General features: G+C 39.9%; 4 protein-coding genes across 9 annotated transcripts in view; 3 read left to right on the top strand and 1 right to left on the bottom strand.

Annotated features, from left to right (window-relative positions):
* The window catches only part of LOC110399621 (shugoshin 1-like), a 9,688-nt gene extending 7,912 nt beyond the window's left edge, over positions 1-1,776 (bottom strand). Inside the window, exons 1-3 of the mRNA XM_021398631.1 lie at positions 1,541-1,776; positions 1,150-1,290; positions 47-222 (exon numbers count right to left, since the gene is read on the bottom strand). Coding sequence (XP_021254306.1) covers positions 47-222; positions 1,150-1,288 — 315 coding nt within the window. The 5' untranslated portion in view covers positions 1,289-1,290; positions 1,541-1,776. The remainder of the gene's footprint in view (positions 1-46; positions 223-1,149; positions 1,291-1,540) is intronic.
* Positions 4,209-10,982, top strand: C5H2orf80 (chromosome 5 C2orf80 homolog). Its single transcript, XM_021399934.1, has 4 exons — positions 4,209-4,241; positions 5,340-5,537; positions 9,259-9,337; positions 10,194-10,982. Exons 1-4 carry the CDS (start codon positions 4,209-4,211, stop codon positions 10,319-10,321), a joined length of 438 nt encoding a protein of 145 aa, XP_021255609.1. The 3' UTR covers positions 10,322-10,982.
* Positions 25,137-111,964, top strand: NBEAL1 (neurobeachin like 1). 6 transcript variants are annotated; one of them, XR_002438963.1, is made up of 58 exons: positions 25,780-25,901; positions 26,327-26,655; positions 42,770-42,861; positions 48,964-49,125; positions 50,436-50,517; positions 50,705-50,832; positions 52,725-52,807; positions 54,612-54,697; positions 55,896-56,202; positions 57,188-57,294; positions 60,621-60,707; positions 62,137-62,220; positions 63,700-63,798; positions 63,900-64,480; positions 65,901-66,033; positions 66,623-66,742; positions 67,909-68,212; positions 69,102-69,187; positions 69,563-69,652; positions 71,398-71,566; positions 72,586-72,719; positions 73,132-73,291; positions 73,389-73,491; positions 74,488-74,644; positions 75,232-75,390; positions 75,759-75,918; positions 76,182-76,270; positions 77,208-77,792; positions 78,252-78,427; positions 78,799-78,952; positions 80,491-80,619; positions 81,262-81,567; positions 81,666-81,815; positions 82,442-82,599; positions 83,324-83,448; positions 84,467-84,593; positions 85,737-85,885; positions 86,748-86,881; positions 87,722-87,823; positions 89,076-89,171; positions 89,273-89,397; positions 90,569-90,709; positions 90,803-90,933; positions 92,170-92,279; positions 92,737-92,854; positions 93,450-93,547; positions 93,808-93,924; positions 94,457-94,546; positions 95,683-95,792; positions 96,391-96,563; positions 97,012-97,106; positions 99,740-99,856; positions 100,525-100,686; positions 101,651-101,799; positions 102,430-102,565; positions 105,070-105,856; positions 111,081-111,194; positions 111,874-111,964. XR_002438963.1 is itself a non-coding variant. In XM_021397483.1 (56 exons), exons 2-56 carry the CDS (start codon positions 26,605-26,607, stop codon positions 105,169-105,171), a joined length of 8,178 nt encoding a protein of 2,725 aa, XP_021253158.1. In that variant the 5' UTR covers positions 25,137-25,337; positions 26,327-26,604; the 3' UTR covers positions 105,172-111,001. The 6 variants fall into 6 exon arrangements, 5 of the variants coding, with proteins under 5 accessions (XP_021253158.1, XP_021253156.1, XP_021253159.1 ...); XM_021397483.1 differs by lacking the exons at positions 25,780-25,901; positions 111,081-111,194; positions 111,874-111,964 and adding an exon at positions 25,137-25,337 and having other exon boundaries at positions 105,070-111,001; XM_021397481.1 differs by lacking the exons at positions 111,081-111,194; positions 111,874-111,964 and having other exon boundaries at positions 105,070-111,001.
* LOC110399207 (cytochrome P450 20A1) lies at positions 116,674-137,580 on the top strand. Its single transcript, XM_021397508.1, has 13 exons — positions 116,674-116,955; positions 117,570-117,619; positions 117,706-117,872; positions 120,639-120,784; positions 121,451-121,618; positions 122,320-122,398; positions 123,477-123,592; positions 123,998-124,052; positions 125,414-125,534; positions 127,049-127,160; positions 127,815-127,879; positions 129,777-129,866; positions 130,017-137,580. The coding sequence occupies exons 1-13, from the start codon at positions 116,779-116,781 to the stop codon at positions 130,165-130,167; spliced, it is 1,497 nt and encodes a 498-aa protein (XP_021253183.1). The 5' UTR covers positions 116,674-116,778; the 3' UTR covers positions 130,168-137,580.

Raw genomic sequence — 143,602 nt, 5'->3', positions numbered from 1 at the left:
AAGGCAGAGGTGCTAGCGCTGCCCACCAACCCCGTTAGTGCCATACCAGGAAGCACAGCTTGTTTCGCAGCAAAGCATTCTGGAAGTGGCACTGTTCCAACTCCATCTGCAAGATGACCTTCTCCTTGGCATGCCGCTGTGCATTAGCTTTCTCCGCATTGAGGGCCAGCGCCAGTGCTTTATTGTTGTGCTTCAGGGAAACTTTAATAATGGAGGAGTTGTCTGTAAGCAAGAGAAGCACCATGGTGAATCAGCATTCAAGGTTTCATCCATACCTTTCTCCTCTCTTGTCATACTTCCTTCTCTTCCCAGATTAACCTTCCCTCAGGCTTAGATCTCTACAACTCAACAGTCCTCTACACAAAGTCAGCAATACAATTTATTCCCATATGGTGGTAGGTATGGAATTCTCCAGAAAGCAGCAAGGAAGACTTTCTATAATAACCTGAAACACTTTAGTTCCTGACGTCTTCTCCATTTTCAGAGGATCATGCTCAGTCAGTAACCTATCTTTCAAATCTTAATGAATGATAGTATGGCTTGGGAGCTGAGTACAGACAGGCATGCTTCTGATTGAAAAAGCCGGCTACAGCTCTTGGTCTTTATCTCCATCCAAAAAGGAGACACCTACTTTCCTCCATAGCATGCCTTGAGCAGATTTCAAACCACTTTTCCCAACTTTATGATGAATAAATGGGAGTAACAGTAATATTTAATTTTATACACTATTTCTCCAATATTTCCCCTATAAATCCAATTGGACTAGCTTCTGCAATGGCACATAAACATTAAAACTCCTCCTCCGTTTACTTCTGTTGCTTGGATGCTAATACAGACCCTGAGGATTCAGCTGCCCAGAGAGAGTTGTCCAATGCCACTGGAGATGCTCTCCAGCAGCCTGCAACTGCCCCAGCCGCTGCTTTGAAGGTGCCAGCTGCTCCTCCATGGGTTCTGTTTTACTCGCCAGTCACATATCCCTCAGACACCTTTGAACACCTCAGGGGGCACTTGACATTCATTTGCAGGGGTACCGAGTTCTCTGGAAGCCCGAAGGCTGGTGAGGTGTTGTTAACTATAAGCTTTGGCTAAGAGACTGCCCCCAAACCCCTAGGCCCAAGCTACAAACACTCTGTGAAACAAAACACTCACTGATGATTTTCGTTTTGATTTTTGACGCAATTGAGGCGTTCAACTTGGCGGCCCTGAGGACACCGTTTTTCTTCTCCCGCATCCGCTCTCTTACATCGCTCAGGCCGAAGGACGCTTCGGAGGCCTTCTGGTATGCCATCGCTGGAAGGGGGGACACCAGGTAGGGTTAGCGCGGCGCGCTCCCCTGCACTGAGTAGCACTCCCCGCCGAAGACTTACTTCCCCCGAGACGAGCTGCCGCCTCACCCCGCCCCGCACCCCGCCGGCAGGGCGAGGCCGCGGCACACCGCGCTGCACTTCCGTAGGCCGTTACAGCCCCCTAAGCCCTCCGCCGACTCCCCCAGGCCAGCGGCCCCCGGCGAAGCCCCCTCCCTTCCCTTCCCTTCCCTCACCTCGCCTCCCGGCGGGACGGCAGCCCCTCGCCACACGCGAGGAAGGAAGAGGGGAGGAACGGCAACCGTACCCGCCGCAGACGTTTGAATTCAAACAGGGCGGCAGACGGCCCGCCTCTCGCCTCACCCCGCCCCGGCGGCGGGCAGGGCGGGCGCATGACAGGCGCTGCTCCGCAGAGGAAAGGCAGGAGCTCCTTGCGGGTGGCCCGCTACCCTCCTTCCCACTCAACTGTTCCAAAAGGTATTTTTTTTCCCCCCAGTAATTTACATTTTAGTCCAAATTAATGCATTCCTATCCAAACACCTTTGAGTTTATCTTCAAGAAGCTGCCTTTGCATATGCAGATATCCAGACCGAACAATCCCAGCTTCCTCAGCTGCTCCTCATAAGGCCTGTGCTCCAGACCCCTCACCAGCTTCGTCGCCCTCCTCTGAACACGCTCCAGGGCCTCAATGTCTTTCTTGCAGTGAGGGGCCCAAAACTGGACACAGTACTCAAGGTGCAGCCTCACCAGGGCTGAGTACAGAGGGACAATGACTTCCCTACTCCTACTGGCAACACTATTTCTGATACAAGCCAGGATGCTATTGGCCTTCTTGGCCACCTGGGCACACTGCTGGCTCATGCTCAGCCGAGCATCGACCAATACCCCCAGGTCTGTTTCCTCCACACAACCATCCAGCCACTCTGCCCCAAGCCTGTAGCGTTGCCTGGGGTTGTTGTGGCCCAAGTGCAGGACCCGGCACTTGGTCTTGTTGAACCTCATCCCATTGGCTTCAGTCCAGAGATCCAGCCTGTCCAGATCTCTCTGCAGGGCCTCTCTACCCCCAGGCAGATCAACACTTCCTGCCAGCTTGGTGTTGTCTGCAAACTTACTGAGGGTGCTCTCAGTGCCCTCATCCAGGTCATCAATAAAGATACTGATGAAGACAGGCCCCAGCACCGACCCCTGGGGAACACCACTCGTCCGGTCGCTAGCTGGATTTAACTCCATTCACCACCACTCTCTGGGCCCAGCCCTCCAGCCAGCTCCTTACCCAGCAAAGAGTGTACCTGTCCAAGCCACGGGCTGCCAGTTTCTCCAGGAGAATACTGTGGGAGACAGTTTCAAAGGCTTTGCTGAAGTCTAGGTAGACCACATCAACAGCCTTTCCCTCATCCACCAGATGAGTCACTTGATCATAGAAGGAGATCAGGTTGGTCAAGCAGGACCTGCCCTTCACAAACTCATGCTGGCTGGGCCTGATCTCCCCGTTGTCCTGCAAACGCCGCGTCATCTCCCTCAGGACAATCTGCTCCATAACCTTCCCTGGCACCGAGGTCAGGCTAACAGGCCTGTAGTTCCCCGGATCCTCCTTACAGCCCTCCTTGTAGATGGGAGTCACACTGGCAAGTCTCCAGTCTTTTGGGACCTCTCCAGTTGACCAGGAACACCGATAGATGATGGAAAGCAGCTTGGCTATCTCCTCCGCCAGCTCCCTCAGTACTCTCGGGTGGATCTCATCTGGCCCCATGGACTTGTGGCAGTCCAGGTGGAGTAGTAGGTCTCTGACCGTTTCCTCCTGAATCATGGGGGGTTTGTTTCGCTCCCCATCCAAGACTTCCAGGTCAGAGAGTAGAGTGCTCTGAGGACAATGGCTCCAATGGGTTTTTTGTTTGTTTTCCTGTAAGAACACAAGCACAGTTGCGTTACCCTCCCTGTCCTGCAATGATACAAAGGCATTTCTTGCTTCTGGGGAAACACTAGAGGTCAGCTCACCCCAGGGCTAGGGACTAGTCTCTTTTCAGGATTGTTATTTTTTTCCATTGCTTTTACCCTTGCCCCATAATAGGAAAGGAGTTTGGCTAGCAGGACCCAGGGTCAGTCCTGGCATGGATATGTTCACTTCGTAAAGGTCATTTTGCACACTAGCTTGGGCATACCAGCAGATAAGCCTTGGATAGGTGTAATGGAAGGAAAGGCAGGTAGTAGGATTGCATTTTTCAAAGAAGAGCAAATAGCAGCAGCTCTGCTGGGAACAGGATTAACCACAATACGTGCTCAACAGTATGCCCTGAGAAACCAAATCTAACTAGATTATCAGCCCCACAGCTGGACTGAAAGATGGAGAAGCATTAAGCTTAGTGCCCCTTTTGACAAAGAGGGAGATAGAAATTATGAAAATGGCCAGGAACATCTAATGCTACTTAGAGAGTCCATATTTCAACCTCCAGCCATCCTTCAGTGGCTGCCTGCCTGGCTTTCCACAGCTATGACAAAGATACAGTAGGTATAAGAACTATGTCCACCACCTCTTGCAGCTGCCTAGGCACATGCCTAAAGCTTAGGCTTTCAAAAGAGAGCAATACATTGAAAGGAGGATGAGAAAGTACAGCACAAGTTCTGTAAATGGCAAGTAGACTTTTTCCTGGAAGACATCAATGTCTCCTGGTGATGCCTGTGCTTTTATAACTGCATTTTTCCTAGGCCATCACAAAGTGAGACAGCAGTATGGTCATATCTCATAAACCCAATGCTATTGTTTAATAGGTAAGCAGCTAATGACATGAGAAATACATTCCCAAGAAGGGGGATTGCTCATTCCGTTCATACATTCAGAACTGCAGCCTGCAAACCTTTCTAATCTACAAAATCCAGAAGGCTCTCACTGCCTTGTTAATCGTGGTGATGCACTGGCTACTGTCATTCATCCTCTGCAAGGTATGCGCTGCATCTATTGGAAGGACAATAGTGAAATTCAGTAGGTTGTGTTGGGATTTCCTGGTTTGCTTGCTGACAAAGATACTTGGCAGGATGCAATTTTTCTCTCCTAGATCTCACTGAGACACTTACATTACAGTGATAGCCAGAGTATCTCCAGCCATGGAAAGAAACCACCTAAAGAAAGAGACTGAAAAACTCTTGTAAGTTGTTACTACCCACTACTTCACTCACTGCATTTGAGTTAGACTTATTTTCATTGTAATGAATTGTAGTACCTAACTCAAAAACAGCTGTAAATCCTTCCTCCTCTTTTGTTGAAAAGCACAGACTTCCTTCAAGATGCATTTCATTTTCTTGTATAGCTTATGCGCGCAGTCTGCAGTGTGAGATGTCCTGAATGCATATGTGACAGAGATGTTCCAGCCTAGAACGTGCTCTGCATCCGTGAAAGTGAGCAGGGAGTTGCAGAGCTCCTCCCCTGTTTTGCACAATACAGTCAGTGCAGCTTCTGTCTGTAAGGGTCTCCTAGTTCATACAGCTAGGTCTCACACTCTTTGATTAAGGGGTGTCCAGCAGATAACTCCTAGGGGATCTAAGCAGCATCCCCTCTATTTCATAGAAGTACCATACCCATCTTTCCTAGGACTCCCTGCATGGATAGCAGCACTCAGTCTGAATTTAGGTTGCTGAATTATGTCCTGTGTAAGTGAGAAAACAGCCACACTTTGTTGTGGCTAAGTGACTTGGATGCTCAGACTCTGCTGACAAGAGAGATAACATGAGTCTTGCAAAGCTAAGATTCTGGTGTTGCAGTAGCTTACACCAATGTGAAAATGGAGTGCAAGCAGCAGTGAAGCATCTCTTTAATGTTTTGTCTGAACAGTGAACTCCATTTGAGAGTCTCCCGACTTTTAATACTTGATTCACATTTATATTTCTTCCTATATTTTAGGGCCTTTTGTTAAGACAGCATTGTGGTTAGAAAGAAGCTAAGATTAGAAGCAGAGGTGCATAAAATTAACAGCTTTCCAAATTAGGAAGGGTCTGGAAGAAAATCTCCAGCAGATTCCCAGCCTTGAGTCACAGCACATTTAGCCCTGGCCTTGCTCTAGCTTTGGTGTTGCTTACATTGCTCAGGCACTGGACTGCTTAGAACCAGCTGTAACTCAAAGCTGTTTTCGTGCTTTAAGGGGAGATCACGTTGGTATCAGAGTACAAGAAAATGAATTTGATCCAAAAGGACAAAGGCAGCCCACCTTTCTAAATGGCATGGTAATGACCAGACTTCCTACTTCCTATCCTCTTTAATTGCAGAGCTACTGAGGACTCTGATGGATGTCAGTTTAGTACAGCTAAATAACCTTTTCCTACAGCGATCACTAAAAAAAAAAAAAAAAACAGAGATAAGCATCTAAAGAGATTGGCTGTGAACAGCATCCAACTGTAATGTATCTCAGATAATTCAGTTTTTACTTATTTTTCAGCAAGACAAAGCTCATCCACAAGGGACATTTGAAAAAGTTGAGGTCAATTACCCAAAGGGAATTTTGCACAAACTAATATGCGTGTGCATAACATTTTCCAGATCAGCCACAAAAGTCTTCCTGATGATGTTTTTATTTTCCTGTGGAAGTCTTTCTCTCAGCTAAACATAGCACAAAGCACATGAAGTACTTCTGTCTTTCCAGATCCACTACAACTTAGCCTTCAGCACTGCATTGCTGTCACTAAGTGACTTGGATGCTCAGACTGTGCTGACAAGAGAGGTAATCTAAGTCTGGCAAAGCTAAGATCCTGGTGTTGCAGTGGCTTACACCAGTGTGAAAATAGAATACAAGCAGCAGTAAATCAGGCCCAGATATTATCTTCATATACTGGAATGCTAATGGTAAGAAAACAAGGAAGATAAAAGATTTTGCTAAGCATGGTACTTGTATAGAAACAGTTTCTGTACCCCAAATGTCTTTGTTCATAGACAGCACAGTACACAGGCAGCAAAGATGCTACAAATCTAACTTATTTTTACTAGGTAGCCATTTAGTCTCACCTAGAAAGCTAAACAGGCAATTTTAGTAGGTGGACCTATGCATTTATATAGGTTATGTGTCCTGTTTCACTCAAATGCAAAACGGTGAGCAAATTGTAGGACCAGATCTCAATAGATTTGCATTAGCAAAACGAAACAGCACTAGAGTTCAGATGAAAGTTGTTTTAGAAATCAAAGGAAGGGGATATTAAATGGAATTCATGCATTCACTTCAAAGTCTGCTGCTGAGAGCTAAACGCCTCTCTTTACATGCCTTCACAGAACAGATTCCTACTGAAGAGATCTTTAAGATTTACCACATAGGGCCTTCAGCAGCACACCAGCAGAGCTCTGCAGATGTGAGTGATTTGCTGCTTTTTTCAGCATCTCTTGTAGGGCTCTGAGTGAAAACTTCTCACCATTAGTGTGGGACTACTGGCTTCTTTAGGACAGAAGCACAGAGGACCAGCTGAGAAGTCAGAAGTAGTAAATGCAAATCATTCACACACAAACTCAATCTCCTGCACCACTCATTACTTCACAGAAGGAACTGTAACAGAAAATGTAATTGTGAAAAAAACAAGGGAAGTTGAACTAGGAAGAGGAAGAAATACGTCTACTATACTTAGACCTCTAGAATTTGATCACTTGATGCTTTCCTCATTACGTTACCACTGGCATCAGAAACCTCTAGCATACTTCTAGAATCCATGCACTCTTATTTTAATGAGTCACCTGTTGCATGTTAGAACATTTAAATAACGTGCTTCTGGGCTTAGAGGCTTATGAAAGCTTTTTACTGGCATGCCTCTTTCTATCTTAAATGCCCAGCTGACCACAAACTTCATGGTTCCTTTCTAGCCTGCACAGTAGTGTGGGACTTAGCCAACATAGGTGAACAAAGTGCCAATGTATGGCATGCACAGACACATAAGAGCTCTTTGTCTTCAGTAGCTGGCCTTCAGAGAGATGGTTTTGTTCTTAAAATGGCAGAAGTAGCTTGTTTGGCTCTGCTGTCCTGTTCCTCTGTTGAACCCCTGCTGAAAATTATCCCAAGCCTACCAGAAAAAGAAGCTGTATTTGGTGCATGCAAAAACCAGATACAGCAAACAAATGTAACTGAGCAATCAGATGGATACCATAAAAAAAGTATTCAGTGAACCCACACGGTTCCAAGAAGACATAGCCAGCTTCACAAGGGCCTTGCCTGTGCTCAGAGGAAGCCTCTCTAACTACAAATCTTTAGTCATATGTATTTGCCACATAAAAATATATTGTAGGTATTATAATCTTTAATCCATGACTCAAGTCACAAAACATTCTGCATGGCCCTGTTATTTAAGAAAAGAGCATTTCTGCTGCAATACATAAGTTCCATCTTTAGTGACAGAGTTCATTAATGTTTTGCAATAAACATTTAAAAATTGCTGTGGAATTATTATCAGACTACAATATATGACCCACGTGGAATTCACAGCATTTCTGGTACTTAAAATACTTGACATGCTTGGCATTAATGTTAATGATGGACTGCTACCTGACATCCAGAAAGGATTCCAACTCACAATTACATGCATCAAAACAGCCTTGGCCATAACCTTTCTTTGTTTAATTTTCTCACAGCAAGAACTAGAAGCGCCACTAGATGCCACTCAGGGACATTTTACCAGCCTTCCTTCCCCTCACCTCCTGGCATAAGCAGGTGAATCAGCTTTCCATCCTTTTTGTGTGCATATTTTTGCTGTCTTACCAAGGGCAGGGATCTTTTTCTCTAGGAATTTCCAGTCCAGGGTACTTTGAGAAGACACCCTTCTGAGTGCACACTAAATACTGCAGAGGATGTTTTCTTGCATGTTCTCCAGCTACTTACACTGTTTCCCCTTTGGAGTTCCCTTGTCCTCCCCTCTCCCAATCCATTTATGTTCTGCTGTTATACAGAGACAAAGAACAGAAACAGAACAGAAACTTCTGTTTATCTCATGATGCTGTGGACTTGCCCAAATCCTGTCTCTAGTGGACTCAGGGATACTTCCTTAAGGGTCGGGAGGTATCAAAGTTACAAAGTTTCCTGAAGGTGAAAATAAGCCATGGTTACTGGGATCTCTAGATCTGTTCATAGTTCAGCTAAAAATACTGCTTAATTTCAAGCATGGGCTTAAGCTCATTTCCCATCTGTGAAAGGAACCAAAATGCTTTGCTGAATTTGGAGACTAAGGGTAGATCCTCTCCCAGAGCCCTAATCAGTTTAAATTACTAAATCTGTTTTCATAAGCAGTAATTATTGGAAGACAACTCATACATCTTTGAGTCCAAGAGTCAAAGAATTGGAATCCAGCCAGTCTCAAAATTCCACTCCTCAGCATCTCAGATTATCTCCTCCCCACACACCCCACCTTTCCCATCAAAACAAAGTAATGGGGGCTCCTATTACTCCTCATCATTTCTAAAGCCTTGATTTAGACCTCCTTGAAGATAAGCATCAGCTTTACTAAGATAAATAGATACTTTGGGAGCTTAGGTCATGTCCTAGTGGGATTTAGGATCCAGAAGACTTCTGATTCATGAGCATGGACATCCTAGCCTGAAGAAGATGTAATAATAGCTCTAACAACTGCCTGACACTTCTTGGAGTTTCTTATCCCACTGTCCAGACATTTCAGCGGCTGCCATGTGAATAGCTGAGCAGCTGCATGCTGCCTGCCAGGATGATATGCTAGACCATGACCTCCATGCTCTCATAGCACATAAAGGGCTATAAACTGCATCAGTTTGGCTACTGCTTGTGCAAGCAAGCTGTCTGTGCAAGAAGCTGGGTATGCCAATCAGTCAGAGCAGAAACTACCAGGAAAACAGTCCTTGTTTGTCTATGAGGTCTCTGAAGCCGTTACTTTTTCAGCTGACCACACAAAATAGTACACCTATTTGGCTTGGCACAGAGTTTCTGTAGACATACTAATCTATGAATTGTTGTCCTTCCAGGACCACTAGATTCAGCCTTTCAAGCTCTCCCTGCATCCATTTGCCATGCTGACTGCCCCCAAAGCTGCAGAGTACACCCGGAAGCTGAGTGAGCATATTTCACCCTGACTCCCCCAGGGACAGGCAGGGGGGGCATGGGGCAGCAGTGCCACCAAGTTATAGCCTGCTGAGCTCCCACACCTGCACACAGAAAGGGAAGAGTAAACCTCAGTCTATGCCTATTATTTTGGGAGTGGAGGAGGATACAGGTATTTTCCCATTGCATCCTAGAAATAGTATCTAGCTCAGGCTCCCAAAGTCCATGACAATTGCAAGAGAAGTACTTCCTTTATGTCAAGATAAACAGTAAGATTGTAGGACAAGCCTTCATGTCTGACAAACACTTGTTTGTTCTTAAGCTTGGACTAATACTAGTACTTTTGTAAAGGTCAGTTATGCTACTGGCCAGTGAAAGAGCCATCCCCTCTCCTTACTGCTTCTTCTGATACAACAGAAGTGGGAGAAACTCGAGGAGCATTAAGGAATTTGAAGGGGAACCCCTCATCTCCAACCATGTATCACAACTGATTGCATAGAATAGGTCTGTAAACCACCCTGTAAGACCAAGATGAAGGAAGTCTCTTTTTCCCAGGGCATCAAGTACTAAAGAAGAGCAGCAAATCAAAGAATCAACGCTTTATGTTTCTATTAGTAAATCATTTACCAAAGCATATTGTTTGTTCCAAACCCACTGAGCAAGAGAGCTGAGAAAACATTTGTTCTAGCAAACAGTAGGGCTGGATTTAACAGAGTAGAATATGGCGGCTCCCCCACAGCCCTAAGTTCAGTGTGCGCTACACATCACACTGCATGAGGGAAGTTGATCTGCCATGCAGTCCTCATTTCTCATAATGGATTCAGCCCTGCATGCTGTGGTTTCACTTATTACCATTCATATCCTACAGGAAGCTACAGAAGCAAAACAAGGAGTCCCCCCAGCGAAGCCTGGACCATATTTGAAAGCAAAGAATGCAAAGGAAGCAAATACTTAACAAAGACCCATGCTTCATGTACCTCACTTAGTTGTATGTGAACTAGCTCGTGTCTTCTAGCTTGGCTTTGGTAACACATTTGTGACTTGAGGAGGGTGTTGCTTTTTTTTTTTTTTTTTTTAAATCTTGGTAGTCATTCCTGCCATCCCACACCTCATATCTTGAACCCAACACTTTAAATCCCTTCTCTTCCCTTTGCTTCCACTCTTCTGCTTCTCTGATAATGTTTTGGGAGCTTACATTTTCTCAGCGTATCCCTACTGCTTCTCAATCCACCACGCTATTTTTACAGAGACAGAAAGAGCATGCAGCACTCCAGAGGCAGGTATTACACATTTTCCCTTGCCTTCAGTGCTGTGCAGCTCCTACCCATGATCCAGAGTTGGACAGGAATGAACATCCCTGCATGTGACATGCCTGTTAGGATAACTACTTTCTTCAGCTGTTCCATTTAACCATCCTGCTTTCTTATTTTCCTTAAAGAATTCAGCAGTAAAAAAAAACCCACAAAGACAGAAACATAACTGTCCTGTATTCTCCATTTGTAGGTCTGTAGTGGTTTGGCTTAGCTGCATCCGTGCTATACAAACCAAGAAACAAATACCTTCCCCTGATAGACTGTCACAACCTTCACCCTTGCATGAAATTCTCCTTGGAATATAAGTTGGGTCACATCATTCATCTTTACATCCCTTTCTTCGTTTGGCTGGAAGTCTGAGAACACAGATTTCAGGGCTCCATGAAGCAGTAGAAGCATTCACTGCTGAGAGTTGCATTTAATACTCACCACAGGGTAGAGAGACTCTGTAAGAACTTTTACACACAAAAATGACAGAATTAAAGATTCTCAGCTGCTTCTAGCCAGGAGACAGCCATCCATCCAAAGAAAGGTCGCATAATGTATAGCTGCACTAACCTAGGGCTTGGAGATGGTCCTGTACCCTAATGCAGAAATCACCATCATAGAATGGCTTGGGTTGGAAGAGAATGCCAAAGGAAAAAAAAAGGGAAACTTGTAAATCAAATTTTTTTGTTCTTATGCCTGCTGATCCTCAGGCATTCAGTTTATGGAGATGCCAGAAGACAGTACCGCACAAGAAAACCTAGCAGTTGTTTAGCTTAATCAAAGATCAGAAGGGTCTTTTCAGAGTTCTCAGACTTGAAGCTTGCTTTCAACTCAGATGCACAGTTTTTCCTTTAAAAGACAATCAAAAAACAGCATATCACAAATTTTCTTCTAAGATCAGTCCAAAGTAAAAAGCAGTTGCTGTACACACCATTCCTCTCTATTTTGAACTGTTTATAGATAAAGACCTAAACATAGCTTGGTACATGCAGAAGTTACAAGCTAACTGAGAGTCTTTGTGCTGACGTTGATGGGGCTTCTTAACCGTACCACACCTCTCTTCAGTTCCTCTTCAAACCATGTGAGCAAAAATTCAAGGCCTGAGAGATTTGGATGAGAGGGCTAGAAGGGACTTCAGATCATCAGCAATACAATCTTCCCCAACACAAGAAGCCAGCAAGTCTTTAGCCATGAATTTCTGCACCATCAGCTGTTTTGACTGGTTAGTTCATCCTGCAGGAAGTGGGATTGCTGGAACACACTGTCAAACCCCATTTAATAGCTCATATCTCTCCACAGCCTACATTCACTGCTGGGACAGGCCTGCCCTGTTAGACTCAGCACAAGCTCATCCCTGGTGCTCAAGGCATCCATCAATCTCTGAAGAAAGACTTCTCTTCTCCTTGCAAACAAGTTCAAGTAGAGCAATAGGCAGCAACTAGTGCCAGGACTTGTGCAAAATTCATCCCAACTCCAACAGCATTAGTCTGATCCCATGAAAGCCAAACCAGAGAGAAACTGCTTTGAAATGAGGTCATTACAAGAGGGAAGGGGGGCACTGCTGGGGTGATAATGCTACTGAGCATGTGAATAGTAGAATAAAGGCAGGGGAGCGGTTAAGATTAAACAGCTAGAAAGAGATAAATATCTCATGACTGATTTCTGTTCACTGACCTGTAATAAAATAAACAGTAAGATTTTCACAAATAGGTCATTAGCTGTGTTATTGTAGTGCTGTACTATTGGAGTACTGACATGGTCTCCAGTTTCCATTGGCTAACATTTCCTGCTCAGTGTGGATTAGGCAGTTGGAGTTAACAGGAGTGAGCAACAGATTATAACATTAAATAACATAAGACTGCACACCTTAAAGAGACAGCTAGTAATAAGAGCAAATACTGGAATCAAAGCAATGAGAAATTCAGTTATAGTCAACACATTTACAACAACATTGCGGCAAAGAATGCTGGCTCTACAGGAGATGTTACAGATGGAAGATTCAGGATCTCTGCTGCATTTTCCAAAGCTAAGAATGACTAGAGGGGTTCAAAACCTGGACTTCAGTAAAGCCTTTGACACTGTTCCCCACAACATCCTCATGGAGAAGCTGGATGCCCATGGTTTGGATAGGCATACACTCTGCTGGGTGAAACACTGGCTGGATGGCCAGGCCCAAAGAGTTGTGGTCAATGGAGTTAAACTCAGTTGGCAGCCAGTCACGAGCAGTGTCCCCCAGGGCTCGGTACTGGCGCCTCTCCTATTCAACATTTTTATCAATGATCTTGATGAAGGGATTGAGTGCACCCTCAGTAAGTCTGCAGACAACACCAAGTTGGGAGGGCGTGTTGATCTGCTAGAAGGTAGGAAGGCTTTGAAAGACCTGGATAGACTGGAACGATGGGCCAAGGTAAACTGTATGAGTTTCAATAGGGCCAAGTGTCGCGTCCTGCATTTTGGTCACAACGACCCCAGGCAACCCTACAGGCTTGGGAAGGAGTGTCTGGAAAGCTGCCTGACAGAAAGGGACCTTGGTGTGCTGATGGACAGTTGGCTGAATATGAGCCAGCAGTGTGCCCAGGTGGCCAAGAAGGCCAATAGCATCCTGGTTTGTATCAGGAATGGTGTGGTGAGCAGGACTAGGGAAGTCATCCTGCCCCTGGACTCGGCATCGGTGAGGCCCCACCTCGAGTACTGCATTCAGTTTTGGGTACCTCAGTACAGAAAGGACACTGAGATGCTGGAGCAGGTCCAAAGAAGGGCAACAAGGCTGGTGAAGGGCTTGGAGAATATGCCCTATGAGAAGCAACTAAAGGAACTGGGGCTGTTTAGTCTGGGGAAGAAGAGGCTGAGGGGAGACTTTATTGCTCTCTTCAAATACCTGAAAGGTGACTGCAGTGAGAGCGGGGTTGGTCTCTTCTCACTGGTGACAGGACAATGGGAAATGGCCTCAAGTTGCACCAGGGGAGGTTTAGGTTGGATATCAGGAAAAACTTCTTTGCAGAAAGGGTTGTCAAGCACTGGAACAGGCTCCCCAGGGAGGTGGTTGAGTCACCATCCCTGAATGTGTTTAAAAACCATTTGGATGTGGTGCTCAGGGACATGATTTAGCAGTGGGTTGTTAGAGTTAGGGTAGTATGGTTAGATTGTGGTTAGACTTGATGATCTTGGAGGTCTTTTCCAACGTGAGCAATTCTGTGATTCTAAAACAAGAATTAGTGCACACCAGCTCCAAGCAATTTGTTTACAACAAAGTCAAGTCAGAGGACATAAACTGCTGATTTTCACAGAGACCATCACCAGATCAGGTGCTGCCATGGAAGTAATCTGCAAGCTACTCACACTGCCAGCACTAAACATACTGTCAGTTTATGTGAAACAAATACACTGTGTGGCTGCCAAAGTCAGCTGTGGCCAGACTTCATGGAGACTTGCATTAACATCCATTGTTCAAAGATCTCTACTGTGCAATCTGTGCAATAATAAAGAAGATGAATGATGTAAGGGTACAGTTATGATCTACCCACTAGTTTGCTGTACACAAGGGATTACGCTTTGAAATAATCAGGTGCAACTGAACCCATGCCAACTTTGCATGGAATTTCTATATTGAGTACTTCTTCACATGTTCACACTGCCAGTTCAGCAGAGTCCAAGTAGCGATCCACTCAGACAAAGAAAAGTTAAAATAACTTAAAGACCTCAGTGCATTTACAATAATAGTAACTGTCTATCAGTATCACTGCAGTCAAGCAAACATCATCATAAAGCTGTGAGCAAAGGAAATCCAACAAGATGAAGGAGGAATGTCTGAGGCAACTCAGAAAGCTCAAAAGAATAGGGCTGAATATACTGCAGAAGCCAGAAAACTATCTAGCCTGTTTGAAAGTGGTGAGTACACATTAGCCTGTCATTTAATAAGGATACAGTTAAAAACAACAGCAGTTAAGTAGTTTGTAATGGAAGGATATGAGGTTTTACTCAGAGCTGATCAGATGCTCAGACTCCCACACCTTGTGTCATTGGTGAACTCCAGAATTCAGGTCCAAACTCTGGTATTCCAGCATTCAAAAGTGGATCCTTAACAAGAAGGGAGAGGAGAAGATCAGAGTATGAGACTATACAAACAATGTGAGCACTCCTCCAACTCCTGTCCCCAAAAGACATTTGTCTTTTTGCAACAGCACTGAAAGCCCTTCTTTGGCCTGAAACCTTGTAAACAGAGCTCCCAAACCTTCCACTGTTCTGTCCCTGCATCCACAAATGTTAATTTGTTTCACTGGAGGTGAAGAGTACGCATGTAGTTGCAAACAGAGCGCTTTAAAATAAATTAGATTTGCAAAGGTGCACGCCACGTTAACTGATGAGTCAAGTTGACAAAGGTCCCTTCATGCTTGAATGTGTTTCACCAAACAGGGAAGATAATAGCTCATTTTTTTGGAGTGCAGTATTTTCATCTGAAGTCTCACCTACTGGTACTATAAAACATGTGTATGACCAGCTTTGCACCTTCTATGATGTAGCCTGTTTTTTAGAGTCTAAGGTGATAATCAGAATAAAACAAATCAAAGTTTGATCTAGCCCTGTATCAAAAAAGAAAAAAAGAGGAAAAGTTCTAAAATGAAGGAATAAAGGTTTCCATAACATACTAGCTATGCTTCAGTGTTTAACAACATTAACAGCTTCCCAGTTCCAGAGAACAACACAAGTTCAACACAACTTGCTTCTCTTGAATTTTTAAAGCTAACTTTCACAGGGAAAAAATGATGATTCAACTGACCCAAGCTGATATACAGTATCAGCAAATAATTCAGATAGACTGACAAATACCTACTGGAACCATTTGAATTGCTCCTATATTTAATGTAGCAATCTTTTTAGTCTTCAGGGATGCAGCAGTTAACCACACAGCAGGAAGAGACAAACATTTTTCATCATTATTTCCTCCTAACATACGGCAGTGTTAAAATCTGTACACAATAAAAGAGATTAGAAGGCAAACGCTAACACCATCACATGAGATGAAGGGAGGTGATAACATACTGAAACAGAGGCAAAGTTCATCTCCTGCTCTCACAAAAGAAATAGGATTGAACCATCATCATGGAACAAAGTTAAGCAGGATGTAATCACAGAGTAGGGAAAGAGGAACAACAGACCAATACCAGAAACTGTTCAGGTCCTCTTAGTTTGACAGCTTTTAGGAAAAGGAGGTACCATAAAGGAGAACAAATGCAAAAACAAACAGTCTGCTGTGCTACCATCAGTACAGTGATGCTTACCACTCCAATCCCAGCTATACTCAGATTCCTCTAGGAGCTGTTTTTCCAGCTCCTCAAATCATACCATCTTTATACAGCATCTTCCAGTGAACCTGACTTCAGGAACCATGCAGATGTTTAGCCGTCATCAATCACCCTTCCTCTACCAACTTCCGAGCTGCACTAATCTGCTCCAGCAGGAGATTCAGCCAAACCCACCAGGCTATTCATCATGCAGAAGGAATTAAATAAGCATACCAAAGTGGATTAGAAACAGGACAACATCCTGTTGTGCTGGGAAAAGTTTATTACATTATGAATGATAATTAATTACATTACATAATTATGTGTACACCTACTAATAATCAATGAATTCTATGCCAGCAGGTGCTCTGTGAAATGAGTGAGAACCATAATAAAACAAAACACAGTTAGAGGATCTCACATCTTAATAACATACCAGCTCACATTTTGGTAGCGGGGCCTAAATATTTTTTCCCCTAGTGACTTCCAGGAGTAGTTACAAAAATGCTCTTTATCAGAATGCTGGACGCTTGGAAAGAGAAGTGGTATGGAGAGCACTGAACTACTAGAGCACTCTACAACTTCATCTGCCACACCTTCAATTTTAAATCATTTAATATGGGCTTTAAATGGGAGGCTTTTGTTTTGCCTAAACATTCAGTTAATGGAGTCTTTGAAAAAAGTCAAGCAACTCCAAGAGCAGTGAGATAGACTGCTTATAATTCACGTTTCGACTTGCTGTGTTAGAGACCCCACTTACCCATTTTTTTATGCTCACATACAACCTACTAGTAACCGCCTGCTAGTGAGCCTTACCAATCTTTCCCAGGCATCACTAAGAAAGAAAATACCTTCCTTTTGTACACAGGACTCTCTCTGTCCTCCTGCCTGTCCTTCTTTACTGTGCAAAGCAGGTGATCAGCTGCTGCAATTATCTGGTGTGCAGAACACTATCCTTCAGACAGAAATGGAGCATGAACAATTCAATTCTCAAGGCAGAGATGCAAAAAAGCACATTTCCCCTTGTTCACAAATGCTCAACACTGTGCATTTATGGGAATCACAAATGTAAGTAATCAGGCAGTTCAAGCACAGTATCCACTTGACTGCTTAGAACAGAGAAACAAAGTATTTTCTTTGTTTTCACCAGGACTAAAATAAAAAACAGACTGGCTCCCCAAATGGCAATTAACGCATGACTATGGACTCTAACAAAGTATCTAGTTCCATAAGTGCAACCCAGAGATACGGCTAAGCAGTGGTGTGTAGGTTATGCACTGGCATTTCTTTTGGCAAAGACAGGAATTAACAGAGCTGCATTATTCAGTGATCACTGGCATAGCTAGTGTATCTGGATTCTTGACTGCTCTGTCCGAACGCTTATGGGTGAGTAAAACTCAGAATTCTCCACCTGTTACAGAACAGGTAGCAATCCCTAGTTTTCAAGAAGCAGTAAGAGATCTTACTTGCTTTTCTTTGCAAGTGCTCAGAGAATCTCAAAGCATACATTAACTAAAGAAAAAGGGTGCTAGAGAGGAGCACAGGGGATTCACAGAGACTACCGAAGTTTTTGCTACCAAGTCTTCCAGGTTCATGTAAGCTTATTTTACAGTTGGTAGAAGGCACTACAGTTGCTGGACTTGAGGGTGTTTTCTCTACATGAAGACTCACTGCTCTGCCAACCATTTCTACGTGAGTTTTTCTGTGCTACAAAAGCAATCAATCTCAAAAAAACAGCTGTTATAACATACTAGATGTGGTTACTCATGTCTTCCAGCTACCACACTCCTCAGTTCATGGACACTGTTCAACTAACAAGACATTTTGACTCCAGAGTTTGAGATGAACCCAAAGCACCCTCTTAGAGCGTACAGATCTTCCGCAGCACGGGCTACAGGGAACAAATTGGATAAACACTCAGAAGAGCACACAGTACTATGTACAAATTAAACTACATACAGTGTACAAGTTGTTGGAGAATCTCACTGCTCCAATCAAACTAGGCCCAGAAGGAACATAATTCTGAGCATTTAGGGGATCAATCAGATCAGACTGAAAACACAATGTTTGTCCTAAACTTTTCCTCTTTTTCAGTTCAACTGCAACTAAAGTTTCTTCAAGTGAAGGGATCGTTGCATTTTGCCTCAATAATTTTTAGTTGAGCTCCAGAAGTCTATATGCTTCCCAAGTGAAATGCATATTTCTATGCAGATTGTAAAAGGCTCACCTCTGCCATAACCAAAGGATATCCATCCTTGAACTTCTAGGCTTTTTGGTCTATGAATTCTTAATTCCTTTTGATACAGAACCTCAGCAGTGAAACCTGGATGGAGGTAAGCATCCATTACCACACATTTTTTATTACATCATTTTCCATCTCATACAAACACTCATGTTATTAAAGGAAACTGACAGCAACACTTGGTCTGAAGGCTGTTGAAAACCAGGGCAGTTTATTTGCATACTGTGAAAACTCTTTTACAGTATTAGCACTGGGAATCCATATGCATATAATCAGGGAACAGGAAGATGTTTATATAAAGTGACATGAAGCAACTTGCCAAAGCAGTTCCAGCATTTTCTTTTGCACATATTACCATTATTAAAATGGAAATATTGCTTGACCTATTCTTCAATTTGACCCTCTGCTTACTGAAAGTAACAAGTTTAAGTTTCTCTAACTCAGTTTTACTGTTGCTAAAATACATTAGCCCATTAGGACCTAGAATGCTCAATGATTAACTTGGTTTGGTTACAGTGGTCTTGTTTTGTTCCTGTATCATTAAAAAAGGTGACAGCTTCAGAACAGTTCAGACGTAGAACTGATCCTCCCTTCTCTCTCTGTATTCTACATTGCAGAAGATTTATAGGATTCCAGAATTTGCAGTTGGACTTGATGATCTTTAAGGTCTTTTCCAACCCGCGCAATTCTATGATACTACTATTCTATGATTGAGTGCAGGAGACAGGCACAGAGTTCTATGATCATGTGATGCACAGAAGTTATCCACAGAGCTCTGGGCCAGCCAGACCTGCGTGCCCACCTCAGCTGCAGCAACTCAGTCAAGGCGAAAAGTGGCTGCTGGCTTATCTATGAATGTCTCGATTACATTGACCATCACTGCTTCCAGAGGAAGGGAAATCATTCTGACTCCAGCACTGGATAGCAGTTCTCCTGTGAACAGTGGCAAATTCATAGCTACAGTTTGATCATGGAGGTACTGCAAACCAACCTCACAGCTGTAACATTAGGAGATGACTTAAGACAGAGTGAAGCATTTACAGTACTTGCCACATGTACTAATCAGTTATTTCTGCCAATGACTGTTTGGAACTCTACCAATATCAGAATAAATCTTTCAGATGCTTAATTACTTCTCCTTGATTAAAAAAAAAAACAGTCCCAGCACCCAACAGTTCCTGTTGCCACTTGGCATCATGTCAGGCTGTTCTGCACAGGACTGCATAGCTCCTGTTTCCACAATCAGAGCTTACACTGTGCTCTTGTTTAGCCACGACCTCACACTGTTTCTAGACATGAACTCATGCTGACCTTCCATAGCAGGGGGAAGTAACAGCTTTCCCTAGGGTCTCAGGTCAGAAACTAGAAGAGAGACTCATTATGCTACCCAGTCTACAACCCATTCAGTGTGCAAGTTGGCCCCCACAAATTTCACACATGCTTTAACAGCACACTGTTTACACAACACTGTAGGATCTTATAAAACTCTGCTTTCAGGTTTTACTATACCATTCTGGTCTCTATGCCCCTTCTGTTTCTGAAGTCTGGCTAGGCAAATCCTTGGAGGATTCGTGAAGGCCCAGAGCAGGGGACAGCCTTGGTTTCACACCCCACCCAGAAGGAGGCCCTGTGCTGCAGACAACATCCCTGCTTCTAGGAGGCTATAGCACTAACATTTTGCAAGAATCCCACCTCTAGCAGCAATTGGAGCTTTCCTGAGCCCATTTACCTTTAGTTGCTTGCCTTCATTTAGGTTCTTCCCAAAACCAAGATGAGTTAAACTGTGAGATCTGACAGAGTATCCACAGGCCATAACTTCCTATAGCTGATGTTCTGTGAACAAACTTAACCTGTCAGCTGAGAGGGAACAGAGCTCAGAGACCTCGACAGATTGTACATACCTACACACTCTTAAACAGTGACTTTTTTCCTGACACTTAACGTTTTCAGAAGTTATGCTGAAGATCGAGACCTACTACGCTCTGCAACGTAATCATAGAATTAGCTAGGCTGGAAAAGACCTACAAGATCATCCAGTCCAACCATCCACCTACCACCAATAACCCCAATAAACCATGTCTCTCAACACAACATCTAAATGTTTCTTGAACACCTCCAGGGACGGTGACTCAACCACCTCCCTGGGCAGCCCATTCCAGCGCCTGACCACTCTTTCAGAAAAGTAGTATTTCCTAATGTCCAGCCTAAATCTCCCCTGGCGCAACTTGAGGCCATTCCCCCTTGTCCTGTCACTGGTTACAAGAGAGGAGAGGCTGACCCCCAGCTCACTACAACCTCCCTTCAGGTAATTATGGAGAGTGATAAGGTCTCCCCTGAGCCTCCTCTTCTCCAGACTGAACAACCCCAGCTCCCTCAGCCGCTCCTCATAAGGCCTGTGCTCCAGACCCCTCACCAGCTTCGTCGCCCTCCTCTGAACACGCTCCAGGGCCTCAATGTCTTTCTTGCAGTGAGGGGCCCAAAACTGGACACAGTACTCAAGGTGCAGCCTCACCAGGGCTGAGTACAGAGGGACAATGACTTCCCTGCTCCTGCTCACCATGCCATTCCTGATACAAGCCAGGATGCTATTGGCCTTCTTGGCCACCTGGGCACACTGCTGGCTCATGCTCAGCCGAGCATCGACCAATACCCCCAGGTCTGTTTCCTCCACACAACCATCCAGCCACTCTGCCCCAAGCCTGTAGCGTTGCCTGGGGTTGTTGTGGCCCAAGTGCAGGACCCGGCACTTGGTCTTGTTGAACCTCATCCCATTGGCTTCAGTCCAGAGATCCAGCCTGTCCAGATCTCTCTGCAGGGCCTCTCTACCCCCAGGCAGATCAACACTTCCTGCCAGCTTGGTGTTGTCTGCAAACTTACNACTCTGCCCCAAGCCTGTAGCGTTGCCTGGGGTTGTTGTGGCCAAAGTGCAGGACCTGGCACTTGGTCTTGTTGAACCTCATCCCATTGGCTTCAGCCCAGAGATCCAGCCTGTCCAGATCTCTCTGCAGGGCCTCTCTACCCCCAGGCAGATCAACACTTCCTGCCAGCTTGGTGTTGTCTGCAAACTTACTCTGAGGGTGCTCTCAATGCCCTCATCCAGGTCAAAAATGAAATCATTTGTTAAATAACATCTTAACTAAAGCAGAATGATTTGAGTTGAAAGCATAGTAGCTTTACTGAGCACTGGCAATAATATAATAGACACTAAGAGATGGTTTACTTCAAGTAAGAAGTCAATTTTGGTGGAAGATAAGCCCCTATAATCACATACTAAATATTTAGCCTTAAGGAGCCTTTAAGGTATGCCTGACATAAGACAACTCCCAGTCCAGCTTCAAACTTAAGGCCTATGGTAAAGGAGCTAATGCCACAGAAAAAGAGCAGAAAAGATCAAGCTACTGCCCAGGCCTTTTACAGCAGGGGATTCATTATATTGCAGTTCCCCTGTGGAAATGAGATCAAAGTACAGAGCACAAAAACACTCGCCGCAGTCCCAGGCTACCCTGGGGTTAATTCCTTCCTGAATTTAAGTCTGATGAATGTTTTAACCCTCAATACGTGAAAGCAGAGCAGCCAGGGGCTAGAGGGACTTAATGCTATTAGCCAGATCATCACTTGCCAGGTTTGGCTGTGGTCAGTCTCCAACACTTCAACAACTAAAAACCTTAAATACCAGCTTATTTGTCAAGGGACAGACAAATTCCTTCCCATTTCCCAATCTTGCAAGCAATGAACAAGCCCTGACCTACCTGGGTTATAACATGAATATGGTGACAGAAGGAAGATTAAACACTCATTAAGTTTGCCAGCTTATCCAATACAACAACTTCACTCAGTTTGCATAAGCTTAGGCAGAAGAACTCAGACAAAGCCAGTAATGCACTGCCCTTTGCAAAGCACCATCTCAGAGGCCTTACTGTCTTGCTAGGGCCAGTTTGCTCCTGCTTAATAGCCACCCAAAACACAATCTCAGGCTAATTGGGCCTCAGTACCTAGGAACCAGCATCCATAAGCCTTACTTCTTTACAGTATTTTGGTAGTAGATTTCACCAAGCTTCCGAAGAGTAAAGATTACTCTTTGCTTCTATTGCTTGGTGTTGGTAAAGGACAATGGAAAAGCTGAGAGGTCCATTTCTAAGCATATTTCATATATTCATTGTTATAATTTCATTAGTAAACAAAACATCAGCCTTAAGACATTAAGCTAGAACTCAGATAAAAGCTCTGCTAAAGATCTCAGCACATTTGCTGGCCTGTGTCACAACCTTAACAGAAGACTTAAAATCACACAACAGGTTTCAGACCACCTGGTAGTCAGTACACACTACTCCATTTGCTTGTAGAGAAAAAAAGTATAGCTAAAAGTAACATTACTATAAGATGCGTGTTCTCTTTTGGTTTGTTTCTTCTACTTCAGAAATTATTAGGTTCAAAGCTGCAGTCAGATGTAGACAGGTCAACTACTGAGCCTTTTCTTGTTCTCAGATTGCCTTCTCCCTACCCACTCTTATCTAACTTGCTGACTAACAAGTTCAGTGCACAGTAATACACTAGCATACAGCAACTGAAGAGATACAAGGTGCAAAAGAGATACAAGTGATGAGCAAAGTATGGGAAAAACCATTGTTGTAAACAGATTTACCACAAAACAGCTGCTAAAGGACAATGAAAATCAAATAACACCGCCTACCTGACTATTTAATGCCCATGAAGGAACTGGTACATAATTACAAAAAAGAAAGCAATAGAAAGTCAAGTAATACATTAGTAATTACATTTCACGAATAGACTAATCTACAAATACTCACACTTTAAAGCACACATATAGATGATAACTCTTGTTCTAAATCTTTCTCTATTCTTCAGCTTCCATATCCCTAGACAGGTCTCCATGAAGTAAAGTATGCTGAAGTCACCAGGAATTATACTGGACCTGCAGTGATGAAACTGTAGCCCACCTTTTTCCACTTCTTCTTGTATTTGTACCATGATAAAGAACTCATTATGAAGTTAGTGAATACTGAATGCCTGCCAGCTGTCTATACCAACAGGAGAGGCTGAACTTGACACAAATCCGAAGATACAGACTTCCAGAAAACCACAGTAATGGCTTTACAATATGCTACTTAGCTGTAAGAGAGCCTCTGGAAATCAGACCAGGAAACTGCTCACTATGCCACAGGAACAGACCAACCTGCTATAAAACACTAATGCTTTACTTTCCCTTCAGAGCACCCACGTAACACAAGAACTACCTATGCAATGAACTGTAACTACCTAGATTCCCCCTCCCCCCCACCCCCCCAAGATAAACTATACTGCTGTAAATCTAGCAGAGGAGAAAACGTCTATTTTGTAGTCCATGAGTATCCCAGTTAAGTGGGCAACAGTTAAGTGCACAAGGCAGGAGCGTTCCATTTTCATCAGGGTGAGTTTGTTGTTTCACTAAGGTCTGCTGCAACTTCTATCCTGGATGTGGGAGCAGTTGCTATTGCTCACAAACATCAATAATTTAAAAATGGAGAAATATCTCAGAGAAAGTTAGGGCTTGTATTTGGCTTTGCTTGTGTGTGAATTCCTCAAAGTGAAGAAGTTTTAAATAAATTTATTCTGCAAAAAGACTCTAAAAGGATGAGAAGTTTTCAATGCCAAAACACACCACAAAGAGCTATCTTTTCCCCTCATTACTCAGGAAGGCACAAATGAGAACACCTTTATTTGCTCCAGAGGCAATGTAAGTTGGCTGTCAGAGAGGAACTGCCAGTAGGGACACCCAAAGAGGAACTAGGATGTCCTCTGGGAGGGATCTAGGGGGTTATGCACAGCAGATCCTGCCCTGGGGGCAGTGCTGGACTCTAAACTCTTGTTGTTTTTTGATGGAATGAGGTACATAACAACCTCAAGGCATTGTGGCTAGTAGCAAGTACCCAAATACACGTATCACACCACTAAAAATAATTTTACAGGGTTTTTTTTTTTTTTTTTTTTCTGTCAGTGTCCTTCCACTCATGCTAGTAACTATGTTTAGGTATTACAGGAAAAGATGCTTCCTCCCATTCTTCCTCTACTGATTGACATGACATAACACCAAACACAGATAAATCCTCAAATTTTATTATTATTATTTTACAGGTAAAGTTCATTGACCTTCTAAAAGCAAGAAAAAAACACAGATATAAGTGCAGGGACTGATCTCAGGCTGTGCTCTTGGTGACGCATCCAATTCCAGCAGTTTTTCATACAGCAGATAATACCATGATATTACACAGTCAATTCCTTTGCAGTGGGCTTCCATAGAATCATTAAGGTTGTGAAAGACCACTAAGATCACAATCTAGTGCTTGATCTAGTGGTTAGCAACCCTACCCACAGTAGATGGTTTAGAATCAAATGATCCTTGAGTCTCTCCCAATCCAAGTCATTCTATGATACTATGTAGCGTAACCACAACCCACCCCACCATGCCATGCCCACTAACCACCTCTCTCGGTGTCATATCTACACGTTTCTTGAACACCTCCAGGAATGCTGACTCCACCATCTCCCTGAGCAGTCTGTTCAGATGTGCAACCACTCTTTCTAGGAAGAAACTTTCAAGTATCACCTAAAACATTGCAGAAATGCCCCATACAGGAATACCCTATACAGTGAACAGCAAGTCACATTTCAAGGGAAGCTGTGTGGGATTTACTTGGGTGAGGAGGGGTACCAGTAATCAAAGACACAGAGATACAGCTAGGGATTCAGGGCCAACTGCATGGCAAAGGAAGGCAATGACAGTATCTTCAAAAAAGGATACAGGCACTACAGAACAATAACAAGTAATAACAAAAAAAATTAGCTCACCCCTTCCAACAATAGCTCAAGAAAAGTGTAATCTCTATCCTAAAAGAGGCTGCCTCCTCAGCTGCTAATCCTTAAATGAGGATGAGGAGGGATGGATCCAGGCTCCACCTCTTCAGGTCACTCAAGAACACTGCTTGCACCTGAGCTCCCTAGGTTAGCCACACCTTTGTACCTAGTGCTCAACCATTAGCTCAGGCTATGACCCAACACTGCACTAAGGTTCTCCCTGCGGACCAGGGGCTCTACTTATGAAGAAGCAAAATCACTTCTGACAAGTTCTCAGAAATACCAGACCAAGTATTCACACGTAGGCTTGTGAAAAGCCACATCAGTAAACTGAGGTAAGCCTTTTCTCATTCTCTTTTAGAAATCTAACAAATTTCAGGAGTATTTCTTTGGTGCTACGTGAGCTCCGTGTACGAAACATAGGCTGCTTTACAACCGCAGTAGGTTTTATGTTCATTTACATGCGGCCTTCAGGCTGCCTGGGCCTCTCTCAAGCGTGTGAAATGCTAAGATCCTGGGGCACACCAATCCCAATTTCAAGGGCAAAAACGCTTCCCGCGCAGCCTGAGAGGGCCTCTCCTCAGGTGAGGATCGGGCGCGCAACCTGTGCCACTCTGCCTCCCAGGCTCCCGGCCCACTCGGTGACCGCTGCTCCACGGCCGCAGGGCCTCCGAGGGTGCCCAGCCAGTTACTCCGCCCGCGGCTCTGCCCGCAGCCAAGATGGCGCCCGCAGCTTCCCCACCCCCCCCGGCGTCGGCTCGGGGCGTGTGCCGGAATGCGGGCGGGGCGGGCGATGTGGCGAGGCCCTGCCCACTCAGTCGCCCGGCGCTGCCCGGCCGCCTCCCGCCGTGGCACGGGTGGGCTGTGAAGAGAGGCCGCGGAGGCACGCGGGGAGCTGGGTGAGGCCGGGGGCGCGGTAGGTGGCGGCTCGGGGCAGCAGTGCTCTCTTGGGAGGCAGTAACGGAGTGGGCGGCACGGGGCTTCTCCGGGGAACGGGAAAGGCCGCAGCCAGCGTCTCCGCCTGGGCAGCCGCCGCCTCGGCTTGCCGCGCTCTGGGGCGGCTGTGGAGCCCGGGGTGGGGGCACCAGGGCGGCGGCTGTCACTGCCCGCCCGGGCCTCTCGACGGGGTGAGCCCTCAGGGTTCGGCGTCCCCCGACAGCCGCTCGCTCCTTCCGAAACCGAGGAGGCGGCGCGGGGGCCGGCAGCCAGGCTTCTCCGTGCAGCGGTAAAGCCGGGGGCCGAAGCGGTACCACCGGTCTCGAGTAATTCCCGACGCTGGCTGTGGGCTTTATGTCCGGGTTTGTGTTCTGCTCTCCTCCCCCAGAGGCCTGAAGGGGTGTGTTTTCATTTTCGGAGATTAAACCCGGAGTGCCACTGGCGAGGAACGGACATGCTCGGCTGCTGCTTTCAGTCTCTGGTGCCGTGCTATGTTTACCCAAAAAGGAGAGGCTGAGACCCTGTTATTTTAATCTTTGACTTCTTATTGGGTTATAATATAAGTGTCACAATAAGCTAAAAGCTGTGGGAAGAGTACTGGGGGACTGAGCATGGTTGGATCCTGAACGGAAGGAGCTGGCGTCGCGGAAAGGAGGAAGGGGAGGAATGGCATCCCGGGAGAGGCTGTACGAGCTTTGGATGCTTTACTGCAGCAAGGTGAGTGAGTGTCTGGGGGGTGTCGGTGTGTCTTTCCTCTTTTATTTGTAAGTCAGATATTTAAGGTAGTTCGGTAATATGTTTTAATGCTTCATTTTGCTTAGACTTGCATGACTTCTCGAAGTATGACTGAACTTTGACTATTTACAAGCCCACCTCTTGATTTACTCTTTAGATTGGGCTTGGTTTTTTGTGAGTTAAGCATGAACTGCACAGGGTTATGGCACTTATTTAGCTACATCTTTTGATTATGTGAATGGATGCATCTGCACTTCAAGTATGTTTTGTTACATAGGGCTGTGGTGTTAGGATGGATTGCATTCGTTTAACTCACTGCTGCCTAGTATTTAGTTTTAACTTTATTATTTTCTGTGCAGTTTCTGTTTTATTTAATCTATATTAGCCAAAGCCTTCCCAAAGGGCAGACTTATTAAATTACTCTTGAACCTTCTTTTGCTGGTTATCACCACAACTCTGTTAATGGTAATGAACTTCCTTTCCCCTGACAGAAACACTATTACAACTCTGTTGTTTCTCCATTTGTATTTCACGGTGTAAAGCAATTAATATGTTTAAAGCAGAGATGCTAACTGCTGCCAGAGTGCTGAGTATGTATGCAGAATGGATTCCAGCTTATCTAAATAGGTACTCGTAAAATGAGGAGAGTGTTAAAAAACAAAACAAACCAACTGTAAAGGCTGAGGTAGGAGCCAGCCTGCTGTCATATAGGAGCTCTGTGGTAGTGGCAAGGATTGCTTTTGGTGGCCCTATTCCCTAATTTTCTTTTGCTTTTTTTTTATTTGCAATCTCACCCTTTGTATGTATCACAGTTTCTTTTAACTTTTTGAACTAGTCAGGTAGTAAGGGTAAACGTTCTCTTGTTCTTCCGGATTCATTTCTGCAGAAGGTCTGCTTCAAGGCCATATTGTGAGATCTTAAATACAAACTGCCTTAATAATGCTAGTGCACAAGCAGTGGGTGAGGGTTGCACAAGGCAGCCTGAGTTGTGGCTTTTCTTAATTTTTGTGTGTGTTAGCAATCCTAATGCTCAATTATGTAGTTAAAAATAAAACTGTTGCAAGCATCACAGCATGTTATGACTTCTTACTGATACCCACGTGGGTTATCTGTTGGATTGAAGTGTATTTGCATAGGCCTTTGCCATTTAAACTTAAGTAGGAATGCCAATAGCAGTGGGAAATAGACTAGCACTGGAGGAGATGGATGTTTTTCCAGTGAGTTCATCGATGTGAGAAGAACAAAGACACTTGGAACAGACTCCAAGAATCCAGGCTTTCCTCAGCTTTAGGAGATGCAGGGCTGGGGAGATGAGCCAAACTCCTTTTTTTCCTAAGCCAATCCTTTTCTTTTTCCTCTCTAGAACTTTACAAAATTCTTTTCTCTTGCACCTTTTCCTCCTTTACTTCCTCCTTGACTCCTTTACTTTGAACCTTTTATTCTGGTTGTGTGCGTTTCATCTCCATATTGTCTGCATGCTAGCAGGTGTAAATAAAACAGTGCTAGTTACAGTGTGTGCTTCAGAGGGTGCTCAGTTTCTTTATGTGAATGATGCAAGTGCCGTATGGACAGCTCTTGTGTTGGGAATGAAGGGACTATTTAGACTCATTAAAATATGTGTATATTTTGATGTACTCAACCTCCATGAGCTCTCAGTGACTTGATTTTTGGTTTTTCTTTAGTATGTATTCTTTTCTTCCAGAACTGTATATTATGGACAGGTTAGATGTATTCACAGACTGATAAGGAATTTTTTCTTATATAGAAATGTTTGTTTTAGTAAAATAGCTTGTATCTGAAATTCGGGGACAACTACAGTGAGTCCAAAAAAACCTCATGTTTTCCACAAGCACTGGCACAAAGCTTTTTTTTCTTTTTTCATCTCTAACTGATTTAGTTTAAAATCCTTTCTGCTTAAGAAAGGCATCTGGAATGCAGTATTCTCTCTTGCATTAAGTTTGAAGGAGTTGAGAGCAACTGAAGAAGCTTAGGGTATGAAGTATCCTGAAGGTTAAATAAAATTATTCAGTTGTGTATTGAAAACATCTAGATTGTGCTGTACTTGGCTCTCCATAGAGCATCTAGCGCAATGGGAAGATGTAGCAATAATCACCAGTAATGTGATATCATGGCTTAGGGAAAAGTCTTTCTGCTTGGGACTGCCCGATGAAGCGTAGCATCGTATCCCGTGTGTTGCATTTTCATGACTTTGTTGTGGCTGACATCCTCCTGGGTAACAAAAGTGGGAGATGTCTCCAAACTACTAAACCTGCTGGGGGGTTACAGTTGACTAAATGAGGATTTGTTGCTTTACAGATCTCAAATGCATGGCTTTGTGTTTCACAGCCTTGTTAGATAAAGAAACAGTGAAATACAAACTTGTTTTCAGTGTGATGCTTGACATTACTGATAACAACTTGCATTGCCTAGATTGCCTTTTTCAGATGATCAGGACCTGGGTGATAGTATGCTAAATATAGCACTGTGTGCTAAAGCAGCAATGCTTGTCATAATGTTGAAGTGATGGGTGATACTATGTTACCATCTTACTTCTGTGGGGTCCTGCCTCTTGCTCTGTGTGATATCCTGAGGTCCCTGTGCAGTGTTAAGTGTCAGTTGCAACCATTACTTTTCAGTGAAGTAGCATTACGAGAGGAATTCTGCAGCTTTGTTGACTTCTGTGCAGTGTAGCAATTGAAGATCTGGGTAGACTTGAGCATCTGAACAGCCTCGCTGCAAAAGCAGTCTTCGGATGATATTACGTGTGAAGTATTGTTTTATTTTTTTCTGCATTTTGATGGATGCAGAAGTTTATTTTAAGTTGGTATTTGGTTGTTTTTCATCTGGCAAACCTAAGGTGTATTTTCTGTGTTGCTTTTTTCTTCTATTCCTCTAAAATCTGTGCTCTGTAGGACCAGCAGCTGCAAAGCTGCAAATTAGTCTGCTGTTGAGATGCCGAACAAAAGTTAGCAGCCACATGTGACTGATGATGCTTTTGGTGCTGCCTGGAAGCAGTGTAGAAACTCATTTAATGTAGTGAAGTTTAGATTTGAGTCACTGGTAATTATATGAAAGCATTGCATTGTTAATTGTCTCAGCTGTTCTGCCTTGAGTTGTTGTTTGTTGTTTTTTTTTAAATGATGTCAAACTTTCTGCAAAGAAAACATTGTCATTGTTTAAAAACTCAGATTGCTGCCATGGTCATTTGAGGTGATTTTCAGTTTAAAATTGGGATTTTTTTCTCTAATGCTTGGTTATCCGCTATGTATAATGCTGTTATTCACTTGAATACTGATATAAATGTAAGCTGCCATCCCTTATCTAAATGTAGGAATGCATGCTTTGTAATTTGAAGGTAGTTGAAATACATGTAGAATAGATAACACAAGTTTTTTCTATAGAATTTGCTAGGGAAAATTTTCTGCAGCCGGCTAAGTAGACAAAGGTAATGCCAAGTATTAGTGTTATCGATCATCAGTTTGAAGCCTTAACTATAATCTACACAGTAACATGATTCACTTAAGTGAATATGCAGCAGATATCTGAAAATGTTTCAGGAATGTAAGTTTACAGCAGGAGAGAAGCTCTACCAGATGAACTGAGGTAGTCTGAGAAGAATATGCTTTCATCTGAATGTTTCTGTGACCTTTTCATGTTCATGTGACTGAAGTAACCTCTTTCATTAGATCTGCTCTACCAATCTTGCCTTGTGTTCTTAAACCAGCGTAGCTGTGACAGTATTACAATTGTAATTGTAGTTAACCTTTTCTTAGTTGTTAATTATGTACTAGTATGCAAAATTAATTCATGTCTTATTATCCTCTGAAGTAACTTTTACTGCAGATTCAAATTATCCTGTATCTGTATCTTGTCTGTAAGACTTTAACTATGTGTATTTCATCTTCTCCAATTTTTCTGGTAGATATTTCAGAAATCCTGACATACTTTATGTCAAAGAATCCGAAATTTTTAATTTTACACAGAAAGTGATCAAATACTCTTCTATATGACAGTAATCCTTTTCTCTTCTAACAAAAGAAAATCTTCAGTTGCCTTCAGTAAGGGGTTTCAAAGGCATAAATACAAGCACTTATCTTTTATATGCATCTCAGAAAATATTCTGTTTGCTGTTCTTTCCTTATGTTTTCTGTATTTGAAATAGATGCAGAACATGTGACAAATGCAATCCTGGTGAACTGAAAAAGACTAATTACTGTGTATGTACATAGCTGTTATAGAATTCTGACTAAATAACAGTTGGTTCATTTTTATCCTCGATGGGATAACTCCGCCTGGGTGGTGCCTGAGTGACTGATTTTTTTTTTTTAAAGGATTGTCATCTAACTTGAATCCTAATTCTTTGCATACTTAAACCTAGAGGAAAACAAGGAAGAGGTGGGGGTGTAGGGTGGCTTTTAAATAATATGAACAGTGACTGGTAAGTGATGCTAAAACAAAGAACTGTGGCTTAAATAAAAGCAAAATGCTATGATAATGGTTGGGTCCACTTCTGCTCTACCATATCCTTCCCTTGAAATTACACATTTCAAAAGAAGCTTGAAGACCTATCTTGAAAGGGAAAAGGAAAAAAAAAAAAAAAAAAAAACAAGTAATATGGTACAACTTGATACTCTCAAATTTACCTGAATACTTACAAATACCACCAAGAAAACTTGAATGTTTTACAAAGGCAAAGGGAAATCTGAATTTCACAGAGTGAAAACAATGTAAACACTTTTAAATCTAAGGGGGGGAAAAAAAAGGATAAAAGTCAAATGATTAACTTCCAGAGGAATATGCTGAAAGTCTCCTGTAAAACAAAGTTATCAGTCCAAAAGAGTCTTTAAAAAGAACTTATGATTTCAAGTAGCGCCTATCAAAGCAGGTTGCTGCTCATAACTTATGGACCAGAACAGCATGATTTGTAAACCTGAAATGTATCTTAAAATATTTTCAGGCTTACACTTGTAAAGGCAGACCAAAGTTTTGAAGTATGACAGAAGCCCTGGAAAGGGCTTTTAAAAGGAGTTAGCTGCATTATAAATGATTCTGCTTTGTTAGACAGCTAGTGAAAGGCACGTCAGATAGTGTATCTTGAGAACTAGCTACTCAGCAGATGGGGGTGCTGTAACAGCTAAGTCTTGTCAAGATGATTTTCTATCCTTTAAGAATTTAACTGTGAGAGTTTTAATTGTATCAGGCAGAGTTTCACCCAGTAATTGGTCCTGGGCTTTTTTTTTATGCTGTGCATCTTCAGCAAAACTATGCTTTCATTTAAATGCTTCCTTGTCTAGTAGAATAGCCCAAGGTGCAGCCGTGTTCTTCAGCCAGCTTCTATTTAACTTGTGCCTCCTGAGAGCATTCAGTCTTAGCATCGTCAGTTGGTAGAGGCTCTATGTATTAGCAGTTGTAAAGCTAATCATAATGCTCTGGTCTTTACTGACACGCATAACTGAGACAGTCCCATCCCTTGCTGTGTTAAGAGCTGTCTTCACAAGAAAGTATATTTCTTAAGTTGCACTGTTTTGCTGACTTGTTTTTACCAGATCTGATTGTATTGAGATAAATGTATTGTAGTTCTTTCTCTGGTTTGGTGAGGGATATCTACGTATAAATATATTTCCTTCTGAAACTAATGTTATAGCATGGAAAGAAGAGTTATACTTATTTTTGTAGGAGAGCATTTTAGCCCTAGACCAAAAAGCCATATGGAAAAAAAACCATGAAATGTGACTGTATGCATTATCCTAAAAATGTCTTAGGGTATTTCAAATCCTGTCATTTGAGTTAGTTTTTTTCTTCATCTGGGAAGAATCTCATGTAAGGTTCTGGTTCCTTATAAGCTGCTTAAAGGAACTGGAAAGCTTGAATGATAAAATAAGTGGTCCTGGGGGAAACCTAGATTTCTGCGTTAGTCAAGAATGGACTGCTGTGAAGAGTTAAATGCCTCAAACTGTGGCGTGCTGGTAGTGCTAGCTGTTCTGTAACTGTATGGCTGTCTCGAAGATCTTAAGACGATTGCAGTGTGAATACTTGAAGCTGAAAGTTTAACACAAACATATTTAATGTGCTTGAGCTAAACTTATTGGCATTATACGTTCATTTACACATTAAACAGTTCATTTAAATTAATGTATGCTATGTGCTATGGGAAGAGTGTGAGAATCATTCATTATTTCTGTTTCACCTCTGTTGTCAGGCAGCCTCTCGCTACTATTTTACAAAGTACTGCATCCCAGGCAGTATGTCATAGTTCGATCAAATCCCTTCAGCAACTGCATCGTAAGATCAGGATTTCACATGATTATCAGCAAACAAGAGCAAATGCATACATTCCAGTAGAGTGTTATGAAATTATTCACCAGTTTGTTGGATTTCGTGAAATCTTACATGTAAGAGGTTTTAACCTTTTTAGTTCAAAAAATGTGTTTTTTGCACAGTTGTGATTAGTTGCAGTGAGAAGCATGTAATTAGCTACAGTGTAATCTTTGATGTTGAATTGTAAGCCCTGTGAAACACTGACCTTTGCATCGCGAATATGATCTCATCCTGACTTCAGCTTGCACTTGTCTTCCTTCTTGTGCAATGGCTGATTTGTCAGTGATTCATATTGAATTGCTATATACTACCTTTGGATAAAGAAATATTCAGATTAGAGCTAGATTAATGCTTGATCAAACTTAGTGTGCAGTAAAAGCAGCTCTTTGTCAGTCACCATTGTGAAGACTCATTCCTTTGCCATAACTGGTGAATGAGCATCTTTTACACTGTTGTAAAATGCATTCAAAACAATCTGCAAGAGATGCATCTCTGCCATTCTGGAAGTATGTAACTGGCAAAAGAACTTGTCACAAGTCACTTGTGGGTGTGGCTTGGTGACACTGTCCTTGCTGTGCCTTTGGGATGCTGAACTAAGAATGGATATAGATAAGAAGGAACAGTTGGTCTTCAATTCTGATGTTGCTGTCTGCTATTTAAAGAAATTTCTCATAGTCTGAGAACTAACATAGTTAAGATATTTTGAAGTACGGAACTTTCCATATAAATAACTGACTGATGTGTATATATATGAGACATTAGTTTATTCACTTATTTATAATAGCTGTTATCATCCTTAATTATGGACCAGGGTAACCTTGTACTGACAGCTGTTCAAACCAGAACAGTGACTCTGCCATTGATAGTGTAGGCTTCTGACTGAGGTGAGATGACAGGTAAATCTAAGCAGAACAGAGATGTAAGACAACCAAACATTTTGCAAGCTACAGGGGATTTGTTTTTGTTTTGTATTATCTGTAATATATTTAGCAACAAAAATACGTAGCTTCTAATGAGAACCATCCAGTTCTCATTACCAGCAAACGTAGAAAATATTTCAGAGCAAGCTTTTAATGTAATGAAAGCATCAAGTGTTTCTTACAGGGAATGATTTATCAGAATGCAAGAAACGCAGGCTTCTGGTTCTGTGGCATGCACTGTAACAGAAAACATAGCAAATGCTGGGCTGTTGTGTGGTGTCTGAGTTATGACACGCTTAACGTGTTCATCTGGTTCAGATCTGGGGTACCATGTGTCCTGATTAAATAATATTGCAGAATCAACTCAAATGTGCTCTGTGTTTGTGCTCTAATACACCAGTGGAGCGGGCAGAAAGGCTTACCAGCTGCCTGTTCAATAGCATTGTGGCTCAATGCCAGAATCCAAATGTTCTCAAAAGATACTGTTAAAATATTTACAGGCGTTAGGAAGGCTGAACAGCTGCCATAAAAAGAGAACGAGCTTCTTTAGTTACTGAGCTTTTCTTGGTGAAAGAGCTATATGTAAGAAGGGGAGGGGAAAGCAAACAAACATCAAAGCATGACCACCTCAACAGTAAAGATTAAAAACCTTTTTTTGGCCATTGTTTTTTAATTAAAAAAGTCATTTGATCATAAACTTCTTGTAGTAAAAGAGACAATGCAATAGAGGAAGATGGGACATAGAGCAGGAACCATGGATAAATGAATACCAAACATGATTATTCTTGTAATAAATGCTGTTTTAAGTTAGACATCTTGTTACGAGACAAGACTCCTCCATGCACCTGCAACTCTAAACTTTAGCAGTTAGATTTCTGTGCTGATGAAACAGTTATATGTAGATACTTTCTCTGATATTTAGAACATTTATGATTATCTGATTGAGGACATATTCCTGGGTTTTGAATGGAAACAGTGAATGTATTTGCTTTTAATTATTAATACAGGGAAAATGAAGTACTCATTTTATTGTCAAGTAACCAGAATCTGCATAAGAACTCTCCAGGAGTGTGTCATTAATACATTTAAAAACAAATAAGGAAGCTAGAAGGCAGAGGTTGAAAAGGTAGTGCTCACACTGGAAACAAGAATTTAGCGGTAATGCTGGAAACATTTATAAGAAACAAAATGAAAATGAAGCAGTTTATCTCCTTTAAAAGTTTAGGGGATTATTCTTTTAGTAATTGTTTTGGGAGAACTTTGTACCTTCATATAGTTTTCTAGGAATTTTTTGCTTGAAATGTGCAAAGAGAATTTAAGAACTGGGAAAAAAAAAGTTTTGTAAGTAATGGAAAATGCTTATTCCTAAAGCATCCTGTGAAGTAAATACTGTAACTGTAAACTGACGATACAAATGGGACGTCAGCCCAGAATTTCCAGTGGCATCATGCCCATAAGTTTTGTGGAAAGTGGTTATAGTAGATGCAGGCTGCTTGGAAGTTGCTTTACCAACTCTTTTGATGAGTGCTTGGATAATGCTCTTAGTTTCACAAAACTTGATGTTCATTTTACATGTGATTTTTGCTGAACTTTTGGCTGCAAGGAAAGAACCGTTTTCTTGAGGACTGAAGCCAAATGGGAAATGCAGATTAAATGAATGAGTAAGTTCTGAGAAGCAAGGAGAGAAATGATTTTATTTATGGAGTTCCTTAGTATATATGTGTTTTTAAACAACTGTTCTAATTAAATCTGGTGTTCACATGCTTTCAAGGACATTCTTGGAGTTGAGGAGAAAAAGCACCGTGATGAGAAGGGTGCGTATCTTTGGTATAACCTAAAATACAAAAATGTCTCCAAAGTGGCAATGAGTACACAGGCTCAGATATGACTGTGTAGTGTTTGTTCTCCCTAGGACTCAGCAGCATTCACAATACTGGATAAACAAAGCTCTTAAGAAAAAGCAGGGTACAGAGAAGGAGCCCGTTATTTGCAGAAATCTGACCTTGCTATATAGCTGTGGTAATCCATTAAAAATGGTGCCATCTGAAGTGCAACTGATGCCAAATAGTTGCAGGGTGCTTTTGAAAAGCTAATTTGAGGGGGCTTGTATACTCATTGTGTAGTTCAGCTGCAGTACAGTGTTAGTCTTAGTGCTGATAAGGCTGAGAAGACAAAAGCAGTTAAATCCGTTGCTAAAGAAATAAGAACTTGCTTTAGGGCTCATACTCTCACTCTTCATATTGAAGTTGTACACAAGTTCTCCTCAGCATTTTTCTTCATCTCCTGGAAGACTTGACAATATCTAGCTATTGATAAGGTGAAATAGTGGGTTGATATTTTGGGTGTCTTGGCACCATCCTGCTCCCCTTCGGCCTGTCTGCGTTCTGTCCTTGTCTCTTACATCACGCCGAAAGTTAGAAACTGGACGGGTTAGAAACTAACTGGCTTTGTACTCTTGCTGCAGCTCAGTCCTTTTCTTATTTAAATCGATGACGGACCTTTGGAATTTCAAAGCTATCGAGCGTTAAACCCTGAATCTTTTGTAAGCTGAATTTGCGTTTAATCGGGGCTTATCCTGACAGGGTAGAATTTTTGACGTGGTGAAGTTTAGTTACCTTTTAATTATTCAGAATGCTCCTTATTCCCCTTTTTTTAAAATACAGCTTCCAGCTGTTACTGCTGCTGGTTTGTTGTGTCAACTTTGACGGGGAAAGGGAAAGTTAATAGCCGGTGACACGTCACCGTGTGCAGCCAGCGGCCCGTGGGACTGTGCTGCATGGCGGGCGGGAGTTCTTCCTGCACGATGAGGCTGGCTCTGGAGCCACCTCCGAGCTACAATTCAAACACAGCTTTAATAGATAACTAAATAAATAAAGGAAGCTTTACTTCTGTTTTAGTTAGGAATCTTGTTTTGCTTTTCTATTTTTTTTGAGCACCGAAGTGGAAAGGAAATGGAATACTAGCTCTCAGTTGTATTTTTTTTCTTCTAAGATTTAGTGGCAGATTCTAATTGTTTTTATCCTTTTGAAAGGAAAATAAATGTATCAATATTCACTTCAGTGTTTCTGAGCTAAATTCTATCATGGGAGATGTTTATAAGTTTGTTTTGGTAAAAATCTCCATGCGAAATGGAAGTTTTGAACTTGTTCGGAACTTGTTTGTATCGTGGTTTGCTTCAGCTCCTGGTTAGAAAGTATCCGCCCTCTCTTCTTTTCAGCTCCAGAGATGGAACATATATATGCATGCTTACATGTGTTTTGAGGAAAGAGGTTTCTGGTGGCTTGCAAGAAGCCTTCCTTTAGCTTTCAGTTCAGATTCAAAAATAAATATTGTGGTTAAAATAAGCTGTACCCAAAGGTGATTTCTTTTGATAAACTGAATTGATTTCGTTTCTCAAGGCTGTTTAGCCAGTGTAGTACAGTTTATCAAGAAGTCACTGATTAATTCTAACTGTACTGTTGATTCTTTCAGGTTTTGCTTTGGCATTTTACGGGTTCACAAGGTTCACAAACAGCATCAGCACTTTGACACATATCTCGTTGTAGGCTGCTGGAAGATCTTGTGCTGAAATTCTTTGTGTCGTGCTTGGAAATACGAAGAGGAAAAGGTGCCCTTAAACCTGCTAATCCCCTAGTGAATAGTTTATCATTCACTAGGCTGCCCAACTGCTGCACCTGGCCTGCAGGCTGCCTGGCCTGGCTGTGCCACACTGAGGCCCTGTTTGGCCCTGATGGGGCAGTGCCCATGGGGTGCGGCCCTGCCGGCAGCTGGGGCAGTTCAGCAGCTTCAGCTTTCGAATGAAGCCCTGTGATCTTTGCCCTTCTCCTTCTCTTGCTTTGCTCGAAGCCCTAGTAGAGCGCAGTACTCCACAGGCGCAGGCCTGGAGACTTCTAGGGGGAGGGCTTCAATGCCAGTTCTGCATAAAATGTGTTCATTTAACTTAGAGTCAGCTATAAGAATTACAGGGAGTATTATGAGTTTAAAAATGTTTTCACTAATGGGAAAATATCCATTTCCTGTTGACCTTTTTGCCCAGGCAAACTAGTTACTGAACAAAGGACAGGATTAGAAGCTTTCTTTGTTGTTCACTTAATCGGTCTTCATAAAGAACGGACAATGCTCTTGCCATTTGTAGGCAACTTAGTGTATCAAAGAAAAGAGCCTGTCCCAGGTTAGTGTTGATTGTACTTAGTTTCTTTTACTATTATTGTCTTTGAGAGTTTTGTATCTGCTGTTGGACAAATCCTTCTCTACGTTAAGCAGTGATGTTGGTAAGCCCTGAAGTTGACATTAGCATTAGAAGCTTATTTCCCAGTTATGTTAAGGTGATGGATGTCCTGCTGGAGTTTTTGTACACTGAAACTGTTGAAATGTTGGACTGCATGGGAAACTTGCTGTGATTGGCACTGTTTAGCTGCAGTGTTGTTTTACACAGTGTAATCAAGTGTGAAGATCAACTGATGTTATTTAGCAACTTTTTCATTCAAGCACTAGCCATGCTGGTCAAATGAAAAACCACAACAGACACTGCTGGGTATGTTTTTATTTTTGTACTTGTTGGTATACAACATAGAGCTTGCACCTGACAGTGTTTCATTTTGAAGAGCTGCGATGACAATTATTGTGCTCTGAGAATTGTGTAAAAGTGGAAGCCCAAAGGGTATTTAAAAAAAAAAAAAAAAACAACAAGCAAAGGAAGGAATGAGGAAATGCTTTCACTTTGCTCTGAGCTGCAGTTGATTTAATAGGCTTAAAGCAATTTTTCATTAGTGCGGATGAATGATGGTTCCTAAGCAGTTTCACAGGTTTTCATTGCAATATGTTGAGCTCAGAAGCCTAAGCCCACGTATTTGTGATTTGCTTCACGACTATCAGATAAAGGGCTTTGTAATTTTCTTTTCCTTCCAGCTTTGTACGTATCCTCACAGCACCACATCGTTATGACTGCCTTGTTAAAACTTGGGTTGTGTCAGCTTATTGCTCTGAGGAGAGATGGCTAACTTAAGTTGCTGTTTAGCTTCTGGGAATTTTGAACCTTGATGAAACATCTTCCAGAATTTTCAAACATGCATTTTCTATATATGAATTATTAATCAAATAAGACACACAAATCTGTCTTGCAAAGGAAGCTAGACAAGCTTCTGGTAAATAAAAGGAGTGTTTAGGGTCATGACTTAATAAGCTGTACAATTTCTAGAATCAACATTTTTATCTTCTAGTGGCTGTACAGTTGTAACTAGTGGAAGATGTATTATTACCACCTGCATGTTTTTTCTGCTTTGACTGCTGCTGTACAAATGAAAAACTTCCTTCTGTCTTCCTTGCTGATCTCACAGGGCATATCTGGAGGTGTGCGTGGAGAGAGGAGGCTGGGAAAGGATACCAGACTCGCATTGTTTATTACCGTGTGTCCTTGCGATGTATTATCAAAATGTTGATTTGTAAGCTGTGCCTTAAAAGCATGCTACGTCTTCAACAGCACCATTAAAAATAATTTGGAGCTGCATACAGCCTCCAGCTACTGGTAATCTGAAAGCAGTGAATAAGAATATATTCCTAACAATTTACAGGGAATTGTTTGGGGTTGCTATTCAGTGACAGTTTGCTCTCAGATCTAAAATATTCCCAGCTTGTGCTGTGTGGTAACGCACGTATTTGTGAGACAGTATGTGCTGTCTTAAAAAGTTGGTCTGGCGTTAAACAATTAGGTCAGTTTGTATTCTGCTGTTAATTTGGTTTATCGCATCTGTCATGAGAGAGAGAAGTTGAAAAGGGGAGCGAGAAGAAATCCACCAAATTCAGATGTCAGAATATAGGGCAGCAGCTGACCTTGAAAATCTCGTTTCAAGAGAGAAGATGCTGGTTTACATGGTGCACAGGAATTAGTTTATGCCCTTAATAGTATCTGTTTTTTTTTGTAAAATTAAAATGCCAAAGCAATGTTAAAAGACAATTTTTTTCCTAATCCATCATGCTTTGATGTGGGAAAATATAAGGCGGCTTTGAATCAAGCAGGCTGGTCTTCAGAAATGTATTTATTTAGTTGTGTAAGAGGAAGGCATTTTTTTGTCCACTTTGCTGTGGGTAACGTTTACCATTGTAAGTTTGCTCTCTTAAAAGTGTTTCGGTAAAGCTGAGATTTCTTGTGGCTTTCAGCATGTGACTGCTGCATGCTACGGCATCTGAACTGGCTGCTGCTAATGTAGGAAAAGAGAAACCTGAGCCAGATTCCAAGTTTGAAAGCTGTTTTTAACTTTTGTTTCTTTTGTATTTGTAAGAGCTTCTGTATCTTTGCTTGGAGCAAAACAATTGAATATTGTGTCACCTTTTTCCTGGAATGTTTAGTTACTCCTAGCTTATTACTCCTCATTTTTGTTCATTTCTGAAATGATGGTATGCTTATGGTTTATAATAGAGATGTATTTCTTAGTGCTTCTTATGTACTTTCAGTTTCTAAATGACCTTGTTTGCTTTTTTGTCTTTTTTATCCAAGTGATGTTGAGTTAGTGCTATTGCTTGGGTGAAAATATCTAGATTTTGAGCTCAAATCAGTCTACTATTGTGTAAACTGTTTTCTACTAGTACATACCAATAATGCTACCTGGTATTTTGTTATCAAAGCAGATTCTTTTAGTAACTCTAGGTAGCGTATAGCCAATTGGCTGGCTGGGATTTGAGGTGGAAGGGAGCAGAGTTAGTCTGCTGCAGGTAATGGTCAAACAAAAGTACTGCAGCTCTTGCTTTTTGCCAGTTGTGACTGATCATTTAGAAAGCAAGGGCTGACTGCAATGTTTACCTCACATGGAGAAGTTATGGTGGCAGTGTGAATTGAGCTGTATGTGCACTACAGCTCAGTAAAAACTTTTGGCTCTTTTTAACATCTGTGGCCTATTTTGTCATCTACGTATTTGCTTTATTTCTTTCATATTTTGCTTGCCAGTGTTCTCTGCTGCTGCTAGTCTTCACTGATAGCTTTGCAAAGGCATTATTGTTTAAAGATAAGGAGATTTAATTTAATCTTAAGCTTGAAGTAGATTTAGGCTCTAGCTATCATTAAAAAGGAGCAAGCAGGCATTTAATCTAGTTTTTTCTTCTGTCTTTTCTCTCTCCTTTCATCCAGAACACTTTCTAAAGCAATTCTCAATCAGCTTCCCTAGTGGTGCATGATCAAGAATAACTGAGTTTCTTACAACAGTTTACTATCAACAGCTAGAGATGAATCTCAGCTGTGTCAACACTATTTTAATTTTGGAATACTAATTGAATCAATTTAGTGATTCATGTTCTATTTCAAGGAGAACTTGCTCCTGCCAAGAATATCAGAGCAGTTCCTTCAACAGGAAGAAGAGTCAAACAGATCCAGTTTTTTCTCATGCATGGGTATTGTCATGGCTGTTAACTAAGCAAAGTGCATGCATGTGATTATGGCCTTGTTTCTGTTTGTTACTTTGCTGTGGATGCTACTCCTTTGTCCTCTCTAGCCTGAGCTACACTGTAGTTGCCAAAATAGCATCTTGTTTTAAATTGCCTTTACCATCCTATGAAATCGCATGCATGTGGCTAAAATATCCTGTGTAAATTACAGGAAAGTTACAGCTATAAATACTTGAACATTCTTAAAAAGCCATAATACTGTTCAGCAGACTGAATGGTAGGTATATAAGTAATTCCTAATGCAAAGCCAACAATGTCTGAGGACAGCATGTTCTGTTACTTCTAGCCCATTCATTTTGGATATTAGTGAGCAGTAGTTCTTGCCATCTTTTGGTTTGATTTTTCGACGTGTTTGATGTCTGAACCTGAGAAATGTGTATTCTGTACCCTCCTACTTGAGATGATCTGTTGACGTCTGTAGCTTAAGCCAGTAGTTTAGAAACCTTGAAATTATTCTTTATCTCAATGGCTTTCTTAATTCTGTGTGTTGCAATTTCATCTTGAGTGCTCTTAACTATCTAAGATAAGTAGTTCAGTGCATAGTAAATGAGGACGGGTCTACTTGAGGCTTATAGACCATAATGCCTTTTTTTTTTTTGGGAAATTTTGAGGAGAGAAAGAAAGGGGGAAATGGCTTATGAAGGAAAAACCATGGAAGGGAAGTAGGAGCAGGAACAGGGAGAAAGATTATGAAAAAGGAGGATATTAGGAATGAGATAGAAAAATAAGGAGGGAAAAATCCAGAGAAAATGAGTGAAAAAGTATAATGAAGATAGTAAAAGCAAATAATCGGATGAAAGATATGCATCAAATAAAACCCCTCAGCTTTATATGTTGTCACAGTATCTGAATGCACTTCATATATAATTAGTAATGATAGTGAAGTAAATTCTCTGTGTTTCTGATGGTTGCTTGAGTTGAAGAGGTCTTGGGAACAGGGAAAATGGTGTAAAATGAGAAGGAGATTCTGGTGCTTTGTAATTCTGTAAAGCCATAAAGAATGATATGCATTAAATTCCATGCTATCAAGAATAAAATATGCTAGCAGTTTTGTAAAGTTATGTACTTATTCTGGAGAGTAAATAAAGGTTGTTGGGACTGGGGTGGTGGGGGGGGAAGGTTTGTAAGCTAGAACACTTCAGTTGACATTGATACCAGTAAATGGAAACACATGAACTAATGAATAGATACCCAGAGCAAGATTATCACATCAACACGATATGTCTGAGAAGTTCAAAGAATAGAGCTTTTTAAAATCTTTCTTCTAAAAATCAGTCTAGTCATTCCTTTCTCCCAGCTGAAATGTGTTAAGCAAAAGCTTTCCGTTCAAGTTAATGCTCCAGACTTGCTGACTAGTGACCTCGGGTGCTATGTTTCTTAATGTTCTCTTAGCCTTCTCTCTCCTTTTTCATTTTTTTCTCCAGAAAGATCCAGATTACCTGAAGCTCTGGTTGGATAGTTTTGTTTCTAGCTATGAACAGTTTTTGGATGTGGACTTTGAGAAGCTACCAACTAGGTATGTAGAATTACAGACCTGTTTGCCTTTGATATCTGAACCAGACCTGGCCGAGAGCCCAGTTTCTTTCAACATCAATACTGCTTTTAAACAAAAGAAAGCTTTTAATTGTTGAGTGGTACTCCTGTTCTTCTGAAGGTCAAAATGGGTTGGGAATGATGAAACTTACTCAAATACTGGTATTTGTGTTAAATCAAGTGATGAAGTCAATGTTCATTTGTTCTTCCTTATAGAAGTGTAATCACTTATTTCTTGAATTTCGTGAATTTTTGGAATAAATATTCATATTAAATGTTGCAGGTGAAGTAACATTAGTATTAGTGCTTGGTATTTGTAACAGCCGTGACCGAATGGAAGTAAGATCTAGGTAAAGTTTTGTAATTTTATTTAGAATCATAGAATCACGAAGGTTGGAAAAGATCTACAAGATCATCCAGTCCAATCGTCCACCTATCACCAATAGTTCTCACTAAACCATGTCCCTCAACACAATGTCCAAACGTTCCTTGAACACCTCCAGGGTTGGTGACTCCACCACCACCCTGGGCAGCCCATTCCAGCACCTGACCACTCTTTCAGAAAAGTAGAATTTCCTAACGTCCAGCCTGAATCTACCCTGGTGCAACTTGAGGCCATTCCCTCTCTTCCTATCACAAGTTACAACAGAGAAGAGGCAGACCCCCATCTCACCACAACCTCCCTTCAGGTAATTATGGAGAGTGATAAGGTCACCTCTGAGCCTCCTCTTCTCCAGACTGAACAACCCCAGCTCCCTCAGCCGCTCCTCATAAGGCCTGTGCTCCAGACCCCTCACCAGCTTCGTCACCCTCCTCTGAACACGCTCCAGGGCCTCAATGTCTTTCTTGCAGTGAGGGGCCCAAAACTGGACACAGTACTCAAGGTGCAGCCTCACCAGGGCTGAGTACAGGGGGACAATGACTTCCCTGCTCACCATGCCATTCCTGATACAAGCCAGGATGCTATTGGCCTTCTTGGCCACCTGGGCACACTGCTGGCTCATGTTCAGCCGAGCATCGACCAATACCCCCAGGTCTGTTTCCTCCACACAACCATCCAGCCACTCTGCCCCAAGCCTGTAGCGTTGCCTGGGGTTGTTGTGGCCCAAGTGCAGGACCTGGCACTTGGTCTTGTTGAACCTCATCCCACTGGCTTCAGCCCAGAGATCCAGCCTGTCCAGATCCCTCTGCAGGGCCTTGCTTCCCCCAGGCAGATCGGCGCTTCATGCCAACTTGGTGTCATTTGCATACTTACTGAGGGTGCTCTCAATGCCCTCATCCAGGTCATCAATAAAGGTATTGAAGAGGACAGGCCCCAGCACCAACCTCTGGGAAACACCCCTCATGACTGGCTGCCAGCTGGATTTAACTCCGTTCACCACCACTCTCTGGGCCTGGCCCTCCAGCCAGCTCCTTACCCAGCAAAGAGAGTACCTGTACAAGTCACAGGCTGCCAGCTTCTCCAATCCATTTCATGGATTGCTATAAGAGAAAGAAAGATGAAATGCTCAATTGAAGTTTTAGATATTTTAGCTGATAACTTTAATTAAAATGCACAAATTATAATCTTCAAAGTTCAGGAACAAGAGTATTGGTGACTTACGTTGCTGACTGCAAGTATGGAAATATAGTCATGAGATGAGTATTAAAGTCTAATTTCGCATTTCTGTATTTAGCATTTAGAATTTGCTTTCTGTGCACCAAGATTAACTTTGCAAATGAGGAATAGGAAATTAGCACTGGACCTTTCCTCTTTTTTTTATACATCCTTGTATGATCTAAGAGTTTTAAGAAAAAACAAATGTTACAGGATTCAGAAATCGTGAGAACCAGTGTCAGTGTTATTGCTGCTACCAGTACAAGTGAGTGAATAGAAAGAATGGCTCTCTGCGTAATGGCTCCTGTCCAAGCCCTGTTGAAATCAATGGAAATTCTCTAATGGGCTTTGGATCAGATCCTGTTTGAAGTGTAAGTGATAGTCTCCACTGTTACAAAGAAACAAAGAATACTGCAACTGCATCTCAGCTGACAAAAATGGGGCATCTCATCTATTTGTATCAAAATCTTTTTCTTAGTGATTATATTAATTCAAAGTTTATAGTGCCTTAGTAATGTGAAAAATCTACAAAAATCTACCAGTTAATTCTTCTTTCAGAAGATGTTTGCTTTGTAGTAAGATATCAAAATGCATCTTATGGTGCTTAGTTTAGGAAAACTATTTTTCTCCAGTGTACTACTGTAATATTAAACAGTGGAAGAGTTTGTTACCCTTTGTTTTGTTGTTTTATGTGTTCAGGGGTTGTTTTTGTTTTGTTTTTACAGCACCATAGTAAAAGATTAAACATAAACATGAAGCTTAGCAGTGCTGAACAATAGCGGCATCTTCACTGCATTAAATAATGGGTTTGTGAGCATAAAAATCCTCTATTTTTGTGAGGTTAATGACAGGATTAGTGACTTGGTCTGGAAGAATAGGCCTGCACAGATTTAGACTTATTTGTGTAACAGATGTAGAGAAAATATATCAAAATAACATAAATGTTGTTTCTGCCCTTGTTGGCATTTGAGAGATAATCAGGCATGTTAAAAGTAGCATCCTTCTGGTATTTGTCAATTTCTATTGCAAACATTAACACTATGGAGCTGATACTACTGAGCATGCAAAAGAGAGATATGTAGGTCAGTGTGGAGCCACCTGTTTCCCAGTGGCTCTTCTCTTGAGGCCAGAGGACCCCTTGGGCTCAGATGTCTAGCAAGAAATTAGGTTTACCCATTGCTATCTGTCTCAGTGATCTCAAGTTGCTCTGCTTTGCTACCTTATCTCTGTTCACATCATAGAAGGAATTTTATCCTTTTTTTATTGCTGTCTCCTTCTGTCAAATGTAGTTTATAGTAGTCAAGAACATTGGTAACTACTAGAATGGGGACTGACATGTGCCTGCTTTTTCCTTATGTGAATGTTGGTATGCTTGACAGCTAAGTGTCTGTACTGAACAGCAAGAGCCAGGAAGTAATGAACAACTGTGTAGGGACAAAGAAGCTTGTTCAGACTGCTGGGCAGAACTAACCTTCTGGAAGACAGCTATGGAGCTATGTCAGTGTAAAGCACATGACTTTTTTCTTAGCGTCCAAGAAAACAATGCTTCAGAAATGTAGTAAAACTATTAGTCTTTTTTTTTTCTGAAAGAAAGAATCTTAAGTGGCAGTGTCACTTGCTAATCTAATTGGTAAGACTGTTTCTTCATTGAATTAAAATACATAATCTCCTGAAATCTATTTTGTAAATTGAAGTTTCTACCTAGAACAGAATTTGGCAATCTCTGAACTTGAACGATGAGTGTATCCAGTGGTATGATTTGGGTTATGTAATAAGTGGAGTTTATAAGCTTACAGACATTTAATTTTACCTACATTTTTGTGTATCTTCTGTATATTTTTCTGTATATTAAGTGCAGTTGTTCATTAATGGTCCTTACAGTGATTTTTTTCAGTAAGAAAGTGAAGATATTGCACAAGAAAATAAGAACACTAACAGCTTTGAGCACAAAAGCCTAATACGCCTCTGTTCTTTGCCTGGAACAAACAAACAAACAAAAAAACAACCCAATCCTCTCAGCAGTATTTACACTGGATAGGATAAAACATTTACTAGCTCATAGGAGGTTTTTTTTTTTCCCCTATCGCTAATGGAAGAAATTGTTCTTTGATTTAATACTTTCAGAAACAAAAATATTATCTGCAGTGTTATGATCTTTTTCTGCTTTTGCTTTGTATGTGGTCTAGCAAAGGTGCTTAAAGGAAACTTATGTCAAGTACCACAGACACCATACTTTGTTAGCATATGGACTCTAAACCCATATAAAAAAGACGGAGGAATCACCAGAATAAAGCTGATTACTCAGTTACTGAAAACTGTTTGCTGAAAAGTGAAGCCTGGTTTTCACCAGCCTTTGTTCCAAAGTGCTCACTTATGGTTTTGGTTGAGAGGAGAGATTACCGCTGTGCCGATTTGAGCCGTAATTGAATGAATACTATGTAAAGACTAACTGAACTTCCTTTCAAACACCTGGGATAGCAATTTCTGTTGCTGCATAACCATCTAAATGTAATGCAAGGAGGTGAAAAATAAAGAACCCAAAATGGACCTACAGGAAAGAAGGGGATAGACTCTTTAGCAGGGTTTGTGGTGATAGAACAAGGGGAAATGGTTTCAGGCTCAAAGAGGGGAGATTTTAAGTTAGATATAAGGAAAAAATCTTCTACAGAGAGGGGGGTGAGGCAGTGGAACAGGATGCCCATCAACCAGGTGTGGTTGTTGCCCCATCACTGGATACTTTCAAAGTGAGGCTGGATAAGGCCCTGGGCAACCTGATTTAGCTGTGGTGTCCCTGTTCATTGCAGGAGAGTTGGGCTAGATGGCCTTCAGAGATCCCTTCTAACTCCAAGGATTCTGTGATTCTGAAAGTGTCAAGAACTCTCATATTTTTTGGTGTATGTTCGCAACAAGCAAACAAGAGTGTCAGTTAAGGTGTGACTTTTTAGAATTTTTTTTCCTTTTTGAATAGTAAGTTTATGCAGCCAGTCTTATCAAGAAAAAAACATTACACATCTGCCCATTAAACTTTTAAAAATCTGCAGTGTTATAGTAGCAATTTGCTGTGGGGTGGGAAGAAGTTCAGTTATTTAATCTTTTTAGTATGTGCAGTTTGAATAATCCCAGAAGATGAGCATTTCTTGTGCTGATCTTGCACAAAGCAGTTAAGTTGTATATAGCACAGACATGTAGCTACTGCAGAGAGAATGCTCTTTGGTACGTGAGGTATGGAGGGGGAGGGCTGCTTGCTTTCTTAAAGCATTTTATGATCTTACAGAAAAGGACTTGTTGGCCAGTTTAGGCAAGTTACTTCTGATATAGGACTTCAGCTGTCAAAAATTACATTCTTCTTAATACAGAGATGGTAAATTAGCAGATTATTGTGAACAATGCCTATAGTCCCAGAGGTTATGAGTCCACTGGTGTCTTGGGGGGATGAAGCTGCTATCACAGAAATGAACATTGCTTTCTTGGCAGCTGTGCTGGAGAAAAGTAGTTGCTCTCAGTTTTGTGGTTAATGTCTCTTATCAGAACCTAGGTCCTCTGAAATCTCTCTCAACGTTGTCCAAATCCCTTGTGCTCTTGTGGCTTTTCTTCTTTTGGTTCTCACTACCGTGTTTCTACAAATGTTTAATTTTAACAGAAATACTAAGCAAGAGTGCCTAGTATTCTTCAGGGCCATGTCTGGGCTTGGTACAGTTGTTGCATTTAATGCCAAAACAAGTCTTTTTTTTTTTTCTCCTCTCCTGAAAATGGTGAGATACTAGGAGGAAAAAAACAAACAAACTATGTAGTAGGTTAACAGCACACAGAAACCAGTATGGATGGGCCAGCTATTCATGCAAAAGCTGTGTGCCAGCCAGACGAGCTGCTGGGAGCTCCCCCTCTTGTACATTCAGACCCTGGTTTTCAAGTCTTTGATCTCTATGAGCTGATTGCTTTTTGTATTTAATCTTATTTTCTTCACCTTTTGGGTAGTTTGTGTAAGAAGGGCATGAAGTTTGCTGTGGATTACAGCCAGCTGGGCTCCAATGACTGTTTAGTAATTGGCATCTCATTTATTTATTTTAATTTTCAGTAGAAAGTTGAAAATGTTCCCTTGTGTTTAGTTTCATGTTTCATTTCACTGTGTCAGTCCTAATAGGAGTATCCCAGGTCACCTGCTTACTACTGAAAATCATGCCATTTCTCTGTAGCGATTAAAGCAGATAATTTCATGGAAGAGTATTTAGGAATCTGGTTAATGTATTCTTAGTGCTTTTTTTTAAAATTCATTACTTCTGCTAGGGAAAAGGAAGCTCAAGATGGCTTATTGCCAGCAGGCATTTCCTTGTAGTTCACGAGGAAGTGCTTGTGAGAAATCAGTTGCCACATTTCAGTAGCCTTTCTTAAACAGGTATATTGGAACACTACTTGAGCACACTGAAATAGATTAGTAACATGTCACTTGCGTGATTAAGAGGGGTGTGTGTGTGTGGTCTCTCTCTTCAGGGTGGATGACATCCCTCCAGGAATATCACTGCTTCCTGACAATATTCTTCAGGTCCTGAGGCTCCAGCTGCTGCAATGTGTTCAGAAAATGTCAGATGGACTAGAAGAGCAGCAGCAGGCTTTGTCACTTTTGCTTGTGAAATTCTTTATCATCCTTTGCAGGTATTTGTTCTGTTTACTACTTTAACAAGGCTATTGTTTTGTTTAACAAATCTTGAATGCAGCCTTTAGATTTGAATGATGTTTGCAATGTGATTAGATGCTTTCCAGTAGAATCAGAGAAAAGCCACTTTTCATGATCTAAGGGAAAAGGGAATGAAGGAGAGCAATACAATCATCTTAGTGATACTCTTTGTCATGAAAAATGGAGTAGAAGAAGCACAGACACAATTTTTTTTGTAATTATATGTCTATGTGAATTCAAGGCATGGTGCTCCTGGTATAAGAAATACTTTCAAAAGAAGTCATGCTCTAGAAAGCATTGGATATTAAAGAACTTGAAAGATAATTGTGCAGGAAGAACTGTTTCACATTCTTAACATGCTTATAATTCCATAAACAACTTAGGGAACTGACTTATTCTATTAATGCAACTGACTTCCTTCTGAAACTTACTTTTGTAATACTGTCCAGGCAGGTAAATAAACTGTTTTTAGGGATCTATTCCTCCCTATTTCTTCATTCTTTTATTATAAACTGTATTGAAAGAATAAGGGGATAAAGTATATAGTAGGGATTTTCCTTTTGAGAAGTATTTAACAAGCTTTTTTTTGAGTCCTTTGTTTCTCCTTATCCCTAAAACAGTACAAAGAGCCGTACTGCAATGTTTAAGTATTCTAGAATATTAACTAAAGCTGAATAGCTGTGTTGATGAATTAGCAACTGTTACCTTACTCTGTTGCTAAACAGTTCTCCTTGCAGGATCACATTAGTATCTGATCTTTGTGATGTCCTCCAACTGAGAAATAGCATGCATGCTTCTTTGTTGCTGTTGATTTGTTTAGTGTTCTAAAATAATTTTTGATGTTTCTTCTTGGGAGAATTTAAATTACATAACTGCTTCTAGTTAATATATTTGCTAAAGCGCTGGAAAGTGTATGCAACTACAGTATCAGTCTCTTTGTAATGCTCTAGTAATGTGGGAGAAATTAAATGTGTTATCGGATGCCATTTCTGAGCGCTCTTTTTAGAGTGTCCTGGGAATCTATTTAATCTCTGAAACCCCAAATTCCAGATAGAGCTGACCTACAGTAGGATGACTCAGGCCTTTCTTCTCCTTCCTGTTAAAAGAAAACTTGTGTACTATATTACTGTGACAGAAATAAACGTTTGAGTACATGCAGTCCTTTGGGGAGTGTTTCTGAAATGCTTATACACTTTTCTGTGATTATAGAGTGAATTCTAAAACATTGTTTGAACTAGCCTCAGATGGAACATTCTGTACATTTCTGTTTTTTCTGTTGTTTTCATAGAAATTTGGCTAATGTGGAAGAGATCGGGATGTGTTCATACATTAATCATGTAATCACCATGACTACATTATACATTCAACAGGTATGTGTTTTAACCATTGCAATCTGTTATTTTCCCCGTAGAGTACTTCCTGCTCTTGCTTATTGTGATCTCTGTCAAAGTAAACAAGTGTTTGGAGAATGCTTATGGAAAGGGATCATGACTAAGTTTTAACCTCTAGAAATCTTCTGATCACAGTTATTACTCTTTTGGATTTCTTTTCCCCCAGTTAAAAAGCAAAACAAAAGAGAAAGAAATGGCAGATCAGACCCCGATAGAAGAATTTGTGAGACATGCACTGGCTTTCTGTGAAAGTCTCTATGATCCATATCGCAACTGGAGGCAGAGAATTGCAGGGTAAGTGCGGACCAGGACAGGATCATAAGCTGTGTGAGTTTTGATAACTGCAGGTAAACGATATATAAGGCAGCTGACAGAACTGCTGATGTCAAGCTAAAATAAAATGTAGTTACATGGGTATGCTGCTGATGCGCTTTACAGATGTGAGCTGGTTGTCATAGGCACTGGATTTGATACAGTATGTTAGTTGTTTTTCAAAGACACTTGCTATTCTAAAGAGTTAATGAAATGTGCTAATTTTGGTAAGAAAAAAGCCTCATGAAGCAGATACTCTTAACACTGAAATCCAATGCAACTAGAGTTGTCAGGACTGGTGTATGCTAGGAAATTGGCTTTCTGAAAAGCTTAATTTCTGTCATTTTAGGCACAGGCTCTGCTCTTCAAAGCTGCTAGTGATTCAGTGGCTCTTGAGAGACCTCTTAAAGATTCCAATGAGATCTTTCATGTACAGTTCTCATTTATTAGCCCCAAATTCACTGCAGTAATGTTAAATGTACGTAGTCTTGCACAGTATAATTAACAAGTTTTTCTGCTGTGCGTACAAGGGCTGAAGTTGTTTGTTCCTTGCCACTACCATTCAGAACTGCTCTTTTAAGTTTCTTACTTCTACTTTCATCAAGACCATTTTGATGTGCACCAAATATTGGATCTGTGCATGCAGATAACTAGTCTTGTGAAACTTAGAGTCCTTTCTACAACATACATCCTGTAGAACTGCACTACATTTGTGCATCCAGTCACTCTTCTAACTCCACACGTACAGAGTGGAAATCATATAAAATGTGGTGGTACCTTGTTTGCTGGGGTTTTTTTGTAGCTGGCAACCTGTAATATGCTATAACGCTGCATGAATTGCAGGTACTATGAAACTGTCATTGACAGTACTAGGTTTTGTTTCCGTAACAGTTTGACTTTCTGTGCACAGAGTTTTAAGGAGAAGCACGTAAGGACCAAAACTTACATTATTTTTATGCAATATAGTTCCCCTATTCTAGAACATAGTACAGATTGATACCAGTTCTCAGGTATGGCATGACAAATTACTGTTAAGCTGTTTTCAGTTGTAGCGTTCATAATGCCAGCACATCTCGTTGTATCTTAGGTAGAATATAAATACTCAAAAACATAGAATCTGCAATCTGTAATCTTCTGTAAAGGTACAGAATTTGTTAATGAATCAATATAATCACATTGTAGAAGTCTATTTTCTGAAACTGGATGTGATTTGGATACTTTTTAAAAGCTTAAAAATATTTTCTGACAGTCTAGAGGTTGGGAAAAAAAAAATGTGGATGTACCAGGAGGTTTTTGGTTGTAACTGACCTACATGAAGCTTTTTCCATTGCTTTCTCCTTTCAAAACTTTCCCATTTTGCTAAACTGGTAGAACAAGGAAGCCAGACGGAAAGAGGAAGATAAATGTGGTTGAATTGGTTGGAAAGATAGTTTAGAAGATCACAGTATAAATATGTTTTATCTTTGAAAAGAAGTCTTTCAGTCTATCGGTAGAATTACTTCCCTTGGATTTTTCCCCCCTACCCCCACATAATGATCTCATAATAATGTTTGGTGCCTATTTCAAATTGTGTGGTTAAGAACTGTAGTAGATGGCTTACCTGCAGTAGGGAAGGACTAAATACCAGGTAGCTGGTGGTTTTTTTGGTTCATTTTATTTTGACCAAACAGTGTAGTAAAATATTAAGGCATTTCTGGTAGTGGAACAGTAAAATCATGATTTGCTGTGATTCATTTTTTCAGGATGAAATTCTTTTTTGCTATTTTTTGATCCTGTACGCAAAACTCAGATTTTTGGCAGGGTTCTCTATTATGAAATCGTGAAGTAGTAAGTCAGAAACAAAGGTGTCATATCTTTTTTTAATGTAATTTCAGACGTATCCTTAGTACAGTTGAAAAGAGCAGACAGAAGTATAAACCGGCTTCCCTCACTGTTGAGTTTGTCCCTTTCTTTTATCGTAAGTATTATCAACAGCATGTTTCAAAATGGTCATCTTTGGAGGAGTGAAGTTAGCAACTCTAAGTTCCATTCCCCAAAGAATGTGTGATAAATGTAAAAGCATCTTACTACTTTCTGAGGCTGAATGTATGGAGTTGCTTTGTTTGCTTGCCTTTTGCTCTGAGCATCACCGTCTTGCCATCCTTACTTGTCAGTGAAAGCCTGGCTGCTGCTTCTTTTTTTCCAGAGTTTCCTTCAGTGTTTACTGTAGTTTAATAAGATTGAATCTGTGAATTTTCAACTTCTTCATTTATGTTGATATATATATAAGGATTGCATGTAAGATCCTTGTAGCAACTGTAGTGATAACTTGCATGAAGAAACAATATGAGGAAAGTATGCATGCTTTTTTGTCTCATATGGTTTAGTAGATGCAAACAAAGAAACTTGGTGCCATCCAAATAGCAAAGTCTCCTTGGACTGCAGTTTGGGAAACTACTCTTTTGTCTCTGGTTAAATTATTAAATGCAATGACTGACACTTTGGAATTCATGTGTTCTTACCATTACGTATTGGCACAGAGGTCAGTAAAATGCCTTTGTCTTTGTGCTAGAGCACTGGAAATCAGCTCTAAAGTCTCCTCTTCAGGATTGTCATCTTCAGGTTCTCTCCTCTATATTTAGTTCATTGTACTTTTTTCCTCCTGAATCCCCTATTTTGTAGTGAGGCAAACCTACAAGTGTTCTAATTAGCTGGCAGGTACTCATCTGCTGATTGGCCACCTGGCAGTACAAGAAATTGCTAAACACGTGCTAAGGACATACCTGCCATAGTAGTACTAAAGACTTTTTTTGTCTGCATGGCCTCATTATTTTTCCACAGTCAGCTAGGTATTGCTCTATTGAATTTGTCTTAAGTTCCACAAAAGATTCAGAGGCTCTAAGTCAGGAAAGTGGAAGGCTTTGTTTACTTTGTAGACCAGATTTTTAAAATAGCTGTGCAATTTTCTTTTGAAACAAGCTCATACTTTCAGTATGTAGTCAGAAATACTACTTAACAATAACTGGTAATTGTCTTAAAGGTTACATTATTATTTTAATGAATACAGAATTTTTCCATTTTCAATTTCTAGTGTTTAAAATCTCAGTCTTCAGCAGTTATATTGGAAGTTTTACAATGGCTAATTCAAAATAAAATATTCCTTTGTAGTTTCAGTTGCAGCTGCTTTGATTCTAGTGATATTGCTATAGCAACAATATCCAGCCTATATCTATTCCTAAGAAGAGTTCCATATATCAGATATGCCATGAGATATCTTTGAAGATATCTTTTATTGTTAGAAAGATTACAGACCTGTATAGGCTTCCCTGGGAAGTTTGGTTCAAAGGGAGCAAGCTCTGCTTTTCTAAGGCACCTGCACTGAGTATGGCATTTGTCTCTCTGTGCCAAAAGTCTTCTAACATTTGTCATGCCTTTTAACTGTTTCTGTGTTAACGTGTTCTCTCTAGTGAAAATTAATCCCATTTTTTCCCCAATACATTTGCAGTACCTCTTTAGGTCTGTCACTCTTCCTGATAAATGCAGTGTTGTCATGTTGCTTTGATAACACTGAAATGGATGCATTTATGTACGTGACTTACATAAAAGAAAGTGGAGATCATACAGTTGAAATTTTGTATTAAACTTGCATGGTAACAAGGTGCAAGGAAGCTTCTTTTTTTATTTACTGTTCCTGCTTTTTTATTGCTTTTTTTGAGAGAAAAAAAGCTTGTGTAATTTATGTAATAAAATATGGAATCCTGCTTCTTATTTACTCCAATCAGAATGTTTCCAAGAAAGTGAACATCTCAAGGAAAGCCTGAAATGTTGCCTATTACATCTCTTTGGAGCTATTGTGGCTGGTGGTCAGGTAAGGATGTTCTAAACTCTTCCCAGCTGCTGAAGTCTCCAACATCATCTTCATTATTCAAGGCTTATAAATACCTCCATAATCAAGGAGAATTTACTTACCATGTATTAGTTATTGTGAAGTTTGGGGCTGTTCTGTGCAATAGTATCTAAATACTACAAGCTAGGTTCTGTTTTCAAAAAGCAGTAGAAAGTTGCTTTCTACAATAACTACACATTCTTATGAACTTAGTATAGTATCTTCACATACATAGAAAAATGTGAGTAACTAGACTGTTTCCACCTGCAAAGTTGTAGATTTTGTATAATTACATGAAATATATCTAGCTTACTTCCCAGTGTGTTTCAGTAGGAGACACAGGGTCTTTAGAGTTTGGAAGGTCCTTAAAACCTTTGAAATAACATGAAGAAAAGAGAATATCTGAAAAAATCCTGCTAATCATCAGCAAAGCCAGTATATGCTCTCGTGGGCTGGCTTCTGTAATGTTCTGCTTAGTAAATATTACTCCTGGTGCTTCCAGGCTTATCCATAGCGATAAAGAAGGTCTAAAGTCAAGTCAGGAAGTTGAAGCAGTGGGTCAAGTACGAGAGAGTACATGGCCTGGCAGGGATGTGACTGCAGTGTAGTTGAGGCAGGTAAAAGGTTGGGAGCCACGACTTGAATGCAAGATCCCTAGACAAGGTGGGGAGACCCTGACGAGGCTTCTTGCTGTGCTTTATAAGGCTGTACTCCTGCCCCAGATGTTGGGTGACCTTGAGGCCTATCCAGTCTGATTCCAGGAAGAGAGTTCAGGGATATGTATTCAGGGCCCAGACAAATATTTGTTATTATGTTCTTTTCATTTTTTAAAATATTATGAGTCTATGAAAATGGGGGCCTAAGTAAGTAAGGTTTATTTAGAATTAGTAGGTTATCAAGGGTACTTGATAAGAATATTATAATGTCAATTTAAATGCCCTTTCCTTTACACTGTAAGTATTCTCTTTGAAAAAGAGAGCATAGTTAAGTGGACAAGATGGGCTGCATTTCATCTGTAGCCAATAATATAATCCAAGTAGGATGTTTACTTAGCAATTACAGTATATAAGTTACAATGGAAGCAATAGTGAACGTTGCGTGATTCAGGTATCTTCAAATCAGCGATTCTGTCAGTTATGTTTTTGTTCCCCTTATAATTGTTTTCACCCACGTGTTTCAGAGAAATGCTCTTCAAGCAGTATCTCCTGCCACCATGGAAGTCTTGATGCGTGTTTTAGCAGACTGTGATAACTGGGATGATGGGAGCCCTGAGGAAGTGAGCAGAAAGGCAGAGCTTACTCTGAAGTGCCTGACAGAAGTCGTCCATATCCTTCTTAACAGCAGTTCTGACCAGCGGCAAGTGGAGACCAGTACAATACTGGAGAACTATTTCAAGTTGCTTAATTCAGACCATTCAGCCTTACCTAAACCAAGGCGATGTAGGCAGTGGGAGAGCAGGTTCATAGCACTACAGATCCAAATGCTGAGTGAGTACTCAATTGTGCAGTTCCCTTAAATGTCTCTTGATTATAGCTCAGAAACAAGTAATGATTAAATTGTTATATTAACATAACTGAAAGTTGTTCAAATAAACCATCACTTCTCTGTATAATGGAAAAACTTCAAATATTTCTTCTCATTGACATTTCTTTACATATATTCTATTTCGTATTCATATTTAACCAGAGTGGTATTCGTATTTAACCGGAGTATCAAGGTTCATGGACTACCAGTCTCTATTAAAAATAGGAAAAAAAAACAATGCTAGGCAACAGTGACAGTGATTAGCACCTTGATAACTGCAAAGTAAGGAGGATTTCTAATAAAATATCTGTGTGATGGCCATTTTGTTGTAGTTAGCTTTTCAGGTGGAATTACTGCAAACATTGGGAAAGATAATGGTCCTTAGAGTGTTGGTTCTGAGTCATTAGATAAGCATTTAGGATTTGTGGGCTTTTTCCACTTTGTTTGAAATGATAAATATAAATGCTGGTATTTCCTTCCCCTGGACTTCGAAGGAAACAGGAGTAGCATTGAGGTGGTGATCATTTACAGTGAAAGGCATCTGTATAATGCAGATAAATTTTTTGACAAGGAAACCTGTGTTTGTGTGCTTCTAATGGAAGGCATGCAGGTTAGGTACTCAGTAATGATAAAGACCTTAAACAGAATCTCAAAGCTATCAAAGATATTGTGTAGCTGAGTTTTTTTCTCTATGTATGGTAGCTTATCTGACAATTTTTACAGTGTCAAACTGTTGAGTTTTAGGTCTAGTGCTCTGTGTTTAAAACACCTCAGAGAATTCTCATGATGTATAGTTTGTTTTAAAATAAATATGTATTTTTTTTAAATTCCCATGTTTATTATGTACCATTTCTAATCCTCTTCCAGGTGTAAAATGGGAAAAAGAAAAAGCTTAATGGATTTGGGAAGTGTTTCGGTTTTAATGTCAGTTCCATTTTAATTTTGTAGATACAATCACAGCCATGTTAGACTGCACGGACAGGCCTGTTCTACAGGCAATTTTCCTTAACAGTAACTGCTTTGAGCATCTCATTCGACTGTTGCAGAACTGCAAGGTAAATTTTCCCTTATCTTCACTTCCATAACAAAACTTGTTTTCTAATATTGCAGGTATGTTTATTACATTTATTTATTCCTTCTAGGTGTGATTTTATAGTGTCTACCTACCAGAAATAAAGCTTTGGTTTGTTTAGAGCCACTAATGCCATGAAGGGTCTGATAGATCTAGGTTGTTCTAAAATCTTTTTTCCTAATGAAGTAGAAGCTTCTTCCATGTCTTGTGTTTAAAATTACGAATGCTCATTTTTAGTATTGAGCAAAAAGGCCTTTGTATGTGTTGCTCAGTTTCTAAAATCTGTTAATGTTGTTATTAGAATTGCCATCCCTTTTATTTTTTTATTTTAAATGTACTGTTGCTGGATTGTTAGGAAGTTGCTTACCACTGCTGCTAGATGGAGGTCTGAATTCTAATTTCAGAGGCTTATTTTTCCATTAAAAACACTCACTGTGTGGCTTTGTAAATGTATCAAAATATGAGTCCTGTGTAGCTGATTTAAAAAATGAGCTCAAGCTTTTGCAAATGTTCTTAGATTGTTCTCCTTTTCTGTAGGATCTAGCAATTACAGAAATGTTGTGTTTTTGTCTCAATCCCAGATGGAACCTCATAATTTGCTAGCCAATGTCTTTCACTGCTTTCTTTGTAGATTTCATTTTTCTACCTCTTCAAAAGAGCAGAGATGAAAAAACTCCATTTTTGTGATATGCCAGTGGCATAACTATTTTGAGCTCTTCTAATACTAGATAATTTAATGCTAGCTACAGTATACTATTTGAATCAAATCCATTATGATTTTGGATTAGAACGTATTTCATTGCAGCAATATATGAAAAATGTGCTTGGATTAGGTTTTAGCTGTTGTTATAATCAGTGGCAGAATGCCAATTTGCTTGAAGTGCTTTGGTGGGTTGAGTTTTTTTTGTTTGTTCTCTCCAATCTTTTCCTGAAAATATTTCACCTTGCCATTATCTTCTGTTTGGGCATCTGTGCCTATTTTTGTACTGACCTTGTACTCTGTAAGAAACTTATTTCCTAATTTCTTCTTGGGTTATTAAGTATTGAGATATTTACTTGTTCTTGTAGAATCTGGCCTTGTTCCTGTTCTCATTTAAACAAGTGGAAATTAGAACCTAGGAAAGCAGGAACAGCTACTCTTTTAGGTTTTGGATGCTTTGATTTTTGCTGCTTGTTCTCTTCATTTTTAGTCTACCTGTTTGTCTGTCATAAGATGTACTCTTGGAAGGTTTTTTCCTGTGATAGTCTTGCATACTACTGTGATCAATTGAGTCTCAGTGCTTCCAGATTGTTACATGGCTTTTTTTAACCTTTGTCGTGGAAATCGCCCCAAGAATGATAAAGTTGTATTTTCCAGTGTATCTTTGTACTTTTTGAAATAGCAAAGATGAATTTAGCAGTGGGATTAGGATTTCCTCTTGATACTGTGGGAAGAAGATCCTGTTTCTAGTAATGTATTTTTTTCTTATCTATGGAAATCTTGGTGCTGGATTCACTGGTAGGCTGTGTAAAGCACAGTTCTGCCGCTCTGTATCAGATGACGGGGAGAGTACAGACACAGATATGAAACTCAGGAATTTCTTGGATCTTCAGCAAATTTGGAGAGAGAAATTTTCATGGAAAGGAGGGGTTAAAGAAAATCCCTGCCACAATTTCTGCTATAAATATCTTGAGATTTTCAAGCCCGTGCTTCTAGTCATACTTTAAAATCATCTGCTGCCCAGCAGCCTTCTAAAATATATATATTCTTTTTCGGCAGTTGGTTTTAAGCATTATGGATGAATTATCTTCCCTTAATTATGCTCTAGGATCTGCACAAGAGCTTTTCAAAACTGATCAGTTAAGTTTTGGTGATCTAAATGTTGCCTCTTGCCGTGTGATATTCAAGAAGAGGGACTATACTTTAGAAATACCAAAAGGGGCTCAGTCTATCCTAGGTCATTTAACTAGCTGCTTGTAAGTCCTATTAAACACCTAGGAATCAGACTTTGAGCAAAGCACAGTTATCTTTAGCAGTATGCCTGGTTAAAAATACTCGATTATTGTCTGAATGGCTTTTAGATAGAAGACTTTTCACTTGCATTGACAGAGCTGAAGTAACCTTAAATCTGTATTTCAGTAATCTGAAAAATTTGCTTTTTTTCTGCATGTCTGCCTTTGCTTTTGTTTAGTGTTCTTATTTTCACTTGTTAATGCTATAACCCTCTGAGATATGTTGTAATTCTGCGATATTATGTGCTCTTGAATGTGATGTACTTCTTCAAACTGACTTGTGTTTCTGTGTATACTCACACTTGTCTAAGTCCAAGTAATATTTTGAGTATTTTCTTTCTTTGTCCTATTTTGTGGAAGCTGATTTCGTAGGGTTACTCATCTTCAGAGAGAATACCTAAGGACTAGGAGTAAACTACCTAAGTACTAGGAGAAAATGTGTGAGGAAGAAGTGGTTAATGTTTCGTTCTTACCCACTGAAGGAAAGTGTTGTTTTTTGTTGTTTTGTTTTTGTTTGGTTTTGTGCTTCTTAGGTAACTTTAAAACATTTGGATTGGGGATTTTTTTAACAGATCTTTAGAGTATATAAACAGAAGAAAAGCTGTAGTCCTGATGAGGTTATGGCTGACCTAGACACACAAAGTGACTGCAATGGGTTGTGAAGGTACTTGAGTGAACTTTAATGTTGCAAATTCAGGTACTGACTAGGGATAAGTTTCTTAGCTGAAAATGCAGTATAGGTGTATGTTTTATTTACAACCTGACAGATTCTTAGAATGTTACCAGATATAGTTTTCCTTTTCTCTTGTTCTGAAGGCTTATGTGCTCAAGACATTCTGCTGCTGTTGCTGCTTGATTTAAGTATTTTGACTAGTTATCTTCAGCCATCACACAGGATGAGACGTAAATGGACAGCAGTGAGGCATCTGTATCCATTTCTTTGCTAATGCTCCACTGTTATCTTTATTTCTTTAAAGTGAAATTTTGTCATCTTGCACATGGTAAATGAAATCATAGTTGCTAAGCTGGTGGGCAGTATAATACCCAGATAGGTCTGTTTTCTTGTCTCAGCAATGACATATTTGTCTAATTCTAGACAAAAAAAATGCAATTACTATTTAGCACAAATAAAATGTAATCTTCAACATTCTAAGAATTAACAGAGAACTAATGTTAACAGGGGAATGTGTCTCACCAGTGTGAGAACTCTCTTCTTGTATGTTAGACACAAATCCCAAGGCAGCCTCCACACGTTTGACTGGAGGGGTAACAATGTAATGTGATTATTTCCATTATTCTTGTCTCTGTTTCTAACAGCTTTTTTTAAATGCTAACAATAAAGTGGCAGACAAGAGTGAAAAAGACCTTGCCAACAAATTACTGACAGAAATGAATGAGGACCAGGTACCTACCTAATCTGTATTTTGCTTCAGTGGAGGTCAAAACACAATGACAGGAAAACTGATTCTTGTGCTTCACCTCAGTGATCCTTTGTAAGTCTTCTGTGGCAAGATGATCTTGTGTTGCTGCAGACATTAGTATTTCCCATTTGTGGAAAGTGGTTTTCCTGATTAACAGATTGAATTCAACTTCAGTTTTATTCATCTGCTTCAAGTTGCAAATATTTCAATAGATTGAGCCTCAATTTTGCATCTTTTAAGGAAAAGGTGAAGTACATGAATGGAATCCAAATAATTCTATCAACCTGGTGGTGATTTTTTTTCCCTTCCTTTCCTTTTTTTTGCTTCTTTGTCTCAGCACTGTGGTGTTTTGGATTCTGGGGCCTTGTTTGTGAATCTCAATGGTTGTATTTGATGTCCTGATTCTTTGCTTGTCATCAAGAACAGATGTTCACAAATCAATGGACAGGCTGAATCAGGGAGGTAGGAATAGCCTGTTGCTTTAATTTCCCCGTAACATTGTGGAAAGTATCAAATGCAAATTGTTGTATTAATTCTGTGGTAGAATGATTTGTTTTGATTAAAAATGTAAACATGCTAAGTACAAGGTATGGTGATCTACAGATTGTGATTAGAACTAATAGCTTTGGCTTTTCTAAGAAACTCTGTGCAACATTAACTGCATGTAAACATTTCTTCACATCTAACCATCTTCTGATTCTTGACATTTCATTTTCAAAATATGTCTGATATACAGAGTATTGTTTTGGGGTAATGAAACTATGTTTGTACAGTATTGCTCATTAGGTTTACTGATGGACCTGAGATACTGTTTCTTTTTGTCCTTAAGACCATGATAGAAATATGACTATACACAAAAATTATCAGAGGGAAAAAAAAAAAAACAACCCAAAAGATAACTTGAAATTGGAAAAAGTTGTTGATCATTGAGATGAGGATATGGGTGAGAAAGCCAGTTCACTGTGCTGATGTGAGTAATCTCTTATAATTCATATGTGTCACATTGGCATGTAGGGACTTACGTGGAAAAGAAAACGCTTTATATGTACTACAGTTGCCTGATTGTTCAGCAGCACACACACATATTTTACAAGAAATATCTTAATTCATTTTCCTTCCTCCCTCTTGAGGTTGTCCATTAGCCGCATGAGGAAAACCTGTTTGTCCATCAGAGCATTTGAAGTGAAATGAGTTTTGTGAATGCTTCTCTCCTCCTCTTGAAGTGTGTCTACTGTTAATGTAATCTTTCTTGTAGGCTATGGGGTATTATGAAATCATTATTGGTGGAGAGATGATTTTTGAAGCATGCTAGTAAACTCTTTGTTTTCATCCTGGCAGGAGGGCACAGTATAGTTTTGGAGCAGAACTGTCTTTGTGCATTTGTATATAACCTCTGTACTTGCTACTTTCAGGTATTTCAGGGACATCTAGACTGCTTGGCAGTATCAACCATTCAGGCCCTCACAGCAGTAATGCACAAGTCTCCAGCTGCTAAGGTAACTACACATGCAGAGATTTTTTTGTGATAGGCCTCTTGATTTTTGTTGGCTTTTTTTATTTTTTTATTTTTTGCAAAATCCTTGGGGAATTTTACTAATTAAGCTGAGAAGCTTGTGATCGCTAATTCCTGCCAGATGGGAACAATGGACTGGGCATCTCCTGTCCCTTTATTTGTTTCTAATGGCTGCACAGTGTGACATCTTTATATCAAAACTGGAAAATTGGAGTGCAGATGATAACTGGTACCTTTTTAAGGAGAGTACATAGTTACTGTGAATATTTGGAGTAGAATTACCAAGTTTTGCAAAATATAGCTTCAGGCAGGAGTTATGCGTTTTATCGTGTCTGTAATCCAGAATGATATTGCTGTCTAAACGATCTTGCCGTTCCCCTACCTTTCCTTTGTGATTATTCTTGTGGCTTGATAAATTAACAGGCAATGGCTAGTTTGTGAATCTGACTGAAATATAAGGCCACAGAAAAGTACTGGATTTATTTTTTGATTGCTGAGTTCATTAAATTAATCTTGTGTTTAAATGACTCTTGGCACAGTGCAGGCCACAGAGAGTGGAAATCACCTGGTTTGGTTGCTACTTGTAGTACATTCTGAGTTAGAAATGACAGGGTAGTGAATTAGGCTCCTCCAGAGCATAACTTGGAGTACTTGTACCTCCACTGACTCTGGAAAGCCCGGGAAAGTGTTACATGGCAGAATACGGCATTGGCTATAATTCACAAAGAAGGGTCAGTAAAATTTTCAGCTGTACTTCCGTTACAACATGTGTTTTTTTCTTTCCATAGTTACTTAAGTAATTGTCTCTCTTCTGCTGGCAGATTCATCCGTCTGTTTTAATTACAGTGCAGAATACAGCAGGGAGAATAGCATTTGTTTTGTATGATGTGCTGGATATTTACTAACCAAACATTAAACAGATACTATGTAATATATTCTGGATTTTGTGGCTTGGTGTTATTTTTCTTCATGTAAAATCAATTAATTTTCAGAAAATCTTTCCTGGAACACATATCTAATTTTTGAATTGTTTAAGATGAGTGATTTCTAATCAAGCTGGTCTAGAAAATCTTTCATTCAAAAGTCAGTATCTAGTTACTTACAATTCTCAAAATAATTACTTCATTTCAAGCTTCAGTTTGCATTAAAAGCTATTAGTAACTTGTGATAGATTTGATGTTGGAGTATACCAAAGCAATATTTTTTTTGTGTATAAGTAGTTACTAAAATATAACTTTGATCTTAAATTTGTTTATCTGCATGCTTCAGTGAGATCCTGCTCATTTACAGCATGCTAGAGGTAGCATGATGGGTGTATTATCAAAGGATTTCTAACCCCAAAAATACTATTCTTGCATTCTATTTTTTAAAAATCTAGTATTGTGTTAAATTAAACCTTGTTGCAGTAGATGAGCTATTTGTGTCTATTTCATTTGTTAGTGAGATGGATTTTTATCCTCAGGAAGTCTTCAAGGAGAGAATTGGTTATGCACATATCTACGAGGTACTTAAGTCACTGGGTCAGCCCTCACGGGAGCTGCTGGAAGAACTCATGAATATGGTGAGATATACGTGCTTTGAATGCTGTCTGAAATGCTGTGTCTCCTCAACAGTATTTCTCCTTGACTGTATTTCATGTCTGATTTCTCTGCTGTTTTTCAGGCTGTTGAAGGTGACCACATGGCTGTTGGGATACTAGGCATCAGTAATGTCCAGCCATTATTGCTGCTTATCCAGTGGCTTCCAGAGCTGGAGTCACATGACCTGCAGATCTTCATCTCAAATTGGTTGAGGCGGATCTGCTGTATCAACAGGCAGAGTCGTGCCACATGTGTCAATGCAGACATGGTCATCCGTATCATTGAGACACTAAATCACCACTCTGCGCTCCATTGTACTTGCGCAGAGAACCTGATTGCCCTTCTGGGCTCTTTGGGGAGCCAGTCAATGGGGTCAGAAGAACTGCTTCAACTAATACGGCTCCTGAGGACTGAGGAGCCAAAACAGGCTCATCCTTATGTTATTCCAGTGATGCGAGCCATTCTGGCAATGGCTCGGAAACAGGGCATGGCTAGTGCCTTGCAGTATTTCAACTTGTGTCACAGTATGGCGGGAATTGCTGTTCCATCAATTCAGAAGTGGCCAGGCTCTGCATTTTCTTTCAGTGCTTGGCTCTGCCTTGATCAAGACCAGGTGGACCCTAGCACAACTAGCAAAACTGGCAAGCGGAAGCAACTGTATAGGTATGGCTACATAATGACTTCAGCAGCACAAATCTAGGTCATCTGTTCCCTGTGGCACATGGTTCCCTGTTCTGTGTGGTACCTATTCTTTCCTTCATAGAATGCAATATATAGCACTTAATTTAGTTAGTTTGTGAAAGGGAGCAGCTTTATCTGTCACCACAGCCAGGCTGTGTTACAGAAATAAGCACGTAGTTTCTCAATTACGCTGCTTCCTGTATGGTTTCTTGTCTGCTGTTTCACTATCCACAACTCTGAATCATGTTAAGGTATATAGCATAAAAACCACAACCAAAAAAGCAAAACACCCTCAAACAGAACAACCTGTGGTAGAATTACACCACAAACTTTAAAAAACCACAACTGTTATAACAGGATCACATTAAAATCCACTTGAACAAATTATTCTACATATTTGAAGCTATATACGCGGGTCAGTCAGAAAGTAATGCCTCCTATTTACTTCTATGGAAACTACAACAAATACAAAGCACAACAACACTACTTGATAGAGCAAATTCACACATCACGTTCCCCGCTATAACATCCGTGCCATATTTGTGTTACAGTAGTTAATGCCTCTACGTGGAGTGACAGTACCCAAAGGGTTATAGCAGGCTTTGATAACACTTCACAGTTTATGTATGATTTTTTGTAGTCAAGCACTTAAAAAAAAAAAAAAAAAAAGCAAGGTTTCTCATGGCAAGCCTGTTCTTGCAGGGCTTTTTTATAGCTAGCTGCTTACAGCTGATCTTGAGTGAAATAAGCTATTTAACTATGACTATGCTTATACTTCGCACTGAGATTCTTGCTAATAGATAATCACAGATTAAAAAATATTCTTTAAACTACACTTACTGTCTTAACAGTCTTAAACCAGATTTGGCTGTAACATTAAAAATGCAAGCATTTTGAATTTCTGAATTATTCCATTTAGTGTCTTGATCTTTAAAATAAATAAAAACTTCATATGCGATGCTATGATGTAAAACAAGGAAATTAAATGAAGAAAACACATCGACTAGCTATGACAGCCGTCTCACCTAACTGCATGTGTCATTAGCAGCTTTACTGGGGCTGATAGACACAATTAACAGCAAACAGTATAGTTTGCAGGCTAATATCTTCTTTATTAGAATATTGTGGTTTTCAGAGACTGCGGCAGTCAGTAGTTGGATAGCTATGAACTGCTTCGAGAGATTTGTGGATTGCCTTTGTCCTGACTGTCCTTGGGGTTCCTTTCTTGTGACGTTTCTGTCTTGTTCTTTGGAACAGAAGTAATAGCTAGGCAAATAATATTACATGAACAGCAACAAAAAAGCTCAAGTTGTTTCTCTCCTCAATGAAAATACTATTAGGTGACTTCCAGTAGGTGTGATGAAGTAAATCCTTAGCTATGTGTTTTATTGTCATTCTATAGCTTTTTTACAGGAGGCGGTATGGGTTTTGAAGCCTTTATCACATGCTCTGGAGTGTTGGTGGTTGCAGTTTGCACAAAGAGAGAATATGCGACAGTGATGCTACCAGACCACTGTTTTTTTGACTCACTCTGGGTAAGATATGATGGTGAAAAACACTGTTTAAGACAGTAGTGTTAGCTCAGAAGTCACACGTTAGTTTCGTTGTTATTTTATAAGTGATCTATTTTGTTATACTTGTGTAAGAACAAATCTAAACTCAAATAATACAAGTGCTTTCTGCATAAATTAGTATTTAAGATAAATTATGCCTGTGTCGTTTTAGCTGTTCTTATAAGCTGGTTGTAGCATTCTTTTTTTAAGAGGGGTGTGGATGTTTTATAAGGAGTTTTTTAATATATGGATCTTTTTAATATTAAAACAAACCTAAACAGCTGTAGTGTTGTGTGCATGCTACTGTGTTTCTGCCTTGACTTATTCTATTCTAAGGACTGATGTGCATTATCATGTAAGAACTTACACCTCTTTTCTTCCAAAAAAAAGTTTAGAAGTAAACTACTTGAAAGTAGTTGATGTCAACAAAGTCAGACCAGCTACTTTGGATTTATTTTCCAAAGCAGTTTCTTAAATGATTTCCTCACCAGATTAATAGAGGTTAAGTTAAATGGTTGTGTGTTCTCATTTCACTGCTTTTTAATCATGATTTGATTATTTTATTAATCAGCACAACGTAACTATTGTTCACATGCCTGGAAAGAGACCCTTTGGTCAGAGCCTTGTGTACATCTATGTCAATGGACAGCAGAAGATCTCTGCCCCACTTCGATTCCCTGCCATGAATGAAGTTAGTTCACTTTCTGTGTCGTACATCTGTCCTGACGAACTTCATAGATGAATGAAAACATAGTTGGCTTTTTTCTTAAATTTGGAAGCTCAGTAAGAGTTAAAGATAGCATAGAGCATTGCTACTAAGTTTATGTTCAACACTAGACAGTGCCCGTGGTATCATATTGGAGAATAGGTTGAACTAACCATTAATTCTTGGTTTGTCATCTCAGTTTTAAAAACAAAATGAAAAAAAAAACACCTTGATTAAATAGTGGAGTTTTCCCAGACCTGAGCGTTATGATACAATTTATGATAAACAGTCACCTTTGAAGTAGGATTGGTGTAACATACCCGGTGAGAAATATTCCATCGTGTTTTCAGTGGTCACTCGTTTCACTTGTATTTTCTGTATGTTCCCATAATATATGCTAATCTTATACTTACTTGTTACCTGGATAAGCAGTGAACATCAGCCAACAAAATGACTTCATGGCATCTTAAGTTCTTTGTGTGGAATGAATCCTTTCTAACCTGGGCTATAGTACTGACTATTCTTTCCCTGTTTGAAAGTCCTAATTTGATATTTGTTAAGTATTTTGAGTTGTTTTAGTAAACATTTAGATTAGGCGCAGTAGTAGTAAAGTCAGTATAACAATTAAAGAATGATATTGCAAGGTAAAGCTCTGGATTTTGTCCCACTTGTAAAGTAAGCACAATAGAGAAGGTAGCTAAATGAAGGTCTGAGGGCTTCTGTTCAAGTGGAGTAACTGATACATATAACAGGTATAATGGGCTAGTATTTTCAAATATAATCCAGAAAGGGAATGTTTACCAGAGTATCTTATCAGGGTACCATCCTTCCTGGCTCTGCTCCTGCCAGCCTTTTTTGTCACACAACAGTTGAGGTGACCAAATTGCTTTTAATTGTATTAGGCGTACTCTCTACTGTTGTGAGGAATACATGTTCTTTTTTCTTTTTTCTTTTTTCTTTTTTTTTTTTTTTTTTTTTGGATTATTGCTTCTCCAGAGCATGCCAGAACTTGCTGTTCTTGGTTTAATTTATTTAGTTCAGGTTTGCCAGAGATAGTCTTTGGACTTGCTTTGTAAAGTAGGTGAGGCAGAGGTGGAAAAGGAACATAGACTTAGTGTGTGTTTTGTTTTCCTCTATTCTTGCTTTTGCAGCCCTTTACTTCTTGCTGCATTGGTTCAGCTGGTCAAAGAACAACAACTCCTCCTCCATCTCAAATACCAGATCCACCTTTTTCTTCCCCTATAATGCCCCATCGTACGTCACTTGGGGGCATTCTCTCTCCAGGAAGTTGGGGTGGGATGCTAGCAAAACCAGAACTCATCACCAAGATGATCTCAGCAGGGACTCAGGATAGTGAATGGGGATGTCCAACATCATTGGAGGGCCAGCTTGGTTCAGTTATCATCTTCCATGAAGCACTGCAACCCCCTCAGGTGAAAGCATTGTATTTAGCAGGTAAGCAGTTATTGCACTGGTTTTAGTGAAACAAAATGGTTGAGTTAGGAACAATATCCTTCTGAGCTTTGCTGTACACAGACACATAACAAAGTTACAGTCCAAAATAACTATAGAGCTACCCTAAGTGAGACGGCTTTATAACAAGATCAAAATTGAATAATAAGTATTTTTATTAAAGTTTTACTTAAACTGATGAGCTTATGTAAACCTAATACTTTATCTGTTACCTATTTATGTAAAGACTTGCCAAAATAAAAATGTTAAGTAATATTTTCACTTTTATTTTCTCAATTTTTCCTACTGTTTGCCTACATGTGAGCTTATAATTGAGGCTCTTTGAAGTATTGCTCTCGTTGACAAGCCACTGAGGTGACTTACGTTTGAGGATTTTTCTGAAAAAAAAAAAAAAAGAAATCAATTAACTGTGATTTTAAAAATAAAAGTCAGGTAATCTATGTTTTACTAAGGTATTAAGTTCAATAATGACCTGAGACTGTTAAAGATTAGCAAGTACTTCAACCATTTAAAGGAAATATTTTATGTTGCTAAAGAAAGATCTCTTGAAGATTACTTACTGTCTGGCTGTTTGGGTTTGATGATAGATGGATTGATGGCAAGTATAGATAGGTATTTGTAAAGAAATCTAGCTGTTTGAATGTACAAATTAAAATCTTTTTGTATTGTTTAGCTTTTTATCAAGAATATGTATTTCTTTTTAAGCAGACCCCTATGGAAACTTAATTCATAATATTACTTCAAAGCATGTCTCAAATAGGTATGGTTCACAGTACCCTGCCATAATAAAGAATAGTTGTATAAAATTTGTGAAAGTTAACATTAATATCCAGTGGAGTCTTAAAAATTAAAGGCAGTGTATTATTTATAGGTCCAAACTGTTTAACTCCATGGAAATCTCAAGAGCCTGAAGTAGCAGATCTCCCCAGTAAGGTGTTGCTTCATTACACACCAAAGGTATGAAAGAATACATATTTGCCCTTTGTTTACACAGTGTGTGGTAATTTCAGAACTTATTTTAGATGTTTTCTGTTTTTGTTTTGCTCTGACTATTTCATTAGAACAAGTGAATGTACCATTTTTACACAGTGGTTATGGGAATATGCAGGGCAGCAAGAGCTTTCTTAAACTGTAGTTTATGGGCGAGGGTGACACAAAATTATTTTGCGAATGTCAAATCTAAGATAACGTAAATTATTTTCCAGGGATACCAAGTTGTTTAAATACTGTGCTATTGACACAATGTCACTATTATATATCATTTAGAAGCTTTCTGTGGTGTTCAGGGATCTGTTGTTTCCTAAATGATACTGTAGCCTCTTCACTTCACAGGCCTGCAGAAATCCAATTTGTCTTGACCTGTCTGCAAATCTCTTACATGGAAGGCTCACTGGAAACAAAGTAGTGAACTGGGACATCAAGGTAAATGCTTACTGAACAAGCTGAGACTGTTGTATATGTGACGGTTTTCATGTATGCTTACCTAGCTTTTGGAATGCCAGAAGTTATTGCCATAATGCCAGTGACATTTAACACATACGAAGTCAGTCTTAACACTGTGCATGAGAAAATCAACTTATTTGCAGCTAGACAGCTTGATCAAGAAACATTGATGTGATTAGCGATTTTTCTGTTTAGATAGGAAATATCCAATTCTGTTTTATAGATGACGTTTGCTTCTAGGACTCTTTAAGTAAAAGCAAAATCCAAAGATTGAGTGTAGAAAATGTATCCTACGGACAATTTTTTTGTTTGTTTTGAAGACTAATGTGTGAACAAATGAGTTGCAATTTTAGTTTTTACTTTTAAAAATTATTTTCTAATTTCTTTTTTAAGAAAAGTGTGCAGTCAACTCAACTAGCAAACTTACTAATAAGGAAGTGTTGTTGGAGCTGCACTGTGCATATGCTCTGACTTGTGGAGAAGAATGTTAAGAAATTTCAGAGATATTTGCTAGTTAATTTTGAGGTGATGTAAATTGTTAGAAAGTAGTACAAATTGTTCTCCTTATCCAGTAGCTGGAAGAGGCGTGGGTGAGGATGGCTTATATCTCTAGCTTTATGGGAAAGCATATTGAGAGTACAAATCTCAGGAGAATAATTAGTTCATTAACAAACATGGTGGGATTTGGCACCCCCTTGAGGACTTAGAGTGAGGGATAAAACACAAAGCTGATCAGGTATTAGGAGATAAGTACAGCTTGAAAGGAGCTACAGTTACTGCTGTCTTGTGGTTCGAAGAAATTCTATTTTCTTCAACTTTCAAAAGTGTGATGCTTCTTGTTTTGCCCAGCTAGCATGGAAGTCTTCATCTATGAGATAAAATTTACAGATTTAAAAAACTCTCTCTTAACTGTTCAATTTTCGTTAAATTTGCCTCAATAAACATGGGGATATCTAACCTGGGAAGGCACGTATAACGGAGTAACAATTTAAGAAGTGGGATGTGATGGAGGCAAAAAGGGTGATTTCCTCTACTTCTCCCCAGTGTTAGTCTGAAGGGAAATTGATGTCCTGTGATTGGCTTACAGGTTATTGTTTTTCTTTGGGTTTTAAAAATTTTAGTACACAGTAGTTTTCCTTTGGGTTGGGCAGGTGAACAATCATCTCTGACTAGTTTGCTGATCATTGTTATCTGTGAGGAGTGGAAATAAAATGGATTTTAGTAGACCTGAATTTCAAAAAGGGCGGAGGTTTAAATTGAAGTATACATAAAGTTATTTTGAAAAAATCATGTTCCATTATCATTTTCTAACTGCTGGAAGTTGAGATCTTGCAGGAGCAGGATTAAAACAGACGTATGCAGTCTTTCTTTACTGCTTGCTACAATTAACTTAGATATCAGAAATATGTTTTTCCTCTGTATTTCCAAAATGCTTAATAGAAGATTCTAATATTCGTATCCTTCAGGTTCCCAAGTTTATCTGGGGGGCAGGTGGAAGGCAGTGTAAAAACACAGCTGACAGGAAGTCATGTGTAATTGCACTGTCTAAAATGTGGGCAATTCTCTTGTTAAATTCCATCTTTTAAATCAGTTTTAAAGAGGCATGAAACAACCTCATTGATTTGAGAGTGTATAAGGTTCCTTGTATTTAGAGTGAATTTCTTTGGCATAATGTAGAGGATTTTATTTGTAGTTGCTTTTCCTTCCATTTCTCTTGATTTTAGGATATGATCAACTGCATTGGTGGAGTAAATGTGCTGTTTCCATTGCTGGAGCAGATCAGTTTTCTTGGTAGACAGATGTCTGAGAAGCCTGTAGGGGAAACTCTACCTCCTGAAGCAGTTACTCCGGTAGAGGGAGACTGGGTGGTATTGTCATCCACAAAGGCATCAGGTAGGAAATACAGTTGAGATGAACTTTTTCTTAAGTTTGATTTTAATTAAAAGTCTTTCTGTGAATGAAAGTGATTTTTTTTTACTTGCTGGCTTTTCCAAAGCAGCACTGTCAAGCTGAAAGACGGTTCCTATTTCTAGACATTTGATGGGGGTGCTGCGTACCAACAATTCAGCACTATGTAAAATTAACCTGATAATGTATTTCAAATATGTGTTTAATAGCATTGTTTTTCTCTTAATGATTTATATTAGTGTCAAAATATGCAGTTATTTTTACTTCTAGTCTGAAAAGCTTGTTCTGATTATTTTGAGAAATTGTTTTTTGATTCAAAACCTGCTAATATCAATAGGAGGAACTTTTCAGCAGCATGAATACTGGGTCAGACAGCCAAAAGAAGATTATGCAGTATCAGAACAATGCTGTGTAGACTCTTAGTCAAACTTTCATTTTCTTAGAAAAATGTTCAGGCTCCTACCCCTTCCACATGGACAAATCAATACAATGAAAAGGAAGATTTAAGAACTGAGGAGAAAACTGAGGAGAAAACAACAACAACAACAAAACACCAAACTGTACTAGTATAAGTTCAGAATTAATTTTAGTCTTAGCAGAAAACAAGAGGAAAACAGAACTTGCAAGAGAAGCATTTTTGTTTGTTTTGAATTTGAAATGGTTGAGTAAATTTATATTTCTCTCCTCATTCCTCCTCACTAATTTTTGCATATTATATCTAGCAAGGGTTGGGTCAGTTTTTCCTGAGGAGACATGAAAAGACTATGAATCCACACTGGGGGATGGGGAATGAAAACAAACAAACAAAAAAACTCCAAAAAAAAAAAAAACCACTAAAGAAAGCTTACGGCTAGGGAACAAATGCAAAAGGAGTTAAGAAGTTCAGGAAATAGTGTTGAATGCAATCACTTGATTTTATTTTTTTTGCCCCTCTGTTACAGTTATCTAATGTTAAACCATGAGGCTTAATGATTCCATGATTTTGGTCCTGCTCTCTTTTGCAGAAGCACGCCTGGAGAAGAACATCGTTGCAACTTTCATCTTGGTGATTAAACACTTTATTCAGAGACACCATGTTAATCAAGAAAATCTCATTCACTCCCATGGAGTTGCCACCCTAGGAACCTTGTTACAGAAGGTGAGTGAATTTGAGAAACAACCCTTAGAAACAATTGTTATGGATGAGATCATAATTACTTTGAAAAGTTCTTAGTTTGTCTAGGATGGAAAGTTTGCCTCAAAGGTTTGCTTAATATATGCTTTTCTTATGCTTCTGAAAACAAGGAAATGTAAGGAATTGGCCTTGATCTACAAAGTGAAACTTGGTGTTTTGACTATTTCATGTTCTGCTTTCTTCTTAGTTAGATACATAGATACAATACTGTAGAGTTTTTCAAACTAGACTGGTTTTGTTTGTTATATTACTTAAATAAAAGCAGACTTGCTGTAAAAGAGAAAATCTTATTTTAAAAAAATATTGATTTAAAATGAAAAAAAGAATATCCTAATAAACTTCATATTTTGAGTGTTAACACCTGTTATTTTGATAGGTACCAAGCAACTTAATGGATGTGAATGTACTGATGGCTGTACAGCTATTGATAGAGCAAGTCTCAGTTGAAAAGAATTTGCAACTTCTGCAACAGATGTATCAACACTTACTTTTTGACTTCAGCATCTGGAACAGTGGGGACTTCCCTTTCAGAATTGGTAAGTTCTTGGACTTGGGGCAACTGCTCAAAGACACAATACTTCTCACTTGACGTAAATCTTTTTCTAGGTTCTAATATGAAACTTTATATTGTAGGGCATATACAATATCTTTCTACGATCATCAAAGACAGCAGAAGGCTCTTCAGAAAGAAGTATGGTGTACAGTTTCTTCTAGACACACTCAGAGTTTATTACGGGTATAAGTTTTACGTCTTCTAACTTCTCCTCCTTTGTTGTATGTAGTTCTTCTATCATGTTGTAAAGGAAATGCTAAGTCAGGGCTTGAGCCAGTGATTGAGCACCTGGTGGGAAGGCAGGGCCAACCCAGGGGAGCTCAGGTGCATGCAATGCCCCTGTGTGACCGGAAGGGATGGAGCCAGGATCTACCCCTTCCCAGACCTCATTTAAGGGTTGGCGGCGGAGGCAAGGGTATCTTGCTGGAGATGCCTGCCTACCCGAGGCCTTCTGAAGGTAAGCAGCTTCTTTCCTTTATTTCTGTGCCCATGGCTGTTGCATTTGAGCAAACCCTCACTTGCTGCAGCCTGGAACCTTGCTGCTTTGCTGTCATTGCTGCACTTTCCATCACGTTACGCATGTCCATGGCTTTACCCCCATGCCCCCACTTTTTCTAGTGAGAAAAGAAAGAAAATTGACTGGCTTTTATTGGTGGATTTCATTTTCCAAAGTGCATGACCTTTTTTTCCACTTTACTTGGTACTGCTCCTTCACTTTGATTTTTATGATGGAATTATATAGAACTTATGCCAAGAATACTGGGAATGCTTGAAAAGTAAAATTAATAAATTTGAGAACTTATTATCAACAACACTGATGAAGTTCTAGATGATTGCCATTGTGAAAAGAGAGTGTCCATCATTTTAAGACACTTTGTTCCTTTATATCCTTGTAGTATTTGAAGTGCAATTTTTTAGGAACTTGAAATTTTAGCTTTCAATCTTGTGATTGCTTACAGCAATTTCTATCTGCTTATGAATATAGTTAAGTAATTGGGGTAGATTAACTAGAGGTCTTCCTCTTTCCTTTAGAGGAAGTTGCCTTACATCAGCAAAAACAAATAGCTTGTGCCATAATATTGGGGTAGATGAAGAATTGCAAAACTAACACAACCAAATAGTTATTACTGAATTATGGAGCACTTGCTTAGGTTACCGTTCTTGTCTGTTGGTGTTTAGGAGTGGCTGCAAAGGCAGTGATTTGGCTCCTGATGACCTGAGAACAATACGGACATCCCTTTATGGGTTGATCAAATATTTTCTAAGCAAAGGTGGAACACATGAAGAAATACAGAGCATTGTGGGATACATAGCTGCTACCAGTGAAGAAGAACAGGTATCCAATGTGATGTAAATTAGTAGTATAAGCTGTATGTGATTTGGTTTTGATTTATGCTCAGGAGTTAGACTTGATCCTTATGGGTCCTTTCCAGCTTGGGATATTCTGTACTGTTCTGTTTAGAACTCTTATTATTTGTATAAAGGGAGGTGTGAAAATACAAGTGAAGCTAATTGATAAATGGTTCTAATTAGATATGCTTCTGTATATAACCTGCCTCAGCTACATGGGAATCCTTACAAAAGTGCTTTTCTGGTGGCTGTACTTTTACTTATTTTCTCTTGTGTTAAAAAAGAAAATAAATTGACTTTAACTGATCAGTTTCTGTAGTGATGTGAATTCCTATTTCATAGACATTATTAGTGCTTGAACTCATTTTGTAGTTCCATTTACAGCTTGATAAAGAGTTCTGTATATAGCAAAAACGTCCACCCTCATGATTTTAAGTGCATTAACAGTAAACAGACAAAATGTATATTGTATAGCAAGAGAGGATAGAGATTTAAAAGCCAGGAATTCTTTTGTCCAGATGGAGAATGAAGTCTGCATGAACTGTAGATTAATTCAGTTGTCTTAATTTTCAGCTCTGTGGAATCCTGGATGTTCTGTTCAACCTTCTTCATTCCAGCTCAGCCCCAGATCAACTTTTTTTATTGCTTTTTGAACCAGGAAATGCTGATATTCTTTATGCTTTGTTATTGCATCAGAGATACTCTGACAGGCTTAGAGAACTTGTGTTCAAGGTAATAAATTGAATGGTATGTTCCTAACTTAGTCAACAGAGCATGAATTTGTATTTTTCAGTAGTTTGACAGCAGAAGTGTAAATGCTTACAAAGATGCTGATCATCCAAGTTTAATTTTTTCTTCTAATATGTAAGCAACAACACGTAGCTAACCACTGTAGTTGCAGTGGGATTAGTGTTCTCCTAATGTCAAGCAATAGAAGTACCGGGATCTTTAAAATTTAATCTCTGTGAGAGTTCATTATTAAAGTTTTTATTTTTTTTTGTAAACTATGGACCAGCATGCTATGTCATATACGATTAAGTTTAAGAAGTCTGGATGCTTCCTCATGACTATTTTGCTTTTGTGTGTACTTTTACATGCAGATTATGGAAGAGTTGTTGAAATGTACTAAAGTTTATGAACGTAGTAAGCACCGTATGAGACTCAGAGAAGTGGGGTACTCCGGACTGGGACTCCTTCTGAATGAATCATCAGTTACTATTTCTCTCATAAAAAACCTTCTTAACCAAGTTCTCCATGCAGGTAACTGGGAAGCGTTATGTCTACTACTAGTAAACTCCTGTTTGCTCAGAGACAAATGCATTTGTTTTTTTGCTCAGGAAAAAGAGATGTTACTGTTCTATTTGCAGTCTACGTTAGTCTCAGCTGTTTTCTTAATTCCCTGAAGTATGTTCCCTTTGCCATTCCTGGTTGTAGAGTTGACCTCCGAAGCTATTTTTAACGGTTAACTGTTAGATTCACTTGCACTATGTAGTTTGATTTGTTTTTTTCTTTCTCTTCCACAGATCCTGCTGTGAATTATAAAGATCTTTTAGCTGTAGTGCATCTGGCTCATAGATCAGATATAAACATGAGAGTGGTTATCTGTAGAAAGGTTAGTTATCTTTAAAAATAGAATACTGTTAAATCCATAATCTGTACAGCATGGTATCTTATTTATTTTAGATGTATTAGCTGTATCGGTTGCTGCTGTTGCTAATTCTCTTTAGTAATGATTTAGGATGTTAGGAATAAAGCTAATGTGTAACTTGATGCTGAACTTTCTTTAAAAGGATTTGTATATATAAACAAAAGCCAGAGCATCTGTAGAGATTCTCAACTAACATATTTTTTTATGGTTTAGAAGTATTGGAATCCTTGAATCAGGGTTTTCTCAAAGGATGCTTAAGCTCAAAATTTTGTTTTATTCTTAATGTTATTTTTAATAGAACATATAGTAGTTCAAAAGAGTAGTTAAGGATGCAGTGAAGAGATAACGGAAAAAGTAGTAACTTTCCTTGAATGAGCTCTCTGGCTTGTATCACTGGAATTGGCAGTACCGAATGTAGTGGCAAGGAACTATATTCTATACCAAAGTTTCTCAAAGTAAGCCAAGTGTATGCTATCAGTAAGCTAGTAATATTGTAGCTTACTTTAGCTTTATTAGTTTTTATGTTTAATAGTTTCTAATCAAGCATATGTTGTGCTGGATTTTTTAAATGGGATTATTTGCTCTGATAATTGCCTTTTATAGGAATTGCTATAGAAGAGAGACTGAAATATGAAGACTTACTGATGTGCCTTGATAGTGTTGTTTTTTTTTTTTTTCCCCCTATGTTGTATTCCTGGGAATTTTTTTCTTATGTACATTTCTAATTTTAAGAGTTATTTTGTGGCATATATGCTTTCTGTTAACTCAGTATGACTCTTTCACAAGTTCCTAAAAAGTTAAATGAAGCTGTAAGGTTGTAAATCTTCTAATTTAAATGATAGAATGAATATAGTTTCAAGCTAAAATTAATGTGTAGGTATGGAATATCTTACGTCCCTAGGTTTTGCATCTTTTGCATTCCCAACCGGATGCAGCACAACAGATTTCTCAGCAGCTCGGCTGGCAAGACACTTTGATTAGACTCTTTCTGAGAGAAAACTCGGAGGTCCGAATTGGCTTTAGAGAGAACAGGGCTGACTCCTCAAGGGAAGAGGAAAAAAAGCCTCCTGCCGAAGATCTTCAGAAATATCATGCTGATAAGATGGAGGGAGATAAAGCTGATACCTTTGCATCTGTTAATGGTTTGTTTGATCAGTGGAGTTTAGAAGACAACAAATCCTTGGATGTCCCAGCTCATTTCTCTGTTATGCCACTGGAAGATGCATCCGCAGCAGAGATGTCTTTTAAGTCTGAGGACCAAGAAGAATTGTGGCACAGTAATCCTTCACATTTGAGTTTAGATCTGTCCAGTGTTGATTCTTATGAACTGGCTGACGTTGTGAATCAGATGACAGATAGCCTGCCCAGCACACCATCACCTATGGAGAACAGAAAACCATTTTCTGGGCAGCCTGAAAAAGAGCTGGATGTCATAAGTGATGTGGGCTTTAGTACTGCTGATCTTTCTTTATTTGAAAACCAAGGAGTAAGTAATTTTCTCCCTACGGTTGATTTCTCCTAATGACTGCAATTTTTTTTTCTTTCTAATTGTATCTATCCATAATGAGGATAATCGTTGTCCTCATTTTCCTTTTATTCCCTCTCAACTTCTGAAGGAAAATAACCACTAACTTTCTTACAGTCAGTGGGAACGTCTCTTTTGGTTATGTGTCTCTTTTGGTTACAATTGCTTGGGCAAAGGGGGAGCAGGGAGAACAAAAGGGCAGCTAAAGATTAGGTTTAAATAATGATGTAGAAGTCAGTATGTATTACAGCTTCTGGGAAACCACCTTATCCCGTATTGTATGTATTTAGCTATTAGACTTTAGACTGTAGAGTTTTCAAAAATACTAAAACACGCAAAAGCATAGAGAGACTATGATGAAGAAACTTTGTGAAGATTTTTAGTAGTTGAAAGGCTGTAAATATTCCTTTTCTTTTGTAGGGAGGTGATAATGAACTGATACAGTTACTTACAGACATCCTACTGTGTATAATGTGGAAAGGCATTGAAAGATCTGATGATGAGGCTTGGATGGAGAGAGGACAGGTGTTTTCTGCACTGACCAAACTGGGAATATCTAATGAGTTGTTGCGACCTTCTGATGAAATAAAACTCAAGTGAGTGTACAGTTCAAGCACAGGTTCTTTAATTTTTTTGATGAAAATGGGAAAAAGTAAGGGGCTTTAATAAAGCTAAGGAGGGATGAATGTTTCCCATCAAGATACAATTTTCTTAGCTCTATCTTCACGTATTGTCAGTATGTTTTACTACCTATTCAGTAGTGTAATGTGATTTTAAGGTTTTGAAAAACTGTATTCCAAGTTTCACGTGCTTTCTAAAATCTTTTTTACATCACTAGCTTATTGAGAATACAACAGTTATCGCTGTGGACTGGGAGATTCAATTAAATACTTAAGTAGCTTTAAAAAAAAATCCAATTACAGTTGGAACATGTAGTAATTACTCTGGGATTTTGTTTTACATGCAGCTTGTTGGAGAAGATGTTAGAATGGTCAGTCACTGATAACAGAGATTCAAAAGCTCTCCCTACACATACTGAAAATGCTTTCCGGCTCTTGCTAATTGTACAAGACTTTCTGCAGGCAGAAGGACTCGTTAATTCAAATTTATGGACAGAAAAGGTACAGTAACTGCATAAAGGAAATTTTTTAGGTGGAAATAGTAATGGAAAAGTCAACTTGGATAATGTCATCTCTTCTAGGTATTCGTTTTTAAACTAGGTATTAGAGAGTAGGGGTTCACAGTGAAATGGATTAGATTGTCCCTTAATAAGAAAATCCTAAAAACTTACTACAGTGTATAATGGGCATACATTTGTAAATAGCTCAATTTTACACATCCAGGGAATTAGAAGCATGAGCCCTGAGGGAGGAAATGACTAGCAATCACAGTAAGTAGTAAGATAAAGAGTCTATCTGTTTCCTGTTTCCTGCTTTCCTCATGTAAGGTGCAGAGATCTGTAGTTTGCTTCATTTATGTAACCTCAACAACAGTCCACCTCTTGTGCTGAGTTGTCCTTGCTTTTCCATTTTTTGAGGATAAGAGAGTTATTTGTTTTAAAAAAACATAACGTTAACAGTCTTCAACAGAATAATTGCTAAGCTGCTCTCCGTACCGCAGGCTTGCAAGCAAACACAGAGTAATTGTAAAGCTTTCCTTTGTTTGTTTTTAAGTCTGCTCTAGGTAAAGGTTTTACTTCTTGTTGTGATCTAGCTTTGTGGAATCTAATTAGAAATGAGATGTGAGCTTCAGAGCAACAGGGGCTGTGCTTATTGTCATCTCTGAATTGAAAATAACAGTACTTTCATAAATTGTCTTCCACTGTGCCTAGGGAGAATTTAAAGCACTGTAATACTTTCTATGTAGGAGAGCTTTCAGCCTGCTACAGAAGCTTTCATGTGAGTCTGGGACTTAACAGAGTAGTAATAACATATTTGAGTAATTTTTTAGGGAATACACCAAGGCGTATTAGTTTTAAGTAAACGGGTCTTGATGGTAAAATGTGCCATTTGCCTTAGGAATAGCTTCATTTCATAGTAAGGTTTGGATCTCTCCTAACATAGAAATACTGACAGAAAGGATTGCCTCCTAATCTAAGGTACTGATAGTTATTATCAAGTTTCAAACTTTTCATCAAATTCATTATTCATTGAAGACGCTTTCTTTCTTGAGGCACCATACATATTGCTGTTGCTGATAAATTGTATTGGCATTACTCTCATGTCACGTAAAACACGAAGTAAAATAATGAAATGAAAACCTATAAATACTGAACTAGAAACTGCTTGTCGTAGTGTCTGTATAATTGATAGTAATGTCTTTTCAATTGTAGTAATCCTGCTGCAGGAATCTATAGCTTTTTTTAAAGAGTTGACATTTTCTGGAGTAAGTTACAGAAAGAAGATAGGCATATATATGATATGCTGGTTTTGGCTTTATTCCAGAAGTACTTGAGTTAACATACTAGGCTAGTTGTATTTTGTAGTCAAGAACTTTTTCAAATTGCTGGTTTAACTGCAATCTTTTGGGATGATTTTATGGCTTTGGGTAAGTTAGAAGTGCAAATTCTTCAGCTCTTTGAAATGATTGTGTCTCCAGAGTAGTTGATGATTATTTCTGACGTGTCTTACTTCACGCAAATCTTCTGCATTTATGACAGCTATTGGAGGAATTAGTCACTCTTATGGATAGCCTGTCAGTCTGGTACTCGGCTGGCCCAGAAGCAACTGGGTTTTCACAGGTGCAAGTCCAGTTGCTCCTTGGATTCATTGCACAAGACAACTTACAGGTTTGTTGCAAATTCCAATATATTTTAAGTGCATATGTGGTGTAACTATTTTGTTTCTGGGGGAGCTATTCATACCAGTGAGAAGAGTGATGGTAGTCTTTTATCCTTCTATATGAAAATGTTTTACTGGGGCTTACCGTTTGCAAACTTATTCTGCAGTCCTGTCAATATGCATGTCTTGAATATTTGAATGAGGTAGGGAGCAAGCTGTTTGAACATGGGGCTTAATTATGTAGTTACTAGTAGCAGTAAGTTACCAATCCTGATTGTGACTTTTCATTTCTACCATAAAATATATTTATTAGTGGTTTCAGGTTTGCATAGATTAAGTGCACATGAATCTGGACTGTTTTGCTGAATGGACAGTTGGTATAAAGTTAGCAGGGCTGTATCTGGAATAATGAACCCTTCAGAAAACCCAGGCTTGTTAGTTTAGGTATGTAATTATCTTAATGCAGTTATGTGACTGGGATTGTAACTGACTCGGGTTAAATAAGTGATCGGTGCCTGTACATGATGCATGTGTGCCCTCTGGCTACCTGAGATACAAACAGAATATGTAAATACTTCTGTGCTAGAAGATAGATGCTCAAAATAACTATTTTGAGTTGCATTCACTTTTTTTGTTGTTTGTCTATGTAGGTCTGTGCTATGGCAGCAGCGAAACTAAATACCCTTCTTCAGACCAAAGTAATAGAGAGTCAGCCTGAAGCATGCTACCTCCTGGGGAAGCTGGAAGGCATCTTAAGTAGATCAATTGAAGAGAAGACAGAAACATACTCATTTTTGATTCCGCTTGTTCGTACACTGGTATCCAAAATTTATGAACTTCTCTTCATGAATCTACATCTCCCTTTATTGCCTTCTAGCAATGGCAGCCCCTCTTTCTTTGAGGACTTTCAAGAATACTGCCGATCTGATGAGTGGAAAGTTTATATTGACAAATATGTAAGTAGCAGACTCTTCTGGTGTCACACTCTTTTTAGCCGTTAAAGCAGAGGAGCTCATATTCAGAAATCATATGCACTTTGTTTTGATGGGAACAGATTATTCCAAATATGAAGCAGTATGAAGAAAATTCATTCAGACATGGTCATGAGCAGATGGCGCTTTATTGGAAGGATTGTTATGAAGCATTTATGGTGAATATGCACAAGCGAGACCGCGAGAGAGGAGAAAGCAAGCTGAAATTTCAAGTAAGGTTTTTAGTAGCTTACATCTCAGGATTCACGTTCCATAAGATGGAGAAACTGAATTCCAAGATAACTCAATTCAAATTACTGCAGGCATGTTGGTTGTTTTGTTGAAGATTGTCTGAGCAGTCTCACTGCATGCACGCGTAGTATGTTTTGTTCTGTTATTTTTTTTAAGAGTCTTACCTGTAAGCAGAATTATTTCAGGACAGAAGATCTTCCATAGTACAACAACCTGGAATTATCCTCAGCTATAAGCTGCATTTTTTTCCACTTTGATGTATGCTTTGAATTATTAAAACCTCTTCTCCATTATGATATGAGTTGGTGTTGCAAATTCTCTCAATCCTAGAAAACATTTAAAACAGCTAGCAGTTCCTATTTATTGTGTGGAAAAACTGTTTCTGAACTGACCTTTCTGTGTGAGGATCTGACTCCATGCAAGCATTTGAATTAACTGTTAAACTACAGCAGTATTAAGTCTTTAAAAATTTCTCTTGTAAGCAATGCCTTAAATTTTCAGAAATGTCTACTGCTAACCCATTTTTGTACATCCTTCATTTGTAAGAATTCTTGCAAGTTACAAAACTGTTCTTTCAGTGCTAGAATTATTTTTAATGGTCTTTCAGGAGCATTTTGTGGAACCATTCAGCAGAAAGGCTCGACAGGAAAATCTGCGGTACAACAGTATGCTAAAGCAACTTAATAGTCAACACACAGCTACTCTGAGACAGTGGAGAGCAGCCCAGCTTTACTTGCTCTCTGAACGTGGTCCTTGGTCTGAAATGTAAGAGTGAATTTCTTGAATCAAACAGGATAAAAAGGAATTTGCTCATGTGATTAACTTAGTATTTCATGTGGTTAGAAGCTTGTCAAGTTGACGTGGATAGCCATTCTTGAGATGTGAAGTTAATATTGAATGTATCCTTAATGATTCCTGCATTTTAATTATAAACATACAAGTTTGAAGTGTAGTGCTGAGCTGGTTACCTGAATACTAAATTTTCTTGCCAAGCGACAAATAAAAATTAATTATCAACATTACACTTAAAAAAACACAACAGGAAGAAAGAAACAAAATAACCTTTTTAAGAGATTCTACTTATCAGTGGTTCTTTTGAGCAGAGAAAATAGTCTTTAAAAATAGTAAGTTTGAGTTTTTATGCATGAAGCTAATTTCAGTTTAAAATACTACATTCTGCCTGCCCTAAATTCAGGGTGAATTCCAACTAAAGACTTTTTGTAATCATCTGATATTCATTAACGTCTAGTGTGAACAATTTGCTGTATTTCAGTTGAAAATGAAGGCTACATGCAGAAGACTTTAGGATGATCAAAGCTGCAACATGAAATTTACTATTAAAATGCAGTTCATAGCTTTTATGTTCTACAGTCTATCAACGTGTAGGTGACTTGAAGATTTTTTTATAGTATGTATTCTTTTGTAATCATTTTGCTCTTAGGTTTTTACCTTCTTTTAACTATTTTTATGAATATTCTTGTTTTTCCAGGAAACAACATCCTGTTCACTGGAAACTTTCAAATGTTGAAAATTTTTCACGTATGAGACTAAAACTAGTGCAGAATTACAACTTCAACTCTCATCAGGATGCTAGTGACCTGAGAGATAACTTAGGTAATGTTGCACTATACTTAATAGTTTACTTGGATTCTGCAGTTTTCACTGATATGTCTCTGTATTTAAGAATCACTGCGTTGTAGATAGTTAAGTCATAATTTTTCATTATTCCCTCTATGGTAAAAATGTGTAATATAGGAGTGATGCTTTGACCTGAAGCAGCATCTTTTCCAGGTGGAAAGAAGATTTAATTTCCTCTTGTTTATTGAAGTTTGTTTTTTTGGTGGAGGAAAAATAGTTCAAGAGCTCCTTTGTTTTAAAATAAGTAGTTGCATACCTTTCTTGGGTCCTGTAAACCCAGTTTAGCAAAAAAAAAAAAAAAAAAAAAACCACAAAAAACCCCACAAAAAATACCAAACTGCATTTCCATAAAACCTGCATGCTGTAAGAGTGTCTGGCAAAACACTACAGAATATTTTACTGGAAATGTCTACATTAGAATTAAATTCAATTTTTAAGGTTTTTCTAACTTCCTTGTATTGTTATGTAAATTTTATTTCTATATACGTATACATAGGTAATTTATATACATATATTGATAGGATCAAAGAATCCTTAGAGTTGGAAGGGACCTTTAAAGATTGTCTAGTCCAACTGCCCTGCGATGAACAGGGACATCCACAGCTAGATCAGGTTGCCCAGAACCTGATCCAGCCTCACCTTCCAAGTCTCCAGGCACGGGGCATCCACAACATCTCTGGGTAGCCTGTTCCAGTGCCTCACCACCCTCACTGTAAAGGACTTTATCCTCTATCATTTTGATGTATCATGAATGCCAGTCAAATTTCACTATTTTCTGAACTGTACCCTTACCAATTGACTTGACATATACTTGAATGTAATTCATGGAGCATTTTTAAAATGTTCTGCTTGCCCTCAAGAGTATTGAAGGAGTCTGAAGAAGTTGCTTCTTAATTAAAAATAGTACTCAACAGTAGAAGATGCACTCAGTAATTCAACTTCCCAAAAATGGGTTAGCAAAACGTTTTCTGAGCTGTTATGCGTGTTACAATAGGTGTGTACCAAACGCAGCCCTCTAGTGAGTCTCTGCTTCTGGAGGTGGTGAAGCAGGTGAAAGTGAGTGACTTGGAAGATGATGTGCTTGAACTACCAGAAGAAGACGCAGCAGCCAGTTCCAACATGTAAGTGCAACAGCAAGAAGCTGCTGAAATTTGTTAATGTGATTTGGAAGTGAGAAGGAGTAGGGAATCAACTTTGAGAGTTAATTAGCATGCAAAACTTCCCCCTTTGTTTGTCTGTCCTTAACAGTCTGATCTAGGACTTTGTAATAATTTTGCTCAGCAGAAAAGCTGCTGTTAGATTTCTCATTATAAGCAACGACACATAAAGAGCCCCAGGGAAAAGGATGTGTGAGTGTATTAAGTACAGAGAAAGTGCTTGTTAGGATATGTTAGTGATTCACTGCTCTCAGTCTGTCTGAATCTGCAGAATTGTTGAGGCTTTCTACTATGTGCATTGATTGTAGTTCTCAGGAGATGGTCTAACCTGTGAGAGCGTGAACCAGACTGAAACCGACTCTTGTCCAGGAATGCTAGAGCTGCTCCCTGTGCCACCAGCTGCATAACATGGATATCTGCTTAACTAGCGTAACCCAATAGAGATTTCCCTGAGTGTCATTCAAGGGAGAAGGCCTGCTGTGCTTCCTTCATGGACTTTGGGAGTCTTTTTCTCTTCTTTTTTTTTTTTTTTAATAGAGAGGTGGGGATCAAGGAGGAAGAGATGGTAAACACTTCATTCCATTAACTTTGAGTACTGTGTGTGTGCCCGTGTGTCTATGCTGCTGAAGCCCAGTAGAGATGCAGGATTTTTTTTTTTACTTTGAGTGATGCTAATGAATTCTCTTGTACCTCGCAAACAAGCATTCAATAACTTTTGTAAGCATCTCTGTAGACTTAAGATCAACCACTGCTTCAAATTTGTCTGAAGTTAACTTCAGTAACAGGAATCAGGGCTCAGCTTCAGGCCAGATCACTCAAACACCTTCAGTAAGAAAGGGAAATGCGACCTGTTGTTTTTATACTTCAGAGGAAGTTGAGTTCATTTGTGCCTGAGACTGAAATAGCAAGCGCGAAAAACATTATGAAATGATGTCTAGTAGTCTGGTCTGAAACGTTTTAATGCTAGTGGAAGTGGTTTCATATAATCTTGTGTGATGTACTTTTAAAGTCATTCAAATTTGATTCTTTTCTAAACTGTACTTTTGCCAAGTATCTAAGCAACTGTATAGTCTACCCAACCCCTAACACCTAGTTATTTTTTTGTAGGGATGAGAAGGATGAACAGAGTCAGAAAGAAAAGCTAATATTGTCTGAAGACTGTGAACTCATTACAGTAATTGATGTGATACCTGGCAGACTGGAGGTCACTACCCAGCACCTGTATTTCTTTGATGGTAGCACTGAAAAAGAGGAAGGTGAGCATGATCAGTGGCTCTTTATTTTCAGTGCAGTTCAGCATTCTGATTTTAGTAGAGATTTAGCACCAAACTAATTGTAAAAAGACAAGTACAGATCCACACCCTAATATTGTTCCTGGAGGCCAGAGGCTGACTGATCCAATTAGAATCAATAATCTGAAACTATACAAACTGAGCTCTTATTGATTTCTTTCTGTAAAAATAGCAACAGCTTAATTGCTGACAATGTTGCTAATGAACAAAATGCTATTTCCTCTAATTTGTTTCTTAAATGACACTTCTGTTCTATGTGAGATATGTTTCACTTATATGCTGATTAAGAGTAGTAAGTAGTAGTTTTAAGCAGTAGTAAGTAATGATTAACAAGCAACAGTATGTAAAAATTAATGGCTATTTTTTTACTTAAGGAACTTAAATGAAGTATGCATGGTTAAGTATGAAAACAGTGAACTGAAATGTTTGACCAATGTAGGTAAAATTTTTGAAAAACTGTAGATCAAGATGCTGACCTTTTGAGAATTCTACACAAAAAAAGCTTCCGTTTGATCCTGATTAAGAAAGCAAAGGTGTTTCGGTTCATATTTTTTATTGTCAACAAAATACATTCATAATGTGTTTTTGATCAGAAAGCAAAACCAAATTCTCCATTCCATCAGCTATTTCCTACCATCTCTCTCTCTCAGTAGAGTAGATGAAGCTAGTAATGCTTCTAAGCAAAGTATTTCACCAAGTCATGTATAAAATATGCTTTTTCTATGGATGACTCCAGGATGATTGGAAATGAAATTGCGTTATTTGAATAAGAAAAGTTTTTGAATAGGTTTTGATTCCAATTCAGTAATCAAAGTGCTCTTCCTAGGGGTTGGTTTTGATTTCAAATGGCATCTTTCTCAAATTCGAGAGATACATTTGCGTCGCTACAATCTGAGGAGATCGGCTTTGGAGATCTTCCTTACAGATCAAACCAACTACTTCCTCAACTTCAATAAGGAGGTATGTGTTTGCCAAATTTTCCTGATTTCCATTATTAGTGCAAGTGTCAAGTTTTAGTTCACTGATTATATCTGTATCTGGTGTCTTTCATAAAACTGGCACATTAATAGTGAAATGTTTGCTAGATATAACGATTATAGGAAATTAGATTTCAGCCTCCAAAAAACTCAGTCTGACATCTAAAAACTGAGGAAAGATGAATAAAACAAGACTTTTCCTGTCTCTTTTTAATGATACAAAACTGTCATTCAACTAAAATTACATCAGTAGTAATCTGAATGTCTTGAAACTTACACATTTTTTTAAAGTAAATTTTAAGTAAATTACTTACTAATAAAGGAGACTTTTTATTTTATCACAGTTGGAAATATTAATATTCTATGCTTTATGATTAATGAACTTTTTTCTCCTGCATTAATGTAAATGATCCATTGAATATAGAACTAAGATAAATATCAGGACTTAGGGAGAGTTACATACCAGTGAGTCAATTCAAGAATAACAGCAGGAAAACATCTTTTTAGTAAATTAATCTTTGTAGTAGTTTTGTAGGGAAAACAGTACTGTAAGTTTATTTGAACAACAGCCTTCCTAGAAGAGTATTTTGTGGAAATAATTTTTTTTACTGTAGCACCAATACTAAAGAAGTCAGTTCGTAATGTATATCCTGAAACTGAAGGACATCATGTCCATACGTGTCTGAAGGCTTATACAGCAAGAGACAGAAATGTTTAAAAGTGTAACCATGTTCCATTTGCTTTGCATTTTAATTAACAGAGAAATTGTTGACTTGTCTGCTTTAATATCTAGAATAAGTATTTTTATGCTGTTCCTGAACAGGTAAGAAACAAAGTATACAGTCGAATATTGTCACTGCGTTCTCCAAATATTTCTGGGACCCGATCTCCTCAGGAACTCTTTAAAGCTTCAGGTTTGATGCAGGTATGAGACTTCAGCATAAATGATCTAGTGCATAAATGACTTCCTGCTTCTTGAAAGAGTTCTGTATAGCGCTGGGTACTGATTTTTATTTCTATTTATTATTATTTTAGATGGCAACTGCTAACATCTGTACCTTCAGTCTGATGTCTGAACTTTCACATGCGTATTTTTTAGATTCGCTGTCTTTTGTGTTCACAGTCACTGAGTTTATGCCATGTGAATAGAGCCTGGCACTGATGAGATTATTACAAGTGATCCAACAAGAGCAGAGGACATGTAGCAGACTGACTTTTGGTCCGTGGTCTTTTACATACATTCTCAGACTTCTCTCAGTACATGAGCAAATAGTGTTCCCTGCTGTCATTTCATGATAGGGCTTTCAACAAAGCATGTATGAAGATTGAGCAGGAAGTATGGTTTTAAGGGAATTGGTAACACTATTGTAAAAGTGAAGTATGGACATCTTGATATTACACTAAACAGGAATGACTTCTCTAAATACCGTTAATTTATTTTCATTTTTGATCTTGTTATGCTACAATTATAGTCCTCCCTGAGGGAAGGATGGAGGGGAAGGGAGTTTCTATCGAAGAGTTTAAAAATACTGGCAGTACTTCTTTTTTAATTTCTTTTCCAAAGGACATGAGGTATCATTTTATATATTTATGTAGTAAATCTGTATATTCTGTAGGGAAATGTTTCAGTCTTACTACATAAAGCTATTTAGCACTTCAGATTGCAGCTCTGTTGGTTGATTGGTTTAAAATAGAATAATAGATGAAGGGCAACATACGTTTACAGGTTCTTCTACCATTAGCTAATGGGAGAAAAATTTATAAATAACTTCTGACCTTTGAATTCTAATGCATTTCAAAGTTCAGTTCCTAGTTTTTTCAGTATCTGTTCACCTGCATTCTTGTTGTTTCATTTCTGTTTTCTTCCCCTTTTTGTTCTTAGACTGCTAGCTTATCTGCTGTATTGCTTTTTAAAACAGTACTGGTATCAACCAGGGACATGATTTCAGTGAAGTACAGCACTATCAGTGCATTTCAATGAAAAATAGCGTTTCTGTAAAATGTAGCATAATCATCAAATCAAATGGGAAATAACCGTGATAATGAGGAAATTAAATTTGAACATTCATACCATGCTCATAGTCTAGCGCCTTTTACTTTCTGATAACATTCTCCAGCAGAGAATTAATACTGATGTGTAATTTGCTTCCGTGTTATCTATTTATTTTGTCCTTCAGAAATGGGTGAATAGAGAAATATCCAACTTTGACTACCTTATTCAGCTGAACACAATGGCAGGACGAACTTATAATGATCTTGCTCAGTATCCCGTGGTAACTATTATTATTTTTAAGTTTTTGCTGAAATTATATTTTTTCCTGTTTTTAAAGATTTATTTAATCTCAGTTTGACTTTATTACCTTTTTATTTCCAGTTCCCCTGGATTTTACGAGATTATACATCTGAGGAACTGGATCTGAATAATCCAGCAGTCTTTAGGGATCTATCCAAACCCATTGGAGTGGTAAATGAAAAGAATGCTAAGGCTGTGAAAGAGAAGTATGTAGTTGAACTCTTAATTATTTTTCTGTTATTTCTGGGACTCCATGATAATAATGTATTTAACAATACAATCGTGACGCTGAAATTTTAAAAATCTAACATTATATAACATCACAGATTCTTTTGCAAAGGTTGGCAGGTCTTTGTTTCTACTGTATTCAGATTGGTTAGCTCATGCAGCACTGAAAGGACAAAATTTACTGTTGTAAATGTTGAGGTTTTTCTCTGATGGGGAGATGAAGAAGTCTGTAGAAAGACTCGATCCAGCAGTTTGAAGAGAGATGCTGTGTCCTGTATCTGTTTCAAGATCAGGAATGTGAAATCATACTGATGAGCTGAGCTAGATCTGTGCTTCCTGATTTTTTTGAGTGTAGGTTATTATCTTTGAAATAAAATGTAATTCAGTCGCTTCCAGCAGCTCATCTCTATGTAGGAGTGACAAGTATTTACACCTACGCATCAGTGTATCTATCCTTCCTTTTTGCTACTGTGGGGAGTGAGTGCTGTCATACCAGATGGCACTTGTCAGGCTTTCTACAAAACCAGCTTTCTTCATAAAACTTGAAACACAAAGAATTTTCTTTGATTAGGGTCTATCCTTGACTATAATGAAATGGATTCTCTAGCAGTACTCAACTGTAATTTCTCTTACTAGCTTTGTGATGCTGAGGAATAGATCAGCTGGGTGGTGGCATAGTACTGTGGAGTGAGTTTGCCAGTAGAAAAGGAAAATGGGCATAAGTGTTAAATCTCTGCGTCTTGAAATGGTCACACGCAGGCTGATTTTTCAGTCTTGCAGGAAACATAAGTCCTTTCAGTAATAAATACCCAGCTTATTCATGTGTTTATTTCTTTCTGTCTTGTATAAAGTAATGCTAAAATGGGATCGGTCTTGCTCTTTATCCAGTTTCTGATAGATGATAGCAAATGCATAGGGAAGGGTATAAGAACAGGTATGCAGAGGATGATCAATCATATCAAAGTCCATTTTGCTTAGGGACTTACTGAGCCAGAATTTGCATTGTCATGTTTAATAGAACTGGATGTGCTTTCTTTCACAAATTTCTTTTGAATCCTTGCCCCCAATAAGTATAATCTATGTGTACATCAGCTGTAGTGCTTAGTTTTATTTATAGAGTTTTTTTGTTACTGTTGTTTGTTTTTAAAGATATGAGAATTTTGAGGATCCCCTTGGAATGATTGACAAATTTCACTATGGGACACACTACTCAAATGCTGCTGGTGTCATGCACTACCTCATTCGGGTAGAACCTTTCACAACACTTCATATCCAACTTCAAAGTGGCAGGTATATTGTGAACAAAGCAGCACCAGCTTTATTTTTTCCCACGCCTTTTTACCAAGGGAACGATCAGTCTGACATGAGTTTTCTGTCCTACAGGTTTGATTGTGCTGATCGACAGTTCCACTCTATTCCTGCTACCTGGCAAGCTCTCATGGATAATCCCAATGATGTCAAGGAACTTATTCCAGAGTTCTTCTACTTCCCAGAATTCCTGGAAAACCAAAATGGTAAATAGACTGCTCAGAATATTCTACATTGAACACTCCTCTTTGGTTCTGAGAAGAATTGTTCTAACCATTTATGAATACTGTGGTATATTTCGTCTTTAAGCTTAATAACATACTTCTAGAAATTAGTTCATCTTTCTGGCTTCAAAACTGTTCAGTGAGACCAGATGCATTAAGCAGCAGCCTAAATGTTGTTTAAAACTCAGAATGGGAGCTTAAGGATAGCTAAATATAGTGTTGTTTGCCTAACAAAAAGAACAAAGATGCTCATTTGAGTATTTAAAACAAGTTAACAGAATAGATAATAGTGATCAAATAGTGAAAGTTAACAGAAATTAATTAGTATTTGTTTTACTGGATTTGTTGGGTGATAGCTTGGACGTCTTAAAACTTCACATCTTTCATTTGTTCCAGGCAGCTGACTGTGTATTTTCTTCTCATTACTGTTATCTAACAATACCATGTGAAGTCAATTGATCTTAGAGCCATGTGAAATTTCAAAACCTATGTGAAGAAGAGAAAGAGGGGGGGGGAACAAAAAGCTAATTCAGTCATATATAAAGTTGATTAGAAGGAGAATGTCCTGCATTCTGATGTGAGACTCCTAGATATTTCTTCTTTGAACTTCTTGCACAGGGTTTTTTTTCTGTACTATTAGGCGGTTTAAAATAGATTTGTATATTTGTTCTGCTGATAATTTGGTATGGTAGCTGCAGTTACTAGAGTTCTAAGTTACCAAACTTTGCAACACAAGTCATGTTTCAAAAGTCATTTAAATTAATATCTGTTATGACAATTATGGCTGTTGTTATGACAGCTAGTAGAATTTAAGACTTGAAAGCCTTGATTCCAGAATAACTTAAACCTATTAGTAACTTCATACTTATGAGTAATCTTATTGAAATGTTTTGAACTCTTAATCCTGATAAAATAGAGCAAATGCAGGTATGTTTACTGATAGATGTGTAAATGACTCATGCTTCTGTTAAAATTGAGACTGCAGCTTCTAAGTCATTTGGATGCTTCGGATAAATGATATCCCATATCATTTAACATTTGAAAGATTCAGAGCAGAACTTAGCCTTCGATGTCAGCGGTAGAGTTATTGTAGATTATGTTAAGAATTTTTCAACAGTTTTTCTTGCATTCTTTTGAACCCTTTGTACCTTTATTGAGAAAGCAAGATTTTTGAAGTATTTTGTAGTAACTCTTCAAATTCTCCTAATTATTCGCTAGGCTTTAACTTGGGTCAGCTTCAAATATCCAAAGAAGTGGTAAATGATGTTGTTCTCCCCAAATGGGCCCATTCCCCAGAAGACTTCATTTATAAACATAGGAAGGCTCTGGTAAGATGATAGTTATGTGTGAAATAATTATAAGGAAATAATTCTTACTTAATAGCCTTGTGCATGTAAGTAAAATGCGTGAATGAAAAAAGGAAGGAGCCTAAGGATGCTGATGATTTGGATGTGGTCTCCTTAGGAGATAAAATGCAGAATTAGATAATTTTGAGTGATAAGCTTCTCCTTGAATGTTAGTAATTATGGAGAACTAGTAACTTACCTTCCCTTTTGTAGCTGCATTTCAACAGTCTACATGTGTTGCTTTGCTGTATTAAATTTCCCTCTTGCCTGGCAGTTGTTGCATACTCCATATTCTATGCTTCTGCCCTATACATTAGTATATACTTAGTTTGTGCATACGCTTACTTTAGGAATTAAATTTCTTTCACAGAAATTAGTAAATACTTCAAGAAGGAGCAACATTTTTCTTACTATTACAAGAACGTTTTTTTCCCTCCAGGAATCAGAATATGTTTCTGCTCATCTTCATGAATGGATAGATTTGATTTTTGGCTACAAGCAGAGGGGACCAGCTGCAGTGGAGGCACTCAACGTGTTCTATTATTGTACTTATGAAGGTACAAAGCAGTATACTTACTTTCCTGTCATTGTCATCAGAATTGTGGACTTTGAGTATTAGCTAGAAAGCACTTGATCTGTGGTCATGCCATATGGTAGCTTATGGTAAAGCAACAGAGTTATGGCTGTTATTCATCAGAATACAATTTGTCATTTACTTGCCTGAAAGCCTTCATAGGAACGCTCATGGCTTAGGAGCTGAGGCAAATTGAGTAGAAAACAAAATACTGAAAATTAATATTAGTCTATTAATCCCAAAGGTGAATTTTTGGTGGCTTGTGTGTGACACATTGCATGCATGAAGTACATTGCATCCACTTGACAAGACAAAAAATCTGCATTTCTCATGCTGTCAGATATTTAGATCCAGATATTTATTATCTGGACTTTTGTCAACGGTTTACGGTTTTGTCATGGTTTTATGACAACTTTTCAGATTGTATTTTACATGAATGCATAGTTTGGAGGCTTTTCTGTGGGAAAGGGTGATAATGCTGCAATGAATTTAGTTACATTTCTTTGCTATATCTTTTCTATATAAATTGTTTGATTTATGTTCCTTTTCTTCCACCCTTCTTTCTCGATGTGATCCAGGGGCTGTGGATTTGGATGCTTTAACAGATGAAAAGGAAAGAAAAGCTTTAGAAGGGATGATAAACAATTTTGGGCAAACTCCCTGTCAGCTGTTGAAGGTATTGCTCTTTGTTCCTTCTCAGTCAGACCTTTGTGGTTAAATCCAACTAAGTTACAGAGAACTTGTGAAAAATAAGTCTTTTCCGCATTACCATTTCTAAGGGCCACGGTGAAGGAAATTTAACACAGCATTTTCAAAAGAAATTCATTTCCTTTTGAAAGTTAATAACTCTTTCTGAAAGAAATTGAGTGCCTTATATGACTTGAATAATTTGATACGTGTGTCTAATTTGATGCTTCTTCAAATCTTGTCTCCCAGGAGCCCCATCCTCAGAGGCTGTCAGCAGAAGAGGTAGTGCAAAGACTAACTAGAAGTGATACCTCTACTCTGAATCTCTTCCAACACCTCACTGAACTGAAGTCATTCTTCATAGAGGTAGATACATTATTTGAATTTGTTTAAAGTTCTGATCTACTTAAACTGAAACTTCTGATCTACTTAAAACAAACCACCATAAGCCATATGAAAGTAAAGTTGCTTCCTATTTGAAGAAAATCTTTTAAAGTCCAACTTGTATAGAACAAGCTGCATCTTTTTAGTTAGTTTCATAGAAGTTGAATTCCGTAAATTTGTATCTGCTGGACACTATTTTTGAGTCTTGTTTAGGTATTCAATTAACCACTAAACCGTGAATGCTAAGAACAACATTGGTGGTATCTGAGGATTCAGTAGGCTTAGTGACTAAACTCACTGTTTCAGGACAGAGCTCGGGTTTATGCTCTGGTGTTTGTGATGCCTGTATATGTTTGTGATATACATGTATGAATTGAGCATGTGTCGCAATGCCCAACCATACTTTACAGGTCTGGTATTGCTTCCAGAGACTTTGGATCTTAACTCTTCACAGGTTCTACACTTGACCTTGTACTCTTGTGTATAATCAAATCAAAACTGTCCTTTCTCTTAGGGAATCAGTGATGGTGTCCCCATTGTCAAAGCTGTTGTCCCCAGGAATCAGTCACGTTCCTTTATGTCTCAAGGAAGCCCAGAGATATTGGTAAGTTTCATGTGTCGGTATTAATCTTGGAGAGTGCAAGCAGTCAAAACAAACAGGTGCAAACATATGAATGTCAGGGAAGTCTGTCTTTCAAAGAGAAGTCAGGCTGATTTGTTGAATGACATTTAAGTGCTTATGAGATGTGAGCGTAAGTTGTGGTGGAGTGTATTACAAATTGTCCACTTTATCTGCTTCCATAATAGCAATCAATTTCCTAATGTAAGGCAGCTCAGCTTTAAAATGACAGGGTTGAGTTGGTAGTTACACCATTACCTTTATAATTACTTTCCAATCCCTACTTTAAACCATGCCTCTGTCTGGCATGCATACTCTCCAAAAGCTTACACTTTCTAAAATTAAACTTTGTGCTGTATAATATAGGCAGATATCCGAAAGAAGAAAGGAGGAGAGTGTTTTTGTATTTATGTCTGTATGGTGGTCCCTGTGCAATACCATCTATAATTTATATAATACTGTTTTCTGACATTCAAATTTGTAGGTCATGTTCATTGTCCTGGCTAAATAGAGTATGTACTTATGTCATTTGGAATATGAAAACATCTAAAATTCTCATTTATTTTTTGTAAATGTCTGAAAATAACCTTGGGTATGTAAATTTTTTCCTTGCTTTCTCAGGAACAGAACTGTAGTACAAGTTTTTTTAAACTACATGTATTAATGTTAACTATGACTGATGACTATTTTAAAGAAGGAAAAGATGAATTAAATGTCTAAATTGTAATTTTTTTTTTTGGTGGGAGGTGTTTGGCTGTTTTTGGATTTCTTTTGGTTGGTTGATTTTTGTCTTTTCTTTCTTGCCTATCAACTTTCTTTGACCTATCTGTAATATACAGTATTTTAACTTGATAGTGTGTACCACATGTGGATTAAAATCCTTGAAAAAGGAAGTAGATCTGCTTTTTTGACTCCTCTTTGTTGAAATGAGTGCATCTGAATTGATTATTATTTATTTTTTGTAAGAGGGTGTGGTGTTGCTATTTATGTTTGTGGTAAACTCTCAAAGAAGCCTGTGCTACTTTGCCTTTTTTTTGTTTGCTTTTTTTTCTTTTACATAAGTTCCAATACCAGAAAATAAGCTTCTGGTTTTCATCAATTTTTCTGTCGAACTTTCCCAGGTAACAGCGAGTCTGAATTGCATTATTGGAACCCATGGTTGGCTGCCTTATGATAAAAACATCTCCAACTATTTTACGTTTATCAAAGATACCACAGTGACAAATCCCAAGTAAGCAAACGATGAGGACATGCAGATGAATGCATCTATAGTAACAAAACAGAGTAACTGTTTGATAAGTGGATTGTATTGTATTCGTTGGCTGAATTTTTAGCTAGGTATACATTTTCTAGTGCTTAAGAATATTAAGGTATTTATATTTCAGGTAAAGTCCTGCAAGTGATATTTCAGGGCTCTTCATTCATAGAGCTACTTCTCATTCTATTTTTCTGTTTATTTATCATAAACAATCATCTTGGAATTTGAAATGAATGCTCTTTGTACATTCTTAAACTACTGTGAAAGTATAAGCGGTCATTTTTTCCCTGATTTTTGATAAGATTCCTCTTTTACCTTAAAATTATGTTATTTACTAGGGGAATTAGTTGTTTGTATGGAATTAAATCTCATTCTGTGATTTAATATGGTTTTTACTCATGGCATTGACGGTTTTGCCATGGACATCAAGGGGGCAGGGTTTCATCATTTATTTATTTATAACCTCTTCTATAGATTTCTTCCATAGAATTCATTTTTTAAGGGTGTAAGAAGTGAAAAATAAATTGATTTGAACCAAGTTCACTCTTAATTGTTCATCATTTGCTTACAGAACGCAGCGCAACATGAGTGGTCCTTTTGCACCTGGACTGGAGATCACTTCTAAGTTGTTTGCAGTATCTCATGATGCAAAACTCCTCTTTAGTGGAGGACACTGGGACAATAGCATCAGAGTGACATCTCTTACAAAAGGCAAGCTGATTGGACAGCACATCAGGCACATGGGTTAGTAACTCTTTACATAAAGGAATGAAAGGTTTTATGTATTGTATATTGATGGTTGTATTTTTAGGAAGAATTATAGCCAGTGCACCTGAGCAGGCAGACATTGCAGTCATAATGGAGTAGCAACGAAAGAATAGGATTTCCTGAACCATGATTATATATAGACACTTGAGTATGATTTTTTTGGTCACTGTAATGATTTAATGTAGCTTCAAAGTAAAACTTGACTACTATTTTTAGGTAGCAAAGGTGATTAAGTCACAATGGTACACCTGGTTGTATAATGGCTTCATTGGTTGATACAGCTTCATCAGTCATAATCACAGTGGAATGCTTCATGCTGACTATAAATGAGGCTACATTGTTGCCATACTGCATGCTTACCATCCTACTGTGGTGAAATTACAATTAAAGTACATCAAATTCTTGTTATCTTTCCTTTGTCTAGATATTGTGACCTGCTTGGCAATAGATTACTGTGGAATCCATTTAATGTCAGGATCCAGAGATACTACCTGTATGATATGGCAAATAGTTCAGCAGGTATGTTACTTAGGCTTATTCTGAAAAGCAGTTTCTGAATGTTGTTTTGTTTCATTGTTTTGCTATGATGGTTCACTGAGTTCCTTTCTTTCAGGTTTAACAGTTTAATGGCTTTAATAGTTGCATTTTAGTGTTGTATTTCCTCCGTGGAAAGTACTGGTGACTTAAACCAGGAGTTAGCTAAGATATCACTAGTTTCTTTACCTAGATTTACATTACACAGATAATTTAGAATTTTCTAATAATGCTTTCCCACTGTAAAAGTGTACTTAAAAGTGTGACATCATAGAATCATAGAATTGCTCAGGTTGGAAAAGACCTTCAAGATCATCAAGTCCAAATGCAACCTAACCATACTACCCTAACTCTAACAACCCACTGCTAAATCATGTCCCTGAGCACCACATCCAAATGGTTTTTAAACACATTTAGGGATGGTGACTCAACCACCTCCCTGGAAAGCCTATTCCAGTGCTTAACAACCCTTTCTGCAAAGAAGTTTTTCCTGATATCCAACCTAAACCTCCCCTGGCGCAACTTGAGGCCATTTCCCCTTGTCCTGTCACCAGTGAGAAGAGACCAATCCCACTCTCTGTAATCACCTTTCAGGTATTTGAAGAGAGCAATGAGGTCTCCCCTCAGCCTCCTCTTCCCCAGACTAAACAGCCCCAGTTCCTTTAGTTGCTCCTCGTAGGGCATATTCTCCAAGCCCTTTACCAGCCTTGTTGCCCTTCTTTGGACCTGCTCCAGCACCTCAATGTCCTTTCTGTACTGAGGCACCCAAAACTGAATGCAGTACTCGAGGTGGGGCCTCACCAATGCTGAGTCCATGGGCAGGATGACTTCCCTAGTCCTGCTCACCACACCATTCCTGATACAAGCCAGGATGCCATTGGCCTTCTTGGCCACCTGGGCACACTGCTGGCTCATATTCAACTGTCCATCAGTCCACCAAGGTCCCTTGGTGGCATCTGCAAACTTACTGAGGGTGCACTCAATCCCCTCATCAAGGTCATTGATAAAGATGTTCAGTAGGAGCGGCCCCAGTACCGAGCCCTTGGGGACACAGCTCGCGACTGGCTGCCAGCTGGATTTAACTCCACTGACCACAACTCTTTGGGCCTGGGCAGCCAACCAGTGTTTCACCTAACAGAGCATGGGCCCATCCAAACCATGGGCAGCCAGCTACTCCATGAGGATGTTGTGGGGGACAGTGCTAAAGGCTTTACATGTTTTTAGTATTAATTTCTTCTGCATCAGAGATATACAAATAACACTAGTTACAGAATGGGCTTGGTAGATGTTTGGACAGTACATTTGGTCATGTCACCTTGTTCTTACCACTGAACTGAAATCAGCATGTTAAATCAGTATAGTGGTGCATAACCACATGTGTTTAGCTGATGCATGCTATGCAAATAATGAACTGTCTTCATGGTAAGAGTATCTGTAGTACTTTCAAGAAGTATTTCGTAGTTTGTACCAATGGAGCATTGCCAAAAAGGTGAGAGCCTTTTGCTCACACTAGTGTTTGTGGTCTCAAGCAAGGATAAATGTTGGATGCTCTTTAGTTTTGTCTTTTCAGAGGGAGTTGAATGTTGAGTCCTCCTCTGGAGGCTATTTCTTTTTAGAACTGCTTTTCTGTAAGGTTTTTAATCTACTTTTTAATCTTGCTTTTTAATCTACTGGATATATAAATGATGTTTTAAGTATTGTAAATTCTCTTTTAGAGAGTTTTATCTTGGCCTTTACGAAGTGGCAGTAGTGTTCTGCATGCTGCCACTTCTGCTCTGATCTGTATTGTCACCATCTTTCCCAGCTCTTTATTCTGTAACTTGTTCTGCAATTCATATAGAACTGAGGATTTCAGGACTAGGTATTGGCAGTCAGATTTCTCTCACACAAACTGTAATGGAGACTCTTCAGAACTATACCTTTTTTACTATACCTTCTCTGTAAGCACAGATCTTGCTTTAGTACTGGTCTGAGTAAGTCTTTATATGTTGACAGTATACTCACTGGAACAAGAGTACTAAACCATTTTGACACTCTGTAGTCATGTGGGCAAATAATTCACTATTTTTAATGACTGTTATTGCAAAATTTCCACTGTATATCATACTAGTGGCAGTCACTTGAAAGTGTTATTTCCTTATTTTTCCCTAGACAGTTAAACAGTGTTACTTTAATTTTCAAGCAAAATAGTTTTTTTTAATTTGACCTTGTCTATGAAGGCAGGGCTTAATTCCAGGGTTAATTATTAAGAATTGAAAAAGCGAAGATAACAAATGAAGTAGTACTGAGTGGGTGGACAAATGACTCCTGTTAGGAGTGCTCACTGTGGTCCTTGCACATCTGGTCATCTGAAGGAACAGAAAGAAATTGACTAAGTAATTCTATCTTTCACATCCACATAGAACTTGTATGTTCATTCATTCATTCCTTGATTTCATTAAATAGGGCTGCTGACATAAAAGGTGATAAACAGAAATTGAAATGGGTGAGTTGTGCCTTTGGTTTTGGTGTATGTCAAATATACGTCTCTCACAACTAACACTGAAGGTACCAGAAACTAATTTTTTGTTTATCCTTCAGCTGCAAGAGAATGTCATTGCACTTTTTGTTACTCTCAGGGAGGAGTGCCTGTAGGCCTGACACCTAAGCCATTACAGATCCTTTATGGGCATACTGATGAAGTGACGAGTGTTGGCATCAGCACTGAGCTGGATATGGCGGTGTCAGGATCCAGGGTGAGCATCGTCATACTTTTCCCTTCTTTGCTACTTCTTCAGTCAAATCCTAGAGTGTGTTTGAAGTTACAAACAACACCAAAAATGTTGCTATTTCACAATCTTTTCTTCAACCTTGCATGCCAAAAAGATATGTGCCGTCTGCCTTGCTAAGTCATCTGTCTCAAATAGGACTCTACACAGCATAGACCTCAACTACCAGGTCAAGCGAGTTTGCACAGATGAGCTTCAAAGTATATGGACTTATTTGGAGTACTTAAACTTCTCACAGAAACAATTCTGCAACAGCTTGTTCCCTGCTTGCCTAATCCTGAATACTCTTTGCAGCTTACTTATACTCTGCGTTTCTGTACTGCACTGGCAGACTGCTGAGCTCTGACTACCTAATGTGCATAATGCCTACTCAAAAATGTGTCCTGTAAAATGTCTGATTTGTTGCCTGTCCTCCTTCTCTTGCTCTGTTAGATTTTCATATGCCTATACTATGTGGCCTTGAGAGGAAGGATTCTTCATGCAGAGTCCTTAATGCTCAGAAGTCCTAATCTCCGTTTGATTTTAAGTACTTCCAAAATACTTCATTTTTATTTAAATACTCATTCTATGTGTTGCTGTAATTTACCTCAGCGGTTGCTGCTGAGAAACAGTTTACCTAAATATGGTCTCTGCAGGATGGGACTGTTATTATCCGCACCATTCGGAAAGGTCAGTACATGAGAACTTTGCGACCACCTTGTGAGAGTTCCCTCCTGCTGACTGTTCCCAATCTGGCTGTGTCCTGGGAAGGCCATATTGTTGTCCACACCAGCATAGAAGGAAAGACCACTCTTAAGGTACTTAGGAGATACTTAGGTTTATGGAATAACTGTTTCTTTTGCTGAAGACATCTGATCATAAATATGCCTGATTTTATCCTCATTTCCTTAAAACTGAGGCTTTTTTGACCACACCATGTCTCTTTCCTTTTCTTTTTATTTTGCTAGTGGATTTTAGTGAAATATGATGAAAAGATAAATCACAGACACACCATGCTGCTACTATAAGTTTCATGACTATCTCCAAACACCTGCAGGGAAGATGTCTAAGCACTAAATCTAGGCTAATGAATCTTACTGGGAGAGCCACTTTGAAATGCAAAACTAGGGAAAAATGTTCAATTAGTCAAAGAACTAGAGGTTTATAAGGGGAGCAGTATGTTTTAGATGCAAGATGCCCAGGGAGTGCGCTGATGTGACTTAATTTTGTGTCAGAGGCAGCTGTAAGGTTCACGTGGTGGCTGCCTGTTGAATAGGTGTGTAGTTGCTTTAAGTGTATAACTTACAATTTCTGTGAAGATGGCAACTTTCCTGGAAGACAAATATGCTGGATATAGGCATGCTAGGTGCATTGGGATGATGAGTAAAGATAAAACCAAGGTAATCCCAAGCTGGAAGAACTTAAGATGATCATGTTAGCTGCATCTTTAATCCGTCAAAAATTCATTATTTTGTCCAGAAAGTGCTCTTGTCTATTTCACAGAGCTACAGCTATGTTTCCTTCTGCTTCCCAGTTGGGGGTGGGATGAGGGTGCTGAAGGTAAGAGGGCTCTTTTTTTCTTCCTTAAGAAAAACCATCAAAAGACAGGGACCTGTCCATTAAGCCTGTGGATGTTTCCAGGAAATCTGGAATTGATTAGATGGATAGGTAAGATGTTATGTTACATCAAGAGGTAATGAAGAATAATTTCAAAAACTTCTATACAGGAGCAGGAATACATATGTGTCCTGTGGTAGATTTATTATTTATTTTTTTATTCAGGATAAGAATGCATTACACCTGTATTCTATCAATGGAAAGCATCTGGGTTCTGAGACTCTGAAGGAGGAAGTGTCAGATATGTGTGTAACTGGCGAGTATATTGTGATGGGCAGCTTACAGGGATTTCTTTCCATACGAGATCTCTACAGGTAATGTACTTCTGATGAATTTATTATTGAGAAGTAAATACAGAGGTTTATTTAGTAATGTGGGCTCTCCTTGCTGCTTAGGTATTAGCAATTGCTTTTTTTTTGTGTATTCCTAAAACAAATTGCTTAAGAAGTAAGATAGGAAGATATGAAAAAATTAGGAGTTGTGTCAGGCCCCTTTTGCTGCAGGCATTTATCCCAACCATCAGCCTGGAACTAACAGAATTTAGGAAGAGCTATGTCTGATACAGGCAAGCTATGATTGTTCCCATATCTGGTTAGTCACAGGATCAAGCTTCATTGTAGTTCTTCTGCACTGCTCTTACAGAGCTCCATTGCTGAGTGATCTTTCCCACTTAAACAGAGGTGGGACTAATACACCTGTTCTTCCAATCAGAGTATCTTAATTTTCTGAATGACCCTCCTGTGCCCCTTGTTATTGGAGCTATATTCTGAGGTATGAATTGATCTTTCTGTGGGATTTCATAATGGTCAAACTGCAAACTGAATCCCTGAGAAACTGTTTTGTAGTGCTTCCCATGGACTGTGGTCTCAACTGCAAAGTGATGCTTTTCAGTATGTAAAAATATACGTATAAATTTAACGCTCTGTGGTTTTTGTTCATTTCAGCTTGAATCTGAGCATCTCTCCATTAGCCATGCGACTGCCAATTCATTGCATTTCTGTCACCAAAGAGTATAGCCACATCCTTGTTGGCTTGGAGGATGGCAAGTTGATTATCGTTGGTGTTGGCAAGCCAGCAGAGGTAAAGCCCACCATCAAGAACTTTTTCTACCGAACAGTGGGAAGTTCACTTATTTCTGCTTTCCAGTTGAGCAAGAGGTCTCCTCTATGGCAGGGTAAATTTAAGAGCAAGTTTCAGTTTTCAGTGGGAAAGAAATAACTTCTGAGATTGCTCTACTGAAATTTCTCATTAAGAATCAAAGAGAGAGATATATATAGGGATCACAGATGGGAAGCTCAGCTGGACTAACTTGCAGACTTTATCACTGACATCTGAATAAGAAAAGTCATACTAGCTATTCTCTTCTGTATGTGATAATGTTGTCAGCCACTTTCTGATGAAATAATTTTCCAGAAGAAAATTGGAAACAAGAGCAAGCTCCTTTATTTTTTATGGTTTCCATAAGATGTCCTTTAATATGCACTGACTGACATTGGGGAAAAAAATTACTTTTTGTTAAGATTCTCTAATCGTAATGCACAAAGAATCACTTGTGTAGATTCCCCATATGCTTCGGCTCCATATTGGTGAATATAAACTTGTTGGTACTGCATATGCAATATCAAAGGCAGAGCATCCATCAAATAGGTATGCCCAGTTTTTCTAGTGCAAAATGCAGATCTTGCTTTAAGTACTTCTTGTCATGATTTTCAAAGCACTTGAGTTAACTTAAACCTGCCTTTCTTTCTAACTCAATCCTCATTGCGCTGCAGTGTATCTACTTGAAATTGTGATGATTGCTCTTGCATGACCTTCAGTACGTGTCAGAAGAGTTTGTCTTAATTTTATATTTTATTTGTGAAAACAGAGTGGCTTCATTTGTTAGTATTTAAAAATGTTTTAGCTAGGAGATGCACAGTTTAATATTTTAAAAAGGCTTCACAGAATTGATTTAGTTTCAGGAAGTAGGGGAAGTTTCCACTGCCTTTCAGCTGGACAGCTTTTCCCTACTTGTAGAGTTGATGAAAAACTGCTTATGGTGTCGTTAAATGTATGTTGTAACAATAGTTTTAAAGTCACTGCCAATTCTGTTTCCTATTCCACAGAAAATATCTTTTGTAGGCTGAAATGTATGCATCTCATTAGACTGAAGGCTTTCAGTTTTTAATCGCATTTATTTTTCTATCTCTGGAGAAGGTGTGGTTTCAAACTCTGGATTTCTTTTATGAATGTAGAGGCTTTCCAACAATTTTTTTTCAGGATTTTGTTTATAACTTGGTTATTAAGCTTGAAGATCATCTATGTAAAAAGATTATATATATTTATACATACACATATGTGTATATATGAAGAACAAAATTATGTCCTAGATTTTCTAGTTTTCTATAATGGCAATAACCAGCATATTTGAAGAGTGTGTGTGGTGTGGGATATTTATTTATTTGTAGTTTAGAAGGAATGTATGAATTAGTAGAATTTTATCTTTTTACGAAAGGCACTCTGTAATTCTGGCTTCTGATGGTGATACGTATCTGTAGGGTAAAGAGAGATACGTTCTTTACTGTGGATTAAGTGAAATGCTGCCTGATGTAAGACTGGCCTTTAGTCTTTCTGCATTGATAGCATCCACTATGAAGTGAAGTATAATAAACGTGTATTTTTAGCAGTTTCATAACTGTTGGGATGTTGTAGAAGTCTGTGGGATTATCACCTGCCAGCAGCAGTGCCTTTTATAAAACCCTGCTGCTGTAATGATACAGTTATTAAGCAAGCTTAATTTGTAGTACTAATGGTCAAGAACTGTTCTCAAGCTTGTGCTGTTAGGGGATGCATCTTATTATATTACAAGGGATTTCAGCTGATTGATCACTACTGGCCAATCATAGGACCTATATTTAAGAAATGTGACGTTTCTTACAAATTGATGTCAGATTGCAGACTCCCTAGATGCTGGACTTAAATGGCCTCTAGTTGTTATCTTTACTCATGGAATATTCAATACGAATTATGTCTGGTTTAAATCTTACTCTGAACACTTCACAAGTGATCTTTGGAAGACTGTAAATTTGTGACCATATATCCTTTCTTTCTTTCCTTCCTTCACTCTTTTATCACTGCTCTGCAATGTTCTATCACTTAAAAGTGATATTCAAGAATCTATCTTTGGTTATCTTTACCTTTTCAATTCTATCACTTTCCTGTTTGAACTCTCTAAAATAAAGAGTCCTTTCTGCTAATTTGTTTCACTTCCGTGTGACATTAACCTCTTTCTTCCCATCAAAATACCTAAACTCAGCATTAAAGTAGGTTCAGTATTAAATAGGCATTACTTGGAATATCCTTTTAACTGTTCAAAATCAAAGACAACAGGAATTGGTGTTTTGTCTGTTATTTGTTTTTTGTCAGTCCCAAGAATCATTCCTGAGTGTAATTTTTTGTTTTTAATAACTTTTGTTAGTGTAATTTTGTTTATTGGTATATTGTAGTGTCTGCATTTCACCAGAATCAGTGTCTGAAGTTCCTTTTTAATTTATTCGCCTTATCCCTTCCCCCTCCTTTTGTTTCTCTGAATTACTTTTAAACAGATGCGCTCAGGTCAGCTTTCCCGAAAGCTCTGGGGATCAAGCAAACGGCTCAGCCAGATTTCATCAGGAGAGACTGAATATAACACTCAAGATTCCAAGTGATTGCTGCTTCTACCTTCTCTCATGGATTTCAGAAACATATTTTATATTTTCGTCACTTTAAATGTATGTCTCTGCTTTCAGGGGCTTCACTCTTAACGGTCTGTTGAAGATGAACCTATGGTAGAGGTATAGTAAAAAGCGTATGTACTCATGCAAGTTAGCTTGCTTGCATAATTTTCCTTAACCACGTTGATCTGGTCACAACAGAATCCCTCTCTAAATAGCTGCTAAAACAGAGTTTCAGGGGGAAAAAAAGCAGCCAAACAAAGAAAAAAGAAATGGACACAGGAAACAAAAACACCAGCCTTGCTAATTGAACTTGAAATAAGTAGCATTTTATTTAAAGCTGAATAGAGCCAGATGCTCCTTGACTACGAAAAAGATACTTGACATTGCTTTGAGAGCATTGTAATTCCCCAACAGTAAATTAAAACTCTCTGTTACAGTGATCCCATTCAAAACTGGTATAGCTGACAATTATGACCTTTTCAATATGTCTTTAGACTGATTAACAACTTGTTGTGATTTGTTCCTGTAAATGGCCATTGCTGTCTTCTGTGTAGTTCCTGTTTTAGGCTGTTCTGCAAGGAGCATCTGTGTTGCACTATTTGATTATCAGAAATTCTTAAAAGTACAGACATGAGTAACGTCAAAGGATTTGAAGGTGGTGGATGAGCTGAAGGAGGTAGGAAATACTTGCTGCTAAAAATTATTTATATTTTTAACTAGACTAAGAAACACTAAGAAATCCTATAATATAGTTAACATCCTGAAGAAACACAGCTGAGGAGTCACATATCCATGTTGATCAAAGATCAATCTTCTCTGTTAGTAAGGCAACTCTTCTAAAGAAAGAACAATAGTTTCCACTGCAAAATCATTTAAACAACATTGCAGCACAAATTAATTAAGTAGCACCTGTTTGTTTTTTTTGGCTTAGTATTCACCAAACCAGTTGCTAGCCGTACTTCTATTTCTGTAAAACAAGCAGGAAAACAGCGTATCTGTTTTCAAGATGTGTTTAATAATGGTGAGAAGAAAATATCAGATCCATACATGCTCATTGCACAACAAAATAGTTTTTAATTAGATGCTATATTTTCAAAAAGCCATTACTGGATGTTTTCTTTGTTAAGCAATATGTGGTAATAGATGAGAGTGTGTTTTCCTATCATAATGTTAATGATTTAAATTATAAACTCCATCCTGTTGAAAAAGCCTGGTGCTGAGGGGAAAAATATGATTTTTTTGACCGGCGTGAAAAGGTACATGTGTATATGTGTCTGTGTGTATATATGTATATACATATATGTATGTCTGTTAAAAAGAGAATATCATTCCTCTTGCATCTTTTTGGTGTAAGTGGAGTATAGATAAAAGGCAGAGCTAGAAATGGTTGTTAGATAAGATATTCCCTTTTGGCTACCCTTCTCTTCCCTCTGCCATCACTTTTTTTGTTATTTCTATTTATTTATGGAAATGAATGTGTGTTGTACCTTCTCTAAAGATTATCATATAGACATTGCTTGTGACTGGGGACCTGATGAACTACCTGAGGAACTCCATTATGTATAATCTCATTTCATTAACTTTTGGCACAATATTTATTATCTTTATTTCTATATAGTTAATCCCTGCTCCTGGAAAAAGATAATTTTTAGAAGTCCAGTTAGTTTCACTAAAACTGTATTCTCTTCCTCAATGTCTTTACTTAAAACAAACAAAAAAACCCACCTCTTAATGAGCATGTTCTGGGGAAAAATGTGTTTTTTCCTTACTTTAGAAGAAATAGATCAGACTAGTGAACAAATGAGTCTATCCATAGTTGCAATATTCTAATTAATCACTGTGACAGACTGGATTCTCTGGGAAGTTAGGAGAAAATAAGAGTAATTTCCCTGAGTCACTTGCCAAGAGAGCATTAAATTTCTGAGAGTGAAGTGGTTTGTTTTTTCAGACTCCGTACTTTAAAAGTGAGAACTATTTTAGTCAATTGCCTATTTAGGAAGAATACTAAAGATATTCTGGAAGTATGAAGTGTGCACATGAGAATGTGAAGTATGCTTGTCCATTATGATTTCATGAAGAAGGGATTTCAGGGAAGATCTTTCAAGAGTAGTTTGTTTTGGGAAGTTGAAAAAGAACTCACTTGGGGCATTACATTGATGGTTTTAATAAGTATGCATATATGTTCTGTTTAAATGCACATATGAAGTTAAGTATATGCTTGCAGAGGAAGGGAGAGGAAATAACATTTCAAGTTAGCAGAATCAAGTAGAGAAAAAGGAGGAGATGGTTATTTTGTAGTGTTTGGGGAGAAAATCTTTGTCACTTGCACAGAGGTTCACATAAAGGTTTGAAAAACATCCTACTGTGTTTAGGCTATGTTTATACAAGAGATGAAATAAGATTTTTAATAATTTAATAATCAAGAATACTGAACACAATGTGTCAGCTTAAGTAACATAATGCAGTTGCAGTAATTGAGGATGAGAGGACTTATGGTGAGGAGCATTGACATTTGAATACCATCATTTCAGTTCATTGTGAGCATTGGGTGATCTTTAGAAATATCTGGGACAGGTTGAAATGTGGGCAGTTCTAGAGCTGCCAGACTTGATAGCAGCTTGTGCTCTGCACAAAGTGGCAGCAGCAAATGAGGAAAGGTGAACTCTGAGCTACTTCATGTTCTATGCAGAATAGCAACGTACGTTACCTTTTCATTTTCACATGATGCTTCAGGATGAGTGTACACCACAACACAGTGTTCTTGCCAGACCCTCTGGAAAGTCCCCGAGAGTTCTAAGATCTGCACTTTGCCTTTATTTAAAATCAGCTTTAAATAAAAGATATAGGTGGTAAGTTTAGGCATTAGGTGGTATTTTGCTTTACTTCTTTGTATGTCTTTCAAGTAGAAAGTCTTCTTATTTCTGTCAGCTATTCAGGCTAATTGAATTGCAGTCTATTATGCAGTGCAGCGTGTACGAACTGAACTGAATTATTTTTCTTCCTTTTAATTTCCTCAAGCCAAGTAGAGCACATTGTTTTTCATGTAGAACAAAACATATTTGTGAAATTAGATTTAAGTGTAAACAAGTAAAGCTGTGAGATAAAAACTATTCTGATTAGGAACAGAGAATAAACATGTAAGTGCACAGTTATTTTGTAACACTACATTTGTCTAGACCTTCTTGATGGTACCTTCTTTTATTTCGTTTTTGGAACATCCTTAATTATATTTATCAAAACTAAAGATACGCTTACCTCTGAAGCTGAGTAAGGAAGTGTGTAAATACATATAAAAGAAACTGAAAATTTGCTTTTGATATTTGTATATAAACTAGATCAAGCATTAGCAGTATTGAATAAATTCTCCCTAGAATTTGAAAATATATACCAAAAGATGATATTTAGAAGACATCTCTCCTTTACTTCAAGTAAAACATTTGTTAAATTTCTTAGTTTCCTTGTAGTTCTTGATAATATTTTTAGTTGATCTATAGTGAAGAATCTCATCTAGCCTTTGCAGTTTTTATACTATACCAGCATTCAGAAAGTGAAACGTTTGCAGTTCAAGTTAGCATCTGACTTACACGAATTATATGGTATAATATCTACTACTCAGTCATAGGATATCTAGGAACTCTATCATCCATATACCTTACCAACACCAGCACAAAATGATAATCTCTGTCTTAAGTGCATTCTTCTTGCATATAAATATATACCCTTAGGCCTGATCTAATAAATACTGTGTAGGGTTAATTTGGTGGGAATTTAAGCATGTACTTCCGTGCTTTTGCAAATGGGCTTTTCATGCCTTTTGGTTTAAAACCTATGTAGTATTCAGTGTTAAACATGACACTTTGTTGGTAATCAGTTGCCTGTGAAGTTTCTGCTAAGGAGCAACTTAAGCTGTGCAAATGTATACGCTCTGATCTAGTTACCAGCATATATTAGCAAACTCTCCAGAAAGTATTACAGATAGTCGAAGAAAGTGGTTCTTAAATGAGATATACCACAAAGTGCTACGCTTCTGTAAACTTTTTGTTTTCATTCACCTTGCTGAACTTGAACATTGCTTTTGTGAATGGTCAGTCAGATTTGGCATTATAATAAATTGATAACAGCACAGCAACTGCAATGAAGCTAATGAAAAGGCTTTATACAACAGACTGTATTAACTTGCATTGCTTTTAAAATTGTGCATGTCTGTTTGGCTAAGGCTGTGCAGATCCAGGCAGTGACACAAGAGGTACGTCCTCCCTTTGGGGAGAGAGAATTTTTGTGCTCTCTCATGCGTGTGGGTTTGTTGTATACCAATGCCAGACTCAACCAAAGTGTTTGGAAGATGCCTTTCTTTCCATCCCAGGGAACAAATTTCTTGTTACTAATAATAGCTCTTGTTAACACATGCTTTTAAAGAAAGCCAGCTTCTACAGTTAATAAAAATGAGTAGAACGTTGTCTCCTCATTCAGTACTATAGTCATCAGAATGCAGAAAGGCCTCTGAGTGGCGACATAGCATCATCTGCAGTTTACTTCTCAGTCAGTGATTAGTATTCATTTCACTGCAGTCTTGAACACTGCACAGGTGTGCTTGTAGTGTTTAATCAAAGATAGTCTTTATTCAGTTTTTGTTCACCATTTTGTTGTGCATCTCTGGAAGAATACTGATGATTTTTCTTTTAGTTACTGTTTACTCAGATGACTCAAATAGAAGAGGTGAGAGTTCCTACAGTTGTGTATGCTGTCTATTTTCATCTGCTGGAATTGGGAAACTTGGAAAGTAATTCCAGAGCTTAGGTCTGTGACTAGACTCTGTGCAGCAACTGTCATAACTAATTTCTGTCCCCGAAGCATGATTGTCAGTACAGATTATGGTCTAATGCTGCTAAGGTGTCTTGAGATTGAAAGATAAAACATCTAGCCATATGCATCGTAGATCTAAATGAAGTTAGAAACCATTTGTTGATTTAATTTCCCATCTAGTCAGCATTTCTCTTGAGGGAGACATATTTTTAGCCTTGTAGTAACTGTTTAAAATAAACTTATTTGTGTACCTGGTAATACTGCTTTTAGTTGTATGCAGCTGTGAGCTATTAAAGCAAGCCACAAGGGGAGGAAAAAAAGAAAAAAAAAAACACAAGGAGAACTTGCTACATGTGTCCTGATTCAACCTTTAGCTATGCAGGAGCATCTTAATGTAAGATTAGACTGCTTTTGCACTTCCTCTCATTGGTCAGTCTTCTGTTGGAAGTTCTGCTGCTACTCAAAGTTTGCTTGATGAAATTCAGTAAGAAATTATTTGATATGCCTCAGCATTTCTTTAAATTAATAAAGCTAACAAGGCAGTGCAAACAAAGGCCTTACTTAGAGCAACAGTTAATCATATTTTCTGACTCTTACACATTGTGCAATTGTGATTACAAATGGGTTTTTAAATGCCAAAAAATGCCTTTTTTTTTTTAAGGGTTAAATGTTAGGTCTGAGGAGTATTAAGTATGTACTTTTAAAAATGAGCCTTCAGGCACTGTAACAAACTTGCTGTTAGTCTTCTGTGCAATATCTCTTTCCCTTCTGGGTGCTTTAAGTGTATACTGTATGTCTTATTTTGGTTTGATCAGTATGTTTTGAGAGTGTGTATATTAGCTAACGATGGAATTTTTTTTTCTGTACAGCATGGTGGAAGATGTTTTAAAATTTTGCACTTTTCTAGGATTTGCAAGTTTGTAACCTAACAATTTTTAACATGCACAATTTTGTACATAATTAGCATTGTATATATTTAAAATGAGTATGAAGCCAATAAAAATAACTGAATGCAAAACTTCTCACTTTATTAATACTGCAAAAATGAAACGAATGCTGTAGGAGTACACTAAATGAACAATTATTTTATTACACAGGTAAAACAAGGCAGCAGGAACAGCTGACTCTATCTTGACTTAATTGTGTTAAGGTAACTTTCTTTGGTGAGGGAGGAATCGAAGTGGAGACGTGAACGTACACAACCTTACAGAGTAAGAGTACTCCTATTCTTATTCTAGTTTTTCAATAAAACGTCTTTTTGCTGGGAAGGAGAGATTGTTCCGAGAAGTTAAGTGGGGTGGTGAAAAAGAGCCCAGTAATGCATGTTTATTTTTATTTATGAAGTTAAGGCTCTCTACCCACCTAGGACTAGGCAAGCATTTCTTCCCTCCTTCATGTGTTGACTTTTGCTGTAGAATATGAAAGGCTATTGGAAGTTGCTGTCAATCAGCAAGAAACTGAAATCTGTTCCAGGCTCATGTTCAGTTGGTTTCTTTCCCCTGTAAACAAGATAAACCATGCTGTAAGCTTGAACAGTGGCTACGTCTACTGATCTTCTGTTTGTTGTTAGGGACAGAACAAGGATCTTCCACTTGTTACTAGGGATAGAACAAGGTTCCTAGCTAGCAGTCTTGACTCCTTTCCGTGCTTTCATCATGAGATATACATATTAGACTTCTTAATAATGTTCATACAACTAAAGGCCTGAATTCCCTTGTTCTAGAGTACAGTACATTAGGGCCAAAGTGGCATTCCCTTGGCCTTGAACACAGAGCACAGCTACAGTACTGGGACAGTCTGGATGAAAGGTGGCTATAACTCAAACACAAATGTTGTCATGCTGACTGCTCTTTTGGATCACTAATCAATATTTGTGTTTTCCCTTAACAGAAATGGAAGCAAAGTGTTAAGTAACTTCTGACATGAGGGAGAGGCAGCGTGTACCAGGAGTTTAATAAAATCTCCCTTTCTTTCACTCAAATTCAAATGAAGCATTTACCTCAAAAAAAGCCTTGCTCCTGTCACCCCTTGCAAGGTGGCTTTGTCTCCTTCCACAAGCAGCATTGCACCTTCCCGCAAGCCCTAATACAGGTGAAAAAATACTTTAACATTATTTGCAAGCTATTTGAGAGGCTAGAACACTTTTCACAAGCAGGCCAGTTTTAAGTGTAGTGCCTCACAGCTATAAGATTTCCTCACTTGCTTATTTTTTAACAAAGATGCAAAGACAAAGGTGAGTTATCTTGTTTTAGAAGCTGGTTTTCCTGTGTACTTTATACTGCCTTTTGAAGAAGGCTATACAAACCATTAAGGAGAAAAAAAGAAACACAAATATATATTCTACAATTACTTCTGCTACCACTATTCTTAGATCCAGCTTTGTTGAAGCAATAGTAACCCAGGTTTATCCTCTCTGTCCCTGTGCCAGCTTTGAGCTTGACACTGTTCCTGGTTTCTCAGACATACTGCTACTACAATACATAAATTTATTGAATTATATTATTTACTGAATGGGCAAATGAAGATACCTCCAGAGATTAAAACAAAATTTGAAGTAAGAGTATCTGTCCAAAAAATGAAGGAGGAATATCTTACCATCTGCATGCTTATCACCAGCATCATACAATCTATGCCTGGTGACCAGTGACTGAATAGATAGAGCTGTCTAAAATCCTAGGGCTTGGAACAGGACTTCGTGCATCTAACAGCTAGAAAGCGTTTTACTTGTTTTCTAAAAGTGAGCAAAATTGAAGGCTGACGCTGTTAGCAAGAGTATAACTAGCATTCCCTGCCACAGTTCTGGAAGGCTTGTCAGGAGTGGAGACTCGGGCTGAGAGCTAGCAAGGATGCACTTTAAAATGCTTACCATGCTACAGCCATAACCTTCCTTACTGGAAACTACAACTCACCAGAACTGGAGGGGTGTTTGGTTCTTCATGATATTGGCGAATTCTTTCCTCTCTTGTTTCCTGTAATAACAAGTGTAGATTTAGCTGCCCAGACGGGGAAGTAGATCTTGGAGCCATTCAAGTAGTATGACACTGAGCAACTTCTTAACGTTAAACAAAGCAGGCACTTCCCATCAAAGAGAATGCTTTGATTAGATTAATGTATTGACAAAAGTGGCAGGATTGGCTTTAGTAAATAAACAGATTTACCCTTGATCACTAGCAGCAATTGCTGTAGGTTGATCAAATAGAATCCACACAGTCCCAACCCTGAAAAGTCTGACTTCCTTCCAGTCAATTCATCCTGCTTTTTTATTTTTTCAAACATTCTCTATGTGCTCACTATCAGAACAAGAGTACTGAGGAAGGTGGTGGAAGCACATGCATGAGATGCCTTGTTCACAACCATAGATTTCTACTAATTATCTATTTGTTTCATCTTGAGTAGGAATTATGCCGAAGAATTTCCTTCTGTAAATGGCTCTGCCTGTGTGTTACTGCTTTTGAACTGAGCAATGGTAGTTTTAGAAATCAAACCAGGAGGATCTGTTGGTAAGGAAATGTAGGAACACAGCAGGCATTTGGTGCAGCACAGAGCTTCCACACTCCTCTCAGTAAAATAGCAAAAGTTATTTACAGGGAAAAGACTGACAGCTTATCTAGAGACAAGCAAGTAGGTTCCACCTCAGTATCACTGGTGCCAGCTCCTCTTCCTACTCAAATAAAAGCTTTAGGAGGGACTGAAGTCTTACTGCCTCTTTAGCATTTCCATCTGCTCTAGGGAATGGCTGTTAGTTATTCTCTAGCTTTGTAAGACATGCATACTATCATTAAACCTTGGCATCCTGTGTTAACTCTGGCATGTTTTACTTACACCCATGTGAGTGCTTTTAACATCTGGATCCAGGTAGTGAGGGTTAATGTTAAAAGGAACTAAACCTAGTGCTTTCAGGGAAGGTGGATAAACAATTGGCATGTCATTGGTAGTGTTGATGCTGACGGTAGCAACATTAGTTCCAGCACTGGATCCCATGTAAGGAATCCCATCCTGAAAGACAAAAGCAATGATTAGTATGCAGTATCGCAATTGGGAGCTGGATTTTATAGCATCTTCTATCAATACTGGAGACTCAGCAATAAGATCAGACTTAGTTCTTCTAGCTCGTTTTGCTGCCAGTTTTACAAGTGAAAAGCAGAAAAACAAGAGCTCAGGGTTTGAGGTGGGCAGTAGTTTGTACGTATCACGCTTGTCAGAGAACTACTGAATGTTCTGCACTCACAACCGTGTGATCCCATCAAAACTTGTAAGGTTGTCTCTGTAGACATTGGACTTTGCTATTAAGAGAGGAGACTTGTCTACATTACAGTTATAGAAGATATCCAAAATAGCTGAACTATCTGCTCTTCAGCAGAGCAGATCTTCTGAAGCTGAGAACCATGCTGCCACACCAGGAATTTGTGTATATAAAGATGGCCTACCTGACCTTTCTTCTTGTCAGCTGGCCTTTTTAGACCTAATATGGCTTGCATAAATTTGTCTCAAGTCATTTACATTTCCACATTACTTTCTGTGGTCTTTTTCCATGCTTGGTCTATTTTTGCTGTGCTTTATGAGATTCATCAAGCCAGAACAGCTGCTGGTAGAGGGGCTCAATGACATTCATACCTCACAATTTCAGATTAAGGAGTTACCCAAGGTGAATACACCACTTTCTTTCTCCTTTTCTCTGAAAGGCACATGTAGATCCAACTCTACCATTAGTTTATTATTAGACAATGTGAAGCTTGAACACGTATGTATCTATTAACAAGCCACAAGTGGACATGCTGAGAAAGAGGGGTTTCTGGCCAGTGATTGAGTCCCACACTGCTCTTCATTGGTATACACTGAGAAACAAAGATGTAGAATCTACTTAGATTTGTCTGAACAAATGCTTATGCATTTGTCATTTGGTCTTGGCCAAAGTCATCTAGTTGTTACCTCAAGAACTCGTTTCCTGATCTCTTGTATCAGGCTGTTGTCATAAAGAGCTTTCAGGAGACGGAATGTGTTGCCACCTCCTGCAGAAAAAAGTATCCAGCTTATTTTACATGCTTTACCATAAATTTTATATAGGTGCCATTAAAGACTTGCCAGTCTTCATGATCTGTTCAGGACAGTATTCTGCTTTCATCAGCAGTAAAACCAGAAGCTTTGGAGAAATGCTCATTTGGCAGGTCGCGGGCTCATGCCCTAACTCCTCTTCCTAACACTGGCACTGACTGTTTGACAGCAGATACTACTCTAATGTGCTGGAGTGTATATTAGGACTGCTCACTCTGAGCACAGTAGGCCTAGCTCCTCTTAGTCCTGATAAAGTGATGATTCATCTAAAATCATGTTTATAATGTTGAAGGGCTGTTTAAGTGAATAATGTAAAACTTACTAGAGAAGCAGTTCCATTGATAAATCTCACCTCCTTCCATTCCCACCATTAAATTTAGGGTCTTACTGTTCACAATTAAAAGTACTGTTTTCTGCAGCTTCTAATTGCGAGGCAGGACTTCTCTATTGCTTTCTCTGCAATACCTGCTCTACAACAGACTAATGCAGTGTCTTATGTAAACCCTCTTTAGGGAGCAAGAAGTAAAACTTACCAATAAATATTGCTTCAGATTTCCTTACAGCTTCCACTGGATCACAAGCTTCATGAATGCTGTCCAGCTTGTAACCTTAAATTAAAAATTTTTTACCTTTGCCACTTCCCTTTGGAGAAGAAATGTACACTTAGTACTGCCCTCATGTTATTCCTCCCCACGCTTCAAGCCAAATGTCTCACAATACAACCAGGGAAACCTTAAATGCCTCTATGAGGGATAACATGTATATCCTACATTAGTGCAGAGCTTCTGTATCCAGCCACGCTAAAACCACTGCTAGCTTTACAAACAGATTGCTTGGTGTCACAAAAAGCAGACCACTTTGCTCAGCAGGGGCTAGCTCAGTACAAACTCCTGCTGAGCACAACTGCTAACTCCAAAAAGAGGGAAAAGCTGCTGCCGTTGAGGTTGGCCACGGCACTGATCAGGATGTGCCATTGTTGTTCTGATCTGAACCTAGTTTTTGTAATAGTTAAAATGTTTGGCTTTGACAGGTTTGCTCTGCTGAGTTCACTGCACGTAGTAAGGGCCAGGAGACCCAGAGGACGGGCATTTGACAGCAGCAATCTTTCTGCAAGATAAGGAGCAGTGTGACACCCAAGGAAGTGAGTACTGATTGTTACTGAGGTAATAGGTCCAAGGTTATCCTGAGCAGTGACAGATAGCAGGCAGTTATTGCAGTAGGCCAATCTGGAAAGATCTTCGCACAGGGCTTAGTGCAAAATCTTCCTCTCTGAAGGGGGTTAGAAGGGTTTGCAACACCATTTTTGCAGAGGCCTCTTCGGCATCTTCTCCGAGGCCGCAGTTGACCAAGAGCTGCCCGCGCCCCCGCGGACTGACCCGAGGCGGGGTGCCCCGTGCTGCCGGCGCCCTGCCGCTGTCCCATGGCGGCTCGGGCCCACGCCCGCACCTCAGGCCCGCCAGGAGCCGCTCCCGGGCCCGCCTTACCCAGACTTTCAAACTTCTCCCTCGCGGTGCGGGCGTAGGCGTCCCGGTCGTGCAGCGCGTACGGAACGAACAGCACCCGCTTCACCCTCCTGGGGAGAGAAAACGGAGAGAGTGCTGGAGCCCGGCAGGGCAGGGCGCGGGGCCCCCGCCTGGCACTTACTCCCCGAGGAAGCTCTGGATGTGCTGCTGACAGTGGCCCAGGTACCCCCCTCCGTGCAGGGTGGAGTTGGAGACCAGCAGCAGGCGCCGTGGGCAGCCCATGCCTGCCCGTGTACTCTGCCCGTCCCGGCCCGCCCCTTCCTGCCCCGCCGCGAGGCCGCGGGGTGGGGCCGAGCTCCGGCTGCTGCTCCTGCCCGGCCCTGCCATGCTGGACTTCGCGATCTTTGCCGTCACCTTCCTGCTCATCCTTGTGGGCGCCGTGCTCTACCTCTACCCGGTAATGGCGGCGGGGCCGAGCGGCCCGACCTCCGGTGCAGGGAGCGAGCGGCCGCGGGCTCTCACCGCCCGGCCCAGTACGGCCCCGTCCCACGGCTTGCCTGGGCTTCGCTGCCCGCCCTGGCGGCGCCCCGCGCTGGTGCCGGGGCCGGGTCCTGCCAGGGACGTGGCTGCGGCCTGCGGCAGTGCCGCGCAGGGCAGCGCTGGCCGGGCCGGGCCGGCGGGGCTGTACTCCGGCCTGGCGCAGCCGTGCTCCGCGCAGTCCGTGTCCGTGAGCCCTGTTAGAAGGGCTTCGTGTGCTTCGCTTGCGGTCTGCGTGTGCGCGGATCCGCGGGCAAAATCTGGGTGTCAGATCTACACTGGAGTCTTCTGTTTTAACCAGATGGTTAGAGCCTGGTTTGGCCAGTAGGACCAAGCACGGGCTTACAGCTGACCAGTTCAGTAAACCTCGGCAGATCTGAGGCCTGAGGATGAGCTTTGTCCACCTTTTGTTTAATGTTCATAAATAGCACAGCAGTATTGATTTGGGAAATCCAGCTCTTCTGCTGGAAAGCTGCAGAGCTTGCCTGAAATCTAAGTTCAGGAAGACCGATAACATTTCCGTTTGCTATTCAGGCATCCAGGCAGGCGTCAGGCATCCCTGGGCTGGCACCAACTGATGACAAGTAAGTGCTTCTCATCCTGACACTGATCAGGTCCAGCCTCGGCGGTGGATGCTGCCATGACCAGATGACTTCTTTGTGTTCCCCAGGGATGGCAACCTGCCAGACATCATTGCCAGCAGAAGTTTGCATGAGTTCCTGGTGAACCTTCATGAGAAATATGGCCCACTGGTCTCCTTCTGGTTTGGAAGGCGCCTTGTTGTCAGCCTTGGCTCCATTGATCTCCTGAAACAACATGTGAATCCCAACCGATCATGTAAGTGTCACCTGCTTTGTCTTTGAGTCTGTTTGTTCCCTATGGCCTTGTTGGGCATCATATATCAAAGGAAACAGGTTTCTCTCTGAGTGGAAAGAAAATGAAGCTTAGTTTGCAGCTGCCACGGTGATTCAGACATGTCTTTGGTCCTGCTTATTGGAATTCAATATCAGTGACCAAGAGTTGCTGCTGCCCAGCAGCTATCGAGAAATTACTGTGCTTCTGCCTTTCACCTTCTGCTTCACATTCTGGAAAATGTTTATGGAGAGCTCATGTTCATTAATCACTTGAAGCAGCCAGGTGAAAATCCTATAGCAAATTGAGATACAATTTAAAAGCAACTAGAAGTACAATTTAAGATGGAGAATTTTGCTACATTAAATCTGAAAAGAGCTGTGATAGTTTGTGATAGCTCCCTTGTGTGGCTCAGTGTTAAGTTTTTTTAAAGCCTTATTTCAAGAAGTTCTTTAATTTTCATTTTTGTTTAACGAATTTTGTGCTGAAAACTTCTAATGATCTTCTAAACTTGAAAGTGGTCGGTAGAGCTGGTAGCTGAACTGATCTTAGTCCTGTGAGGGTATTTTAATTTCTAGTGAAGCCTCTCAGGTGGATGTTTTGCTTCCTAAGGTGATCACAAACAATAAGATAGCTAGGTTGTTGTTTGGGTTTAACCTGATGTTTTTCCAGTTTTCTTCCTCTTGTGTAGACCTATGTGCTAGTTGCATACTGCTGACCTGATAGTGCAGGCTCTTCTCAAGTGCAGGAAGATATCTCAGTCATCAAATTATGCTGGGGTCATGGTGGGTAAGCTTCTTGTACATTTGCATAACAAACTTAAAACAGTGCTGATGATCTGGGAAAGGAGTAGGAGTTAAGGATCAGCAAGAATTGGTGGATAACGGTTGCACTCCAGAAGGTGGAAACTCACCCTGAAAGATCTGAATGCACTCAAGTGTGTTTGGAGATGGTTGAGCAGACAGTCACTTTCTGAAAGCTCAGAGAAGTGGTGACAGGCCCTGGAGCAAATGAGTTCTCAGAAACGTACTGAAGTTAGGAGCATACCCGAATACTGGCAAAAAACAAATAAAAATGCCTGGACTTAGATATAGGAAGCAACCAAGGCAGCTACTGACCAGTCTGATCTCCTGCAGATAAGCATATTCTTTATAAAATGTGGAGCAGGAAATACAATAAAGTGTGGTCATGCTTCTTAGATAATCAGACTTCTAGACAATAAAAGTGATAGAACTGTGTTTCCAGGCTATCAAACAGTTGAAAGCCTGATATGTTTCACTAAGAGAGTGTAAATGTGACCCTAGAGTTGTTTTCAAGACTAGTACAAAGCATGAAGTCTGTAGAATTGTTTGGCAGGACAGAGTTCTGTCTCTGTGAGGGATTTGTCCCTTGTTGGATCACTAGTCTGCCGTAGCTGTGGAGAAACAGATGCTTCCCAAATACTACAAGACAAGGGCAGCCCTATGCAGAGGGCAACTGAGGCTCTGCAGTGCTGAGTTTGCAGCAGAGAATGTAGCAGTGGTATAAGACTGTCAGTTTGCTAGGGATGGGGGAAAAAAATATGGAGCCTGCTGCCAAGCCAGCAGTTTCTTTCATCCACACCAGGAGAACTTTGCAGTTTCTGTAGATGATGGTGTTAAGCATCCTCTGGCCTCTCCAAATGGCTCTGCTTGCCAGATTTGCATTGTGGGCTTTATCATCAGCAGGGCACGGTGGCATTAATAGCAGAACCACTCCATGGCAAAGTACTATGGAGTGGAAATTGTCAGCAGCAGCTAGAGTCACATAACAGCTTGCTCCATGTGCAGAGCTGCAGGTAGCATTTGCAGTGCCACAAGACACATGCACGTACATCTTGTCATTTAAAGTGGGAAACAGGGTGAGCTGCAGAGCTCTGAAACACTGGAAGGGAAAAGGTGTGAGAGAAGAACATTTAGTTCACTGTATTTGTGCCTCTGGTTTCATTAACTGTCATTTGCTAGTAAATTCTCTGAAGGTAGGAATTGTCTCACTGTGAATTTGTCCAGTAGCATAATAAGGCTCTGATCTCTGCAGGGAGTCCTAGGCAGATCCACAGTAGAGGATATACCTGAGTATATGACTCAGGTAGAGTCATATATGTCTAGCCCAGCCCTGTTGTTTTGTGCTGCCTCGGGGGTTTTACTCTCCACCAGGGAAAAATAGCACGACGTGATAAACGTTGAAATTCTCTTGCTTGAAACTCTCGTTTGCTGCTCTCAGATAGCTGCTTAGAGATTCTGCTAGTTCTGCAGGACTCACAGAAAGGTTTACAGGAACAGAAAAGCATGTAGTAGGCCATGCTCAACTGCACAGTTTTGCATTGACTCCTAATGTACTTTGCCAGATTAATTACGTAGAGGCCCTGGAAGGGCCCGAAGATGGAGATTAGACCATGTTGATGGCAGAGCCAGCTAGAACTGGGAAGCTGGGAACTCGCTTCCAAGGCACTTTTATGAGAAGTATTGAGAAAAGCAACTTGGTGGAGCCAGGAGGCAACCTGTGCAGGTGGAGCTGAGCACAGGATGGTATCCTGCAGCAGGGAAGAATCTTTATGACATCCCAGTCCTTGTGAGTGAGAGAAACTTAACATCCCAAAGAGAGCATTCCTGGGGAAGGAGCCATGCCTTGCTCACCTCCTAGAAGTAGCAGCGCTGTATCAAAGAGGTGGCTGTTTTCATCATCCCTGTGCAGAAGAGAATTTTGAATGATGTTTTGTTTGTTTACTTTCAGCGGATCCCTTTGAGATGATGTTGAAATCCTTCTTGAGGTACCAGTCCAGCCTGAATGGGGATACGGGGGAAAGCCACCTGAGAAGAAAGCTGTATGAAAATGGTGTGACTAAGTCCCTGCAAAGTAACTTAACTCTTATCCAGAAGGTAACTTGCTCTTCTACAGTGGAGAAGCCCTGTGTGGCTCACAGGGGAAAATTTAATGAGAATGATTACTAGGATAAAAAAAGCTGCATTCAAATTTATTCTGGAATTTTAGGCTTCTGAGACAGAGAACAGCTTCTGCCTGCTCAAACACAGTGTGAGAGTTTGGTTCCTCTTAGCTCCAGTCAGCTGAGGGAAAGAGTTGGGTTTGGTGACGTTTTGTGCTAAGACATCAGATGCAGTTAAAGATACAGGAGCATATGGTTTCTAGATTTATTTTACAAGACAGGAAGGAGGGGCAAGGAACCAGCTATTGGGACCACAAACAAGTGGAGAACGATTCTTTTGGCTCAGTCCAGCAGCCAGTCTGTTTTCTCGATATTGAGCTACTCAAAGTGTTTTAGGTATTTTCTCTGATGGATGGAACAGAAGATGCATAGGGCTGTCTTACTGAGGGAAAACCATGAGATCAAGCAGGATATGTGATGGTAAAATATTACTGTTCAAGTTAACAATGAAAGGAAACCCTTGAAAGTGTAGATGCACACCATGGCCTTGAAAGTGTGGTCTGTCTGAGGAACTTAGGGTGGGAATGCCTTCAGTCTGGGGTATGTTTGGTGAATAGGCTGTTGATATTACTGTCAACTAATGGTTTCCTTCCCTCTTAAGTTGTCAGAAGAATTGTTAGCCAAGTGGCTCTCCCTCCCTGAGGCTCAACACGTACCACTCTGCCAGCACATGCTGGGCTTTGCCATGAAGTCTGTTACGCAGACAGCTATGGGGAGCAGCTTTGAAGATGACCAGGAAGTAATTCGATTCCGCAGACACCATGATGCAGTAAGTGTCACAAAGAGCCAGGAAGTTTCCTGTACAGTTTTTCCAATCCAACAGCTTGTGTCTGTGTGTACAGTTTAGTAAGGGACAGCAAAAGCTATTGCTGGGACTTTAACGTTAAGCTAACATTAATCTTAAAAGCTTGAGGACTGTTGTCTCAACCGTCTGAAGCTAAAACTATCAGAAAGATCCTACTGGTCTTACTGTCATGAGTCTTAGGCCAGGTGTTTCTAGAGGATCTGCAGAAATTGGGATCCAATGACAGTTGAGAGGTGTTTGATATCAAAGTCAGTTAAAATCTCCAGGGAAGGCCAGTGGAACGCTTTTGAAGGCTCTGTGGTGTTGTGGAGAGGGAGGACCTGGGGAATTCTGAAGCTGTGTTCACATTTGGGGATGTTAAGTCTGTTGGTGGTATGGTGGGAAAGAAACGGTTTCATCTCCCACTCAGGATGGCCATGTCTTTTCCCATATGGTTGTAATTACAGGTTTTTCATTTCAACTCAGTTTCAGCTGTTGTAAATGTAATTACTAGCATAGAGCATGGTGTTCTAAAGAGGACGCTAGTTTCATTTTCGGAGGAAGACTTCATTTTAATTAATGTTTTAACACATTTTATGTGTTTATTTGATGTTAATGGAAGAATGAAAGAGTCCAGCAGTCTCTGCCTGTGGTAAGTGACAATGCACTTCTCTCCGTCCTTTCAGATCTGGTCAGAGATTGGGAAAGGTTTTTTGGATGGGTCCCTTGACAAAAACACAACTAGGAAGAAGCTGTATGAAGATGGTAGGTTCTTCCCAAATCAGTCTCCCTCCCACTTCATTCCTCTACTCTGATTAACGCTTAGGACTGATCTAGCATGTAGAAGCACTTAATTTGCCCGGCTGTCTTGGCTTTTCTGCAGTTTGTTGTTGTGCCATAAGCTACCAGATAGGTCCTCTTTACTCTTGCAGAAGATTAAAAGTTATCATTGTTCTGTGGTTCAGAGACAAGCCTGCCATTGATGGTGTAGTTCTAGCGTCTTTTTGTACTTGCTACCTGTTCTGTGTCTTCGTAACTTTTGACCTCTCTTGTAGGTAGAGGACACTGTGCTTAGTGAAGACTGATGTGTCATTTGGTCATAGTTAATAGTTAAAGCTTTTCAGCATTGACTGATAAGATTTTAAACAAAAGTAGCCTCTATGTAAAACTAAGAAATTAGTTCTAGATTCTGAATTTTGTCTGAATTGGACCACTTAAACTAGACAGCCAGCAGCATCTAGGTCCCTAACTCCCCCTAGTTCCCACAACAGCCACCAGTAGTTAGGCATCCAAATATCTTGAGATGAGTGGAACCTTTGTGCCTAAATCCTCCCGACACTTACCCCACTTTCCTCTCTCTGTCTGTGCAAACTCTTTAGCGTCGTTTTCCTCTGAAATCATTTTTGTAGAGCTCCTGGCAAAAGGGAGTCCCGTCAGTGGAGGTGCCATAACACCTTAGTAATTATAACTCTACAGGCAACTCAAGTAGTGTTATCTGGCTTGAACATTTTAACTGTGGGAGCTGGGTAAAAACGTTACCGGATGGTTCAACACTGATTATTGTTTGACCTTCCTTTACATGATTTCAGCTCACAGAGTACACCTTGGTTATACCTGTAAGGGTGGCTTCTAGTAGGCAGCTGGTGATATTACATTCCTACGTTTTCATCTGAATTGGAGAAATCACCTTCCAAGTTTAACACTAACGTGTAACAGAGGCTACTTCTGTAAGTGAATCCACCAAGGACAGTTGTTTGAAAATCTGTTTGAGGAGATGGATTCACTTCTCTGCAGCTCTCAGAGTGACCAGGATTAAAATAGTAATTTCTTTTTTCTTCCCAAGCTCTGAAAGAGATGGAATCTACCTTAAGGAAAGTCATAAAAGAACGCCGAGGCAGATCATTCAATAGACATGTCTTTATAGATACCTTGCTACAGGGGAGCCTTAGTGACCAGCAGGTTTGTACAGATGTTATGTCATCGCACACTAAAGGAGTTCTACTAGAGTGGTATCTTATCATGTTGTAGCCTTTGATTAATCTAAGCTTTTGGGTCAGATTCCTTACTAATGCAGTGTTCTCTCTGGCTCTTTTTCCATTCCTGCCATGCTTAATTGAATTAGACCTCGGTAGCTTTCCTTGCCACTGTTTAACTGCTATTTTTATAAACCAGAGGTGTGTTAGTATTAAGCATGTCTCAAGTGCTGTTTACAGTAAAAGTTCTGTAAGAGAGTTCTGTCTTATAGATGAATTTCCTGCTCTCTGCACTAAAGAGATTTCATGTGCTTGTGTGGAAAATGTGCTGCTTCTTTTTAATCTTTGCATCGCATGGACTTCATTCTCTGAACTAGATTTTGTTTCCTAGATTTTGGAAGATACAATGATTTTCTCCTTGGCAGGATGCATAATTACTGCTAACTGTAAGTACAGGTCGTAAATAACTTTCTGTCCTCAGATTCAGCTGTCTAAAACTGAGTGTGATGATGTGAGACTTAATCTAGGCTAATAAAAAGTGATATCCATCATTCTGTCTCTCCTGAGCTACAAAGTCATAGAAGCAGGTAGTTTTACTGCACACTCTCAGTACAGTGTCGCAGCCAGTGAATTGAAGCTGTGTTTGACAAGCTTCTTAGCCTTTTGGTGAACTTGCTGCTTTTTGCTTGGACTCTTAACCTAAATTTGGTGAAAGAGCACCAAAAATTACAAGTCTCAAAGATCATGATGTAAAATGGCTTCTGGTACATGGGAAGGAAGTTAGAGCAGAGTGCTGAGGTGTGACTGGCTGCTTTGAATTTCTGGGGGATAGGTATGTTCCATATATGGAAGAGTTCTTATAGGAGCTACTTTGGGATTTTTTAAAGAATTTTGAAAAAGAAAAAAGCAAATTGAAATATGACCTGAAGCTGTGTAAAATCTCTTATAACATGAGGATGGTTTGAACTTAACCCCCTGATTATCAGGTCCTGTATTTCATTGAATGGGACTGGGACTTCAAAGAAAACCTCTCAGATGCTACTGTGTATTGAAAGATGTGGAAAGTAAATTTGGCATCTACATTAACACTATCCCTGGAGATTATCCTCTCCAAATATTCCAGGAAGACAGTCTTTTGAAGGGGCTTGGCTCCTCAGGGGTTGCCAGATAGTACTCAGGAGTGGTAGCTTTAGAGAAAGGGCATCCTACACACTTATTTCTTATGCAAGGTTTCTTTCTTGGTGCGCTGTTGAGGACATCTTCTGAGTACCTCACGAGATAGATGTAGAGGAGACAAGTGCTGGCCAACCTGCTGCAGAAAGCTGTACTGTTCTTCTCCCTACCTGTCAGGAACGCAGACAGGGCATTTTCTGGTGCTGTGGACAAACCAGCCTTTCAGTTGATTGATCTAGTAACCGTGGTTCTCCAGAAGGGGTGATTGCTAGAGCATTACAGCTGTTTCATGGACCATAGGGCTGGGAAAGAGACGTTTTGATTGCTGCTTTGCTGGATTGTGAGGTCTCTTCCCCAGAGCTGTGAGACTGAATGGCTCGGTCTCCCGCATGGCTTCCTAAGTTCCTCAGAGCATTAGAAGGAGAATTTAAGCTTGCAGAGGCTCTTGTTACACTGGAGTTCAACCTCTGCTTCTGCCGTTGAACAGAGAATCAGTACAATATACTAAAAACAGAGGTCACCCTTGTCTGAGTCATAAAGATAATATTGCAAATACAGGAAGCAAAAAGGCTGGAATACAGTTAGTAAAGGTTTGAATTTCCTGGATCCAGTATTGTTTTGATTCCTTCCCCAGTGTGTACCTGGGCAGTCTATTTCCTGACAACGTCAGAAGATGTACAGCAGAATCTCTACAAGGAGGTGGACCATGTTCTGGGGAAGGGACCAATTACACATGAGAAAATCGAGCAACTCAGGTGAGTCCCTTGGAAGGAAATGCAGAGGAAGTTTTTCTTGTGAAGTGGGAACAAGGGCTTCATGTGTCAGAGGCTGAAGACCAGACTACACTTGATCAGGAGAAAGCATCCAAAAGCTATTATATTTTTTTGGAAGTAATCAAACCACAGGATGACTAGCAGCAGAAGTAGGATCCACTGTAGGGCTCCAGATAATGAGGAACAGGATGCTTTCTTCATGGTGTGTAAAGGAGGCCTTTGAGTTTCATTGATGGGGGAGAGAGCACAGAATCTGTGCCTTAGCTGCCTGGAAAACACTTCCTGTGTCAAGATGAACCCTGGAAAGTGTCTCTAATCAGCCACCAGTGAATCCTGCCTGCACCAATGGAACTGAAGTCCTTTAAGGAGGAGGAGTAGTTCAGAATAAAAGACTGAGAATACCATCTTCATCCTATTCTGTGTCTCAAGGGATCAGGTTGGCGAAATTGAATATGTATTCAGTTTTGGGGTTCACAGCAATCATGGTGTGAGCCTTACATGAGTTAGGACTTTTAAAAATGATAAATGGGAACAGAGATTTACTCCTGATTTTGATTGAGCCACACAGATGGAAAGGGAGAGAGAGTAGTGGCTTCTCTCCCATGTATAAAGAAACAAAGAGAAAAAGAATTTTGGTGGGTGCATATGCTAGCTATTTATTAACTCTAGGCTTAGGATTTCAGGAATAAAGTCATTAGGACATGGTGTTCCTGTTTATCTTTTTACAGGCTGTGGAACAAGAATGAGAATTGGCATTTTTATAGATGGACAGATAACATTCATTTTTTGTACGAGTGATGTCCACTCTAAGATGCTTTATCCCAAGGTTTCAGGGAGAGTATGAGAAATCTCGGTCTCTCACTGATGCTTGCATATAGCACAGAAATGGGGTGGAAATGGATATTTGAAGAAGCAAATTTGCCTGTCTAGATTGTTTTGCATCCTGGTTTTCCAAATGTAGAAGTAACTAATAATTTTAATTGTAGGTTTAATGTTAGATGAATTTAGGCAGAAAGCTTGGAAGTGTATTCTTTCTGGAGGGCTACAGAAGTAGGAGGATGATTGGTGAACAGTGTGCCTTTCTTTTTCATGCACCTGTTCATGTAGCTGGGTGTGTTTTGTACTGGGACTAGCATTAAGGTTTCAGTAAAGGAGTATAAGCTATAAGCATGGGTTTCCTGCTGCTTCTTCTAGGAGTGAGAGGTATAGGACAAGGAATGGTGTGTTTACCCTTTGTAACTGTGTTAGTTTGATTTATGGTCTGGAAAAGGTGGGATGAGAGAGATAATGAGATTAAATGCTTATTGAAAAGATGCTGGGAGTCTTTGACAGATTGAAAAAAAAAAAAAAAAGTTCCTCACATGGCTGCAGACAGCTCCAGGAGCAGACTGGGGCCCTGGAGGGCAGCAAATGACCAAGCTCTCCTTGCCTATCACAAGGATGTGAACAAGCTTCTTTCTGGAAGGGTTAAATTGACCAAGCCTTATTGATTGCAGATACTGTCGGCAAGTCCTGTGCGAGACAGTGCGAACAGCAAAGCTTACTCCCATTGCTGCACAGCTGCAGGAGCTGGAGGGCAGAGTCGACCAACATACTGTCCCCAAAGAGGTAGGGCAGTACCAGGAGCAGTAGGCCACCTTGCTCTCCTGGAGGGAAATTTCCTGTTTCCTCTTCATCATACTTCTTTCTCTGGAGGGGTGAGGAAGGAAGACAGTTTCTTCTGACACACGTTTAACCTGCGCAGTTGCTCGATCATCTGCAAGTACTATTTAGTCAAAGTTTGCCATGCAGATCTGCTATGGGCTAGGCTTTGGGAATTTGTGCTCTCTTCCTGAGCAGATAGACTTCTGGTTCTGGGTCCACTGGGAATGGATAATCTTTTGAAGGGGTTTGTGGTCTCAGCTGTGCAAACAAGAGCATAGTTTCAGGACTAATTATATCACCTATATTTCCCATATAGGAGTGGTACCTTCCATTGCAGAGAATAAGAAAGCACACACATACATATTAGTAAGAGTAGAGGAATGGGATCTGACCCTCTCTAACCACCAAGATTTGCAGCATGGGTCTTAAGAAGTTAAAATCCTCTTGTGAACATTTCATTGTAGAAATCCGTAGGTGAATGTAACATGCAATGTTTTTAAATGACCTATTAAAATTAGTGGTCCACAGAATAATTGTTGTCCTGCAGAGCTGTCCAGACGTAGCTTTAATTGTGCATTTTGCTCTGGTCTGACATATGTATCCTCATTTTCTTTGCAGACGCTTGTACTTTATGCTCTTGGTGTGATGTTGCAGGATAGTTCATCTTGGCCATCACCATACAAGTATGTAGAATCAAGACCTTTATTATTTTCCACATGAATTCCTTTCCTTTTTTTAATTAATATTCTTTAGATCTTACTTGCATGTACAACCTTCTTTGCTGCAGAGCCTTAAGCAGATTTTGGAGATGAGAGGGAGTCTGTAAGAAACTGGATTTGTGAAGGTATCCTTGGACAGGATTTTGAGGCAGTTCAAATCATGATACTCCTAGACTTTGTGTGTGTGTGTGTGTGTGTGTGTTAGAGATTTGCAGGTGTTTTTTTTTTTTTTCCTCACATACACTGCTTTGGCAAATACCGGTAAATTCTTCTTAACGTTTTCTGTGAATGAAAGAGATTTAAGTTTGAATGATTTTGGAATCACTGCTTGTCAGCATGAAACAATGGTGCAAGAGAAGAAAGGTCTGACAGAAGTTTTGTGTTTTCAGAGGGAAGAAATGCTATCTTGTTACTTTGTCTGTGGAAACAAAACTGGATTCAGGCTACTATTTTAGAAGTTAAAGAAAAAAATTGCTGTAGCTTACTGTGGCCTCTGGGTGGCAAGTATTAACATTAGTTTCATTGACTTCACTTGGGCTGGAAAAAAAAAATGTGGGTCAGTTATTCTAGAGAGAGAGAAAAGAGGCAGCTGAAATCTAGGAGAAGGAAGAAAGCCCTTAGAACAGTGCTTGTTCTCTCCTGCAAGCTCTTTCTAAAGAGTCAGGCATTGATGAACCCATCTATGAGCATCTTGGCAGGGATTGCCCAGTAGGATGGGGCATGCATTGTGCTTGGGAGGGCTTCACTGGGATGACATGTAAAGAAAGGTGAGTACTGCTATGAACACAGTGTGTTTATTCCAGAGAGAAGGAGGGCTGAGGTTGTGATTGTATGTATGTGACAGAGATGGGATATTAGCACTTTGCGGTCCTTTCACCTACCTACCTTATATATAAACTCTGTGTTTGACTGTTTGCTTGCATTTCCTTTTTTTGATTTGGCTTAACAGCTGTGATTTCTTCCCTATTTCAGTATCTGTAATTTTCCACTTCAGGGGAAACGTAAGCGAGATGTTACTTTGACTGAGGGTCAGCACCCACATGTCTTTTCAGCTCAGTAGAAGCAGAGCTTGGATGTTTAGACAAGGAGCCAGAGGCTTGAAGTACAAGCAGAAATATTTAGCAGAAAATGAAAGAGGACTAACTACCTTTGATCCATTATATTTCATGGTTTTTAAATTATTATTATTGTTCTGTAATAACTTATATTTAAATTAAATGGTATTTTATTTATCTCCTTTTGGTTAGTTGATTATGGGTACCTTGTTTTAATTTGTGCCAGCCCTGGATTATAGTTTAACAGCCTCCACCATACTAATGCTGGAAGCCATTTTTCTCACTTGAATGAGTCACCAGCTTCCTTCCCCCAGTATATACACATACACACACCAGCTGCTTCGAGAGAAGGGCACAGAGCAAGGTAAAAAAAAAAAAAAAAGAATATTTTTGGAGGTGAGAGAGGGGGAGGGAGGCAGGGAGACGGGTGGGATAGATTCCACCAGATTGTGTGTGCCCTGGAGGGAAATGGAGGGCATGTAGCAGCATCAGCTCAGCTGTGAACTCAAGCTAAATACCCACTGCTAAGAGGTAAAACATGCTAGTTCCAGTTCTGTATCATACTTGGTTATTAAGCGTTTTGACCAATGTGGGACACAGCTGACCAGTGGAGAACATAGATGGAGTGGATACACAGTCTATGTTCCTTCCTTCCTATACCTGTGTGGAATTACCCAGCATAATTTAGAGAGGAGATTGATGCTTTTTGCAGTTGAGTCATTGCCAGTTTTTTACTCTGGTATGTGTGTGAGCATGCATCCAGAAGAAGGATTCCGTGCTCACTCAGTGTGTTTTGTCTTTCGTAGATTTGACCCAGAGAGATTCAATGAGGATTCAGCCATGACAAACCTCTCCTTGTTGGGTTTTTCAGGAAGCCAGGAGTGCCCAGAGTTGAGGTGAGTATCGGGAAGCAGGTTTTTGTGTGTCTCTGTGGAAGAGAGAAAAGGAGGTTGTTTCAGCCTATTCCAGTCCAAACTGGCAGTTGTCTTTTGGCAGATTGGCATCATAGCAAGGTTTTTATTCTCTTTTCCTGTCTCCTTCCTTAGGTTTGCCTATATGGTGGCTACAGTTCTGTTGAGTGTCCTGGTAAGAAAACTGTACCTTCACCCAGTTAAAGGACAAGTCATGGAGACCAAATATGAGCTGGTAACCTCACCGAAGGAGGAAGCCTGGATAATGGTGTCTAAGAGAAGCTAAGAAGAAGCAAAATGAGGGTCTGAAAGTGCCAGCGGTGAAGTTCTGGACAAGTTTCTTAGAGAGAATCATGCTGGCGACACAGTGACTCAGACAAAGAATTTTACATGCAGATTTTGTTACCTTCCACAATATTAACCACATACCCTTCTTGGGTAATTTTTTCTAATTCAGCCAATAGTTGTATTAAAGTAGATGTTCTGTATGCTTTTTTACACTTACTGCCCAAAGGATTGCAAAGAAGGCAACAAAACCAAGCAGTGGTGTATCTATGAACTGTTCAGTACCAGCTAGTAAAAGACTGGGCCTCTCGTTAGTCCAGCCCCCTCCCAGTGGCAGGCAGATCTAGGTAAGAGACTGTGCCGCAGGGCATGGTTCCTTATGGATCCCAAGTAGATAAGACCTTGAAGGCACAAGGACAAAGTCTTTCCCTATATATAGGTATTTTTATTCAAAGTGTCTTTCCTTCCCTTGAGCTATAGCTATAACTGTCAAGAAGAGCAGATACATCTTGTGGGAAGTATGCGTGAGTGTGTGTGAGAGAGAGAGAAAAAGAGTGGGGTGGGAATTGCACCATCGGGTCTCATGCTGCATGTGTAATCTTCCTGTGCTGTAGGATTGCAAGAGAATTGATGGCTGAAAAATGCTAGTAAATGAGGAGGAATAAAATTGGTTTGGCCCCCAAGAAAACAGAAGCATTAGTAATAACATAATGAAATGAAATAAAACCACAGAACAAAGCCCTGAGAAAGGGATTCTCCATCCTGACAGTTCGGAGGGCGGCGTCTAATCTAATCAGCATCAGAAATTGATGACAGGTGCTTGCAATTCATTCATCACTCAGTCAGCAATGAGATTGGTCATGCAAGTACTGGAAAGGGAGAGTGCTGTTTTTATAGGGCTCTGAATTAATGTTGTGTTTAATAAGTTAAAAGCCTTTCAAAGAACCTTCCTCCTCCTCCAGAACAAGTGCCAGCCAAAGCAGCATCACATGCCACTCGTTCATGTGCTTTTCCCTGCTTCTTTCTTTCTCTCCTGGCTGTAATAGGCCAGCCCTTGACAGATTTTTCAGCACCCTGCTGAATTGCTTGCAAGACAGGGACCTTTTACCCCTTTATCTCAGTACTATTACTGCCACCTGACCTATTCGGAGTATGTTTCTTCTACTTCCAATTTTATATGGGATCACCCTTTATCTGATCTTGATCTTTTGCACATAAACATAACCTTTATGTTAGCTCCAGTTGTTAGCCCCCTCCCCACCCAAATGCCGTGTTGTGTAGGTGAATAGTTGCTCAGCCTGCAGCTGTGTATGCCTGAGCTGTTTTGCACACAGCTACTGATGCACCCCACAGGGAGGTTCAGGGATGTGTAGCTTCCATTAGAGCGGCTTTCTACTGCCTCTGCAAACAGGGAACACTTCTCGTAGAGGCACGTGTATTTTATTTATCTGGGTAGTTGCAATTCCCAGTGCAATTCCTGACTGCAAATACTGTTCCTTTCTCTGACTCTTCTGGGTCGGGAAATCTGCTGCTCTTACAAAAACGTTTTGGCTGTTGTATTGCTGCCAAGTGCTGTTCTGAATGCAGTTCTGTCAGCTTTTGAAGGGTTAACATCTGATACCAGCCTCTGTGGGCACCCGACAAAGAAAATTCTGCTTTTGGGTTTAATATGTCAGCTCTGCTTTCGGTGAAGCTGTGGAGATTCAGATTCTCCCCCCGTACTGCAGTGTGTGTTGGGGGAACGGTAGGACAGAGATGCTGTTCTACTGTTTTTTGTCTGCTGGGCAGAAAAAGGAAGGTTGTGCAGTTCATCTTGCTGCCTGTCTTGCATTGATTTTTATAATGAACTGCAAGAAAGCTCTTGCTAATCTGACCTCCATTTAACTGAAGGTTGGTCACGTCCCCAGATGGCAATTCTTGTTAGCCTTTGCTTCACTGCTTATGCAAAAATGCCTATTTTTCTTGAAGGTTGCAGATGTTTTCTAAGCCTTGTGGAGAAATCAGCGTGATAAAGGATTTTACTTTAAAGCATCCCTGGTGTACAGAGGAAGCAAAATGGAGGGGAAAAAACGGTAGAATAGCACTGCCCTGCTAAGAACCAGACTAGAAATAGCTGACTTGGTCATACACTTGAGTGGCTAAGACCTGCTTTCATAGAGCCATCTAGTAGGAGTGAAGCTTTCAGACAACAGAAAAGTTTCCCAGGAGTAATTGATCATACTTCTCTTAACAGTATCTCTCTGCCTTTCTGGAACTATATAGGCCAACTGCCTTGCAGCAGTTGCAGGAATAAATGGGAATAATTCCTTATAATATGATAAGAATTTTCTGTCTGTACAGGTACTGCATCCCGTAAGACAGTACTCTCAGTCTGGGCGGGTTAACAAACATGCTATGGGAGTCTGTCGCTGACAGGAGAGAAGAACATGGCCCGAAGTGCTGGAGAAGGCCAATGATCAGTTTGTGTTTGCTCGAAACTGCTATCAAGAAAAGGCCCTGACTCATCATTTCAGGTTAAGTATTGAGCACTGAGAGAAAGGAGGGAAGTGAGGATCTCTCAGGCATTCCTTACTCATTGCTCAGAGTGACACCAAGGACATGGCCACATTATTTGCTGCAGTCTGTAAGTTTCCATTCCACTCTTCATGGCAATCATTTCAAACAGCCTAACTCAAGATCACTGCTGATCAGCCAAACCATAGCTCCTTCTGTTGTGCAGGAAAGCCCTTTCTTTCTATGGGAGTGTTCATGGTTCAGAGCTTTCTCATGGAGTTTTAGTATGTTCGAGCTGGAAGCTTGAAATACCGGTTTTGTTCCATTTCTCCCCTCACCCCTTGGCCCACGTACACTGTCAAGTGGTTCTTTTTTGGTCTGGTTTTCCGAGGAAGATGTTGTAAGAATTTGCCTCTCACCACGTTTGCATCTGACCATTTTCCCCCTTTCTCCTCCTCTTACAAGGAGTAACTTTTGAGCCCTTAGATCAAATCAGCTGCATTTAGCAAGGATCAGGGTTAGAAATCTCAACAGAAATTTATAATACGTATACATATATAATACAGGAAACTATTACTTTTTATGCTTCATATCCCTACACCAGAAAGCTACTTCAGAAATTCCACTGGGTGATTTTGAAGAGCATACAGCAAAGCTGTCATTTCATTCCTTGGACTATTACTGCAGAACAAGCTTTAACAGAAGGCTGCAGATTAATGGAAGGCAAGAAGCTAAATATATCTCGGTGCCTGTGCAACCTGCTGCTATCAGAAGCAGGCAGCCAGCACAGGTGCTGGGAGCAGTCAGGCCATTGCAAATTGACTCTCTTGGTGTCTGACGAAGGTGTATGCTTCTGCCCCTCATCCTAGTGGCAACTGGTTTAACATTTAACATAACTTTGTGGAGTAGACAGCTTGTTGAGCTAGCCTCTCACTACCTCCAAAATAACCATGAGTGGCATTACGTCTAGGTTTTAATTAACCTGGGCTGCATGTAGAGCTGTTATTGCAAAGTAGTAATATATGTCTCCTTTTCCCAGCAGTTTAAGGACTTGCTGGTAATGGCAGTAGCATGCAGTGCAGGGCTGAGGGTTGTTCGTTTTATTTTCTGCCATTTAATGGAAAGGATGGTCTTTGCAACTTCTGTCCTGTTTGCTGCAAAAGTAAGTGTTGTTTGTTGGACAGAGTGGACGTTTGCAGATTTAAAGTACCTTGGGGGCTGTTCTTTTGCCAGCTCCACCATTAGCCAATTACACGAACCAGGGGCTGCTGGCAATGCAAAATGGGAAAACCATGTATTTATCTCACTGCATACTTCATTCATCAACGTTTTGGTGCTACCTGACCCACAGTTAACTAGTGTTGCCATCCTACTGTCTCAGGTAATGTGTGCATTCTTACTGAAAACGAGAGGTCTCGCCTCTTACTAGGGCCATGGCCAACCTTCCCAACGTTTCTGCTCTTGCTACAGGAAGGGCTTCCTGGCAGGCACCCTTGGATATAGATATATCCTGGTCAGCAGAGTGAAGTCTGCAGATTATGTGTTTGGATCCTTTTGCAGGGTGAATCAAATTGGGTAGAGCAGTACCTTCGTGAAAGCACGTAGAGCATACAGGACTTTCCCCATTTCCATACCCATTTTATCAAGAGTGACAGGAAAAGAGAAAAAAGATTTATGAAGAGAATGCAAATGTTCATCACTAGTGGGTCATGCCACCAAGAAGTGGAACTGTTGTCGTTTCTGTGGCAGCTTGTTGCTACTTTCCACTTGTCCAAAGCAGAAACTGCATTGAAATATTACAGCCATCTTTCTCTGTAGCATGAGAGTGTGTGCCCATTTTGGCATCTCTCTCTAGTTGAGCTCAGGGCTGTTTTTTAGCAATCAGTCTTCAGCTAAACAAAAGGCCTGTTTGACATCTCTTAAGATTCAATGCCAGATTTTTGGTGGTAGCAGACGGAGAAGAGGAACTACCGCACACAGGAAAAAAAGAAAAAAGATGAAGAAAATGTTCCTCACATATGGAGGGTGGGGAAGGAGAGAAGATAAGGGTTTCCATGGCAACATTCCTTGAAGATAAGTATTTTTAAATCTGTGTGAATTTTAGCATTCAAAACACAGTTGTGTTTCCCACAAAAAGATTTGGAGGAGGGTGGAGCGTAAAGAATTTTTTCCCGTGCTTATCAGGTCACTTCTTTTACAGAGGAGCATGAACCCAGGATAAATGAAGTATATGCAATTGCTCTGGTGTTAGTGCTCCTGTTAAAGAAAAGTCTTTCCGAGAGGCAAGAAGTATTGGTCAGAGTTCTGTATTTGCACTGGCAACTCTGGCACAAGCATTTGATCATCTCTTTAATAGGAAAAGTAATTTAATTAGATCAGTGCTAGGCCAGTAAAAAGCCACAAGGACAAATTCCAGGTTAAATCCAGTGTAAATTGGAGGAAGATCTTTATAGATGACTCTCAGCTCAGTGATAGTGATGATAAGGTAATAGAGGTCTTGGACAAAGAGGAGGGGAGGTAGTAGAACTGAATGCAGAGGAGACAGATGCAATGTGTCCCTGGTGAGTGCCTTGTTTGCAGCAATGACAGTGAAACATCACTGCAGGTAAGCAGTGGATGTTCCTGTGACACTATTAGGCAAGACAAGTTTGTGATTTTTATTGAGTATCAGTGCTGGGGCTGCCCCTGACTCTGAAGTTTTTCTGCTCCCATTTCCACGTAGCTGAGCTCCTTGTGGGCACTGGCATGCTGTGCTCCCACCTCCTTGCTGGCGCCCAGGCAGGTCAGCTCTGTCACAAGCCTGGCAGTGAGACAGCCAATGCTGTGCCTGCTTGGCTGCCAAGTTTCTCATCTCACCAAGAAAAGCTTCTTTTTTTTTTTTTTTTTAACAGTCACTTCCAACTCAGTAATGACTCAGACACTGCAGCAAGGGTAAAATGATCATCTTCCCTTTCAGACTTTTACAGCAGAAGGCCCTGGGTGGCCTCTCTGAAAAACCAGAGCTTGCTGGGCATAGCTGTTGGCTGGATTCGGTTCTTTAATTTAACGGATCGAACTGATGCTCCTACAGTGCTATATATCTGCTGGCTCAGGGTCTGTGCTTCAGCAATGGACTAAATGATTCCTACAAGCTATTTGTGTTCAGCAGTCTTAGCGAGGGGTGCCTGAGTGGGAAATAATAGTCATACATAAAGAGAGGGTGCTATTAGCTTTTCAGACTCTGTCCCAATATCCCTGGGCCATGAATCCAGGAAACAACACTAAAAAGAAAAGCAGTAAGTCATATTTGGGCACTTATCTTTTGAGGTGAGAGAGGGGAAGCAAGTAAGGGTGTCTAAAAAAGGAAAGTTCATATTGTCGGACTGTGGAAATCAGCACCTTGTAGCATTGTTTTATATTGGCTGAGACCTTAATACAGAATAAACTCAGATCTAGGTAAGGCAACTTACCAACATCCCTATGTCTTCATTGATAAAGCCTAATGGGCAGTGTGGAAAAACCTGAATTTTATCACTCTTGGATCCTCTGTTGGAATTCACTGTTATCAGTAAATTATTTTCAATTTTGGGACTAGCATTCATGCCCTGATGTCAGCACTAACATGACAATGCATTTGTAGTTTCTTGGACTGAAAAGCAACTGACCTGCTGATGCAGGGCTTATTAGTTGCGAGTTATTGATTAAATATATCATGTTTATCCCTTCACTTTAGTTAAGACTGATACGCATTTTGCGCTACACACTGATGCTCTCGTTCCATGCGTTTGCCTTACAGCTGAGCCCTGGAAGGTGCAGGAGCTCTGGAATATCTAAATAACAGAAGTGCAGCAACTTCAGTCTCTGCTTGGCAACCTTCAGCATCCAGTGTGTCACAAGCTGGCTCTTACTCCATCCTTGGGTGCTTGTAAGTTAGCCTGTTACAGAAGTGGGTTTCAGGACACCGTGGGCATTAGATGGCTGTAAATGGATTGCTGCTGTGCCAGGGAGCTGTTCCCTTGTTGCACCACTTACGAGCATCCTCACATAGCTCTAAGCCCTGCAAATAGAGTTTCCAAGCCAAAAAGTCCTGCCTTCAGGCAGACTGGCTGCCTGTGCTTGGGGAGAAAGGTAGTTGGTTGCCCACTGTGTGGCAGATTAGCTTCTTACCACGTCCTGGCTCTGTGGGGTGGCTGTCTTGCTTTTGCAAGCTCTTCCAGGAGTCTGAGTGGAGGAAAGGTGCCTTGAGAGAAGAAGACCCATGTGAGCTAATGGGAGCTGACAGGGATGCCTGCAAGAATACACCATTGCATATTGTAAAAAAACCAGCTGAACCAATGGTTACATCTGCCCCACATTCATTGATGAGCAGGGTATTTGCTGACAGAAAGTGTTCGGAGCACTTAGTGTTTCCACCATGCAGAATTCATATTAAATTTGTAGGAGTCTATGCCTTGATTTTGTGGTATTTTTCTTGTAAAAGGAAGGAGCAAACTCACTGCTTGCTAGCAATCTGCTCTAAATTAACCTCAGGCGTGGGCCTGTGCCTGCAAACCTTTGTATGACTGTGACTGTTATTTATGCTGTGTGATTGCACTGAACGCCACTGAGTATTCATATGTTAGCCTAGAATCTAGTTGTGGCTTTTACAAACCAAGTTTTTGAAATTGCTTAGGTGTTTGAATTTTGAATATTCCATTAAGCACCTACCTAAGTGCCTAGAAGTCTCTGCAAATCCGGTATAGCAGCAATGCAAAGAAAAAGGAAATGATATGTAGGGTTTGCTGGATCAGGCCTCTGGTTTTATACCCCAAAAGCTGCGTAGCAGCAATAGCTAAGTAGGGCTTATTGCTGTATATGCAGTAGTTCATAGTGAACCTCTTTTGTGCTTAAGGAAGCTTGATGGTGACTTTTGCACAGTAAAGGTAAAAATACTGCAAACCTACATCCTGCATTAGCCTTTGTATATTTTATAGCTGTATCGTTCCGGTGTGGTAAACTGAGCCGAGCAATCACATTTTCTCAATTACCCTCAAGAACTGGAAATCCTTATCACCTCTGTGTTTCTTTCTCCTACTACTGCACTGGTCTTGAAATTGTCATCACAGCTAAAAATCCTCATTCTGTAAATTAAACCGTGACTTAAAAAAAGAAGTAGCAGTGCGGCCTCTTCATAAAACTCCACCAAGTCTTTTGCTGATGTGACTCACTCAATTACTCATGTGGGCAGGCGTTCTGATAATAAAAGTAGTTAATGGAAAGCAGTGAGAAATACTGCTGATTCCTGAGGAGGCAGGGGAGGGGGAAGGCTACTGTGGGCATTTTATCCTAAGAGCTGCTGAATTCACCTAGCGCCCAGGCATTTTTTTTAAGATAAGGATTTCTCTGTTTTGCCTTTTTTTTTTTTTAATAAAACAGCTTGGAAAATCAAATTGGCAGTAGAAGAACAAAAGTACACCAGCTGCATATGTGTGCTCCTCTCCTCCCCTTCCTACATGCTGGAAATGATAGTCTGTGCCCCAAATCAATCTCTTTATCCTAGCAATGCATATACTTAGACAACACTCAGTAATTACTAATGAGCTCTGGATTCCTGAATCAAGGAGCACAGCTATCAAGCAGCTAAATGAGCCCGTTGGTTGGAGATGTTACCGAGGACCAGATTTTTCTTGAATAAATAATAGGCCCCTGAGATTTCGTCATGTAGTACTGCTACAAGGTGGACATTTTGGTGATGTACACTGGAGGAATATGGCACCTTTTGAAGCTGTCGGGGCAGGAAATGATTAAAGAATAGTGAGATGCTACATGAATGTGGGAGCTCCCTTACACAGCAAAGTTATAGGTGTATGATGGTTTCAAGAAGACATAGAATTAAGCCAAAACTAGTACTAGTGGAAGTAGGCAAACTGATTAGAGCTGGGAGCTAGCTGGCATTTGCAAAACAACCAGAAGAGTTAATTCTTGTTTGTGTGGCTCTGAGGCTGCTAGGTAATTGAGGGGATGCCACCCAAATGGTTGTGTGACCCCCTTTAGACAAGAGAGATGCATATAAAAATGGAGAGGACGTGAGGATGTGCTCATTCCTCATGCAGGATGAGGTGGGAGGGAGACTACAGCTTGACTTGTAAGATAGAGCTTCTGGCACAGAGAAGCATTGCATGGGTGTTGAGGCTGTGGACCTGAGTAAGTAAGCTGTCAGATTATATTTAGCAGATATACTCTGCAGAAAAGCGCAGAGAGAAGGAGGGGAACTAACACATAGCTGGGCACCGTGGGTAGTGAGCACACAGAGCAAGGAATGAGGCCATTTAGAGAATGAATTGCCTTGGTGCTGCTGATTCAAATAAATCTCTGTGTGAGGCCAGGGTTCTGCACAGACCTGTATGATGTCCCTGAACAGCAGAGCTCAGAGCTTTATTTATCCTTCAGTAATAGCTCAGCTGCAGACCCTTAGATGAAGGGTGACCAACCAGTGGCCTTTGAGCTATTCACCTCTGGCCCCATAGGAGGGTTGTCTCTTGCAGCAATCCGTTTCCCTGGATGTGGAAGCAGTAGTGGTCTTGAAACCAATGTTGCAAATGCTGTACACCCCAGCTGCACACAGTGCTAAAGAGACAAAGATGGAAAAAATAAATATCCTTTTACTTGTATGTGACAGATCGAACCCTATATGCTGGCTGATGCATGGTAGTTGGTTGTTTGGGTCCTGTTTTGTATTCCAGAGCCACATTTTGTCCTGAATCTCTGCCTGCCCACAAGGTGATAGCCCCAGTGCAGTAAGCTGGCCTGATGTGGGCTTCAGCTACCAGAGGAAGGGAAGGTGTGTTTTTCTTGAGTATGTCCATCATAAAATCATAAAATCATAAATAATGGAGCTTTCTCATGATGAGACTCCTGCTTTCATCATGGTCCTAAGATGTAGGATTGCATGCACTTGATTTCAGAGGTCTGCCCATACATAGGGAAAAAACAGAGCTGTAAAGAGACAGTTTGTCTCATACAAGAAATCTGTGCCAGATCTGTGCAGTGACCGTATGCTACCTGAGAATCAGGTCACTGCTTTAACTGTGAAGACCGACCTTACGCTGATCTGCAAGTAGTTTGCAAAGCACTCTGATGCAGGATGGTGCTTTTAAGTGCTCTGATGGAAGAGCTGGAGAAACATTTTTTCATAGCTAGACAGGTAAGCTGATTTTGGTGGGGTGACCAGGTATCCACCAGTAAAGCTACAATGCCACAGAAACATTTCTGTTTATATTCTTCTTTTCAAAGAGAAGAGTTAAATCTGAGCTTCTGTGCAAGACAAGGTGGTGGAAAGAGGGGATGTCTTCTTGGGACCTCAAGGAAATTATGTTTAAGCCAACACATAGATGTCAGCTCTCGTGCAGTTTCCTGGTCATCTGTGGAAAAGGAGGTGTGTGGCAGCCTGCAGCCAGAGATAAGGATGAGGTGGAGGAGCTGTGTTTTGATCAGTGCACTGTGATTTGAGAAACAATGAGTCCAACTCAGGAAACTTGAAAAGGTGCAAAAGATAATGTGTCTGCAAGTATGATATTTAAAAAAAAAATCCCGTAACCCAACAAATAGCAAGCTAAGCAGAGCTGTGAAAGTTATGTGGACAAAGTTGGAGTTCCCGGATAATAAGTAAAAATGTTTAGATGGGGAGAAAAAAATAATAACTTAGGGTTGTGGGAGTGGGTTTTTTTTGTTTTTGTTTTTGAAGAGTGCAGGTGGTAAAGCTAGTGTTGGAATAACCTGAGTATTTCACTTGTGGCCGATGTTTGCAGTGCGTCTGTGACATGATATGCCTTGTTTTGCACTGTTACCAGCCAAAGCAGGCTGGGTGGGGGAGAGAGAATATCTCATTCTCCTGCATTTAGTATCTTCCCCGCATACCCAATTAGGAGCCCAGGTCCCACCAAATCAATGCCTGAACACTAAGAGACATCAGAATTTCATGCTCATAGTCTTTAGTGGGAGATTCAAATGCAGAATGCAGAAATGGGTCATCCTCTACCTTTGGCTCTGCCAGCTTACATGGGGGAGGAATTTGGCCCTTTGCGTTCAAAACAATTTAGATCTGAAATACTTGCTTTTCTGCTACAGCTCAGCCCTGTGGGGATGCATGTACTCTGCATGACATGCCACATAAAGGCACAGAGTCTAGGGTACAAAGAACCAGAAATCTAAAATGTAGATTCTTCCTAAGAGCATAAGGAGTTGCATCTCTGATATATTTATTGAGTCTTCATGAAGGAAGGAGTCAGACAGAATAGATTTTAGAAGTAAAAAACAGAGATGAGAACAAATTCTGCTTGCAAGTCTTTTCCACGTAGCTCTGGATCCATTTCAGAGAACCTGGAGAGCGGTGACCAAGTGTTTTCTGGTGTAATGGAGCAGGGTTGGGCAGTGGTGCTCATCCATGTCACCTGCTTCTCAGGTTTTCAAGACATAATCATGTGTGTTAAAGCCTTACTGGACTATTCCTCTCAACTATTTTCATAGATAACTGTAATCTTCAGTCCTTTGTCGTACACACGTTCAGAAATGTCACTTGCAATAAGCATCATCCACAACCTGACCCTCTGAGGGGAAGAGAGAGAGTGAGCGTGTGTATGTTTGTGTGTGTGTGACATGGTATAGAATGAGCTGGTTAAAATGAGCTGGCAGCTACACCACTGCATTTGCCTTACACCAAATCAGCAGCAAGCCTGCCTCGGTTGTAAGTCCTGGCCTTTTGATGTCTGCACCTCCAAAACAGACAAAAAGAGCCACTTAACAATACCAGCCTCCTGCTTGGTCCCATCCATTATATCACAGCCATGTTCTTCATTGCCTGGGAACTGTTGTCATTCTTACTTCTGTTCAGCAGGACAAATCAGGGTGCTGACCTTGTGACTTTGACTAGTTTGTAACAGGAGGGGGACAGTTTAGACTGTAACTCTTTACTGCCAAAAGCTCACTCGTGTGATTCAGAGATGACTTTGATTTTGAAATAAATGAATCCTTTAAGCTCCCCCTCAGAGAATACAACATGGGAAGGGCTGGCTGCATTCTGCATGTAAATACTCTGTCAAACCAATTCCAGGCTGAGGTGGGGGAAGCTGATGGGGAGCCATAAGTCTCCATTTCCTGTTAGTACTGCATCACTGAGATATATGCTGTTACCATACAGCCGAAGGTACCTGTGGGTTCAGCAAGGGCTGGAATGCTTCCTGCTGCTGGCTGGGGGGAGGAGGGCAGAAAGGAGAAAGATGGAGGTGCAGACTGATGGCAAACAGAAGTTGTGCAAAGGGGAGCTGCCTTCGCAGCTAGCGAAAGTGCTTGACCAGATGTGTGATGGAAGCAGGAAGGATGACTTCACAGATGTGATTTATTCTTCCAGTGCAAAGGAGTTATGCTAATTTGAGAAACAACACACAGTTGTTTGTTGGCTGCTATGAATATAAAAAGCCCTACTAACTTTTTAAAGTGGTTTATGTGGTTAAAACATGATTACAAACAGGATAGGATCAAAAAAGCTCCAGGGGCCAAGTTCCCGGAGTTATGTGAGTACCTAAGAATCTGAACTTTAATTAAAACCAGGAAGAAACTGAAACCTCAGAGAATATTTCTAACCATTGTAGCTGCAGAGGAAACTTGCAAATATGAGGAGAGCATAAGTAGGCCAGTAACGTCTGATCTAGTCTGTAGCGAGCCTGAAACAATAGTTGAGAGAGGGTGATTTTCCCATGCACTGCAGTGGAGCATTAACTCTGTAATCAACCCTGTAGGGTCTGTCTCCTCAGCAGTCGTATCAGACGGACCTGGGAGATGCCACAGGGGTCAGGACAGGATAGAAAGGGACTGAAGCTTGGGATGGTGCTTTTGAGAAGGAATACTGGCAGGAAAGAAAAACAAATTGGTATGTTTTTTTCCTTCCCCCTCCTTCTCTGAGTGCTTTGTTCTTTGAACCTTGGAAGGGAATCTGATGATCAGCTGTGCTTTGTGCTGGCTTGTCTTTGAGACCATTTGTTGCCTGTGTTCTTTTAAAGCTGAAATGTTAGGAAGAGATCATTATTTTTCCTCTTTAGCTTGACCTCTTCCTCCCTTGGAGAGCTTCTCCCCTTGTTCTGCCTCCGTCCTTCTCACACAGTGCTGTGTTGAAATAATGTTCAAGAGAAAACTTCCTAGAAAAAAACTTGATATTTAGAATGAGACACATCCTAGAACAGAAAGACAGAGTGTCTGCAACATGTCCTTTGCCTCTCTGGAGGTGCTGTGAGGTAGTGGATGTCAGTCATGCACTACCTCTGTCTGATTCTGAAATAGCGATGTTAGTGCAAGCACTTCCATAAGATGTGAACTACTCTGTGGGTAACTTGTGCCCTGCGTACAGTAGGCACTTTACCCAGCAGCAGTTTATCATGAGCAGAAAGGTTATCTGTGGTTACGATCTTGATTGCCCAGCAAATTGCTGAATGCCTGCGGAAGCAGGAGGAGAATGTGCAGCTGCAGTGTGTGTGGGTTCTTCACTGTTTCACAGTGAGGGCTGGCGGCTGAGTGCTTAAGATACCACAGGATCCCGACAGCATTTGTTGCAGGCACTGGATGTGTATGAGCCTCGTTCTGTACCAGGCCACCCCGAGGTTGTGGCATAGCCTGGAGTGTTGAATGCGCCGCTGTTCCCTTCAGGTGCTTTGCATTATGAGGCTAGCAAAGATCTGCATCCAGCCAGAGGCAGATTGACACTATCTAAACTGAGCAGGATGGCACAGCTATGTCTTTGTTAGGGACCAAAGGTACATACTTCAGCTACACTTTATTTTTTTCATTCCTCCAATTTTTCCTCTTTCCCCCATCCCTGCAGTAAATGCTACCTGCCAGCTAGCTAAAGGGCATGGGCCTATTTATATGGTCAGTACACATGACCATCTGTTTGGTGTCAGAGTGCCTTGCTCTTTGTGCAGTTACAGATCTGCTTG

This window comes from Numida meleagris, chromosome 5 (assembly GCF_002078875.1).
Source record: "Numida meleagris isolate 19003 breed g44 Domestic line chromosome 5, NumMel1.0, whole genome shotgun sequence".
In the NCBI taxonomy this organism is placed as follows: Eukaryota; Metazoa; Chordata; class Aves; order Galliformes; family Numididae; genus Numida; species Numida meleagris.
Note: the sequence above shows the minus strand (reverse complement) of the source record. Positions and strands in the feature narration are given on the sequence as shown.

Bases quoted from the DNA above. Each gene is read 5' to 3' on its own strand.
- C5H2orf80 (XM_021399934.1), top strand. From the start codon at position 4,209: ATGCACTGGCTACTGTCATTCATCCTCTGCAAG. The intron at 4,242-5,339 runs GTATGCGCTGCA...CAGCACATTTAG, and splicing joins TGTCATTCATCCTCTGCAAG to CCCTGGCCTTGCTCTAGCTT. The intron at 5,538-9,258 runs TCCTATCCTCTT...CAGGACCACTAG, and splicing joins TAATGACCAGACTTCCTACT to ATTCAGCCTTTCAAGCTCTC.
- NBEAL1 (XM_021397483.1), top strand. From the start codon at position 26,605: ATGGCATCCCGGGAGAGGCTGTACGAGCTTTGGATGCTTTACTGCAGC. The intron at 26,656-42,769 runs GTGAGTGAGTGT...TTTTTTCTCCAG, and splicing joins GGATGCTTTACTGCAGCAAG to AAAGATCCAGATTACCTGAA. The intron at 101,800-102,429 runs GTAATGTACTTC...TGTTCATTTCAG, and splicing joins TCCATACGAGATCTCTACAG to CTTGAATCTGAGCATCTCTC.
- LOC110399207 (XM_021397508.1), top strand. From the start codon at position 116,779: ATGCCTGCCCGTGTACTCTGCCCGTCCCGGCCCGCCCCTTCCTGCCCC. The intron at 117,873-120,638 runs GTAAGTGTCACC...GTTTACTTTCAG, and splicing joins TGTGAATCCCAACCGATCAT to CGGATCCCTTTGAGATGATG. The intron at 127,161-127,814 runs GTAGGGCAGTAC...TTTTCTTTGCAG, and splicing joins AACATACTGTCCCCAAAGAG to ACGCTTGTACTTTATGCTCT.